This window comes from Artemia franciscana, unplaced genomic scaffold, assembly GCF_032884065.1.
Source record: "Artemia franciscana unplaced genomic scaffold, ASM3288406v1 Scaffold_1259, whole genome shotgun sequence".
Classification (NCBI taxonomy): domain Eukaryota; kingdom Metazoa; phylum Arthropoda; class Branchiopoda; order Anostraca; family Artemiidae; genus Artemia; species Artemia franciscana.
In genome coordinates this window covers 1-123,027 of record NW_027062772.1, presented here as the reverse complement: position 1 = coordinate 123,027, position 123,027 = coordinate 1, and the positions used below count along the sequence as shown (strand labels likewise).

Genomic DNA, 123,027 nt, shown 5'->3' with positions numbered 1-123,027 from the left:
TTTACTTTTGATCCGAGTCACTTTGCTGTGTGTCTTTTTGTACTAATACTTATACATCATAAGTGACAAATTCAAATGTAATTTTAGTTAAACAACGTCTGGGCACTGCAACTTTGTTTGGAGGAAATCCAACAAACAGAGAGGCAACTATCGATACTGAGGGGCAAACAGAGAGGCAATTATCGTTGAAAATAGGAGGAATAGAGGTTCCAATTGAATACCTCTCAAAAGCTGACAAATATGTAACACCGGACAGAGTTATCGTGGACGATAAAACCACCAAAAAAATATTCCATTACAAGCAGGTACGTGCCTTCAAATTTTCAAAATTAGTGTTTGATGCTTCGACAACGTTTATTGCATACCTTTGCAGGATAAACCTCCAACCCCCTCTCCCACCAAACAAAAACAGATCTATAGTCTTCAAACATTGCTAACTTGCGGTTGGTTTAATAGATACCATGTGTTTAGTCGTATTTACATAAAATGTTATACGCATAGAGCAGCCAACAAATTACTGTTATTGTGGCAAAACTAGAATTGATTAGAACTGGGACGATGTTTTGCCAAAGATCTTGTCTCATTCTCAAATGATTAGCATCTTTCTGCGAATTCATGCCTTTGTTTCTTGTAAAATCACCAATAACATGATCACCAAAATCCAAAGTGTTGAGCGTTCATGAAACTCCATAACAACTTTTATGTCTGGGTTACTTAACGTTATTATTTTTAGTCTTTCAAATTTGTTTCTTCTATCTTTTATGAAACAGCCATTTAACAAAAAAAATGATTAAAGAATCGGGTTTTTTTCTTGAAATTTGGTTTTTATTCTTTGGAATGGTAGTTGGAGCTATGAAGTGTTAGCTTTTCTTCTTGTAGGGGTAGGGTATTTGCCCTCTCAACTTATCCCCTTTTCTAAATTCTAAAATATTTTTCGTTATTTTTGTTTAACCATTTTTGGGTTTTTTCTCTAGCCTAATGCATAATTCTTGGTTTGCATAATTTTTCCTACAGTAAAGTACAGGGGCTAAATAAAACTCATTTGATTACCCTACTAAAAAATCCTTCCGGTATTATATTTAGCACGTTTTTGTTCTAGTGTTGGTCTATTTTAGTTTTTAAATACATATTTTATTATTTAATTACAAAATACATGGTTAGTCCCGTATTTGGAAATTCCATTTAAACATGTTTACGGCTAGGTATTTTGTAGTTTTATCTAAATAATCTGGCCTTGGCACAGGTACGTTCATAGAAATTATTTTAACTTAAAAGATGGGTTAAAAAAAACAAAGTTAATGAAAAACGTTGGATAATAGATTCGATAGTAAACATAAATATTTTTTAGGAGGAAGTGCGTTCTCGAAGGCCTCTTCCCCGAGTTTTGCCTGTTTAGAACTTTACTTATATTTACTTTCTTTGATGTCTTGCTTTTATGGGGGTGCCAAGTATATCAAATACCCTGATTGGGCGTGATTGTTTAGTAAAGTTGGAACCCATAACTTTCAAGCATATCCCTTTACCCTACAAGCATGCGTGATGATGCGAACAGCCAAATGATTTTGTTTACGTCAATTGAAAGAATTTTATCGAAAAAAAAGAAAAAATCAAGGATCAGCTGGAAAAATAGCGAAAAAATAATTGTAGCAGTCAGACTTTAAAAAAAAGGTAATAATCGGTTTGTTTTGTTTGTGAAGTCACGTGCATGTTTAATGGAAACAAGTTGTCGTTACTAGTTTTGCCTCATCCTTTGTTTATGTGTTGTTTTTCACTTAGTCAAACTGAATGTAGATGGAACCTTGGATTTATTAATATATTTGTTTTCCAGGGCATGAAACAAATGATGATAGACGTCAATGCCCGTCGTATTTATGAAAAACTCTATCATGGTCCCGGTCACATTTATGTGTCAGGAGATTTTGCCCTTGCCAATGATGTCAAATCGGCTGTAGTTTCAATCTTTCAAAGATATGGATATATGACCGAAAATCGGGCTGTATCGGCTGTAGAAAGCCTTATCGTAAGTTTGAGTATGAAATAAAATCTTAATATTATTTTTCATAAAGCAAAAGTCTCTTTATTAAAGTGTTGACGCAATATGGCTGATGTTTTGGTCATATGGTACCATATACTTATCTCTGAGTCGTGAGACGGTGCTCTAGGTCCCAAGATCTAGGATAAGATCTAAGCATTTAAAATCATATTTTTAAGATTAATTTTACATCGAGGATAGACTGGGTATGAAAGTCTGGCGCTCTTTGACGTTCTCATATGGTTTAGGGTCTCCCCTCTGTCATAAGTTCCTAATTGTAACTTTGAAAGGGAAATCCTGCCTGCCTGGCTGTCCACATAGTGGTGCTGAGGTGAACTTTTAACGAGCTTACATAATTATAATGGCGATTAGAAACATGGTTTTGGGGTGGGCTCGAGAGTTTACACCCCTTGACAAAATAATGTCTAGTAGATTACTCAAAATTGGACTGTATTTGAATAATCGAGTATTTTTCTGGAGTTAAGGTTGTTTCGGTAGATTTTGTTTAGGCTGAATAACCTCTTCCTAGCTTCGTTATTTATTTGAGTTGTCCCTCCATTGCAGTGTAAAGTCCGTGGGCATGAATATATAACGAGTTGGAGTCAATTTGATTAGGATAGTTTGTGCGAAATGTTGGCTCTTGTTAATAGGAACGCAGTACCAAGTGCTAAAAAAGCATTTAATGATATAAAGCCACTGGATTCGTCACGGGAAATATCCAAAAGTATTACTATTAAAATTTACATAACAATAATAATATAGTAACTGTTAATTTTTCAGTAGCCATTTTGTGCTAATTTTATTCTTAAATGTGCTGTTATACCTTCTCCCTATTGGAACAGATACTCAAACAAACAAATATCGTGAAGTTATTTTTACCCCGTCATTTGTTTCATCAAGATTAATATAGACAAAAATATTTAAAAGTGAATCTGTAAAATTTAAAGGATCATCACATCCAGTTCAAGCTCGTGCATTCATTGATTGACTTATTTATTGGACAAAGTAAACTTTGCAGTTTTCTAAGAGCCAAGATTGGCTCTTGTTAAATTAGACCCTCCTGTTCGAATGTGTGTATAGGTGTTATTCCAAAAGCAAAGAACTCGGCTCCGTGAAATCTTTATTGATACATGTTTTTGTTCAAGTATTAAATATGTTGGTATAGACAAAGTCATATTTCTAAATGAATTTAAAATAAAATGCTTTCAAAGAATATAACTAACTAATATGCAAATTCCTCCTCCGGCTTCCTAGATGGCACCGAAACAAAAAAATAATTGCTCGATTTGGTATAGTAGATGTGCCTTCTCGGATTCGGTCTTCCAGTGATGATTTATGTAAAAAGACTGTCAACTTTATTCACGTTTATGACCCTCTGCAGCCTTTTTTCCATATTGATACTGGTTGATTAGTCCATGTTGTCTTTTGTTAGTTTAAATTTTGTTTTTCTTCGCTGTTTATCGTATTTGTTTTTGTTTATTTATTTATAATACTCCGTACTTTGTGTTTTTTATACTTTACGGGTAATAAAGTTCATTCATTCATTCATTCATTCATATCCTATAGGAACAATCCTACTAGAAACTTATTTGGTGATATTAGCATAAAAGTAACGTATTTTGGATATATTATAAAATTCATTTAAAATAATTTTGTTGTTTTGGCAAGGTTCTATTTTATTGTCCTGTGGTGGCGTAGTGGGTTTGACCTTAGCTTGGTAATACGGGATCGAGAGATCGAATCATGCTGCAGCAATGCACTGCAGGGCCTACGCAGGGACCTTAATAGTCAAGAAGCGTCGTTAATCTGATACAATACGATAATTCTTATAACCCATATCATGTGCGGAAATGACAGTGCGAAACATAACAAAATAAGAAGAGGATACACTGTAATACATTTTTACATGAAAACTTAAATTGTTCTGTTTCTAATTAGCTGTGTATTGTTTTAGAAAAACGGCCGTTACCATGAAGAGATTTTTGGTAATACTGTTGGTGCATTAAATACTCACCTGGTTCCTGGACACCTCGTTTAATGAAGAATAATGCAGTCTGATTCAACTGCTAGTTAAATGTGTTCAACATTTGTTTGATTTAAATTAGTTTGACTGTCGAAAGTGCTCTTTTTCCCAAACAATTGAAATTTATTGATTTTAACTGCATTATAAATCTTTGATCTTATTAAACATATAAGACTTGCCATAAGTGTTCCAAGTTTGTATGTAGTTTTTACGTGTGGGTGATTCAATAGATTAAATCTGATTTCGCTTTTCCATAAATGCCATAGATGGGATTTAGATGAGTGCCTTCTTTTCTGTAAGAACAACTGTTGTCTGGTCTTGGCCTGTTTTAGATATCTGTTGATGACCATTCTGGTGACTTAAATTTCCTGTTTCCATTCGAAATTTAGTTTTGCTATCATGAAACGTTGATTTTGTTTAGGACCAACGCTGCAGCCTTTTTTCCTTTTCTTTTTTGTCTGATCTGTGGTCTGTAGCAGTGCATTTCAATCCTTTACTTTCAGTGGACTTTCGGAAAGCATTTGAGCTCAAGACTCATTTTCTTGCGGCCACGAACATGAAAGTTAAGGGTATCAGCAAACGTACTCGCAAAACCACTAGTCAACAGCGTCTAGGTTGCAATTAAGCAACAGAATCATATAATAAGTATCAGCAGAAGTTTCTTCAATATTAACCATCCAGAGCATAACTGTTTTATTGTCTTCTTACTGACAAGCCTGAATTTCATTATTGTTATTATTATTGATTCATTTATCGACAAAGAAATAAAAAATAACGCGGTTCGAGTGTTTATTTTAGCTGCCAAGTTAAAGTGATGCACTTTTAGTGCCATAGAAACGAGAACAACGAATCAAACAAACCTCACCGCACTGCTCTGTGCAAATTGAACCCATCCTAAACTTACCAACAAATGATGCAGCAATAAAACTCAAAACACTATCTGTGCAGTTTCTATGTTCGAATCCATATTTTTAATTGATTTAAATAGTATTTCACAACGAAACTTATATTTATTGCGATAACATATTTTTTGCTAATCTGCCGAGTTTATCACACCTTCAATTTTTTGAATTTCATTTGTTTTTCCTCCATAGTAGAACATTTTTTATATGATAACAGAACATTCTAAATTTAATAAATATCAATTATATTAGTTTATTGGACAGAAATATCTACAAATTTTTATGGTATCCATATAAAATAAACGGCTACTAAAGAACTAGCGATTAGGCAAATTTTTGTGCATACTGTCAGGTTTTACATCGTGTTATAGCCTTTGAGGTAGCTAAATATTTGAAGATGAAATGCCGCTTCGGCCAATTCTGCGTTTTAATTAATTCCCCTGATTATCCCATCATTATTCCCAGTGTTCTTCATTTTCTTGTATCAGCTGAGGTAAATCAAAGTCGTCGTATTATACAATCCAAATATAATTTAAAAAAAAATGCGAATTATATTTCACGTCTTTTTACTATTGCTAACGAACATGAATTGTAAAAGGAAGACTTTCATTTGACATTCAGGAGAAGAAAAAAAAACTTGATAAGAAAAGTTCTCAGTTCTGACTATTTTGACATGTTAGAAAACAAGATGAGGTGCATTTAGAAAGCCAGAAACTTCTAAGCATTGTGAGAAACGAAGAAGATGCAGGTATGTAGATTAGACAATCGATTAAAAACATATTGAACATAGTGGCCTTATAAATATCATTTTGATAGAATAATTCATGTGACACCCTTTCATTTATCGCAAACGGTATATCTTAGAGAGCAAAATTAGGTAAGCATCTAAGAAAATTAGTGGTAACACTTTTGGTTTTGCAGAGAAAAAAGTAGTTTGCTCAAAACGTCTTTGATTGGTACATATTACTAGAATAAGGGGAAAATAAGGGAAGCTGTGAAAAATTAAGGTGCAGATTAAGGAACTATGAAATTTAGGGTATCGATAAAATTACGAAGATCTGGAAGATGCAGCCATACGGAATGATAGACACCATAGCAGCCAAACGGAACAATAGACGGCATAGCAGTCAGAAGGCATCCTAAGATGTAAAATTATGGGGCCTAGAATAACCGTATATATGGAAAAGTCGGTCGAGTTTTCTGTTGGAATATTTGTATTTTGGGGTGTTTATGTTATACTCTTTTATGCACTTTCCATAAAAAGTAAAAATATTACGTTATGTTGACAAGACATCTCCTGCTTCTGGAGAGACAAGTCTGGGCCAGTGATGAACAGGCAAAATTAACCTCCCTTTTGTTTAGCTTCTCCCCTTACAAGTCAGCTAGGGTGAAATGCTGCCAGTAATCAATGATAAATACAATTTTTTTTCCAGTTCTTTTATCCCTCCCTAAAAAGTAACTTTTTGTAATAAACATCCTACCTTGCAACCAAAATTGGGCTTTAAATTGGAAACAGAAAACACTAAATTGGAAACATATATATATATATATATATATATATATATATATATATATATATATATATATATATATATATGTCTACATATATATATATATATATATATATATATATATATATATATATGCATATATATATATATATATATATATATATATATATATATATATATATATATATATATATATATATATATATATATATATATATATATATATATATATATATATATATATATATATATATGTAAGAATTAAGAGCTCATATAGCACTTGTGACGAGGATGGAAGAGTCAAGAGCTTGGTTTGAAATGGTTTGTTTCTGTTTACTGTAAATATAACCTCTATTTTCTCAGTTTTTGAATATTCAATCACCGATGTACAGTTTTTCATAATTTATATTTATAATAAAGAATGTTCATTTCTTTTATTTTATTTATATTTAGTTTTAATGGAAATCAGTAGAAAACAATCTAATAGGTGCAGTCGTATCTCTCTGTTTGTTTTTAAGAATGCTAGTACTAGACACGAATAGGACACTACTACTGCTAATTTCACTCACTCTCCAACCTCTAAAAGTCCTCCCCAGTGTCTGATCATGAGGCTGGAAATCTTATGAAATACGTCTCCGAGATTGCATGAATTAAAGCCAGTAACAGCAACTAAAAAAAATACTGAGGTAGGGTAGGGTTGACAGAAAGTCCCTGGACGTATGAAGCACAACCGTGGCGCTAAAAAATCCCTCGAGGAAAATCTGGGATGCGGAATAATAACACTTCCTAGTACCGGCTTATCGGATCAAGTGCTCCTTGCCGCAGACGGATGACCAATGATGGATGACCCTCCCTTTTCTTTTGAGGAATTAATTAAAAAGAAACACACATTTCCAAAAGAGAAGTTTTTACTAAGTAAAGAAAAGAGCCATATTAAACTTAAGACGAGAAGAACTGAATTTCTTTTACAATTCAAACTTAAAATAACCAGAAATTACCATTAAAGAATAAATGAAACCGTAACACACACAAAAATTGAATACACAGCAAACAAACAAATCCCCTTTCCCTACCCTAACACTGTAGAAGTCTTAAAGTTACTGCATCTTTTCCTTTTCATTGAAAACTATATGTGCTTTGAACAGCTCTTGGAGAGAACTAGTAAAATAAACTGAATATTTAAACTAATGGTTGAAAACTCAGCAATTCAAGATTTTATTTTACTGCAATTTTGATTTTCAGTGTAGTAAGTACCAAAGGAAATGTTTGTAATGTAATTTTGTTTTCAATAAAAAGCGAATAACGCAATAGGCTTCAGACTTTTACAGTTAGGAAACGGGAAGGGAGACAGTTGCCAAATTCCTATTGGTAGTTTTTGTTCCCCGAAGTGGTCGTATCGAATATGGCTTGGTATCTCTGACATCATGTAAAATTATACAAGATGACGAATGGATCCAAAAAACTAAAGCAAAAGCATATAAAAATTCACAACGAAATCTCCATCTAGAAGAAAACCAAAATTATAATGGAATGAAGGATGTGCTATTATAGAATATATGAAGGACCTTAAATACGACCATTACTGGTGCAGAAATGATGTAATTTATGCTCTTGTAGTGCATCCTCATAAATATGATCACCCCAACACCTAGTTGGTGGGGGCGCTTCGTGCACCCCCCCAACCCCCCTGCGCGTGTAAGTAGTTAAGCGCCTTATTAGTTACGCGCCATTGTAGTTGTGTCCCTGTGCCCCACCTGTGAGTAGATAGATAAGCAGTAATGAAGCTGTTTGGCGAATTCTTTCATTTCCGATGCATGAACGTAGTCCAGCTGTTGTTCACTTAGCGGTACATTTACAGAATGGTAAACGTGTTTATTTCACGGAAACCAACGTGCAACAAAGAGCCCTGAATCCACCGGATACAACATTAACAGCTTTTTTTTTCGCTTTGCAAAAATGATTCTTTTGCAAAAAAACTGCTGTATACTGAAGTGCCTTCGTATTACACGTGGAATACTAAAAATAAAGTATTTGAAGGTCGAAAACAGGGTAAGTCAGTCGACGGCCAACCTACCATCTTCAAAGATACCACGATAGGAAGACTCTACACCGTTCACCCCAATCAACGTGAATGCTTCTTTCTACGCCTGCTTTTGGTGAATTACCCGGTCCGACATCCTTCGAGTATTTGAGAACTGTAAACGGTACTATACATGACACTTACCGTAGTGCAAGCCAAGCTCTGAATTTATTGGAGAATGACCAACACTGGAATAACTGCATCAATGACGCGTGCGAAACGTCAACCCCAAGTCAAATTCGTGCATTGTTTGGCCTCATTTTAACAACTTGCTATCCATCAGCTCCTACAGAGTTATGGGAAAAATATAAGTCAAAAATGTCCGAAGATATACTCCATCGAAAACAGTTAGAGACGTCAGATATGACTTTTGATTTTACATCAGAAATTTGTAACTACACTTTAGTTATTATAGAAGACTAGCTGTTGGGGTGGCGCTTCGCGCCGCCCCAACACCTAGTTGGTGGGGGCGCTTCACGCCCCCCAAGCCCCCCCGCGCGCATAAGTCGTTACGCGCCATTGTAGTTGTGTCCCTATGTCCCACCTGTGATATATATATATATATATATATATATATATATATATATATATATATATATATATATATATATATATATATATATATATGTTTTTAACTACGTAAAACTTGCGAATATACAACATTCTTTGCTGTCCCATCGTCTGTGCATATAAATAGATTGTCAGGTTTACCGACTCTTGAACATGCAACGCATAATGGTCCATGGGAAAACAATCCGTATTCAGATCTATACCTCATGATTCTATTGATTGCCCTTGAGCTTTGTTGATGGTTATTGCTAATCGACCATTTCCTTTGTTGCCGTCGTCATTTATATATCCCCCTGTGCCCCCCGGCATCCCCGTTGTAGTTGTGTCCCTGTGTCCGGGTCGTCATTTATATTCCCTGTGTCCCCGTCGTCATTTGTGTCCCGGTGTCCCAGTCTGTGATTTCTATTTGAGTGTCCCGGGCGTCATTTATATTCGTCAGGATATTGTAGGGCATCGTAGCATCGATGAGTTTAAGCAATTCTTGTCAACTGATTGTTTCGCCTATAAAGAATATTATCTCGAGGTAAGAACTGATCACCGACCACAACGATTGCCACTTTGTTGATAGTTGCGTATCAGGAGGCATCAATTCGATTGCTGTTTTTAAGCAGAAGCACTAAATTATTATTTTTGTGGAAAAGATGATATATATAAATATATATATTTTCTTTTTAGTTTTTTTTTGGTTTTTACCTTTTTTAGTTTTTTTTTTCTTCTTTTGTATTAATGCTAAAGCCAAGGTTCAAACCTGGAGCCTCTCGGACCTAGAACCTGAAACATAACGCTTTACCAACTCAGCTACATCGGCGTGAATACATTCGTTTTGAGCAGCTTCCTCGGGTTTTGCTATTGTAGGTTCTTCAGTCATTTTACAATTAGAAATTTCTCTTTCAACGGTCTTCTTACAATTAAAAATTTGTCTTTGAACGATATTCTTAAATACCTGTGTCCTGGTCATCATTTATATTGCCTGTGTCCCGGTCGTCATTTGTGTCCCGGTATCCCAGTCTGTAATTTCTCCTTGAGTGTCCCGGTCGTTATTTATATTCCCTCTGTCCCAGTCGTTATTTGTGTCCCGGTCTGTAATTTCTCTTTGAGTGTTTTTTTCTTTTTAGTATTTTTTAGTTTTTTACATTTTTTCTTTTTTCAGTTTTCTTTTTCTTCTTTATTTTTCAGCTTCACTATGAAATACATATCGCCGAACCTTTGTTTTTTTTAACTAAAATCTGGTAGGCATTGATGACCTTATCCGAGTCAGGATCCCAAACCCAATCATCATCGCTATCATTTTCAGTTTTGATATGTTTTGACTCTCGCTGTCCTGGTGGATCTTCATCTAACTGCGCGGTTTTGCGTTCTTTAGCCTCAAGCCTGTTTCCTTGCTGTTCTTTTGATTCCTCGGCACGCTATATATATATATATATATATATATATATATATATATATATATATATATATATATATATATATATATATATATATATATATATATATGTTTTTAACTACGTAAAACTTGCGAATATACAACATTCTTTGCTGTCCCCTTGTCTGTGCATATAAATAGAATGTCAGGTTTAACGACTCTTGAACATGCAACATATAATGGTTCATGGGAAAACAATCCGTATTCAGATCTATACCTCATGATTCTAATGATTGCCCTTGAGCTTTGTTGATGGTGATTGCTAATCGACGATTCCCTGTGTCGCCATCGTCATTTATATATCCCCCTGAGCCCCCCGGCGTCCCTGTTGTAGTTGTGTCCCTGTGTCCCGGTCGTCATGTCCTGGTGTCCCGATCGTCATTTGTGTCCCGGTCTGTATATACATTCGCTTTTGAATTGGTCTTTTTTTAGGTTTTAGTTTTTTACCTTTTTCTTAGTTTTTTTCTTTTTTTTAACTTGTGTTTTTCTCCTTTATTTTCCTTTTTTTTCCGTTTTCATTTTATTTTCTTTTTTAGTTTTTTTTTAGCTTTTTAGCTTTTTTAGTTTTTTATTAGATTTTAGTTTTTTTTTCTTTTTATTTTTTTCGTAGTTTTTACCTTTTTCTTAGTTTTTAATTTTTTTTTACTTATGTCCTGGTCGTCATTTATACTCCCTGTGTCCCCGTCGTCATTTGTGTCCCGGTCTCCCAGTCTGTGATTTCTATTTGAGTGTCCCGGGCGTCATTTATATTCGTCAGGATATTGTAGGGCATCGTAGCATCGATGAGTTTAAGCAATTCTTGTCAACTGATTGTTTCGCCTATAAAGAATATTATCTCGAGGTAAGAACTGATCACCGACCACAACGATTGCCACTTTGTTGATAGTTGCGCATCAGGAGGCATCAATTCGATTGCTGTTTTTAAGCAGAAGCACTAAATTATTATTTTTGTGGAAAAGATGATATATATAAATATATGTATATATTTTCGTTTTAGTTTTTTTTTGTAGTTTTTACCTTTTTTAGTTTTTTTTCTTCTTTTGTATTAATGCTAAAGCCAAGGTTCAAACCTGGAGCCTCTCGGACCTAGAACCCGAAACATAACGCTTTACCACCTCAGGTACTTCGGCGTGAATACATTCGTTTTGAGCAGCTTCCTCGGGTTTTGCCGAGAAAAAAAATTCCAGGAACAGTTGAGTACTAAACTTGAGGGTTTAAAATTTGACAATGTGGAAGATGGATGGAATAATTTCAGAAAAACAATTTGTGAAGTTGCTGATGGTGTCCTAGGGAAGAGTGCTAAGACAGCAACTAGGAATATTAGTGAAAAAGCTTTAGGTTTAATAGAGAGTAGAAGGGGTTTGTATAAGAATTATCTGAGCGATAGGTCGTATGAAAACAAAAGGAATGTAAAGAAAGTGGAGAAAGCATTAAAATATGAACTAAGGAGATGTGAAGTGGAGGCGATGGATAAAATTGCTGAGGATCTGGAAGATGCGGCTAGACGGCATAATAGTAAAATATTATACTGGCATGTTAATAAATTGAAAGGGAGTAGCCGATCCGGACTAGTCCCAGTTAAAGATAGAAATGGGGTCACAATTAGTGATAAGGAAAAAGTTAAAGAAAGATGGGTGGAACATTTTGAGAATGTGCTAAACCGAGATACAGTTGCAGGAAAAGATATAGATGAAAATGAAAAAGTTTGTGATACCTTGGATGTGAAGGAAGATTTGTTTAGTGAGGAAGAATTAGCGACAGTACTAGAAGGATTAAAAAATAATAAGGCCCCAGGTGCTGATAGTATGATTAATGAGTTCCTTAAATATGGTGGCTCTGAGGTTAGGAATAAGCTACTGAAGATTATGAACATGATTTTTGAAAAAGGGGAAGTACCCAATGATTTTAGGAAAACCTTAATTAAACCACTGTATAAGAAAGGTGACAAGAGTGAATGTCGGAATTATCGAGGCATTAGTCTGGTCTCTGTAGGTAGCAAATTACTGAGTAATATGATACTTTTTAGACTGAGACATGCTGTAGACAAAGTTTTAAGGGAAGAACAATGCGGTTTTAGAAAAGGTAGAGGATGTGTCGACCATGTTTTCACTCTTAGGTTAATAATTGAGAAGTCCCTTCGTTATCAAACACCTTTGGTCCTTAGTTTTATCGATTATGAGCAAGCTTTCGACTGTGTTGATAGAACAGCGTTAACAAAGGTCTTATCGTTATATGGTATACCAGAAAAATACATTAAAGTGATTTGCGCTATGTACGAGAATAATACTGCTGCGGTTAAGGTAGGAAATGAGGTTAGCAACTGGTTTTGTATTAAATCAGGAGTTAAGCAGGGTTGTGTTCTATCCCCCTTTATATGGATCATTTTGATGGACTTCGTCTTAAGGAGCACAGGAAAGGCAATTGGAGACCATGGAATCAAATGGGGAGGAAGAACGCTCCTGGACTTAGATTATGCTGATGATTTAAGCATATTAGATGAAAGTGTGAGCAAAATGAATGAATTTTTAGAGGTTTTACGAGTTCAGGGTGCTAAAATAGGCTTAAAAATTAATGTTAAGAAGACTAAGTCACTAAGGTTAGGAATAAGTGAAGATGAACAGGTGACCTTAGGTAACGAAAAGATTGATCAGGTTGGGAGCTTCAGTTACCTTGGTAGTATTATTAGTAAAGATGGTGGGAGCAGTGAAGATGTTAAAAGTAGGATAGCTAAAGCTCAGGGTGTTTTTTCACAGTTAAAAAAAGTTTGGAAGAATAGAAAGATAAGCCTACAAACCAAGATTAGAATATTGGAAGCTACAGTGATGACAGTGGTCAAATATGGCTCTGAAGCATGGACACTCCGAAAAGCAGATGAAAATTTACTAGATGTTTTCCAGAGAAATTGCCTACGGATTGTTCTGGGTACCCGGCTGACTGACCGTATTTCAAACAGTAGGTTGTACGAAAAGTGTGGTTCAATCCCGCTTTCTGGGGCTATAATGAAAGAAAGGTTGAGATGGCTAGGCCACGTTCTACGGATGAAGGATGACAGATTACCGAAGATTGTCCTTTTTGGCCAACCGTCTGGGGCTACACGGAAAGCAGGTCGTCCTTGTCTGGGTTGGGAGGATGTCATAAATAAGGATTTAAAGGAAATGGGAACTTCCTGGGAGGGTGTAAAGAGGGAGGCTTTAAATAGATTAGGTTGGAGGAGGAGCGTGCGTAGCTGTGTTGGCCTCAGGCGGCTTGGTGCTGCAGTGAGTTATTAGTAGTAGTAGTAGTAGTATTCGACGATTCCCTGTGTCGCCATTGTCATTTATATATCCCCCTGAGCCTCCCGGCGTCCCTGTTGTAGTTGTGTCCCTGTGCCCCGGTGTCCCGATCGTCATTTGTGTCCCGGTCTGTATATACATTCGCTTTTGAATTGGTCTTTTTTAGGTTTTAGTTTTTTAACCTTTTTTGTAGTTTTTTTTCTTTTTTTTTTAAGTTTTATTTTTCTCCATTATTTTCCTTTTTTTCCGTTTTCATTTCATTTTCTTTTTTAGTTTTTTTACCTTTTTAGCTTTTTTAGTTTTTTATTAGATTTTAGTTTTTTTTTCTTTTTAGTTTTTTTGTAGTTTTTACCTTTTTCTTAGTTTTTAATTTTATTTTACTTATGTCCTGGTCGTCATTTATACTCCCTGTCCCGGTTGTCATTTGTGTCCCGGTGCTTTGTTGATGGTGATTGCTAATCGAACATTCCTTGTGTCCCGGTCGTCATTTATATTCCCTATGTGCCGGTGTCCCGGTCGTCATTTGTGTCCCGATGTCCCGGTCTGTAATTTCGTCAGTCGAAAACATGACGTCCGTCAACACAGAAACATGACGTCACCTAATCCACAGACAGATCCACAGACAGACAACTTATTTTTATATATATAGATGTTTGCCTGAAATCTCCCGCAAGCAATATTAATGTGCTGCCAAAGGGTTTCGAGTTCCCTCGCAAATCTTTCAAGCATTGATCCAGAGCCTCGAGCGATTTTTTGTGTGCCATTGTGCACTCATCCCAAATAATAAGTTTGCATTGCTGCAATACTTTACCCATCCCAGATGATTTGGAAATATTGCACGTGGGAGTTTCTGTAGAATGCAAGTTCAGAGGCAATTTCAAAGCGGAATGAGCAGTTCTTCCACCAGGCAGCAATGTTACGGCTATTTCGGACGACGCAATTGCCAACTCTATATCATTTTTTGATCGAATTGATGCCAGAATCAGTTTTATCACAAACGTTTTACCAGTACCTCCTGGCGCATCCAAAAAGAAAATTTCTCCAACGTTGTTATCGACACAATGCATTATCGTATCATAAATGTCTTTTTGTTCCGACGTTAACTTGGAAATGTTATTTTGTACATACGACAATAGATCACTCGTACTGTAACTTTGTTCACGATCCAATTCTACACATGTCGAAACAGCAGCGATACGGTTAGGTGAAGGCATTTCCAAATCCTGAAGAGGTTTATTTGCCATACGTACGCACAAATCTTCTATAACAACTAAAGTGTAGTTATAAATTTCTGATGTAAAATCAAAAGTCATATCTGACGTCTCTAACTGTTTTCGATGGAGTATATCTTCGGACATTTTTGACTTATATTTTTCCCATAACTCTGTAGGAGCTGATGGAGAGCAAGTTGTTAAAATGAGGCCAAACAATGCACGAATTTGACTTGGGGTTGACGTTTCGCACGCGTCATTGATGCAGTTATCCCAGTGTTGGTCATTCTCCAATAAATTCAGAGCTTTGCATGCACTACGGTAAGTGTCATGTATAGTACTATTTACAGTCCTCAAATACTCAAAGGATGTCGGACCGGGTACATTCATCAAAAGCAGGCGTAGAAAGAAGCATTCATGTTGATTGGGGTGAACGGTGTAGAGTCTTCCTATCGTGGTATCTTTGAAGATGGTAGGTTGGCCGTCGACTGACTTACCCTGTTTTCGACGTTTAAATACTTTATTTTTAGTATTCCACGTGTAATACGAAGGCACTTCAGTATACAGCAGTTTTTTTGCAAAAGAATCATTTTTGCAAAGCGAAAAAAAGCTGTTAATGTTGTATCCGGTGGATTCAGGACTCTTTGTTGGACGTTGGTTTCCGTGAAATAAACACGTTGACCATTCTGTAAATGTACCGCTAAGTGAACAACAGCTGGACTACGTTCATGTATCGGAAATGAAAGAATTCGCCGAACAGCTTCATTACTGCTTATGCATCTTCCAGCCTGATATTGTACGATTTCATCGAAATCTTTGATTTCGAGCTGCAAGCCAAAAACTGCCATGTCACTGCCTTTGTTGACGTATTTACATATGTATTTGATTGCCTTTACGGAGTTACAGTATTCAACGTTTATGTGTGCATTTAATGTTTTTGATAATAATGGGGAATATGGAACAACCCACTGGTTATCTACTTCGATGGTGGTACCGTTACGCTTCTTTATTATTGCTGTTTTACCGCCATCTTCAGTAGATCTTCTTCTATATTGTGGGTAACCATCATTGCCAGTAATTGTGTTTGATGCTAAAAGTCGAGGAGATTGCTTTGTGCACCTTCCTTTGGCCATGCATGGTGAATTTTCGTTCAGTGCACCGCAAGGTCCATGTATCATATTTTTTACAATAATATCATGTAACCCCTTATCGACATTTTTATCAGGTATTTCAGCGGAAATCACATCATCAATTTCGTTCAAAGTAATTTTTTTATGTAGCCAGATTAGTATATGTGCGTGTGGCAAACCTCGTTTTTGCCATTCCACTGAGTACATCCAGCATCGCATTGACCCAAACACTTCAAGTTTTACAATGTAGTTTATCAGTGATATCAACTTTTGCCGGAAGACACGGGCCGTAATGTCATGCCTATGAACCGCCGATTGTCCTTGAAGTAAAAGCTGCAGTATCTCGTCCCAAGATTGATTACATGTAAATGTAATAAATAAATCTGGACGACCATAGAGACGAACATACGCAGTAGCATCTTGAGCATATTCATGCATATAACGGGGACTGCCAGCATATGACGAAGGTAAAATTGTTATTCTTCCAACGTTTGTGGTATTACCGTCATTTATAACTGCATCTCGCAAATGGATGTATTATTCAGAGCGGAGCTTGGTCTGATTCAGGCGGATATATAGCAATCGTTCTGATTCAATTTTAGCATACATATCAACGACAAACTGGTGAAACAATTCACGGCATTTTAAAATATAATTTTCTTCATCCTGCCGAATCATTAGTCTATAGGAATAATAATGCATTGCACTGCATTTCTTATTCATTTCTTTGTTAGTGGCTGGATTCATCAATTTAATATTAAAGTGATAGCCGTCGGCTCCATCCCAAAAAATGATAGGATATTGTAGGGCATCGTAGCATCGATGAGTTTCAGCAATTCTTAACAACTGAGCATTTCGCTTATGAAGAATAATATCTCGAGGTAAAAACTGATCACCGACCATAACGATTGCCACTTCGTCGATAGTTGGAGCATTGTATCTACGCACATGTTGGCCAGGAGGCGTTTTGTCAGCGGAAATAACAATTTTATGCGTATCAGTAGGCATCAAATCGATGGCTGTTTTGAACAGACGCACTAAATTGTTATTTTCGTGGAAAAGATGTTGCAATTGGGAAACGATTGTCCTTTCAACGTTGGATGAAATTTCGCAACGTGCATTCAATTCAGAATTTCTATCACTGATGAAGTACAATTGTAAAAATTAATGATTCTCACCTGAGAATGGTAGAAGGGACCCTCCTCTATGATAAATTTGCCCTTTTACTTTGAAAGTAGACATAAATTGATCTGGATTTTCGATTAGGGCTCCAAACGACGTCATTTGGAAACATGAGTTGTATTTTCTGATTTTTGACAAAAAACGCTTAGATTCTGACGTAGTTACAGTAAGGAAAGTCTTCAATGGCTCTGGTGGTGCAGCCAATAGAGGAAGTTTAACTTTTCCTGAGGCGCACCACATTCCCATTGTTTCACCATTGAATTTCAAGGCCTTGCAATAGGGACAAATTTCAGACATTGTCCCGATTTGAACACATCTACTCAAGCTAGTTCTTGTGATTACTCGGCACGCTTTCTTTTCTTACTTTCTCTATCAGCAGCAAGCCTGATTTCTTGCTGTTTTTGTGATTCCTCGGCACGCCTTCTTTTTTGGTAAAGCGTTATGTTCCAGGTTCCAGGTCCGAGAGGTTCCAGGTTCGAGCTTTGCTTTAGTATTAATACAAAAGAATAAAAAAAAACTAGAAAAGGTAAAAACTACAAAAAAACTAAAAAGACTAAAAAAGCTAAAAAACTAAAAAAAAACTAAAAAAAAGTAAAAAACTAAAAACCAAAAAAGAAAAAACTAAAAAAAGTAAAAACTACAAAAAAACTAAAAAGAAAAAAAAATAAAAACTAAGAAAAAAACTAAAAAAACTAAAAACTGAAAAATAAAAAAATTAAAAAAAGGAAAAAACTGAAAAATGAAGGAGAAAAAGAAAACTAAAAACCAGGACACAGGGAGTAAAAATGACGACCAGGACACTCAAAGAGAAGTTACAGACTGGGACACTGGGACACACATAACGACCGGGAGATATAAATGACGACTGGGACTCTCAAAGATAAATTACAGATCGGGACACAAATAACGACCGGAACGTAGGGAATATAAATGACAACCGGGACGCTCAAAGAGAAATTACAGACTGGGACACAAATGACGACCGGGAAATTGGGAATATAAATGACGACCGGGGAACAGGAACACAACTACAAGGGGGATGCCGGGGGCACAGGGGGATATATAAATGATGACGGGGACACAGGGAACGTTTGATTAGCAATCACCATCAACAAAGCTCAAGGGCAATCATTAGCATAATCAGGTATAGATCTGAATAAGGATTATTTTTCCCATGGACAATTTTATGTTGTATTTTCAAGAGTCGGTAAACCTGACAATCTATTTATATGCACAGGCAAAGGGACATCGAAGAATGTTGTATATTCGCAAGTTTTACGTAGTTAAAAACACGCACACACATATATATATATATATATATATATATATATATATATATATATATATATATATATATATATATATATATATATATATATATATATATATATATATATACTCGGCTTCGCGCCCCACAAGCCCCCCGCGTAAGTAAGTCGTTACGCGCCATATTAGTTACGCACCATTGTAGTTGTGTCCTTCTGTCCCACCTGTGATATATATATATATATATATATATATATATATATATATATATATATATATATATATATATATATATATATATATATATATATATATATATATATATATATATATATATATATATATATATATATATATATATATATATATATATATATATATATATATATATATATATATATATATATATATATATATATATATATATATATATATATGTAAGCTTAGCCAGAGTCGACCCAGCTCTAAATGGGTACCTGGAGAAATCTGGGGAAGGTAAACAGGAAGGGTGTGTGAAAGCACAGGATGGCTGGCCCCCAACCCCCCATTGCACTTCCTGGCTGAAGGGCCAAGAAACGGAGATCAGCACCGCCGGTAGGGACTGTAAAGTCTAATGCCGTATCCTTTACCTTTACCTTTATATATATATACTAGCTGTTGGGGTGGCGCTTCGCGCCACCCCAACACCTAGTTGGTGGGGGCGCTTCGCGCCCCCCCCAAGCCCCCCCGCGCGCGTAAGTCGTTACGCGCCATAATAGTTTCGCGCCATTGTAGTTGTGTCCCTATGTCCCACCTGTGAATATAGATATATATATATATATATATATATATATATATATATATATATATATATATATATATATATATATATATATATATATGGTTTTAACTACGTAAAACTTGCGAATATACAACATTCTTTGCTGTCTCATTGTCTTTGCATATAAATAGATTGTCAGGTTTACCGACTCTTGAACATGCAACATATAATGGTCCATGGGAAAACAATCTGTATTCAGATCTATACCTCATGATTCTAATGATTGCCCTTGAGCTTTGTTGATGGTGATTGCTAATCGACCATTCCCTGTCCCGGTGTCCCGGTCGTCATTTACATCCCCCTGTTTCCCCCGGTGTCCCCGTTGTAGTTGTGTCCCTGTGTCCCGGTCGTCATTTATATTCCCTGTGTCCCGGTCGTCATTTGTATCCCGGTCTGTATATACATTCGTTTTTTAGTTTTGTTTTTCTCCTTTATTTTTTTCCTTTTTTTTCTTTTTTAGCTTATTTAGATTTTTAGATTTTTTAGTTTTTTTATTAGTTTTTAGTTTTTTTTTCTTTTTAGTTTTTTTGTCCCGGTCGTCATTTATATCCCCCTGTTTCCCCCGGTGTCCCCGTTGTAGTTGTGTCCCTGTGTCCCGGTCGTCATTTATATTCCCTGTGTCCCGGTCGTCATTTGTATCCCGGTGTACCGGTCTGTATATACATTCGTTTTTTAGTTTTGTTTTTCTCCTTTATTTTTTTCCTTTTTTTTTCTTTTTTAGTTTATTTAGATTTTTAGATTTTTTAGTTTTTTTTATTAGTTTTTAGTTTTTTTTTCTTTTTAGTTTTTTTGTAGTTTTTACCTTCTTTTTAGTTTTGTTAATTTTTTTTTTTACTTATGTCCTGGTCGTCATTTATACTCCCTGTGTCCCGGTGCTTTGTTGATTGCTAATCGAACATTCCTTTTGTCCTGGTCGCTTTCTCTTTGAGTGTCGTCATTTATTTTTTTTCTTTTTTAGTTCTTTTAGTTTTTACCTTTTTTAGTTTTTTTTAGTTTTTTAGATGAAAATTTTTTTTAGTTTTTTCCTTTTTTTCTTTTTAGTTTTTTATTGGTTTTTACCTTTATGTTAGCTTATTTTTCAGTTTTTTCCTTTTTTTTAGTTTTTTTTTATTTTTTATTTTTTTTAGTTTTTTACCTTTTTTTAGTTTTTTTAGTTTTTTTAGTTTTTTTTAGTTTTTTAGCTTTTTTACTTTTTTTATTAGTTTTTAGTTTTTTTGTAGTTTTTGCCTTTTTTTTAGTTTTTTCAGTTTTTTTTTAGTTTTTTATTGGTTTTTACCTTTATTTTAGCTTATTTTTCAGTTTTTTCCTTTTTTTTAGTTTTTTTTAGTTTTTAGTTTTTTTAGTTTTTTACCTTTTTTTAGTTTTTTTAGTTTTTTTAGTTTTTTAGCTTTTTTATTTTTTTTATTTTTAGTTTTTAGTTTTTTTAGTTTTTTACCTTTTTTTAGTTTTTTTAGTTTTTTAGCTTTTTTATTTTTTTTATTAGTTTTTAGTTTTTTTTGTAGTTTTTGCCTTTTTTTAGTTTTTTTAGTTTTTTAGCTTTTTTATTAGTTTTTAGTTTTTTTTTGTAGTTTTTGCCTTTTTTTAGTTTTTTTAGTTTTTTAGCTTTTTTATTTTTTTTATTAGTTTTTAGTTTTTTTTGTAGTTTTTGCCTTTTTTTAGTTTTTTCAGTTTTGACGTCACCTGATCCAGTTTTTTCAGGTGACGTCACCTGATCCATCCACAGACAGACAGACAGACAACTTATTTTTATATATATAGAAGATAGATATATATATATATATATATATATATACCCTAACTGTAGAAGTCTAAAAGTTACTGCATCTTTTCCTTTTCATTGAAAACTATATGGGCTTTCAACAGCTCTTGGAGAGAACTAGTAAAATAAACTGAATATTTAAACTAATTTTTGAAAGCTCAGCAATTCAAGATTTTATTTTACTGCAATTTTGATATTCAGTGTAGTAAGTACCAAAGAAAATGTTTGTAATGTATGATGTCACTCATAAGAAATCTCTCGAAAAAAAAAAAAAATAAAACATAAATACCTGAAACCGTTTTCGAGAAATAATTTATAAATAAATCCATAAATAGAAAATCATTGTTAAAAATGGTACGTTCCTAATTCAATCGTAATTTTCTGAAATACTTGAACTCTGCAATAGCATAACTATAGTGTTATTCTTTAGTTTTAAGCCACTTTTTCAATAGCAATTCAATATGATTTGTTGCCGTTTCTTGCTCCATATTTACCTTTAACTGTTCAGTCATTGTCATTTTTTTTGTACTTTTAACGTGTCATTTATATACAATACTAGCTATTGGGGTGGCGCTTCACGCCACCCCAACACCTAGTTGGTGGGGGTGCTTCGTGCCCCCCCCCCCAATCCCCCGTGCGCGCGTAAGTCGTTAAGCGCCATATTAGTTACGCGCCATTGTAGTTGTGTCCCTGTGCCCCACCCGTGAGTAGATATATATATATATATATATATATATATATATATATATATATATATATATATATATATATATATATATATATATATATATATATATATATATATATATATATATATATATATATATATATATATATATATCTACTCACGGGTGGGGCACAGGGACACAACTACAATGGCGCGTAACTAATATGGCGCTTAACACGTTAAATGACACGTTAAAAGTACAAAAAAAATGACAATGACTGAACAGTTAAAGGTAAATATGGAGCAAGAAACGGCAACAAATCATATTGAATTGCTATTGAAAAAGTGGCTTAAAACTAAAGAATAACACTATAGTTATGCTATTGCAGAGTTCAAGTATTTCAGAAAATTACGATTGAATTAGGAACGTACCATTTTTAACAATGATTTTCTATTTATGGATTTATTTATAAATTATTTCTCGAAAACGGTTTCAGGTATTTATGTTTTATTTTTTTTTTTTTCGAGAGATTTCTTATGAGTGACATCATACATTACAAACATTTTCTTTGGTACTTACTACACTGAATATCAAAATTGCAGTAAAATAAAATCTTGAATTGCTGAGCTTTCAAAAATTAGTTTAAATATTCAGTTTATTTTACTAGTTCTCTCCAAGAGCTGTTGAAAGCCCATATAGTTTTCAATGAAAAGGAAAAGATGCAGTAACTTTTAGACTTCTACAGTTAGGGTAGGGAAAGGGGATTTGTTTATTTGCTGTGATTGTGGTATTCAATTTTTGTGTGTGTTTCGGTTTCATTTATTCTTTAACGGTAATTTCTGGTTATTTTAAGTTTGAATTATAAAAGAAATTCAGTTCTTCTCGTCTTAAGTTTGATATGGCTCTTTTCTTTACTTAGTGATACTTCTCTTTTGGAAATGTGTGTTTCTTTTTAATTAATACCTCAAAAGAAAAGGGAGAGTCATCCATCATTGGTCATCCGTCTGCGGCAAGGAGCACTTGATCCTATAAGCCGGTACTAGGAAGTGTTATTATTCCCCATCCCAGATTTTCCTCGAGGGATTTTCTGGCGCCACGGTTGTGCTTCATACGTCCAGGGACTTTCGGTCATCCCTACCCTACCTCAGCATTTTTTTGGTTGCTGTTACTGGCTTTAATTCATGCAATCTCGGAGACGTATTTCATAAGATTTCCAGCCTCATGATCAGACACTGGGGAGGACTTTTAGAGGTTGGACAGTGAGTGAAATTAGCAGTAGTAGTGTCCTATTCGTGTCTAGTACAAGTATTCTTAAAAACAAACAGACAGATAGGATTGCACCTATTAGATTGTTTTCTACTGATTTCCATTAAAAGCTAAATATAAATAAAATAAATGAAATGAACATTCTTTATTATAAATATAAATTACGAAAAACTGTACATCGGTGATAGAATATTCAAAAACTGAGAAAATAAAGGTTATATTTACAGTAAACAGAAACAAACCATTTCAAACCAAGCTCTTGACTCTTCCATCCTCGTCACAAGTGCTATATGAGCTCTTAATTCTTATATATATATATATATATATCTATATATATAAAAATAAGTTGTCTGTGGATGGATGGATGGATGGATGTGTGGATGGATGTGTCAGGTGACGTCACCTGAAAAAACTGGATTAGGTGACGTCAAAACTGAAAAAACTAAAAAAAGGCAAAAACTACAAAAAAAACTAAAAACTAATAAAAAAATAAAAAAGCTAAAAAACTAAAAAAACTATAAAGGTAAAAACCAATAAAAAACTAAAAAAAAAACTGAAAAAACTAAAAAAAGGCAAAAACTACAAAAAAAAACTAAAAACTAATAAAAAAAGTAAAAAAGCTAAAAAACTAAAAAAACTAAAAAAACTAAAAAAAGGTAAAAAACTAAAAAAAATAAAAAATAAAAAAAAACTAAAAAAAAGGAAAAAACTGAAAAATAAGCTAAAATAAAGGTAAAAACCAATAAAAAACTAAAAAAAAAAGGAAAAAACTAATAAATGACGACACTCAAAGAGAAAGCGACCAGGACAAAAAACTAAAAAAAAAGGCAAAAACTACAAAAAAACTAAAAACTAATAAAAAAAATAAAAAAGCTAAAAAACTAAAAAAACTAAAAAAAGGTAAAAAACTAAAAAAACTAAAAACTAAAAAAAAACTAAAAAAGGTAAAAACTAAAAGAACTAAAAAAGAAAAAAATAAATGACGACACTCAAAGAGAAAGCGACCAGGACAAAAGGAATGTTCGATTAGCAATCAACAAAGCACCGGGACACAGGGAGTATAAATGACGACCAGGACACAAGTAAAAAAAAAAATTAACAAAACTAAAAAGAAGGTAAAAACTACAAAAAAACTAAAAAGAAAAAAAAACTAAAAACTAATAAAAAAACTAAAAAATCTAAAAATCTAAATAAACTAAAAAAGAAAAAAAAAGGAAAAAAATAAAGGAGAAAAACAAAACTAAAAAACGAATGTATATACAGACCGGTACACCGGGATACAAATGACGACCGGGACACAGGGAATATAAATAACGACCGGGACACAGGGACACAACTACAACGGGGACACCGGGGGAAACAGGGGGATATAAATGACGACCGGGACAAAAAAACTAAAAAGAAATAAAAACTAAAAACTAATAAAAAAAACTAAAAAATCTAAAAATCTAAATAAGCTAAAAAAGAAAAAAAAGGAAAAAAATAAAGGAGAAAAACAAAACTAAAAAACGAATGTATATACAGACCGGGACACCGGGATACAAATGATGACCGGGACCCGGGACACAGGGAATATAAATGACGACCGGGACACAGGGACACAACTACAACGGGGACACCGGGGGAAACAGGGGGATAACCTGACAATCTATTTATATGCAAAGACAATGGGACAGCAAAGAATGTTGTATATTCGCAAGTTTTACGTAGTTAAAACCATATATATATATATATATCTATATTCACAGGTGGGACATAGGGACACAACTACAATGGCGCGTAACTATTATGGCGCGTAACGACTTACGCGCGCGGGGGGGCTTGGGGGGGGCGCGAAGCGCCCCCACCAACTAGGTGTTGGGGTGGCGCGAAGCGCCACCCCAACAGCTAGTATATATATATATATATATCGACGTTGTGCCACCTAAAGGTCGTAACTGACATTTTTTTCAAAAACGAGATGGCAGCAGCTTCCTATCTGTTTTTTTTTCCTTTTTCATATTCTGTGCCCAGAGTACGTAAATATGAAAGTGAAAGGTCCCAACTAAGAACGTTGAAAAGACGTATGTGAAAACCTTGTCCCACCTAAAGGTCGGAAGTGGTAGTTACGACCTTTAGGTGGATCAGTTTTTGTCGGATCGTGTCAGTTACGTCTATTAGTAAGTTGCGACCTTTCCTTTACTGTCCAGAGTTATGCTTGAAAAGGAGTTTTTTCAATAAATTCTGGGCTAGCAGAAAGAAATCCGAGGTAAGAGGTGCTATAGTATTTATTTTATCTTGAAAACCTAACTATGCAAACTCAGTTTTCTACAAGAAAAGGTTGGGTAACACCAGATAATGCCTGACTGGTAACCTCTGTTTTGCCCAATTATTTTGCATTTTATCCAGAAAATATGTGCAAATGCAAGATCAGGAGTACCTACAAATGTTTTCGAATGCGTGTTAGGTAGCCTAACAAAATATCTATAGACTGTGAGCAAAAATACCTTTGATTTTACCCTTGCTAAACTGGAACCTTATCTCTTGCTTAACGAGGTCTACTACCTACAGTAAGGGAGAGCTCCCGCCAGTAGTCTGAGTCAGTATTCAGAAAACTGGGCTGGCTTATGTGTGTACTCACATCAAGTAACAAAGGAAGAAGTGCCTGTCCCCCACACACTTCATTATGCACAAAAGCCAACCCAGTTTTCGAAACATTGAGACTCTCCCTTAATTTATATTAAGTGAATGGAAACGAAGTATTAAATTTCCAGCGTTTCTTTTCAAATTGACCTTAATTTACCATTCCAGGGATTTTCCATGACTCACCGAGTGTTATCAACCAAAGACATTTTGGACCATCTCGATGACATATCAGATGAAGACCTGTCAGGTGGCAGTGATGGTGATGATGATTGACGTCCTGAGCTCGAGCCTGAGCCTGAAAGCGATGATTCTAGTCAAGAAGAAGCTATAGAAATATCTGCTAGAGACCCGGATGCTCCTTCTGGACCAGTGGGAAATGAGACAGAAGCAGAGACTATCGCGGAAAGTATACGTTTACCCCCTGCAGTACTTGTAACAGAAAATGCATCTTCAAGCCATGCTAGCTGTCCCTTAGTTTTTGACGCTGAAGAACAAGCGATTGAGGTCGTGGTGGTCTCTTCCACTTCAAAAGAAACTAACCTTACAAGGAAGAGGAAGAGGGCTGCAGGGGAAGAATACTCGTCACAGAAATCTAACAAAACTGTGGAAAAACGTCAGTGGAAGAAAATTACCTGCAAATGCAAGTTTTTTTCATTTAGAAGCATAAGCGAGGAAGAAATTCAGAAATCTTTCAGCGATTATTGGGAGCTTGGAAGACTACATGGGAATATGCATACACAAAAACAGTTCATACTGCAGCATGTTGTGAAACGCTCAACTAAGAGAAAGACGGGAGAGACAAATAGGCGAACAAGTACATTCGATTATTTTCTACCAGTCACAGGTGAAAAGAAAAGGGTGTGCAAAACCTTTTTTCTTGGTGCCCTAGGGCTCGGAGAAAAGTTTGTCAGAAACTGTGTTATGAATACCTCTGGGGCAGGCACTGCTTCTTCAGATAAGAGGGCTGAGACAAGCCCCCAGAACTTCAAAAAAAAGGGTAACTCACGAAAAAATTGATTTTATCAGAAAGCACATTGAAAGTTTCCCTGCAGTCGATTCCCATTACTGTCGAGCAAATTCAACCAGGCTGTATTTGGATGCGCAACTTAACTTGTCTAAGCTGTACAGACTGTATCTCGAAAAGTGTGTCGAAGAAAGATGAAGACCAGCATCAAGAAAAGTGTACATTAAAGTGTTCAAAACAACGAGCAGATCTTTCCATGTTCCCAAGAAAGATAAGTGTCCAGTTTGCACTTGGTGGAACTTTTTGCTGCCTGCAGAAAAAGAAGGTGAAAAAGCAAATTATGATGCACATCTTCTTAGGGCTAAAAGGGCAAGAGAATTGAAAAATGAAATAAAAGAAAAAATAAATCACTGTGAAGAAGGCTTTGAGTCAGCAAAGCTTTACAATGTTGACTTGCAGAAAGTGCTTGAGACACCGAAGTCGGAGGCTGGACCAATTTTCTATAAGCGCAAACTGGCCATCTACAATCTAACTGTGTACGACCTCAACTCAAGGGAAGGTATTTGCAATTTGTGGGACCAGACCTATGGCAAGAGGGGTTCAAATGAAACTTGTACAGTTCTGTTCAACCTAATGAAAACAAATGGTGACGTGAGAAAGTTCTATTTTGTGACCGATCGTTGTGGGCGACAGTCTAGGAACTAGTTCATGGTCGCTATGTATGTGTTTTCGATAATGACCCTACCAAATGTCCAGGAAATAAACCATATTTTTCTAGAATCTGGGCATACGCAGCAAGAGGGAGATACAATGCACGCTTGCATTGAACGGGCTGCCAAGAACGTGCCAGTTTTTACCATCGAGGGTTGGCGGACCATCTGCCTTCTAGCACGGATCAACCCTTTTCCCTACATTATGAATGTTATTGACGATCATAAGTACTGGTCGGACTTTCACCAGCTTGGAGAAGATCTGATAAAGAACAAGAAAAAGTCAACCGACCGTACTACTGTTCTTTGGAACAAGATCAAGTACATTCGTGTCTGCAAAGACGCTCCCAGCTTGGTTTATTTCAAGTATGATTTTGAATCGAACTTTAAGTCGTTTGATATTAGAATGGGAAGAGGAAACGCCTCTGAGTCCGAACTGCAGCTCAAGAAAGCTTATCCAAAGCGTCTGCCTCATGCTGCTGCCAAGTACAAGGATTTGCAGGATCTTTGCAAGTCATTAGTTATTCCTCGAATCCATCATGACCTCTACAAAAATCTGCCATATTCCAAAGTGGTGAGAGATGAAAAGTGATTGAAGACGTGGATCAACAGGTTGTTGACGATGAAGCAGAGTACTAATTTGTGCACCTTACAACGTATTTTGATTAAAATTAGATATCCGATTGAGGGTCTTTAGTGACTATAGGCACATATTCTTGTCCCACCTAAAGGTCGTAAATAGCAGTAGCCTATAAAGCGAGGGGGCTGGAGATATTTTTACAATGGCTGTATAAGTTTGCTATTTTCATTGAATGTACAAAAATATTAATAATATCAAGCAAGCTTGCAACTTTGAAGGTTAAAATTTCTGTCTCCTGTAAAATTATAATATTGTCAGTTACGACCTTTAGGTGGCACAAAGTCGATATGTTTCCAATTTAATGTTTTCTGTTTCCAATTTAAAGCCCAATTTTGGTTGCAAGATAGGATGTTTATTAGAAAAAGTTACTTTTTAGGGAGGGATAAAAGAACTGGAAAAAAAATTGTATTTATCATTGATTACTGGCAGCATTTCATCCTAGCTGACTTGTAAGGGGAGAAGCTAAACAAAAGGGAGGTTAATTTAGCCTGTTCATCACTGGCCCAGACTCGTCTCTCCAGAAGCAGGAGATGTCTTGTCAACATAACGTAATATTTTTACTTTTTATGGAAAGTGCATTAAAGAGTATAACATAAATACCCCAAAATACAAATATTCTAAGTTTTCAATCAACAGAAAACTCGACCGACTTTTCCATATATACAGTTATTCTAGGCCCCATAAGCACTATGAAAAAAAAAGAAGAAAAAAAAAAAAAAGGCACCACGATAAGCAACGACGCATCATCACAAGTTATCTTCAACCAATTTCATTGTTAAAACTAATTTTCGTATTGGGAAACGAAAACTAGTATTTTTTTTTCTAATTTCATGTATGACTTGGATGACATTGGAATCTTTAAAATTTAAGCGAAGATTAGGAACTTTGGTCAAATACTATGAGCTTGGGTGTTACAACCAATGAACTTTTGTTACAAACATTAGCGCAATTATGTCGGGCTTAACGACACGAAGAAGGGCCATTTCTAGTGAAAAAGATTTGATTTTGCTAGCTTTTTTTCTTAAGCTACACATTTTTGGAGAAGATAATTTTAACACACAACTAATCTCTCGCAATACCGATAACGTATGATTTAAATTTTGTGGGCACCACTTTTTCAAATTGTTGTACGCTTTGTCTAGGAGCCATTCAGTTAGACGAAGCGTTGTAAGCAACAATCCATGGGCAAATACACTTAGTGTATATTGGAATGAAATGCCATAAACATTAGTACTTACTTTGATAAGGCTATAGTTTAGTTTTTTTTAAAACTAAAAATACGATTTCAATGGATTCTATAGTAATTCATGAAATATTACGACAGAAAAAGAACATGTCTTATGCAATCCTGTAGAATTGTACCTATTAGATTGTTTTCTAGTATTTCCATTAAATCACTCGTTAACGGATAGATCCATTAAAGGATTAAAAGATAAGTATAAATAAAGTAAAAGAAATGAACAATCTTCATTATACATATGAATTATGAAAAACTGTACATCGATGATTGAATATTCAAAAACTTACGAAATAAAGGTTGTATTTACAGTAAACAGAAACAAACCATTTCAAACCAGAGCTTTTACAAATGTTTGATACTTAAGTCACTTATAATTCACACCATATAGTACTATATATAACATTAAATTCTTCCTATCTTCGCAATCACTTCTAATTTGAACAAAATAGATGCAGCGTACCAAGCGGAAAATGAGACTAATTTATGGCTAATCAAAAAACTGTTTCCAATTTAAAGCCCGATTTTGGTTGCAAGATAGGATGTTTATTACAAAAAGTTACTTTTTAGGGAGAGATAAAAAGAACTGAAAAAAAAAAAAAAAAATACTTTTCATAAAATCTTGTAAATTTTGCTCTTTTCACTGGCTTGAATTTTACACAGAATTTTCTTTAACCCAACAGATTGCAAAAAGTGGATTGTTTGTCTTTCTATAAGTCAGGATCAACATGAAAATCTTATTAAATTTGTCACAGATGTAAAGCAATGAAATCTAAAAATAGCGTTCCCTACAAAATTATAGCAAAGCAATGGCTGTTTTCCCTTCTGAAACCATCCTGTGCTCCTGACTGAAATATTGCCAATTTTCGATAGAAATACCACATAAAATATTTTTTTTTTAGAATTTTCAGTAAACTTTCACTCTACATCCCTTCACTCCAAACATTTATCATTATCCCCCGTCCAGTTTTTACAATAAAAGCTAAAAGGAAGAAAATCATTTTGAAAGGAATAACTACAGGACCAAAAAACCTATAATTAACAAAGGCCCTCCACAGTCTCTTTTATGAGATTGAGTAGAAATTAAAGTAAATGATTCCAAATTTAGTTAAACAAGCACTTTCAGTACCTTCTTTATGCACAATGCATTTGCATATGCGTCCAATCCTAAAAAAGAGAGGGAAGGGAGTGAGGGACGGGGGAGTGAGAATTAGAGAACTTTTCAGGAGTGGGGATTTCACAAAGAACTTCCAAAAATTCAGACACTCTAGCTGCCAAACCAATACTTTACCAGTGAAACATCCAGGAGACATATAGTTTTCTTTTATGCATTCCGGCAACAAATTAAAATACAAAAATTTAAATACAAGAATTAAGCAATTAAGCAACTTTGTAACTTTTTAACCAGCTTAGAAGAATTCTGGTCTAACAAGTAAGGCACTTAATTATTTTTCAAATTCTGTGGGTTTAATGTTATTAACTCAAAAATATCGAACAATAAAGACAAAACGAACGAGAAATAAAATCACTTGGTTGCATCCAAACAAAGATAAGCCACAAACTAAACAAGAGAAAAACCTTCAGTATGCTGAATAGACTGCAAAAGCTTGTACCTAAGATTCTCTTTGGTGTGGTATTGAGGTAGATCAAGTAACCCAAAACAGGTATGAGCAACCGGTAGAAAAGCATCACCACCACCCATTGGCTGAATGTGAATCTATAAGAAAAAAAGGATACATTTCATGCATTGGACACTAATAATAATAAAAAGATAAAGATCCTCCAGAGCCATTACTAGCGCATAGGGCGTCGAATCGACGTTTCAGTTGCTGGGTGTTTTTTACAGGGAAAAGTAATAAATAGTATTTGTATCTGCTCAAAGACACCAGCTAAGTAACCTCTCTCTCCGGTGGAACGATTTAGCAAATCATCAGATCACACTAGGTTGCAAGTCATAGAGGTGGTAATTTCAAGTCAAAAAGGGTTCAAGGTCAGTGTTCATGGCGTTTAGTCTTTATACTTTTCCGGCTTTTTTTCATTCAAACATTGGATTAAAACACAGTACTTTTGACACAAAAGAGTCGCCAGGTCTGCGACAGGCGTGGCAGAACCAGGACGAGGTGATAATGCCAGATGACAGTTTCAAGGAATATCACATGACATTTACACAAAATTTAAAGTAATAAATTAACCGTCTAGGTCCCTAATACCAGGCAGCAGCCGTTCTACGCATTAACCAGTAACTTTCAATGCACAAACCGGTTGCATTATAAACTTGAACTTCAAACAATTTTCAAACAAAAAAGGCTAAAGGGTTATTTTTTCTCTAGCTACATTAGATTTTTAGTTCTGCACATATCATTCATGGGCGTCAAAATTTAGAATTTGACTTCAATCTATTTCTAGGCCTCTAAAGATATGTCAAAATTACGTTCCACAATTTTTTATTAGTGTTTCTACTTATGGTTTAAGCAGACTTTGTGTATTGAAAGAAGTTTCAAAAATAAATAATACTATACCTCAATAAACCCATTTTAAAAGAGTAACCTTACACGATGAAACTGATGAAAAAAAATTAAACGCTAAATGTTTAATTTTGGATTTACAATGTTAGCAGTAAAATGAAAAAAACAGAAAAGAAAGAAATGCTGTTTGTAGAAGTCGTCTATAACTAAAAAACAGTTATTTTTTCTCAAAGTAAAAAAAATGAACTAGCCTTCAGACACTTCCGATTGCGCTGTGCTTTTTTATTTTTTCCCTAATTAAGTTTCCATAAAAGCCAAATTGTTTTAGGAGGTTCTATACAAGTTAGTCCTCCTGGACCGTCTAACCCACCAATACAAGGCGGGAGTCAATAACATTTTATACATTAACGATTTGCTTCACAAACCTAAACGTCAAATGATTTTCAAAACAAAGGACTAAAACGTGATTTTTTTTTCTAGCTTAAAAAGATTATTAGTTCCGTACACATACTTCATGGGTGTCAAATTAGCGCTACGTACTCTTTTAGCATGTAGCGTCAATTTTTGACAGCGGTTTAAAAAGAGCCAAAAGGGGATTTGACAATGGTTTAAAAAGCAATTTGTGTGACGAAAGAAGTTTGGAAAATTAAGTTATACATTAATGAACTAATTTTCAAAATCTTATCATAAGCCATCAAACTGAAGAAAAAGTAACAGAAAGTTTAATGTTTCTTAATCAGAGTTAGAGTACCAAATATTAAAAAGGAACAAAAGGAAATAAATTCCGCTTGCATAGGTATTATTTAGTTTAGAAAAAGGTATAAAATGTTAGTTCCTTTAGAAATAACGTTTCATGATGTAGTTTTCCTTGTCAGAATTAATTAAAAGTAAAACGAAATAAACAAGACTTCAAATACTTTTAATTTCTTTACGATATTCTAATGTTCCTTTAATAACACTTCCTTGAAAGTCGAACTGTTTTTGGAACTTTAGTAAAACTACCATCCTCAATGTGTTAGACAACTAAGAAACAGGATTTAAAAGTGAATTTAAATATTCAAGTAAAAAAAAATACATAAAGACATGTTTCCAAGAATAAGAGAAGGGGGGGGGGCACCTCCACCTGCACTTTTTACACGAAATTTTGATTAAAAATTTGTTTTAAATATTATAGTGTGCAATAAGTATAGCAAGTTAATAAATACTACTCTGAAAACAGGCTCAAGTCAGATTCTGATAACAGCCTGTTTGCATTCGCTGATGACAATACAATATCTATAGAAATTTGGTCAAGCTTGGCTGTAGGAAAATCTTTTGGCTTTATTTGAGAGAGCTCATGATTTATGTTGGACTGTTCAAAATTTCTACTGTCTTTCAGGTTTTTCATGAGACACATTCGTTGCGTGGTACTCTCCTTACATCTGAAAGTAGTTATCTCCGATATATAATCTACTCTTAATCTTTATGAGAAAGAATGTTAATTAACTTACGCTTAAATAGTTCAATGTTTGAAAGTTTAGGAGCCTTTTTGGAAAGTTGAGATTTTATTCATTTAGTGATATGTTTTTTACTTGAAATATACCTTATGTCTGTCTTAAAGGGCAGAATCGATTCTCTGTGGCACGTGTCTTTATTTTCAGCCACATATCTGAAGTCAATCAACCTTACTTCAGAGTCCAGAAGAAAAATATTTGACTAGGAATGGTCTGCAATTATTAATGGTACAACACATATTTTATCCGGAATGTTATTTTGCCGAAATTCCTATTACAAAAGGCATCAGTCTCCCTAATCATCCTTGAACTTTTCATGCTAAAAATTTCTATCAGAAATACAATCTACCTTTTGCTTTTTAATACTGACAAATAGACACAACTTACAGATTGTTTAATAAATGATGGATCCGATAAGTGCTCTGGATTTTCATAATTTCACCTACTCAAGCACTCAGTGGGGGGTGGGTGGAAAATTAGACCCTCAAATAGCTTAAGACTAGGTAGTAAAATTTTTATTTAGTTCTGGCGATATTTTTTTAACTTCCATAGAAAAATACAGGGATTGAACAGCTGTTGAAAAACGACAGGGATTATACGATTTCAGGCCTTTACTTAAGCATTTTATACCTTTAAAGATTTCATTCCAGAGATTGGCACACGATCTGATCCAGTTAAAAATTTCAAGAAATTCTTCTTTTCTTCAAGTTGAAGGTCATGAAAGACTTCCCAAAAGAGTTTGATCGTTGGATGATCTACACTGTATCCATTTCTATACCCGGCACATTTTTCAAACTCATGCCAGTCATAGTTCTCACTCCCTGAAAAGTTAACTACCTATATTTTCTACATGGAACAGAAACAATCTTTTGAAACTCCAAAAATACCAATGTTACCTATACAGGCTATTGTACATTATTTTTGGGATACATTCTTTATTTTGGAAGTTTTTGGATGGCTAACTAAGGATTTGAAACTAGTCAATATAATCTGAGATTATGAAAACAACTTTTAGAAAGAGATTAGTTCTTATTTTAAAATGAAATTCTTTCAAATAATAAGAATTGTACCGATACTTAATATACCGAGCAAAGACAATGCGAGAACTCCTATGAGTTTGAATTTTTGGCATTTTAAGATGGGAAGGTAAGGATTAAAGCCTATTAGCACCATATATGGTGCAACGTCTGGTGCCATAATTAAAAATCTAGAAAAACTTCAAAGAAGAATGAATTTATGATAGGATTAATATTAAATACAACAGGATTGAAGCTGAAATTTCTCTGTAAGTGGTAATTCAACAACACATTTTTTTTTTTAGAAATATTTCAAGACAAAATCTAGTCTGTCCACAACAGGCCCAAGTCTGCTTGAGGGAACCTTGGCAATATAAGTAGTTTAGTTGACTTTAAACTCGTAAGGCAACAGAAGATAGATCCTCACTTCTTTGCCCTCCTTTAAATATTTTAAGTACCTGAAAAGCCAACAATATTTTTGTATTAAACAAAGTTGCCAAACGCTTGATGGCACTTATGACTTTTGTTTTTGACACTATCGCCAGTTTCCACTCTTATGAAGATTCCCTTTTCTGATGCAAGTTTTCGATACATTATAATTATAGAAGTTAAAAAAAGAAATTGATAAATTGAAATTAAATTAAGAAATTATGAATAAAATAAAGAAATTAGAAATTATAATTAAAATTAAGGAAATTATAAATCGAATTTTTTAGTTCTATTGTGTACAATGGCAGTTTCGGGTTTTTTTGTGCCTATGGCACAATTTTGATTAACGCATGCCCCTGACTCGCACAAATTTTCAAGAGAATTTTCGTTTATTGGAAAATTATTTTATCTATTAATTAATCAACAGTTTATTTTTTTTATCATTATTCATTATTTTAGTATAATTATTACTATTTAATTTTAATTTATTAACTGCACCCGCTAATTTATTTAAATAAGAATAAAATTTGAAAAATTAAAAATGATAATAACCGTTATATTATTTATTTAAAATTTTACGCTGGGCAAGTACTCCTTCTATCCTTCCCCTAAAATTGCCAATGGTTGCGTAATATTTTTAAAACAGAAATATTCTTTGAGACAATTTTAGGAAAAATCAAGTATTTCAGTATTCATTTCAAATAACTTTAATTTGGACAAACGTTTAAGTACCGAGGACATCAAATAAAAACATTATTTTAGCCCCCTAGACCTATCTAACGTCTACTCATACTGGAAAACCATAATCTTCGAAGAGTTCTTTTGGTTGTACTTTGGTTATGAAGTATTTCTTGAAATGCCATATTTTCGTTATTGTTTTTCCCATTCGAATGAAAGCAATACCTTTTCAAGGTGCTGGTGAATTTTCACCAACATATCTTTTGTTTCAGTTCCCCACCTGCGACTACCGAAAGGTGTGCAACTGTATAGTGATGTCTTTTTTCACAAAAAAATTTAACTTTCGAATTTTCTTTTTTTTAGAGACATGTGTTGTTTTCAGTTTCCTCTTAACAAAAAATACAGTCAGAATTCAATTTTCTCTGTAATTGGTGCTTTAAGAAAAAAAAAAATCTGCGTTCTAGCAGCTCATTTGATAGTTTAATTATTAACTTTCTAACGAGGCGTCGTACCAAAAATTCACAAAGAACAGCCCATGTGAATAGTAACCATACTGTATATAGAATTTGTGTACTTTGTTTTGATCAAAAGTTTCAATAGTCTTTTAGTTGCATGTCTGTTGTTAATTATATTTGTATAATTTTTATGTGCTTTTCGGGTGGGGGGGGGGGAGGGGTTATGGCTCTGCGGGATTTTATTGTCAAATATACCACAGTATACTATATAAACGAAACTAATTTTTTTGTATGCCGATTACAAATATTATAAAATAAATGAAGTTTAAAAGTATTTGATGTCGAACATTCATAACTTCAAAAAAGTGGAAATCCTTATTTTCAACATATGGGATGTTGTTTTTTACCAAGGATAATTATATCGTATTGTTGTAGAATTCTGGGAGGTCTCAGCCAGACCAAAAACGTTCTTTTTTCTTTTCTTTTTGAAAAAAATTTCGGTTTCCCTTACTTCAAAAGAAAAAAAAACAAAAAAACATCAGAGAACGACTTTGGACCCTCCCACACCTTTGTCGGTCCAAAAGTGATTTGCAGCCAAAAATTATGTCCCGTAAAAATTTAACCATTTTTAAAATAAAGGTCAATATAATCATGAAAAAATAAGCGATCGTGAATCTAGCATGCAGCCCCTGGGGAAGGGGCCTAAACACGTGAAAATTTAACCATTTTACCAGTAGCAGCGCATTAGCACAGTCATTCGAGAGAGAGTAGTTGTGCTCTATCAGAAACTGAACGCCCTAAGAAGAGTGTTCAGCATTATTAAAATACTGTATATGTCGATTAAAAATTTTCAGAGAGGATAAGGGAACTTCGAATCCTATATTTGAGTTAGGGAATAAAAGTCCCAGTTGTTAACTGAAATTAACTTTTAGATGTTTTGCTCTGCTGACATTCGACCCTAATAGAATAACTCAGACAATAGTTTTTTCTGACTGGCTTGAGCTTACATGGAACGTAGATTGAATCAAGAGAGGTCCCCTTGGTGATATTCCATTGGTGAAAAAAAACACACACACAAATTTTGAAAATCCATGATACAAGAATATGCTGTAAACAATGGATAGAGAAAAGGGAAACTTCATGAAGACAAAAAATATAGAAGGAAAATTAGGTAGTAGTAACTCTTGACTCGTAATAAAATATTCGTCGGCTATATAAAAGCATTCAAAGTTGAAACATGCTGAGTAAATTGACTGAATTAAGGGAACTTAAAGGATGCAACAAATTAAAAAAAAGTTGGCAGAATCGATTCGTAGGATAAAATCTTTGATGGTTCTGATTTGGTTGGAAATACAAACATATAAACCCCAATGCACAACAAAATTTGGGAAGCAATCAGGCTCTATGGATTCTTGACATTCATTTCTTTTTTATTATTTTTTTTTTTTCTAAGACAACAAAACAAAACTACTTAATTATAAAAACCTTGCTTTGCATTTGCTTAAACAGCAAAAGCAAAATAAAATACAAATTATTTTAATATAATATAATTTAATTAGATTCATTTATTTAATTTATTTATATAATAATTTCTTAGTATTGTTTTAAATTTAATAAAAATAATTCAAATATTTTAATAATATAACTATTCGGCTAAAAAACGAGTATATCCAAGGATGTCTCCAGAATAGGGATCAGGATGGCTTTAGTCTAAGAGACAACCAAAAATTATGAAGATTTTGAAACTTAATGGTAAAAAAAAAAAAAGAAAAAAGTTTATCAACCCTCGACCACATAGTAACAATATTTTACAATCCAGTATTTTAGCTCTTAAATAAAAAAAGAACAATTTTTTAAAATTATCCAAAGAATTAACAGTTATTAAAACTATATCAATAAAAACCCACAAAACATTAATTTAAAACGACAATATTTCCATAAAAATGAAAACTTTGAAAGAGGAATAGTCATATTACAGGGCAAAACGAGCAGAAATCAGCTCATATAATAATCTGAACTTAACATGAACAGAAGAATAAACGAAACCTAAAACAAGAAGAAACTAAAATGAATAATAAAATAATACATAAAAATAAAACATAATACTGAGCCAGTCTGGTAATACTGATAATACTACTGTAATACTGTTAATACTGATAGTTGGTGCTGGTAATGCTGGTAATGGTGATAATAATACGATAATACGTATCCAGTAGCTGGTAGATCATGGCGTGGTAGACAAAAGACTGACTTGAAAGAATGTACTCTTTCGTCAAATTGGATACAAATAACAAGTGACATATACTACACAATTGACAACACAAAACCTATTTCCTGACAGATACTACGCAATTGGCAACACAAAGCATATTTCCTGACAGATGCTACACAAATGCGCAACACAAAGCCTATTTCTTTGTAGCATCTTAACAATCCCTAAATTAGGTGCAGGCAAGATAAAAAATAATTTACTTTAAGGGGGGTATACTAATAATATCGAGTTTATGAAGAAATTGAAAAAAATAACGGGATGTGTCGAAGGAGAGCACAGGCTGAAGTCTTCCCTACCTGCGTTACTATGTGGTATTTATTCATATGACTATTACAAACCAATAACAAATATTCAGCTTTTAGTTTCAACTACGGTGACAATTCTAGCTTATATTAGAATTATTATTCTTAGCTTCCATTTATTTTGTTTAGGCTGTATTATAATAGAATTAAAAGTAAGTAGTATTTGTTTCATTCATGTGCTTAAAACAATTTTATCAGCTTTTAGAAAGTTAAATTTTGAGAAGAAAAGTGACCAGATTGGGTGTACAAGTAAATAGACTAACGCCTTGAAAACATTCATCATTAATGTTGCAAGAAACAACACAACTTCGTATATATATATAGACTAGAAGTTGGATGACTAAATAGTTAAAAGTTTTGCTCAATCTAGAGTTTTTTTTTTAATTTAATCTTTGTTTGTGTCATAACTAATCTTAGTTCCTAGACAGGCACAACCAGTCTATATAAGGAATATCAAATAGTTTCACTTAATTTCATGTGAAAACATTCAGAATAGACGAATGAAAAAACGAAAAGGTATCAGAAAACAAAACTTAATTTAAAGGGGACAACGGATTGGACCATTGATGTAAGTGCCCAAAATGCATCCAACAAAGCAAACGCATTTTGAAGTGTGATTTCCGCCTCTCTTCCCCCACCCTACAACAACCTGTCGGAATCGATTGTACGGTAATCAATAAAACACCCCAAAAGACTTACCGGAAACTAATACTAACAGCTCCGATGAATGGAATAAGTTCAATGCATTTCCTCCACAGATATTATGAAATGCTTGGTGGAAGTAATCGTACTGTTTCTCAATGGATTTGTTGAGCAAGAAGTCAACATAGAGATCAACATACTCGTGCCTGGAAAGTAAGATATTGTTGAAAGCGAAAATATATAAAAACTAAGATGTATTTGTAGCAGCGTATAAAAATCAAAGAAGTAAATAATTACTCTTCTAGAACGTAAATAGGTAATTTTTTGATTATATTAATACAGAACAACGAACAGAAGAAACATAGAAGAGTTGTTAATTTTCTTTTTTCCTATTAGCCTAAAATTAACATTGTTGCAGATTTATTTTCCTTTAGTTAAAATGTTCATTATTGGTTTTTATCTTCTTTTTTCTCACTTATCTCTTCGAGTTTTTTTTTATGTTATTGTAAAGTGGTTTACACTAAAGAAAAAAAGAAGAAGAAAAATCCGAATAGGTAAAGCATAAAAACAACGACAACATAATCTACGTTTACTAGCACACCTGTATGCAGAGAGGGAAAGAGGAAGAAAATAAAAATGATGGTGGTATGAAAAAGCACCTTATACCAGTTAACCTCCCCCCTTTAAATTCACTAGGAAAAATACTCTGATAACCTTTAAATGCTCATTTAACGATATTTATGGGTACCTAAAATGATGACTGCATGCAAGGTGCCTTATATGGAATCTTGTTGGAATCAGAGGCCCGCAAAGATTTTCAATTTTTGTAACAGAATAGACAAAACGGAAGCCCTTAGGTCTGTCCATGCTTCTGACTCCGTTTCTGGACTTTCAAAAAGTTCACGGTAACGACCTGTAAGTAAGGAGCCACTCAGCTCATCACTAACCAAAACTCTAAAAATATCAGTATCAATAGTAATCCTAAATGAATAGATACCGCAAAAGAATCAGCTTATTATGCTGATTCCGAATATATGAGATTCATCAAGTTTATTGAACCCGTCAAATGCTCCGAGCCTGAAAAAATTTAACTGATTTTCGAAAAAGGAAGAAAAACCCTTAAAAGTCAAGGAATCTTAATGAAAATTCCATCATAAGATTCAGCGTATCTGAGGATTCCATTGTAGATGTTTCAAGCTCCTACATGCAAAAATATAGAATTTGTACGTTTTTTCCAGAAGAAAGATCACGGATGCATGTCTATTTGTTTTTTTAGGGGTGATCTAATAAAACTAAAGTGATAAAACTTTAAGTGACCAAAATAATTGGAATGTAACTAGCCTCCCTCTCGCGCCCCTTTTTTATCCAATATCATACGATCAAAATCTTTCGATAACCATTTTGTTCAGCATAGTCGAAAGATCCAATAACTATATCTTTATGGAGACATGCATAGCCCGTGAGTGCTGTAAATTATGAAACTTGTCAATTGTTTGAGTATAGTATTTGTTATTGGGAAGTATACAGACATTTTCGAGGGAAGAGAATTTTGTGCTTGGGGTGGTTTCTGTGAGGAGGGAAATTTCCACGGGAAATTCTACACTGGTTAAGATTTGACAGATTTACTATACGAGATTCTTTTTATTTGGCTCACTTTCCCATCATAAACTCAATTTTGCATGTGGAGATGTTCAGGGGGAACTGTCCAGGGGTGAGAATTATCAGCAGGTTCAGATATCTGGGAAAAAACTTGCATGGAAGGGGGGAATTTCCGGAGTTATCGGAAAAATAGTCAGAATTTAAAGTCGTTTTCAAATGTAAGTGTCCCAAGTAGAATTCATTAGGCTGAATTGTCTGAAAAAAAATTTACAAGGGGGGGGGGGGTCAAGCGAGGATTCAATTATCCAGAGGAAATCTTAAGGGGTTGGGGAAGTGTATTTTACGCGGAAAGAAGTTTCTACGGGGAAGTACTTCATGAGGGGAGGGAATGTTTCATGGAGGATGAGCCAAATTTACTGACGTTATTTGAAAAACAATCCAATCAGAGATTTACCATCTCTGATTAGATAATATTTATTTATGAGGACAACAATCTGGAATTAGATAAAAAGAGCAAGTTTTTATGAACTGAGAGTAGGGAGTAACATTAAAGCTCAAAACGGATAATTAGACAGTTGAACAAAACGAACAAATTGTCCCATATATGAATGGGTTGCCCTATCCTCAATACCTTACTCTTTATGATTAACTGTTTGTCCAAATTTTCTCAGAACGACTCCTGAAACTCAATGGCCGTTTAATTACAATTTTAAGGGGGGAGGGGGCAAAAAATATGTCTACAAATACAACGGGCGGGCAAAGCAAGTTTTTCCAGCCAAATAGCTGGCAAAAATGACCCGTTACTCATACACAAAAAGTAACTCCAAAATCCTGTTATCATGGCAAAAATTTGACCGTTGCAAATTTCCTTGTCTAAGATGGGATGAAAACCCCGGTCATTAAAATGGCGTCAACATCTATAAACCAATCAAATTTACTAGAAGTACAACAGTATACAGATTTAGGACAGGCGGCAAAAGTTAGTGCCCCCTAACGGTGGAAACCCTAGCCTCAGGGATCTGACACCTGCGCAATACCATCAGCATGGTTTTTAAAGCGAAATTTTTTTTTTTAATGCTAAAAACTTTAGAATGAAGACCAAGGTATTGAGGAGGAGTGCAGTCCAGCAAATCTATTTAGACCCTTACTTGTTTGACTGACTCACTGGAGTATCTTCAAAACCTGGTTTCAGGGGTACAGTGACAACTTTACCAGACACTTGATGCTGCACTTCGAAAGTCAACGAAAATGTCTCTTCAAAATCGTCCCCTTCGTACTCCAAAATAGAAATGCAACTCCTAAAAAGAGGGGAAAAAGAAACGACTTAAACGTTGATAGAAATGAAACTAAGATCAAGAAAGAAAAAAAAACATAAACAGGGAAAACCTAGTTATTTCTGAATGTTTTTTTTTTCAAATGCAGCTAATATCAAATATTACACAATAGACTATTCTAGAATTTAAATAAAATATCCCGCTCCCCCTTCCAAAAAGCGGGGTTTATTATACCAGTCCTTTTTCAAAAAGAACTGAGACTAAGAGAGACAATAAAAGAATTCACGAATTCAATAAAAATTCAAGCCAACTTTCATATTAATCATTGCTTATAACACTTCTTACAAGCATAGCATAGCTTAAAATAATTCAGAATAGGAAAATATCACGTGAGAAGAATAGTAAAAAGTAGGCGTCTAGAGTAAAAGGAGGAGGTTGGGCAGAGACGTTGCCATTAATTGCAAACTTTTGTAGTTTGCTATTGGGTTATTCCTTTAAAAATTTTCTAAATATACATCTAAATATTCTATACTAAAAATAATATTAGCAAAAAGAGCCGAAAAACTAGTAAACATGAAAATAAAAACAATTGAAAAAAACTAGATTCTAAGAAAATTAAGATAAAGAAAGAGAGACAAACTAATCATAATAATTATATAATAATTCATAATAAATTCTTTATAAAAAAGCCAACAAAAATATTCCAATGGTGCTCCGAACAAAATATAGATCAAGGGAAGAAAAGAAGAAGAAACATGAAACATTACTGTTTACATAAAGATTCTTGTTTAATTATATTCCTCAAAAGTCAGTTTAATGACAAAATATTTTTCTCTAAAAGAGAGACAAACACGATGTTTTAAAGATTGGCGGTAATTCTTCACCAGCCGGTTTGTTTTCAATCCAGGATACAGAAACACCCAAAGTGAAATAACAGTTATACATAGCAGTCTAACTGGAAGCAAGTATAGCTTTCTAAAAATCAAGCACGAGTTCTGATCCTATAATGTTTAATAAAAAAGAGATGACAAGGTAATTTTACTTCAGGACTACTTCTGCTGAGAAGGAAATACTATAGATTGATTTTTGGAACTTGTTCTCACTACTAAGTCATGGAACGGGGGTGATAATTTTTAATGTCGGGTAAAAGGGATTTTAGACCATATTAGAGAGCCTATTGGACACCTGGAATAAATCTCTCCATTATGATGCATTTGGGAGAGCTGCTGCTAGAAATAAACAAATATTGTTTAAGCTTTATCTATAGCAAACAATAAACTTTTTCTATAACAAGAAAACTGTATTTATTCATGGACATCTGGGCATATTTCTTACCAAAATAAATAATAATTCCAACATTTTATAAACAGAAAACCCTAATCAGCTTGAAAGAAACCGACAAAATGTGTCACCAAATATAAACTGAATGTTTTCACTAGGCTAATTCTGTAAAAGGACGAAAAGATGGCAGTTAAACTGATCAGTATTAAGCTGAAGAAAGATCAGATTAAAATCCCAGATAATACCAGATTCAAAACAAAGAATAAATCGATTCATACGTGTATCCAGTAAGCAAAGTCCCCAGTAAGCAAACTTTTCCTGAGGCGCAACACATTCCAATTGTTTTGCCATTAAATTGCAAGGCCTTGCAATAGGGACAAATTTCAGACATAATCCCAATATGAATATCTCGACTCAAGCTATAGTCATCGGAAGGGCAGTACTTGAATGCCAGGCGATTATACACCTGTTGCTTTTGTAATCAATCGACAATTCTTCTTTTTTTGACTAACTCTGATCAATATCAAAGATCAGATTAAAACACCAGATAATACCAGATTCAAAACAAAGGATAAAAAGAAGAATGATTCAACAGAGAAAGATGATCGAGGAAGAAAAAATAAAAAGAAGAGCACGCTCTGTTATTAAGCTGATCAGATCCAATTGAAACAGCAGATTCAAAACAGTAAAATTGAAAAAACAATTAATAGATCTGTTTGTTTGTTTTTTCAGTTTATTAGGATATCATTACCAAAGGCAAATGCATTTCATTGTTGGTTACCTGTGAAATTGTGGGGAGACATCAGCAACATCTGCAAGACCCACAGGCTCCTTGAGTAATTTCTTATATAGCACAGGTGGAAATGGCAAATTGATGATTGTGGAGTTGTATATTGCTAAGCCACAAAGAAGTCCTATAAAAGAATAGAATCATGGCAAACAATCATAGATAACAAAGCTTATATTTTTCTATCCTACATTTTCAAACTATACTTAATTTTTGTGTGCATTTTTGCAAAAAATCTAAATTAAGTACATTTTTCATATTACTTATGCTTTCAAGCTATTAATCTTCTGTTGATGTAAATATATTAAATTTTTCAGATTTGTTTTTACCTCAACGTTTTCCTATCATAAATATTTTTATTATATTATTTCATTTCTACGATATCATGCTTTCCGTACAGTGCTTTACAAGTCCAATCTAACTGGGGCCAGTTGTGATACTGAAAGCACAGCTTTTCTGCATTTATTGCTTCAGAGACCTTCTTCGATCGTTATAAATGTTCCCAACTGAGCTGAAAACTCTTCCGCTTGTGACAAAAGGGGTCAGATAGCAGAATATATATATATATATATATATATATATATATATATATATATATATATATATATATATATATATATATATATATATATGTCTGATATTCCCTTTTCACAACAAGAAAGCACATAGTGTATTTTGACTGCGTTGGTTATCCCTCTCAACATTTCCTAAGTTCCACCTTAATGCCCTAAACATTTTTGGAGACTCAAGATCAAAGATACCCTTTTTTCCAATAACATCATCAACCATAAAACTACCCATTAATTAATAGTTCCACAACAGCTATGGGACTCTCCTCCTGATAAGGAAGATTGAATTTCGAGTCGCTCTTTAGTAACAACAAATGGTTTCCACACTACCTCTATGTCAAAATAAACTGCTCGTTGTCACATCTGATAACTTAAAGCAATTTGTCTGTTAAGTCTTCACTTGGAAAATTTAAACCTGATGAAACAAAAAAAAAAAAAACATTATTTAGTATCTTCCATTTTGTATTATCACTGCATAATATAGTTGTAATGGTATCGCCGCTACAATGGACTTATGAAAATACATATAATCTTAAGTAGTTCAAAATTAAATTAATTGAAAAAATATATTCCTAGTAATTGAAGAAAATGTATTTTCTTGTTGAAAGTATAAAATTATTAAAAGTATAGAATTATGTTAAAAGTATAAAAATACTTTTGCATTTTTTGACACTTGCTAGGTTATAGCAAGACCCTAATACATTCCGCTACAAAAAACGTTTGCATCACTTATCTACATGCGGTAGTCTATCCAAAGTCAAACTGCTCATTCCAGGTGGGGCCAGTATACACTCCATTTATCGTCAGAATTTTAGTTTTAAACTTTGGCTTATTCCCCTTTAAATAATTCCTCTCCCCCTCCAAGGGGCGAACGTATCGTTTTATATCTATGACAAATGCTAAATTACAAAAGGAACCTAGCTTAGTAAAATAAAATACCAAGTTGAAAGACAGCGGTTGAAAAAACAGGTGTTTCAATTGAAAAACTGAAGCGAATATTAATGAAACTGAAATATCCGGGTTGAATTTTTCGAAACTGAACGCCCTAAAACGATTCGCCTTGGGGCAATATATTTTTACTATTTTCAATTTTACAAATTTATTTGTTTATTGTTATCCCTTCGACATTCCGATGGTAATATTGTTGAAGCCATGCTCAACCTTCCCCAAAACAGAGCCTGAGGTTATGGTCTACCAAAGATTCAACAGCCAATTGTCTTACCTGCTACAGAATACCTAGAATTAGGTGTTTCAGAAGATGGGGAGAACCAAAGACTCCGCGTTTCTTCATTTACTTTGAACATTTTTTGTTCTGGATCCAGAATCTCACGAGTGATTAATATTAAAAACTCCTTGCGAACCCCGCCATAATCTTGTGCTTCCTCTCCGACAAACTTCACCTTTAATAAATAATAAAATTTTATTTCTTTTCAATGATAAAACATTTAAATAAAATTCTTTCACGTAATAATCTGCAAATATGCAAGACACAATAAAAAATAACAAAATAAAGTTCGAAAATACAGTTTTTTAAGACCAACAAAAATAGTGGATGAAAAAACAAAGATTTTGGAAAAAAAACAACAACTTCCTTCTTCAGCACTATCAAAGCAAGTGAGAATGAAATACATTTTGGTCCAGTTACATCAATCAAGTATCTAAGGCATTTCCTTATTCTACCCACCAAATTTCATCCTGGTCTCTCAACTCTAAGTGTTTTCCAAAATTTCTAGTATCTTCGTTCAACTCCCCCAGTGTCACCAAATCTGGTCGGGATTTAAACTATGAGCTCTGAGACATGAGTTCCTTCTAAATATAAAATTTCATTAAGATCCTGTCACTCGTTGGTAAGTTAAAAATACCTCAATTTTTCCGAATTAGCACAACCCAACTCTCCCAAAGAGAGCGGATTCAGTCCAGTGATGTAAATCACGTATCTAGGATCTCTGCTTATTCTTCCCACCTAGTTTCATCCTGATCTCTCAACTCAAAGCGTTTTCCAAGATTTCTCGTTTCCTCTTCCAAGTCCCTCTAGTGTCACTAGATCCGATAAAGATATAAAATAAGAGCTCGGAGATACGAGGTCCTTCTAAATATCAAATTTCATTAGGATCCAATCACCCGTTCGTAAGTTAAAAATACCTCACTTTTCCTAATTTTTCCAAATTTACTCCCCCCCCCAAATCCTTCAAAGAAAGCGGATCCAGTCTAGTTATGTCAATCACGTATCTAGGACTTATGCCTGTTCTTTCCACTAAGTTTCATCCCGATCTCTCCACTCTAAGCGTTTTCCACGATTTGTGGTTCCCCCCAACTCCCTCCAGGGACACTGGGTCGATAACGATTTAAAATAAAAGATCTAAGTCACGACGTCCTTCTAAATATCAAATTTCCGTAAGATCCGATCGCTCCTTCGTAAGTTAAAAAACCTCATTTTTTCTAACTTTTCAGAACTAACCCTCCCCCAACTCCCTCAAAGAGAGCAAATCCGTTCCGATTATGTCAATCACGTATCTAGGACTTTTGCTAATTTTTCCCGTCAAGTTTCACCCCAATCCCTCCACTCTAGGCGTTTCCCAGGATTTCAGGTTCTCTCCCCTCCCCAACTTCCCCTAATGTCACCGCGTCCCGTCCAGATATAATATAAGATCTCTAAGACACGATAACCTCCTAAATATCAAATTTCACTAAGATTTGATGCGACCCGGTGGTCGCATCGGGGAAAAACCTATTTCTAATTTAATCTATTCTGGTCCCTGATAAGCCTGTCAAATTTCATCGTCCTAGCTTATCTAGAAGTGCCCACCGGGACAGACAGACACACAGACAGAATTTGCGATCGCTATATGTCACTTGGTAAATACCAAGTGCAATAAAAATGATAAAAAAAAAACGTTCGAAATTATCAGCATTGAAAATTTTAAGCCAAAAAAACTTATTTTCAAGTGCAAGTCACTCACCAGTATTTAAAAAGACCCAAAGTCAATGCTATTTGCCCGATACTGGGTAAGCGACATATTTCTTTATTTCTTCTTCGATCTCCGTTTCGTCAAAATTCGTTTTGGATATGGAGGCCATTGCAGTTTACAAAACGAACATAAAAACATATTGCTTATAGTTTATTTATCTGGGGTATTTCTATAAACATAGCAAGGACACATTACAAACAAGATCTAAGAGCTCGCTCATATGGCACTTGTGAAGAGGCCAAGAGAGCTAAGAGCCAAGAGCTCATATGGTATGAGCTCTAACACAATTCTAAGAATCAATAGATTAATTTAAAAGGAAAATCAGAGGCTTAAAGACAGTCAGAATTTAAGAACTCTGAAGCACGATGTTCTTCTAAATATCAAAATTCATTAAGATCCGATCACCCACTTGTAAGTTACAAATACCTCATTTTTTCTAATTTTCCCTCTCCCTTTAGCCCCCCAGATGATCGAATCTGGGAAAACAACTTTATCAAGTCGATTTGTGCAGCTCCCTGACACGCCTACCAATTTTCATCGTCCTAGCACTTGCAGAAGCACCAAACTCGCCAAAGCACTGAACCCGTCCCCCCAACTCCCACAGTGAGAGCGAATCCAGAACGGGTACGTCAATCACGTATCTACAACATTTGCTTATTCTATCCACCAAGCTTCATCCTGATTCCTCCATTCTAAGCGTTTTCCAAGATTTCTGACTTCCCCTTCCAACTCCCCCCCATGTCAACAGATCTTGTCGGGATTTGAAATAAGAGCTGTGAGACATGAATTCCTTCTAAATATCAAATTTCATTAAGATCCAGTCATCTGTTCTTAAGTTAAAAATACCCCATTTTTTTCAAATTAACACTCCCCAGCTCCTTCAAAGAGAATGGACCCGTTCCATTTATGTGAATCACGTACCTAGAACTTGTGCTTATTCTTCCCATCAAGTTTCATCCCGATCTCTCCACTCTAGGCGTTTTCCAAGATTTCTGTTTCCCTCCTCCAATCCTTTACGTCCTCAGATTCAATTCAAGTCGAAAATGGAGCATCTGAGACATAAGATCCATTTATATATTAAGTTTCATTAAGATCCGATCACCTATTCGTAAGATAAAAATACCCCAATTTTCAAGTTTTCCAAGAATTCCGGTTTCCCCTCCAACTCCCCCAAATGTAACAAGATCTGGTCGGAATTTAAAATAAGAGCTTTAAAGCACAAGATGCTTCTAAATATCAAATTTCATTAAGATCTGATCACCCGTTCGTAAGTTACAAAAACCTCATTTTTCCGAATTACCCCCCCCCCCCCCCCGCAACTCCACCAAAGAGAGCGGATCCAGTCTGGTTATATCAGTCACGTATCTTAGACTTGTTTTTATTCTTCCCATCCAGTTTCATCCTGATCTCTCCGCTTTAAGTATTTTATAAGATTTCCACCCCCCACCCCCCCATTGACACTGGATCCGGTTGAGTTTTAAAATAAGAGATCTGAGTTACGAGGTCCTTCTAAATAAGAAGTTTGATGAATATCCGATCAATCCTTTGTAAGTTCAAAAATACATCATTTTTTCTAATTTTTCAGAATTAACCCTCCCTCCCCCCAATTCCCCTAAATAGAGCGGATCCACTCCAATTATGTCGATCACATATCCAAGACTTCTGCCTATTTTTTCCACCAAGTTTCATCCCGATCCCTCCACTCTAAGCGTTTTCCATGATTTTAGATTCCCCCCAAACTCCCCCAATGTCACCAGATCCGGTCGGGATTTAAAATAAGAGCTTCGAGACACGAAATACTTCTAAATATCAAATTTCGTTGAGATCCAACCACCCGTTAATAAGTTAAAAATACCTCATTTTTTCTAATTTTTTAGAATTAACCCTCCCCCCAGCTACCCCAAAGAGAGAGGATCCGTTCCGGCTATGTCAATCATATATCTAGAACTTGTGCTTATTATTTCCACCAAGTTTCATCCCGATCCCTCCACTCTAAGTGTTTTTCAAGACTTTAGGTTTCCCCCTCCCAACTCTTCCTCCCCAATGTCTTCAGATCCGGTCGGGATTTAAAATAAGAGCTCTGAGACACGATATCCTTCCAAACAACTTACTTCATTAAGATCTCATCAACCGTTCGTAAGTTGAAAATACTTCATTTTTTCTATTTTTTCCGAATTAACCGACTTCCCCCCAAGATGGTCAAATCGAGAAAACAACTATTTCTAATTTCATCTGGTCCAGTCCCTGATATGCCTGCCAAATTTCATCGTTCTAGCTTACCTGGAAGTGCCTAAAGTAGCAAAACCGGGACCGACAGATAGACAGACAGACCGACAGAATTTGCTATTGCTATATGTCACTTGGTTAATACCAAGTGCCATAAAAAGAGGAGAGTATTTTTCTACGGGAGCGGGGCTTCAAATAGCCTGAAAAGAGTGGGGGAGCTCTGTAAAAGGTCAACATACAGTAACACAAGCCGACGCGTCCCAAATTCATCACAAAAAGAAAGCTTGTGACGTCCAATTCGGCCCAATGGCGACCGAAACTCTAAAAAGAAAGTTTTTTTTTTTTTTAAGAATTAAAACATCAAGAGTTGACACCCCAAAAAAATCAAGCAAGCTTAATAAAAATCCCACCATCAGATCTAGCACATAGCCCTACTGTACAGGTTTCAAGCTTCTCTGCAAAAATGTAGAATTTTGCATTCTTGGTCAGAAGATATATCATGGATGAGTAATCATTATTATTAGTTGTTTCTTTTTCAGGGGAAATTGTATCGAGCCAAAAGTCCTGGAAGATTGGGAGAGGGATCATTTGAACGAAATTAAAAAGTTTTAGTGCACTTTAAAAGTGACCAAAAACACTGGCGGGCAATAAGCCCTCCCCCCTCCCGAGCCCGTTTCCCCTCGATGACACCCAATAAAAAAATACTATAGAAAATGGTTAAGAAAACCAATACTTATTTATACCAAACTTTAGATTTGATATTGTCCTCCGCGATACTTCTTAGGTTGTTTCCTTCTATCCTAAGAGAACAATTAAACCAACCAAATTTTCGCAAATGATATTAAACATTTTTTTCGCTTTCAATCTCTTCAAATTTAGAAGGTTGGACTAGGGTCAAATATTGAAAAAAAAAAATTTGATTTTGAAAAAAAAACATAGAAAATATATAACACACTGTTGTACTGGGGACTTCCTGGTTGAAATAAAAATTTGCTAATTTGTCCCATTAGTAAATAATCAGAATCGCTAACAAGGCATATAATTTTTTTATACAAATTCCCTTTGTATTATTAAGTCAGCACCCGAGACTGCAAGGCCATTACGTTTAGAATCTAGCAGAAAAGACAAAGCCTAAAACAACAAAAAAGAAGGAAAACACCCCATGAAAATCTGGCTGAATTTTACTCCACATATTTTGACACACATTTAAAAAAAAATCCGAAAAATTCAAGTAAAAATACCAAATAGAAGATCGGCTCAATTATTAATCGGTTCGAACAAACAGCGATTTCATAGATTCCAAGGTGAATTTATAAAAAAAAAAGAAATAAAAAAGAGCCAAATATCAGCAAAAGAAAAACAAGTTGAAGAAAAAGTATTTTACCTTCAGCTCTTTCTTAAAATCTCTGACGGTGGCGGATCCTAACTGATTAATAGTATCGTCAAGAATATTCTTCCTTGATACAGTAATATTCAGAAACTCACTTTGATAATCAATCTCTCGCGGCACAGATTCAATGTTGTCTCTTGATTTCCTCTGAAATATCGAATAGGTTAAATAAACATAAAAGGTTCATAAGGACAACAGGTACCATCTGGCCCTTTCCATCACCAACAAATGACTAAACATTCAAATATATACAAAAAGTAGATTTTGCCGTTCCTGCTTATAAGCACATTTTTTTTTTTTTTTGTGAATAAGCACACTTATGAAAATCTTGTGACTCAAAACATTTTGTTACTTCAAATGGCTTAAAATTCCATATAGAACTAACATAACTGTTGAACAATTATGAGACTTCCCTTTCTGATACATGTTTAAGGACTAATATGATGGGATTACAAAAAAAACGTCACAGATATAAACCAATGACATTGAAGCACGCTTTTTACCACAGGACTACAGGAATGTAACCTCTCTTTCTTCTCTTTGCTATACTGGTCATTGTATGAACACAAATTGACCACCTTAAAGTGACCAATGAACACGCTGTTTTACTCATCTGTTTTTTTCTAATTTGTCCTAGATACAAAGACTTGAAAATTTACTAGGTTTAATTAGCCTTTGGCACTGAATGAATTCTACATTATTTTTTTTAATATAGCAAATAAATATGTAATTTTACGATAAAGAGTCTGTATTATCTGTTTTAGAATTAACATTGTACCAAAAAATCCATAGCAGTAGGATTTTAATTGCTTTTAATATCAGAGACATGGGTGGGGTAAAACATGACGGGGTATCTACTCTTCTATGCTTGGTGTATATTTCAGACTGTCTCTGGTTCTATGAAGGTGGAATAAACCAGCCACACCCCGTCACGGCCATTAATTAATTTATAGATGAATATATATGAATAGGTTCCTTTATTTTAATGTTAAAAAAATAGAAAAGCATAGTGTTTAAATTCAGTAACAACTACGGATTTAATGAAGTTAAATTCGAAACCAAGAGCTAGCTTTAAGGCTAGATCCATTTGAAAAAGGTTTGTCATTGAGGTATTTACCACATTGAGATATTTACCAGCTTGATCTGTTCGAAAAGACCTAAATTTACAATATATAACATATTTACACAAAAGATAAATCCACAGTTTAGATCTCTCACAAAGCTTAACATGTTTAAGCTTTGTTTAAGAAAAATAAATTTCTAAGTTAAAGTTACCTGCAAATAGTGATGTGTTCGAAGAAGAACCGTCTTCGCTATGGCATCAAACAAGAATGGATAATTGCAGAAGAAAAAACTAAGGGAAGGGTTTAAGCGCACCCGTAAAAATCCGTAAAAGTCTTTACGTATATCGACTTTCCTTGTGAGTTCAGGGACGTAGAAATTTTCAAATCCTATCGTCTTCAAGCGCTTTTGACTGATGGCATGGAATTTTTTCAGAACTTCAAGCGATAGAAATAAATTCACATTATAACATGGTGCCTATAACAAAGAAGAAGAAGTATCCTTAATTTTACGATACAGAAAATGACAAAAGTGACACAAAACTGCCAAGTTAGGTAGTTTTCCAGGTCCTGAGTTTGAGACGAATGATGCGCCAAAACAAAGGGTTACATCAATGATACAGATTGACAACTTCATTAGAAGCTCAGAATTGTTTATATAATATTTTATAGACTACATCATACTTTTTACTGTTTTCCAGTCATGCCAGTCTACCCGAAGTATAACCAATGAGAGAGAGGGAGAAACATACAGATTTTCCCCCAAAACTTAAAAGGTACAGCCCCATTGATAAAACACCATTTGTTGTGTTGTTTACCTTTGTTTTTGAGCATTAAGAGTGCCTAAAACCGATAGTCGAACAAATCGCGTTTGATTTCAGTATCAATTCTTTAAAAACAAACGATGACTCTACCAATCTGCACAAGCGACGTCCGCTCTGCTCAACTATAAGTTTTAAAAGTGTTTTTCCAATCAGCGTGCCAAACTAAAATCATCCATAACTAAACAATTGTAAAGTCATGGATAAAGGAATACAGTTAAGCTTGAAGTAAACCTTGCTTTGTAGATACCAAAGATAGCCGTTATTACAATTGGAGTAAATTCAAATTAAAACTACGTCTATATTGCTTGGGAAGCATTCAAGTGTTGCTTGGGCAACGCTAAGTGTCACGGCAACGATTTTGGTTCTTTCGCCATTGATTAAACACTGTAGTGTCACATTGTAGATGACAGATTCCAAAGACAATCTCAAAATGCATTGTTTTTGCTTAACCAACTTTAATCTCTAATTTCTGACACAAAACGATTTTATTTTTAAATACGACAATTCTGCAAAATCCAAATTTCGGTTACTTTACAGCAATAGAATGAAGAGTCTTGCACTATCTTGGCTGTTCACAAAAAAAATACATCACTACTTCACCTCGCACTACCTTGCAAGCCCTTAAATTACACCTCTAGGCCTCAAAACATAATACCTAGTACTAGTTTCCGATGAATTTGATAGTAGTAACAAACTGATACTGCCTATCACAGAAACATTGCCTCATAAAGACTTGAGAGTTAATTGAGAAACAAGACATGGCGTTGTATTATCCTTTATACTCAATTCGTAAGCTTTGCATGAAAACATATTTCCCTTGCCTAAACCAAACCGTCTTTCCAATTATAACTAAGTAGAATGAAATATATTAACGAGAAAAGCTTTTAATTGAATCAGTGAACTTTTTTCTTATTATAAGTTTTATTCGTTATTGCATGCACATTTTATTTTAGTTATATATTACCATATATATGGAGGAAATAAATAAAAGGTGGATCAATTATCAAGTCTATGTAATCCTTCGCCCCTGAACCTGACTCTTTACTAGCTTGCAACTTTAGTTGAAACCGAGAAAGAGCTTGTATGATTGATACTTACAAGTTACTCACTGTGATGGAGAAAAATTCCACGAACAATGAAACTTAACTCACTGATACCGAAGGTCAAAGGTCAGAACTTGAATGTTGTCAGGCTCATTGGTTGTAGGTACCTGCTTACCAAATTTCAAATGAATCTGGACAGTTTAATACTGAAGGTGAGTAAAAATCTATTCCCGCTGTCTCATAATCTAAATTACTTGCCCCAATATGTTTCTAGTGAACCTAAATACCTTTGCAGTGAAGCCGCACAGGGGAACATGTTTCTGAAAGTCGCCATGAAATTATCCTTCACTCTCAATTTACAAACATTGTTTCCCGTAGCTTTCGGCCCCAATCTTTAAAAAATCTAGGGCAATTGGATTTTTCTCTGTTGAAAAAAATTATTGTGGGAATGGGAAATGGTATTGGAGGAACCATAGGCCCTCTTCGTGACTTTAATCATATCTATTTAAAATTCTTGTATAGATGCGATTCAAACAAGGTACAAAATACTCAAATTTCAATAGAAAGTTGGCCAGGAGATGGAGGGGACACTAGCCCATGTTATATCTCGATCCATACAGATTGAAAATTATCGCTTGCTTTCAAATTAAACAAAGATGAACATGACTCCTTTTCTACTAATGTGCTGGGCATGGGAAAGACGAAATTTTTGAGGAGTTTTAGGTCTGCTTTGGTCTTCATTCCTAGAGGTTGAAGATACTTGTGTGATTTTGTTTGCAACTTACCCACCTTTATTCGAGAAAGATGGCGTGGGCAAAAGCGAGGGGATATTAGAGGCAGGGTTGCCAACTTGCACTTTTCGTATGAAATGCACTATTCCACTCCACAGACCGAATTTGCGCTCTTTTTGCCCATTATTTGCCCTCTTTTTTGCACTCTTTTATGAAATGATGTTGGAAGAAGTATTAAGCGAAATTAAAAATTCAAATTAAATTATTTAAATGCAAAAGATGGAGCAGCTAGCCGGTATGATCTTTATTATCTCTGCCTGGGCCATCCCCCATGCGTCTTTCTTGTATTTTGAACCGCTTGCGAAGAAGTAGATGAAAGTATAAATAACAAGTGAAAACGTGGTAGATTTAACATCAAATTTTACAGAAGGAAGTTAAGAGCTGTCGGGCACAGCCATTTCTTCTTGGAAATGGAAAAATGAGCATACAAAATGCAGTGAGGCGATGGAGAAGCAACAACCAAAAACACTTTTCAAAGTCTACTCTCAAACTGATAAAATTCTCAAAAGACTTTAGGACTACTTGTGATAGCTAATTTTTTCTGGAATAAAAATCTTATCTTAAAAGCCACGAGTCCAAGAAATTGCTTTGAATAGGAACCATACTATCTACTATATATATATATATATATATATATATATATATATATATATATATATATATATATATATATATATATATATATATATATATATATATATATATATATATATATATATATATATATATATATATATATATATATATATATATATATATATATATATATATATATATATATATATATATATATATATATATCCTTTAACGGCAATTCTTAACCAATGTTTTATTGATGGTGTTTTCCCATGTATTTTGAAACAGGCGTATGTAACGCCAATCCCCAAATGCAAGGCACTTAAAGATATTACCGATATGAGGCCGATTTCAAAAACACCAGCTCTTTCAAAAGTATTTGAATTTTATTTTTTATTTGAGGACATAAATGAATATGATACCAATGATAGTGATGACCACGACAAAACAACGACGATAGATTCCAATACTCATAACATAACAAAGAAAAAGAAGGAGACGAAATTGACGCTAATAGTTGCCGTCATAATAATCATTAATAGCATTCGAGTCGCTGCTGTTGCCTTCATCATCGTGATCAATGTTATCATTTTTATCTTCAGGTCATTTCAGACATACCGATAAAAGGTCAAGAGATAAAATAATCCCGCATTGCCTTGTGCAATTTAAAATGTCCCTAAGAAAGAGCAACGTTAAGACAAATTGCTTATCTTCACGAGCATCTGATCTCTTATTATGTCCATCCAATCACCTACACATTATTAAAGTAGCATAACTTGTGGTAGATTTCTTAAACTATACAAAACAAGAAGAAAGAGGTAAATTGTATGCCGAATAAACTTATGTAGACAACCAAATCTAAAAAGTAGAAACAAAGAAGGTGAATTTTCTGTTTTCCAGATTGTGTACATGAATAAACAACTTACAGTTAACTGCAATCCAGGCTGATTTAGTAAATACACAATTATTTTCTTGTATATTCCAATGACGCGCAGGAAACATTCAGCTGGTAAATCTTCATACCAATTACCTGAAAATAGGCAAAAGAACTATATTTATATAAAAAATTGTAAATAACAATCTTTCGGATGTGCATTCCGATTCAGTAAGAGGCTTGCACGAATTTGGGCATTGGCACTCTCCATAGTTCATTGATTTTGAACTTATTCTTGTATTTTCTTATTTATTATGTCTTTCGGGTATGACCGTAAAACGAATGGGGCGTTAATCGAATGGCCAATTTGGAAATAAAGAGTGAGTAGTACAGGCCTAAGTTGACTGAGAGGTTCACGTACTCCATCCACGAACCCCAAAAAGGTAATACACCACTAAAATAAAGGACAATTTTTATAGATACGATTGCTAAAAAAGCCAACCAAGTTAGCCTTTTCAATTCGAAAGGTGTTTAGATTAAGTTTATATTGGTTGCAGATTCTTAATGATATTTGAGAGTGAGATATGTCAATTTAACTTTTATACTAATGCAAAATGTGTCATTTAGTTCTTCAAAATATTTTCGATTTCTACTTTTTGAAAAACTATGCGGTTCTTTTGACCCAAGGTAAAAAAAAAAAAAAAACACATTTTTAATTAATTCCAAAGTTCACTTCGCGAAAATATTAGTTGTGGACGGAGTCTTGGTGGAACCTGAATTACATCAGACTAAAAATCTAGAAAATGATTCTAAATCCCCTATTGACCGCGGAGTTTTTTGTTCAGGATCCTGGGCTCCACAAAAAAAATGTCAAAACGTTCTAGGACCACATTCCCTGTAAAAAAAACCATTGGAAATACTATTCCAAGCATGAAATAAATGCACTTGGAACCAAACTATTCAAAAACTGCTGCTTGATATGTTTCTTTCTTTTGACTTACCTCCATCCCAGAACGTGGGACGGGAGGGGTGAATTTTTGCCGAGATCTGACTCTACGTCTCTAGAACGAATATACAAACTGTGGCCAAGCAATTTGTTCCTATCTTAGATGCTTCACCCAATGATAAATCTTCTTACTTACTCACTCGCTATAATGTGGAGCTGCACTCCTCTTTTTTTGTCTCGACCTTTTTAATGTTGTCAAACTAGCGTCCTTTCACGTCTCTTTTAATACACTGAAATAAGAAAGTGTCACACAGAGCCATATAAGGTGGCTAAAGTGCGTGGTTCTTAGTCAAACGATGTAGTTCTTAGTCAAAAATACTTTTTTCTAAAACGAATATACAAACTTTGTCCTAGCAATTTTTTCTCATCTTAGATGCCACATTCAATGACAAATCTTATTACTTACTGGATGGGTACACAGTGGAAGTGCACTCCTCTTTCGTTTTTGTCTAAACATTTTTAATGTTGCCAAACTACCATCCTTTCAAGTCTCTTTTAATACGTTGAAATAAGGAAATGTCACACAGAGCCAGATAAGGTGACTAGAGTGCATAGCTCTTAGTCAAACGATGTAGTTCTTAGTCAAAAACTCAAAAACGGAGATGTCAATATGTGAGGAAGCATTGTCATGGTGAAAAAGCCAGTCAGTACCTACCACAAATTTAGTCTTTAATGACAAACACTTTTGTTCAATTTTCTTAACACTTCTAAATAAAAGGCTGGATTAATGGTCTGTTCATTCATCTAGTCCGCCTAGCGATAGGCAATACTGTGACAGTTTAAAAAAGCAGCATAAATGTGCACATGAGCGAGTCAAAACGTCTGCCAAGAATGACAAGAGAACACAGCAGCTGAGGCAGAGAGAACAGCCAGTCGGGGTGATAGTAAAACCGTCTATATGCTTACTAAGAGGATTTCCGGCGCGAACAAACCCTTGCCTCTTCATAGAAGATAAAAGTGGGCAGCTACTTACCAATCAGGTAGATATCCCGAACAGTTGGAGTGAATATTCCTCGAATGTTCTAAACCAGCCAATACCCCATGAGCCACTGCTGGTCCCTGACGCGCCCCTATTTAACTTGGATATCTATTCGGGCCTCATCCTTTTTAAGAAGCTATAATAGCCCTGGTCACTTAAAAATGGGAAAGCAGCTGGGTGTGATGAAGTCCCTTCGGAGCTGATGAAATATGGAGAAAAAGCTATCGCTGGCCTACTATTTAAGCGTTTGGTAGGGTGTGGGACGACGAGGCTAATTCGGACTCAAGTGGGCTTAGTTTTAGGGGATGAGTAGCATGGTTTCCGCCCAAATTGTTCTTCCTTCGACCTAATATTTAGCTTACGTCTTCTACTGGACATATCAAACGAATGAGAAGTGAAGATTATTTATTGTTTTGAGAAGCGATGTGGAAAATTCTCCTAGCGTGTGGGATACCTCCGAAATTTGTGAATATAATAAAAGGCCTCTATGCTGCGCAGGTCTGTTCAGTCCAGACACATAATGGGTTGTCAAAATGGTTCCCTGTCGAGTCCGGTGAACGTCAATGATGTTTACTATCTCCAATAATATTCGCAATACTTATAGATTTTGTGCTTCGAGCATGCCACTCTAGAGAAGGCATAAAACTAAGCCCTGAGGGTCATACGCGACAGCGATTTCGCTGACGATATCGTTCTCGTGGCACACTCCAACGAGGACATTCAACAAAATCTAAATGAACTAGCAGTTAAAGCTGCCCCTAAGGGCTTGAAGAACAATGTTGATAAAACGAAAAGTATGTCAAACGCAGTTGGGACGATCATTGCAGTTGGGATTCGATACGAAGGCACTAATATAGAAGAGGTCAAAGAATTCAAGTACCTCGGTAGTACAATTACCCAAGATGAGAATTGTGATAGAGAAGCCTTGCTACGCATAGCGTAAGCAGGTGGAACATTTTCTCAGCTGAAAAACATTTGGAGATGTAGATACTGCTCTCAGAAGTTGAAATCGCGATTGTTTAGGAGTAATGTACTCTCTGTACTTTTATACAGATGCGAGTCCTCGAGCCTTTCAAAGATTGCTGAGAAAATATTAATTAGCTTCGAGAATAATTGCGTGCGTAGAATCCTTGTGGTACATTGGACCGATAGAGTAACGAATACCTAGGTAAGGGCCGATACCGAACAAATACAGGTGACCGACGACACCAGAACAAGAAGATGAAAAAATTGGGGGCATATGACCCGCATGAGCGATCGACGCCTCCCACAAGATTTATGGTGTTGAACCCCACCCAGCATTCGAAGAAATGAAAGACAACGCGACACACTTGATCGATTCCTGGAGAAAGAGGTGACGAGTCTCCAAACAACATTGAACGAACTTTGGTCTTTGGCACAAGATCGGTAAAGTCGGAGGTAAACCGCCGTTGCCCTATGCACCCCCAGACGCAGGTGAATTTAAGTAAGTAAGTTAACGGTCTGAACTGGAGGAACAAACCATGGATGCACTAAAGAATTGGCATCAAGAAAGCCCAGAAACATTACATGTCATTTTTGAATTGACGACATTTCTCAAGACAGGATGATGATGACCTCTTAAACTGGCTTGATTGCTGCTTTGCTGCTTTTTTTCTGGGTCGTACTAATGGTGCCATGTTTAGTCAACTGCAACGAATTATGACAGAAATTCTGGTCAATTTCAACGAGTTGTTTTCAATCGTCATTCTTTTTAACGTCAGTAAGAACACCATGGACAAACTTGGCGGCAACCTTTTTCATGCTAAAATCTTCAACTAAAATACAATGAGCCACGCTCCAAGATATGTCACTAATTAAGTTGATGGACGTCCTGAATGAGGTTTTTTCCTCAATCAAGAGTTGGCCGTTTTTGAAAACGTACAACCTACTCGTATATGTAAGATTTACTAACAGGATCCTCCATGTAAGCTATTTTTCACGATACAGAAGTTTCAGCAGCACTTATTATTTGGATAATGGAAAGAGGGGTAAGACACTCAGCCATTGACCCTTCTTGGGCATGCTGAACTTCATTTCTACTCGCCTTTTTAAGCAATTTGAGACTCTTCTGAATAAAATGAAAACAAAAGAAGAATCCTCCTGTTTAGTTTGTTTGCTTAGCATGGGACAATTTTGTATTACATTTTCGATACTCTCTTTTTGTCCATTTTTTCTGTGAAATATCAAGTTAGCCAAATCTTTTGACTATGATTCTTCAAAAATTGAAAAGTGGGTTTATTCTATACGGTGACCATAAATCAGAATAGAATTTATAAAACAGCAATAAAACAATTTCAGGTTAAATCACAACCCTACTAAACAAACTTCAAATATTATTCCACGCTCATATTATATCCTTACTTTAAAACATTTTAATCCAACAATTTCAGCACATGAATAGACGCCAAGTCAATCTTGCAACCCCATTAAATGATTTCGGCAAGCTAGCAATTGTTTGCATTTAGTTATAATTTGTAGCCCATTGAGTTAGTTAATAAGGGCAAACTAACTATACATCATTTGCTCTTTTATGAAGTGATATTGGGAACCCAACTGTCTTCTGTCAGTACTACTAAAAACTGCAGTGTTTACAGAAATCTCAGAGAAGCTTAGTCACAATATGGTCAGATGAGAAGCCTCAAGATGGTCTGGCCGACCGGATTAGAGTTACAGAAGCAAGTAGGTATCAATTATTATAGTAATTAGAAGTACTTAATCTTAAAACGATATCATATTTTTAGAGACCAAATTCTTTCAAACAAGTCTATTTCAAATCATAGATATCCTTTATTATTTGCCTATTCCCTTATTTTTCATGCAACCTTTGTCTAAACAATCTAAAAACTCAATTTTAATTTGCAAGACATTTTTGATTCTCAAGCTACATTATATCATCTCTAATCAATTTGATTTCCTTGATCCATATCTATAATTTAAAAAAATATTACTTAATCTACACAAACCAACTTCTTTAAGTCATTTAAAAAAGATACTAAATCTCCCCTATCCATACAAAAAGAGGTGGGGTTTAAACCCCCGCACCCTAGGTTAAATTTCAGTTTCTAGTCAATTCGACCACCGTGAAGTTAACTGAACGATGTTGATGAAACATTAACCAAATACCTAAAAAAAATTAGACGTAAGAAAGCGTTTTAAATCAAGCTGTTTTCAGAGTAGTTCAAAATAACTTACCAATAACCGCTTCGTTGTTTTCATCATGAATGACACGAAGAAGGAGGCGGGCAAAGGGTATCTGCAACTCAGCAAAATGTTCTGTTATCATCATCTCATGGTAAAAGGGGAGAATTATACAAATCCTCAGATTCTCAGGATGAGGCGATGGCAAATTAAAATTAGGGATCATATACTGGGTCACACACTTGAGGACTCGATTTAAAATTGAGTCATTTTGAACAAGACTTAACTTATTAAATGTACTCTCTACTTCTTCAATTCTGATCCCGTGATTGCTAGATGAGCATCCGTAATGAGATTTGTATTTCAAAAAGGACCCGTTCAAACATGAAGACGACTGAAAGACGCTCTCAACAAATCTAAAAAAAGAACTTAGTTATTTAAGTATTAAAAAAAAAATAAATAATAAAAAAAAATTCAAAGCTGTGAATTTACTTCACTAATTGTCAATCAACCGGTTATTCTAAGATCCTATTCTAGGTCTATTATTGTCATTGGGCTTAAAAATCTGTAGCGTGAGCTAAAAGCACAGTTGAGATGTCCCGTCGTCTACTCAGGCAAATAGACATGGTGCATTGATCCGTGCATAAACAGACATTAGAGAGGATGCAATTCACTCCCCTCCATCGTATAGTAATGCTTTGGCTGTCCATCAAAGGTTGTTTCACAAGGTTGTGTGCTTCCTGGAATAGGTATTATGTTACTGAATTATACAGATGACATCTCCAGCCTTATCAGATCGTTCTCTTGAGCTGAGGAAATTTTTCCCTACCAGAAAAAGGGTATATTTCAAGATTGGTCTGAGATTAAAAGTGAAATATTTGCGTTTCTTTTCAACAGCCATCTCCTGCTTCTCTTCAACTTGGTAATCAAGCTGGCTCCTTTGGCTCTTCTTTAGCCTTTCATAAATAAGCCCACAGTAGGCACTCTTTGGAAGTAAATTGGTACTTAACCGTTTTTATTTTGTTTTTTTAGTTGCACACCTTTATTGGATAGAGCTTTCCTTCCTTATATGCCTCCTTAATCTCCCACATTTGTACAATAATTCCAGAATAAAGGGAAAGTATGGGATAACTGATCCTCTTACTACAGTCACTGAAAGGCAGAATAAGATTGAGGGCTCGTGCGATTCGAACCATGATTCTTACGTGTTAACATCTATGTTTAAAATATCTGTTTTGATTTGTTCTGTTTTAATTGGTTTGCTTCTTTTTTGTTGTCTGCGTAGATTATTCCGCATCATCATTATATTTTTCCTCTTTCTTATATTCACAATTACTCTATTTGTTAATCGTTTGCCAAAACACAGGAAATAAATCTCACTTACGCATTACTTTTAGTGGTCGCCAACTGATAACCTAACATTTAAAACACTGTCAAAAATTGTAACGGACAGTGGTAACGTCTTACTTTTCAACCCATGTCGATTACCAGAATCTGAGAAATCATATGGATAAAAAATATTAGCAAAAAGCATGATTTTTTAACATTACTATTGCTGTTATAACAACTTATAACAAAGCAAAGCCACCTGAGTCCTAGAACTCGTCTTTCATCCCGGTCTGTTCTAAACATCAGTCTTAATTAATCCTACAATTTCACGTAAACTTTTTCCTATGATCTCTACACAACAAGGTGTTGTTCATTTGGCCCCGGTTGGATAACCAAAAAAATTGACATTTGAAATAATCATCTGTCGTCCGTAACATATGTACTATGTTAACTGTATTTTATTAAAAATACTGGAAAAAGTTTTACAGTCATATTTTTATCACATCTTAGTCCTGGATATATGGTCATTCAAGCAAGTGCTTCAAATTATCTTTAGATGCTTCATCTAAAAACATTTGGCAAATCTACATCATGTTTTCGGAACCCCGGCACTTTAGAGTCAGACTTGAACACTGTCACTACCCTCACTTCTTGTGTCTTAATCTTAAATCTAAGACAAAACCCAGCAACATACTAGTTTTTAGCTAATTTTTTTTTTTATCGTTGCATCATTTAATATAAAATGTACCCTTTACATAATACTTGAAAACCTTGTTTTTGCTCTCCAGTAAAAGCACCAATGAGTCAGATAAATACATTTTGATACTAGGCATGATTTTTTTTTAGTTCTATAGTTTAGGAATATTCTAGGGAGAGAAGGGCTCAAAACAATGTTTTTAGAAGGGAAAGTGATATTTGCCTCACATATTCCAGATTTTTCCAATTTATTGACCAAAAAAAAAAACTGTTTAATAAACGAAAAACGAATTCCTATAAATATAAAGCGCATATGCATGGACTCATTTCTGAGGATGATTTTTTTTTCTGGTGAGAAAACTCGAAACAGCAGGGCAAACTAATGAGTTCTAACTCATTATGAAAAAAAGGCACATGTTACATGCTCTTTCATTTTGGGCAATACGACCATACCACATCTAAGACTAAAGGAACGTGGGATTGTATCCACGAGCAGGAAAATTATATTTTACCAGGAGGTTTTTAGCCTTTAAGACATAATAATATCTATTACACTTTTTTTTTAATTTTGCAATGAAGGGTTTTTTTTTTTTTTTTTTTTTTTTTTTTAAGCGGTATCCATATTTATGATCAATTTAATATAGTAAGTTTATTTTTCCCTCTAGCCTCCATAATTGCGAGCAAAATGTGCTAAAAAGCAGCCCATAAAAAAGATTTTTTTGCTATTATTATAAGATTGACACTGATATTTGCTTAAACAAAAAAGTTGCTATATTATCATTTTTGGAAATGTGTGCTTATTTTCTTCCTCTAGTAAACTTACGTTAAAGCCTCTTGCACTTCCGATTCTTCACTGATCCCTGGAAGAATTTTCGTCAAAGAACTTGTATTTACTTCTAAAATGGAGTCATTTATTTTCCGCTCCCTGTAGTCTGCCGGTAAAAAAAGGGGCTAAATAGAAAAACAACATTAAGAAAACTTTAACTTCGAGCTACACTAAAAAATCAATACTAATTTTCTTTTTCCTAATACGCAAAACAACTGAGATTTACTAAGACTAAAAACTAAGATTTATTAAGACTTAAGAGGAGATACAAACTGAGGTATGAGGTTTCAACGAGGGTTTTAATTCTTTTTTATTTTTATTTTACTAGTAACATAACTAATACAATTGGGACAAAATAGCCTATATTTAGATGAAACGATATTCTATTTGATTAGGAAAGACAAGACTCATGTGCTAAGACCTGCAGATTTTTGTCATAGTCTAGACACAAAAATAACCATAAACTTAAGCGATCTGTTAGGACTTGCAAAGTAGTTTTAGGCCTCTTGATCCCTAGAACCCAGAATTAAATAATGAAAGAATCGCGGCCAAATGTTACGACATCAAAAAATTACAACCGCAACGTCATTTTGACTAAGGAGTTTATATTTATTCTGACAGGAAGGACAGGACTTATGATATAACAGTAAAGCTGTTTAAGTTGGGGAAAGTGTCAAAGAAGTCCAGCTATGCAATTGCTGACTAGGAAAAATGCAAGTTTCCAGTAACAGTCGGGTATTGGCTGTGGTGATTCCATATGAGGCATGCAACAAAACCAAGCTTTTTACATGAAAGTAAAAAACTAAATACATGTTTCGAGTGATTGATTGTTAAATAAATATATAAGTGTACAATGGTAGATGGATAAACCTGAATTGGTACTATGGAATGATAGTTTCCGATTAGATAGTATTTTGTTGGTCTTAGGTTGATTGAATCATTGTAACACTAGGACTGCAGATAAGACACCTATAAAAAAAACTTGTAAATAGTACATGAACCTTAATGCATCTAAATTACCAAAAGAAACTTTACTTCCGCATTTAAAACATATCAAAACTCATATTTTAATCGCCTCCTCAATAATCTGGTTTCTCATTAATATTTTTTTTTCTAGGATTTTACATTCATCAATATAAATATACTTTAATTCTTATGCGCCTCAAATTCATGATATTTTATTTGTGGAACAGCTTATTTCTGCCAATCAAATTAATTGTCATATTTTGAAATGCTAAAATGTCTTCCATAGATTACAGCAGCAGGATCTAAGCAAATCTACCTCCAGTTTCGTATACACTTAAAATCCAGTTATTGAAGATGCAGGTGTATTTGGGAATCAACAGCTTATTAATGCGCTTCCTTTTTAACAGACAAAACGAGTTTTCAAATTTAACAGACTCATTTTGATTATTTATTTTCCTAATTCAACTCAGCACCCTCCACACAGTGTTCTACTCCTCTAAAACCTTCAAAATTTTGAAATAAAAAAAAAAGGAAAAGAAAAAAAAAACCTAAGAAAATCGCGGTTTTCAGGTATCAATATATCAAAGATGGATCAAATGAGGCAAAACTATTTTTATTTTCATATAATTAGTACTTTAACAATAAGGACTACTAAGTGTGCCCTCCATCACAAAATTCATTTGAGGAGACAGAACATTGTTGTTCTGCACATTCTTTCTTACCAAACAGCTAAAGACTTTTAGATGATGCAATGAAATTAGAAATGCTGTGCAAAAATTGAGACAAAACAGCGATAAATTATCCTATAGCATTCTCTAGACTAAGCTAGGTTATCCTGAGAGTTTTATATTTGTCTTCTTCAGACACATTTCAAGTTATCCATTGATAAATCCATTAGAAAAAAAAATACAGAGTATTCTATAGTAAACATCACAATATCATAACACACAAAGATAATCATATCTCCCTACCACAAAACAACAACACAGAAAAAAAAAATACACATAGACTAATCTTTTCTGTTTACCATTTCATCAAATAGTTAATTCGATTCTGTTCCAGATCAGTGTTTCATTTCTGGCCGACAAAATTTTCCAAAATAATTAATAAGCTTTCTATTTATACAGAATGCACTACTAATATTCAAATGATCCTTACTTTTGATACATTTTATATAATTTCGTGATAAAATAACAAGTAAAATTCAACATGTCTGAGAACCATAAAACTTCAAGTCCCTATTTATAAAATATAAGATTTCAAAATAGTGGATAAGGATAACATATCAGTTCTACGGCCAGCCACATCGTCTTTAAGACGTTCAGAAATTAAATAAAAAAAACAAGTTTTTTTTAACTGGAAGTAAGGAGCGACATTAAAACTTAAAACGCACAGAAATTACTTCGTATATGAAAGAGGCTGCTACCTCATCAACGCCCCGTTCTTTACGCTAAAGTTTGACTCTTTCTCTCAATTCTTCTTTTTAAAACAGTAAAAAATTTTAGCGTAAAGAGCGGGGCGTTTATGAGGTAGCAGCCTCTTTCATATACGAAGTAATTTCTGTGCGTTTTAATTTTCAATGTCGCTCCTTACTTCCGGTTAAAAAAACTTGTTTTTTTTATTTAATTTCTGAACGTTTTTGAATCAATGCATGTTTTGATTTTGGCTCTCCGCAGAGGAATAATCAAAACGAAATTTGCATATTTTTTTTTTGGCTAAATAGCTTTCTCATAATTTTGATCAAATGATTTTGAGAAAAAAAGAACGGAGGACGAAGCCTAGTTGCCCTCCGATTTTTTGGTTAATTAAAAAAGCAACTAGAACTTTCAATTTTTTACGAATATTTTTATTGGTAAAAGATTTACGTAACTTATAAATTAGCTTACGTAAAGAACTTTTGTATTCTCATGTTTTTATTACATATATGAGGGGATTCGCCCCATCGTCAGTACCTCGCTCTTTACACTAAAGCTTAAATTTTATCCCAATTCATAAGAATGACCCCTGAATCACAAAAGCCGTAGAATAAATAGTTGAAATTACTAAAAATACTTTAGCGTAAAGAGCAAGGTATTAGAAGGAGGTGAGCCCCTCATATGGGTAATAATTTCTGTTTGTCTTAAGTGTTACTGCTGTTCCTTACTTCCAGCTGAAAAAGCTTTTTCACATTTATTTTTTAATTGTTTTTTCTAAATAATGCTAGTAAATCCTGCTCTTCCTTCATGGAAATTTTCTTCTCCCATGACAAATTCTCGATGGAAAGTTCCCACAGCATATCCCTCTCTTCTCAACCGCTCCCCCCAACCAAAAAAATCCTCCTGAAAACGCCCGTATACTTCCCAATAACCATTACTATATGTAAGCACAGGTCAAAGTTTGTAACTTGTTGCCCCTCCCACGGGGACTGTGGGGGAGTAATTCGTCCCCAAAGACATAGTTATAAGGTTTTTCGACTACATTGAATAAAATGGCTATCTCAGAATTTTGATCCGTTGACTTTGGGAAAATAATTAGCGTGGGAGGGGGCCTAGGTGCCCTCCAATTTTTTCGGTCACTTAAAAAGAGTACTAGAACTTTTCATTTCCGTTAGAATGAGCCCACTTGCAACACTCTAGGACAACTGGGTCGATACGATCACCCCTGAAAAAAAAAAAAAAAAAAAAAAAAAAAAAAAAAAAAAAAAAAAAAAAAAAAAAAAAAACGCATCCGCGATCTGCCTTGTGGCAGAAAAAAAAAATGCAAAATTCCACATTTTTGTAGATAGGAGCTCGAAACTTTTAACGTAGGGTTCTCTGATACGCTGAATCTGATGGTGTGATTTTCGTTAAGATTCTATGACTTTTAGGGGGTGTTTCCCCCTATTTTCTAAAATAACGCAAATTTTCTCAGGCTCGTAACTTTAGATGGGTAAGACTAAACTTGATGAAACTTATATATTTAAAACCAGCACTAAAACGCGATTCTTTTGATGTAGCTATTGGTATCAAAATTCCATTTTTTAGAGTTTTGGTTACTATTGAGCCGGGTCGCTCCTTACTACAGTTCGTTACCACGAACTGTTTGATAAAACCTTCATACTTATGTACTGGTAAATGTTACTCGGTATATTCATTTCTTATTGAAACTTGAAGGAGTCAATTTTTTGAGAAATTTTCCAGGAAGACTTCAGAAAATCTAAGTTTTAATCAGAGACAGCATCCAGAGTTCACAAAACAATGGTGCTTTATCTTTTTGTCCGAAAATTGAACTAATGAAAACAAAAGTCATGAACTTCCAGATTAGAGATAAAAAGGAAATATGTTTCTCCAGCCGTAAAAACCTTGTTTAAAGTACATAAGTATTATCCTGTACAGAGCAAAAAAACCTCAACCCGCAAAGGGACAGTCGTAGAGCTCTGCATCACTACCGAAAGAACTGCCAATTATGATCCGTTGCCTACCACTCTTCCTGAGGCTCGGGGGGGGGGGGTCCAGCACAAAATTTAGTTAAGATAATCTTGCTTTTTACATTTGAGTCATATAAAACTCGTACCGCCACCTTCTTACTTGGATTTCGCGGATTTTATTTGTGATTGGTTATTAAGAGACCTGATTTAGGTGAAGGTATTCTATCAACCCAACTAGTTGCAAATATTTCTAGCACAAAATTGTTCTGAAATCCAAAAAACCTTTTTTCTTTAGAGAAACCCAAGGATTCACATCAATATGTCAATATGAAGATTATATTTTGTAGAACAAGACCTTTTTGTAGAACGACTTCAGAAAATTTTTATTCATATCAGACATATCGACAAACATGTACGTTTTCCTATAAATTTAACTAGTTTATAGTCTAACTGGTGGAATTTGGCCGTTATGTTCTATAGCAACCACTTTTCGATATCATCATTCACCCTAAGTGATTTATCTGTCCAATTTCAAAAACAAAATATAACAAGAGCTAAGACCTCTTATGGCACTTGTGACGAGGCCGGAAGAGCCAAGAGCTCATATGGTATGAGCTCTAGCAAAATTCGAAGAATCAATAGATTGATTTAAAAGAAAAATCAGAGGCTTAATGTCGGTCGAGATTTAAAATAAGAGCTCTGAGTCATGAGATCCTTCTAATTATAAAATTCATTAAGATCTGATCAACCACTCGTACCTTATTTTTTTCTAATTTTTCCTCTCCTTTCAGTCCCCCAGATGACATCGAGGAAAACGACTTTACCAAGTCAATTTGTGCAGCTCCCTGACAAGCCTACAAATTTTCATTTCCCTAGCACGTCCAGAAGCACCAAACTCCCCAAAGTGCTGAGCCCCACCCCCTAAATCCCCCAAAGAGAGCGAATCCAGTACAGTTACATCAGTCACATATCTACGACATTTGCTTATTCTACCTACCCGAGTTTCATCCCGATTTCTCCACTATAAGCGTTTTCCAAGATTCCCCCTCCAACTCCCCCTAATGTCAACAGATTTACTCAAGATTTGAAATTAGAGCTCTGAGACATGAGTTCCTTCTAAATATCAAATTTCATTAAGATCCGATGTCCGGTTCTTAAGTTAAAAATACCTCAATTTTTTTAATTTTTCCAAATTAACACCCCCCCCCCCGCTCCTCCAAAGAGAACAGATCTGTTCTAATAATGTCAATCACATATCTATAGCTTGTGCTTATTCTTCCCATCGAGTTTCATCCCTATCTCTCCACTCTAAGCGTTTTCCTAGATTTCTGTTTCCCCACGCCAACCCCCCTAGGTCCCGGGATCCGACTGGAGCATCTGAGACATAAGATCCTTCTTTATATCAAGATTCATTAAGATCCGATCACCAATTCGTAAAATAAAGATACCTGAATGTTAACGTTTTCCAGGAATTCCAGTTTCCCCCCTCCAACTCTTCCCAATGTCACCAGATCTGGTCAGAATTTAAAATAAGAGCTATAAAGCACAAGATCCTTCTAAATATCAAATTTCATCAAGATCTTATCACCCGTTCGTAAGTTTCAAGTACCACATTTTGTTTCTAATTTTTCTTAATTACTCCTCCTCCTCTCCCCCTCAACTCCATCAAAGAGGGCGGATCCGGTCCGTATGTGTCAGTCGCTTATCTTGGACTTGAATTTATTCTTCCCACCAAGTTTCATCCTGATCTATCCGCTTTAAGTGTTTTCCAAGATTCCCCCCCCCCTCTCACCCAATGACGCTGAATCTGGTCGGGATTTAAAGACATATGAGATACAAACTCCTTCCAAATATGAAATTTCCTTCAGATCCGATCACTCTTTCGTAAGTTAAAAATAAATCATTCTTTTATTTTTGAGAATCAACCGTTCCCCCGACTCCCCCAAACAAAGCGGATCCGTTCCGGTCATGTTAATCACGTAACTAGGACTTTTGCTTATTTTTCCCACCAAATTCATCCCGGTCCCTCCGCTCTAAGCGTTTTCAAAGATTTTAGGTTCCACCCCCCAACCATCCCCGCCCCGTTTGTCACCAGCTCCGGTCGGGATTTAAAATAAGAGCTGTTAGACACGATATCCTTCTAAATATCAAACTTCATTAAGATCCGATCACCCGTTTGTAAGTTAAAAATACCTCATTTTTTCTAATATTTCCGATTTAAAGTTCTCCCTACTCCCCCCCCCCAATGGTATAATCGGGGAAACGACAATTCCTAATTTAAACTGGTCTGGTTCCTGATACGCCTGCCAAATTTCATCGTCCTAGCTCACCTGGAAGTACCTAAAACAGCAAAACCCGGACAGACAGACCGACCGACCGAATTTACGATCGCTGTCATTTGGTAGATACCAAGTGCCATAAAAACCAAAGATTCATAGTTCCTTAAAATTTAAAAGAAAAGAATATAGATGCCAAATAAGAGAAGATTTTAAGTCAAGTCTTGAATATTACTTGCCCCTGCAACAAACAAGCAAGTTAAGGTAAGTATGATTACAGAATAAATATAAAATCGAGGCATAAATACTTACTTGAAGGTGCTTGACCGTTGCAAAACTTTGGTCACCTCCGGCGAATATCCTGTCAATAGCATATGGACTCCAACTTGGACTTCCACGGAGGATTTCTTTTTCATATCCAAAAAAATGTTCTATGAAAAGGAGAAATTTCTCACAAGTAAATATGAATGAACTGAAATCTAGTCTGAGCGATATAGATTGGAGTGAATTTACTAACGAGAATGACCCAAATAAATCCTTGGATGTACTTTACCGAATTCTGAACGGAAAACTGAACCTTCAATGCCCATTTAGAGCTACATACCGGAAAAGAATCTCACCCAAAAAACCTTGGATAAGTTTATCGCTTTTAAAATATATCAAGGAAAAAAATCGACTCTATAAGATAAAAATAAAATACCCCTTAGCTCATAATGTACAGCCATTCAAAAATTATGAAAATTTGCTGGTTAAAATTCTTAGAACAATTGAAGAAATTTATTACGAAAATTCTTTTAAAAAATGGGATTCACCTCGGACTACGTGGAAATTAATCAACGAAAAAATTGGAAACATTACTAAGACATCACACCCTGATGTGATCATAAATGATAATGGTGTTGAATTGAAGTAGATAACTTCGAAGGCCACACTGCCTTTCCATGCCGAAAGTAAAACAGTTCAAAGTAGGGATGAAACCTTTTTATTGACAGTGAACAGATATAAAATTTAACTGGATATTTCGAACACATATAAGTGTTTTTTTCAATGCAACAGCGGAAGCCAGTCTCTTTGACCTTTTCGGTTCTGGTTCATTAGATTGATGTGACATATTACGTGGACAGAGGTCATAGCTTTTAGGTGAGGTGATATTTACTTTATTTGAACTCAGTAAATTATCATAAATTGAATTCAATCCAAATTCACCCGTATCTCTGTTTATGGAATTATTCTCGAATAAAATTGTTTTAATTTCGATTGTTTCCCTGAAAATTTGCTTTAAACCTTGGTCCCTAGAAATCAAAGAAACATTTCAAATAAAATGATTTGGAAAATTATAGATTTGTTCCGAGAGGGCCGACGTGAAATCTTCAGGTTTGGTATTTTGCTTTAAAGATGATGAAATAGAATTATGATGTTGTAGCAATCTCATTTTTTAAATTCTGGTTAGTATGTCCCACATAAGAGCTTCCACAAGTACATGGGATTTTATAAACCCCACTTTGTTGCTCTACGGAAGTTCGATCCTTTCCAGAATTTAAAAAACTGGCAAAACTATTACTATCTCTTAAAGCTACCTTTAAGCCATTATTTTATAAAATTCTTTTAAGCTTTTCACTCAACCCTGGAACATATGGTAGAGAACAAAAAATATCTTTCTTTTCTGTTGTTTCCAGATTATCGTCCGAAAATTCTAGAAATTTTTCCTTCTGTTCGAAAGTCTGGTCAATTAACCAACCCAATGGAAACAATAACTGGAAACAATTAACTTGTTTCCAGACTTTTCGAAGAGAAGGAACAAATTTCTAGAATTTTCGGACGATATTCTTGAAAACACGATTCAAATTTTTTAATCGTGTTGCAGCACCCAGTGAGCAAAACTAAGAGAGCAGCTTTTACTTTTGAACACATTCGGCCAGGATCAGACAATCTTTTTAGGAAGATTCGCTGAGGACAAGACCCTACAGAAGCGAACTTTACCTCCCCCTTCCCTGCCTATGAGTAGGGTTGCAGTCGGAATGTTTTCAGACTATTTCTCGATGCAAGCTTTAAATACAGATAACATCTTCCTTAATAATATCAACAATTTTACAAAAAAAAAAAAAAAAAAAAAAAAAAAAAAAAAAAAAATCAGAATTTTAAGCACTAATACATGCAGAAATGGCCAAATGGCCCAAAAAGTCAATTAAACTTCTAATCTACGCTGAATCCTAGCCCAAAACAAATCTTCGAATCCTAGTCAGCGTTGGGAGATAGGCCTAGTTAATATGGCCTAACATTTTGACAATTTTTCAAGAAAGGAAATCAGGAAATATAGAATTGCAATATTCTTGAGATTTTGTAAATCAAGCAATAAAATATTAGTACCGTTTCTAATCAGACATAGATAGTTATAAATACAATGGGTTCAATTCAAGCATGGTTAAATTGATCTGCTTCGATCTGTTTGAATTCAATGTCAAAAAAGCATATTATGTTATGTTTAGTCTCCCACTCTAACAGGCCCAAGAGCTTTTATGGGGATCTCAAGTTTTGTAATTTTTCTTTGTTTCTTTTAAATAAATTGATTGATGAATAATTTACGAGCCACTACAGCGACGTCACCCCTTTTCATATTATTCTTTAAAATTTTCTTTTTTCTTCTTAATTTCAGTGTTGTCTTACTTAAGATTCATGTGTTTTTGTAATTTTATGTATATGGCTGATTAACCAAGATAATTATCATTTCTACATATAATATTATTATTTAAGTCTAAAATTCAAAACAAGCGTTTGTGTAACCACAAATCTACCCCCTAGGAAAACAGGAAGCCCGAGCAAAGGAATTCAAGATAATAAAATTACCGTTGATAGCTTGAGGCAAACCACTTGAGAGATTTGCAAGTTGTCCTGATTCATTTAGCCCAAAGGAATATATATTTCCACTTTTAGGTGCAAACGCTAGACTATGACATTTACCAGCTGCAATCTGGGTAACAATTAACTGACTCAGCTCTTGAATCTTTCGGGGTATTAATTCATCGTCAGTCGATCCGTGACCTAGCTGACCGTACTTACCAGCCCCAAAAGTAAAAACATGACCATCCTGGAATATATCAAATCAACAATAGCATCATAAGCCTCATTTGGGGCATTAATAAAAGAATCAAATTATTTAGTGCTAAATCTTAATAAGTATCTATTTCCAAAAGAAAAAGAAAAAAGAAAAATACCACGAAACAAATAACCATATTTAAACATTGATTGGTAAAAAAATGGTCTTGGGGATGGAAGAGGACTCAAAATCAATTCAAATGCATAGTGCTACATGTCATGTACTTGTACCATTTAAATTAGACCAAAAAACACAAGTAATAGGTCAAGTGTCGACTAGTTATCCTAAGGGCATAGAACAGCCTAATGAGAGTCTTATTTCAGCTAAAAAAAAAAAAACGGAAAATAAACCATAATAGAACTACTGCAATAAAAGGTAAAGGTAAATAATACGGAATTGGACTTTACAGTCCCTACCGGCGGTGCTGATCTCCGTTTCTTGGCACTTCAGCCAGGAAGTGTAATGGGAGGTTAGGGGCCAACCATCCTGTGCTTTAGGACACCCTTCCTGTTTACCTTCCCCAGATTTCTCCAGGTACCCATTTATCGAGTATAGCACAGTGTTTAGGGCTATTCTTATTAAGACATGCACCATTTTCCTCGACAAGGGGGATGAAATCAAAACCAGTTATGGTACCGTTTGAAAAGAGCAATAGACTATAAAAGAACAAGCACAAAATATCAACGTATTTTATAAAAGCCTGACAAAATTCTTTTTGTACGGTGCCATTGTTTTCCTTTGCATGTGAAGAAAGTTCAGTCAGACGTAGAGGATTTTCACAAAATCCTATACGAATTGTAGAAAAATTTTGAAGGAACTCTTTTTTTAAGCTAAAAAAAAAAAGTCGTCAATATCCTTTGCCTTTGAATGTACCAAGAACAGAAAACAAAAATGCATGAAGGAATTCATGTCCCCCTTAATAACAAATAGTTTCATGAGATAGCACCCTAGCTGCAAATTTGATACGGTTCTTTTCGTTTTAAATAAACAAAGCATATATAAAAAAATGAATTAAGCCTTACAATATATATTTAAATTTGTCTCAGAAAACAACAAATAAATAAATAAAAACAAAATCTTAGTTAAATGTAAGACAATATTGTAAATTACAACAAAGAGCATGTGGCTGTTTATATCGTAGATAAACGCATCATATCATTTAACAAGGTGAAACACTGCAAATTACTGCATTATTGCAAATTTATGTGGCTTTTTATATTGTATTGGTAAATAAACACAGTAAGTTTATTCAAAAAGTTATAAGAAATCTAAATATCAACCAACGGTTTGATGATGACACAAGCATATAAAAAGAGGAAGGACATATCTCAAACAGAAGTTCAAGTTTCCTTTAGTTTAATTTGCATAACCTTTCTTAGTGTTCATTAAACGTATTATTTGGAACAAATCATTTAGCTTTCATCCATGTGATAGGCTCATAAAACACGATCCCTTGAAGGCAAATTAGGCTCATATGATAGTTTCTAGAGAAATTAAATAACAGAAATTTGATATCTCGCAGGAAATTAATTTCTGTAAGAAAATGAAAGTATTAAGCTTGAAATACTATCTTCGTTTTTATAACTCTATGTTTTCCTTTTCTTTTATTTTATTTTACATTCTTTTTTTCTACATCAAGTTTGTTATAACATTAATCTTACAATTACATTTTTACAATCTAGACTAACTCAACCTCGTTATTATATAAAATATCAGCTCTATGGCTGGCGGGATAATGCAAGAGAGAAAATGGGCGTTCTCCTTCAAGTGACGATTAAGTTTTTTAAAGGATGCAAAACAATAATATCAAGTTAAAATCTTATCATCACAACTTACCTAGACTTCACCCAGGTATTGAATATAGAGGAAGGGTAAGACTATAGAAGGATTTTTTTTTTTACCTTTACACCACTTAATCTTGACCATTTTAACAGAACAGAACAGTGCATTGTTTTTGTTATCTTAAGTGCCACAGAAGTGGTGGGGGGGGGATAAACCTGAAGCTAAATACAAGTATTTAAAAAAGAAAATTAGAAACCGTATTAAGAGCGACACTATGATCTCTTCCGCAGCACATATAGACGATTTTTTGATCTTCTAAGGAACTCAGCAAATAAGGTGTTACACGATGAGAGCGATCCCCGAGCCCTAATTGTCCATTATCGTTTCTCCCCCATCCAAAAACAGCTCCTATAATGAGAAAAAGAAAGATTGTAATGAGACAATTAATGGGGACTTTAAATGCAGAAAAAAAACTTCAAGTTAAAATTTAATTTTCAAGGTAGTGAAAGTTGCTCAGATAAATCTGATTCTTTAAGGTGCCTCGGCTCCCATAAACCATATCCCTCCCTTATTCTTCAAGGTACACCAGTTTCCCCGAAACCATTTATCCTCCCCGTCTTTTCTGTACAAGTGATAATATAAATATATCTACTATTCTACATCTGCAATCTTTCCAAAGTAAAACAAGAGCAGCTATTCTTTCAGCCCCTTACTGGACGCTACGTCCATGTTCAATCCTTCAAATTAATGGAGGTTATAGGATAGATTACCACATCCTTCCAGCTCAATCTATAAAATTTGTAAATACAGGTCAATTACGATATAAAAAAGGCATCATTTCAGGCTTCAGCCCATACCCCTAGAAATTAAGAAGAAAAAAAGGATAAAAAGTAATTAAAAGTTTCCCAACAACTCATTTTTCGCTACATAATTTTGACCAAAGACAAAATTAAACACATTTTGGACAGGTAGAATTTTGAAAAGACGTTGGTATTCAACTTACAGGACGCTGCTGAGCAAATTTGACAAGCAAAACACTTTTCATTAACAGGAGAATCGTTTGACTTATTTAATCTCACCGACATTTAACATAAAAACACTTAGTGACAATGATATAATCTGAGGCTTAAGGTTTATTATCCCTGCTTTGATTTCCCATGTAAAATTTCTTGAAGCTTGCATTTCATTGTAATTCACCGCAAGATTAAGATAGAGATGCCATTCGATAGCAAAGACTGTTCTTGAAATGTCTATTTCATTTTTTTTTTTTTTATCATTTCTTATAATCATGCAAAAACCCTGAAGTACTTTGAAAAAGTAGGGTCTCATCAAAAATCTTGCATTTCTTTATCTTCGATCAAAATAAAAAATAAACACCGTTGCATTCAGCACTTTCTGATCTATTTGCTTACGAGGTTAAAATTACAATATTGCTTAAATTTTTCTTTTAAAAAGCAGTTTCAAGTTCTATAAAAAACAGAAAATCAAGAATATTCATCTCAGAGGACAGACAGATGCTGAATTCCGGTTTATTGTCAGGAGATTCAATGTAGTGGGAGGTTTTGGGGAGAGAACAAATATAATTGAGTGTACGCAGAATAGCTTTCATGTATCTTTTTCGCCCGTTTCCACTATTGTTAAGAACTTTTAAAGGATAGGAAGAAAAGATTAAAACGGTGGGATGATAAATCTTTCTTTAAGTTTATATTTGTTCTAGTTTTACTTAATCTTTGAAAAAGATTAAAAGTGAAAAACAGCAAGTTTTGAGAACTGAGCAAAATGGACAATATACGGGGGGTCATCAATGCCAACCCCTCAACACCAGCCCATATTTTGGGTTCAGCAATCGTCTACTGGTGAATGGACTTTTTGCAGCCCAGAACATTACGAAACCCAGCCAGTGCAAATATAGTATGATCCCACAAATGGATCCAATCAGTTTCTACTCGCTGGCTCCCCCCAATCAGTGACACACCAAACAATCACACGCCCAGGTCAGAGTCAAGCCATAAAATACTATAATCAAACAGATACAAGTCAATGGATAAACACAAATAAAGAGAATAAGACAGTGCAATCGAAAAATAAAAGAGAAACAATCAAGGAACATATCCAGCTGTCAGTGCAAAATAGATTTGAAGCTTTAAGTGACGAAGCAACAAATGAAAGTGACAATGAAAGCTATATGGGCTAAGTAGTTTCCTGCAGGGAGGCAGAAGGAAAGCCAAGCATTAGTAATGATACTAACAATGAAAGAAGAAGAGAAGAAAATGCTAGAACTTTGTATCAAACAGTGCCAAACACCCTTGAAATCCCTGAGGGACATGAAAAAGTTAACCTGGAAGACAAAAGAAAGCACAGAAAACCATTTCCAATGACTAACTATCAATTCAAGCATAGAATATAACTGCAGTGTAAATACAATCCTCACAAAACACAACAAGCAGTTCCCTGACCACAACACAATTATCAAAAACTTGAAAAATATATTAAAAAAAACAAGTTTGAATATGACTTGGAAAAGAACAATGAACTATTAATAGTATATACTCAAAATGAAAACTCTAAAGAATTATTGTTGAAGACTACAAAACTAGGAAGCTTAAGTGTAATGGTTGAACTAAGAACAAGGTTAGTCCGTGGTGTCATAAAAGGTGTGAATTTAAAAATGACAGAAGCTGATATAAAGGAATGCTTACACAGAATTGGAAATTCACAAGTAAAAAGACAAAAAATGTTAACAAAGCAACAAGAAAAACAGAAGACAGCAAAGCCGTGTTAATCACTTTTTTAGTGACACATTGCCTTCCCATATTTGGTTTGCAGGAAGACCCAAAGAAGTTGTTCAATATAACAGACCAATCATTCAGTGCCACAATTGCCAAAAAATTGGCCATATCAAAACAGTGAGCAGATCACCAAAACCATCTTGCCTTACATGTGGAAAATCTCACCAATCTAAAGACTGTCCATTAAAAACTGAGCCAGTGGAAACAAGAAATACAAAATATCACTGTGTAAACTGCAATGGTAACCACACAACTACATCCGCTACTTGCCCACAAAGAAGAAAAAACAAGATTAGTACAAAAATTGCAGAAACTCAAAATATAGGTATAAGAAGATCTGTATCAGCATACAAATCTTACACACAAGCCGCAAATAAACAACTTTCAAAAACTACTCAATTTTATCTAAACAAAGAAGAATTTCCACCAATATCAAGAGACTAAGAATTCAAAATTCAAAGTGATGTAAAAACAGTGGTGAAAAAGATAATAAGAAAAATTGCCAGAAACCCAAGAATATTTGACATAAGCTCAATTCCAGTTGAAGAAAAAATCAATAGCCTATGCAAGGTTATTGAACAAATCAGAAATATTAAAATAAGCCCAAGAGAAATCAATGAACCAGAATTAGACAGAACATTTAAAGTTACAAATGAAAGTACACTCTGGTAGTTGTCTCATGGAACTCTCAATCACTGACAAGCACAAAAACAGACATGTTAAAAAAATTTGCAGTCGATTACAAAGTAGACATAATATGCCTACAAGAAACATGGCTAGTCCTATATGAAAAATTTAAACTCACTGAATTTAATATCATAAGACAAAATATAATAGAAGGCAGTGGAGGAGGCAATCTAATAGCCATAAGTAAAAAGTACCATTTCAAGCTTTTAAATATAGAAATCTCACAAGATAAAAATTACCAAATGATAGAAGCAGTAGGATGCACAGTATAAATTTGAAATCGTCAAAAACTCAACATCATCAATATTTACAACCCAAAGGGGGAAAATAAGAAAATTGGCAAGTTTATTGAGGAAATAGTGAAAACAATCCCGTAGTGTGAAAAATATATAATCCTTGGAGACCTAAATGCACACAATAATATCTCAAATAGTGCTGGAATTTCAGTGGAAGTATTTCTACAAGACAACTTAGATGCATGTCTAATCACGCCAAAAAATCTGAAAACACGTCACTGCAAAATAACAAACACATACACTACAATAGATCTATCAATTACACCAGCTAATATAGCTTCTAAATGGACGATTTGGTCAGCAAGTGAAATCTATTTGTTGCGTGATCACCTACCAGTAATGCATGAAATAAGAGATCAACCCACAAAGTATGAAAAAGAGAGCTGCAGAAAACAAATAAACATCAAACAAGTGAAGTGGGACAAATACCAAGAAATCTTAGAAGTGCAAGATCTAGAAAATACCTTTGCAAGCTCAAACAATACTGAAGAAACAATTGAAACATTCCAAGACAGCTTGATACAAGCAGCAGAGTCAACTATAACAAATAAAACAGAAACACACAAAAGAAAAAAACACCCCCTGGTGGAACGATATTTGCAAAGAAGCAAATGACAAAAGCCAAAAGACAATATGAAGTAATGTTCACCCTTAAGAATTATCTACACTTACAGAAAACTACAGCCATATTAAAAAAAAAGTAAAGGAAGAAAAATGTAAAAGCTGGAAGCAATACCTGGAAAAACTTGATTTTAGACACCCCTCAACAAAGATCTAAGTTTATTAAGAAAATGAATGGCTTTTATAATGAACAACCCCAGGTAAACATGCAAATTCAATCAGATGGAAAAGAAATTATAGATAATTTGACACATTGGCTGTGTCAGGAAACAGCCAATGAAGGGGCAAAATATCTCAAATCAGTTATAGACAAAGAAGAAATAAATCAGCAGTAAGAAAAACCTCTGGAAAATAAAAAGAGCTAGAGACACATCTATTGACGCACCCTATAATCAACCTTTTACTATAAATGAGTTAGAAATTACTATTAAAAACCTACCGGTGACAGCACCAGGCAATGACCAAATATATCCATGTTATTAAAAAAAACTTCCTTCAAAATGGATAAAAATGCTTCTTCAAATAATTAACAATTGCTGGGAATCAGGGAAATTCCCTAAAATATGGAAAAAGGGAGTAGCAATCATGTTACCCAAGTTCCATAAAGATCCAACGAAACTAGAAAATCATATATTTATAGCCCTATTACCTGTAATGGGGAAGCTTTATGAACGATTAATAAAGAATAGAATAAACTGGACTGTGGAAACCAACCATTTTCTACCTCCATTTCAATGTGGATTTCGTAAAAGTTTAAGTACCACTGACAATCTTACATTGCTCTAACGAGATGCCCTATATTCCCTGCAGAACCAAAAGATCATGATAACCGTCTTCATGGACATTAAGTCAGTATTTGATGTTGTATCCCACAGACAGATTTTGGATGGACTGATTAGCTTGGGAATAAGGGTCCCCTAAAATCAGTCTGCCATGAATATCAAAAAGAAAGAACTGTCCAAGTTAAATCAGGAAATTGCCTTTCCCATATTCACGTAAAATCAAAAAGAGGAGTCCCACAGGGCTCAGCACTGGGTCCAGATTTCTACAATATAAGTCAATACAACAGCCCACTGAATGATGATGAAATAAAGTCCTCAGTATTTGCTGACGATATTTGCATCTGGCTAACAGGGCACAAAGAGACAGAAATAATAACAAAACTACAACAAATGATCAATCAGCTGACATTTTGGGCTGAGGATCTAGACATAGAATTTTCAACCACAAAGACAAAAATGATGGTATTCACAAATAGACACATAACTAATATCCCAGATATGATGTTGAAAAATCGAACAATAGAAAGAGTCTTTAGGCAGTCTTATCTTGGATGTTTGATAGATCAAAAGCTGACCCTCCAACCAATTGTGGAACATATAAAACAGTCATGCATAAGACGACTTAACATCATGAAAATCCTATCCGAGAAAACTTGGGGAGCAAATACAGTATTTATGCTTGAGTTCTACTGTAAATACATTGGAGCAAAGATTGATTGTGCCTCACTTTTCTACAATATTGCATCAGAAAGCACACAGAACAAAGTGGAAGTCATCCAAAATGGCGCATTAGAAATAGCCTTTGGGGCAAGAAGTACAACGCCCATCTCCTTCTTATTAATTGAAAGTGGAATAGCTGACCTGCAAACCAGAAGAGAACAACAGATGCTGAAGTACCTGAAAAAGATATGGCTACCCCCATCATCCCACCCATGCAAGCTCTAATTATTAAAAGAGGACTTACCCGTACATTTAACAAAAAACGAATCCGGAATAAAGAATGGATGATAGAAAAAGTAGAGTTTATTGAAGACAAAGGATATAATCTTCAATTTTAGTGAAATGTAACACCTGCAAGACTTACCGCTAATACCCCCATGGACAAGTAGTAGCATCAAATATTTAACAAACAAATTTGAAAAAGAAGATCCATTTAACTATATCAAACTCAACCATTTAATGGTGACAGACTATATATAACATAAAGGTATATACGGAATACGGACGGATCCAAAAATAATGATGTAGGAGCTGCTTTTGACATACCAATATTGAATAAGACAGACATATTCAAGCTGGATCCCTCACACTCCATATTTGAACCTAAACTTGTTGCTATTGGGATAGCAGACAATTACTTAATGTCAATTTCTTCAGAAGATAGTAATTTGTTCTGACTCAAAAGTACAATAAAGGCATTGCAATCACCAAAACAAACCTCGACATTCGATAAAAACTATGAGAAAGCCATTTGGCTAAAAAAAAAAAAATATACAAATTTCGTTCTAATTATTCCTATGCGTAGAGCCAAAATCAAAACATGCATTGATTCAAAAACGTTCAGAAATTACATAAAAAAAAATTATTGTAAGTAAGGAGCGACATTAAAACTTAAAACGAACAGAAATGACTTCGTATATGAAAAGGGCTGCTTCCTCATCAACGCCCCGCTCTTTGCGCTAAAGTTTTTTACTTTTTTAAAGGTAGAGTTGAGAGAAACGTTATTGAGATAAACATGTCCTAGATACGTTATTGACATAACTGGACCGGATCCACTCTCTTTGGAGGAGTTGGGGGGAGGGGGGATTTCTAGTACTTTGGTGAGTTCGGTGCTTCTGGACGTGCAAGGACGATGAAAATTAATAGGCCTGTCTTTGGGGGAGTGGGGGGGGGATGGGTAATTCGAAAAAAATAGAAAAATTGAGGTATTTTTAACTTTCGAACGGGTGACCAGATCTTAATGAAATTTGATATTTAGAAGGAAATCATGTCTCAGAGCTCTTATCTTATAAATCCTGATCATATCAGGTTACATTGGGGGGAGTTTGAGGGGGAGACCGAAAATCTTGGGAAACACTAAGAGTGGAGAGATCGGAATGAAACTTGATGAATACAATTAGCAAATGTCGTAGATAACGTGATTGACGTAACCAGACTGGGTCCTCTCTCTTTGGGGCAGTTAGGAGTGCCAGTGTTTTGGCGAGTTCGGTGTTCCTGGACGTGCTAGGACGATAAAAATTGGTAGGCGTATCAGGGACCTGCACAAATTGACTTGAGAAAGTCATTTTCACTAATTCCATCTGGTGGACCACCTGGGGGGCTGAAGGGAGAGGAAAAATTAGGTATTTTTAAAGTAGGACTGGGTGATCACATCTTAATGAATTTTGATATTTAGAAGGACTTCGTTTGTCAGAGCTCTTATTTTAAATAATGACCGGTATAAAGCCTCTGATTTTCCTTCTAAATCAATCTATTGATTCTTAGAATTTTGCTAGAGTTCATGCCATATGAGCTCTTGGCTCTTGTTATGGCTTTGAATTTTAACTATCTAGAAACTCGTCATATTTGAAAAGATTTGTTGTATTTAAGTTACAAACGTGTGTACTTGTCTACTATATTCTTTTACTTCCTTTCTTCACAAGATCTGATTCGTTCTTTATACATAATAAATAGGGCAATTCTACAGAGCTCCTTTTAGAAACTCTGGATTAACCCCGAAAACACCCCTAAAAATTGAACTTTTTCTAGTCGTATCCCTAATCGAACTTTAATGATATGAATATAAGAAAGGAATCGCATGGAACCCAGTTTTTCATTAGTGTTTTTTTTTTTTTTTTTTTTGCTTCCATAATTTCTTGCCAGCTGTAAGTTTCTCTATATAGTTAGCTTATTTCTTCATCGTTTTATTCTTTATTTCATTTTTTTCCCCTTTTCCCACAATTAGTCTCCATATAAACTGTCTTTTTAGTTAGATATATATTATATTTAACTTATCTGATTTGTGTGGTTTATATTAGATTCTTTTTCAGAAGTGATAAGAAGATTTGGACAATGTTATTCAGGTAAATGGCAAGGAAGCTCGAGACCTGGCTATATCTGATGGCATAATTTCACAAGATGGTATACCGTATACTAGAGTTATTTTGGACGCCGGTGGGATAAAAGGACGAAAGGGCACGACTACAATGCAAAAGCTGGCCATGCCATAATTTTTGACTATTATACCAAAAAAGTTTAATTTGTTAGTTCTAGGAATAAATATTGCTACATTTGCTCGTGCCAGAACTAAAAAAGTGCCCCCTCCAGATCACTTTTGCTACCTCAACTGGAGCGGTTCTTCTTCAGGAATGAAGCAGGACATGAAGGTAGAGGGTTTTGTGCTTAGTATCTTAATTCATGGGCTACGACATCTAGAATTTATTGGTGGAGATTCTAGTGTACATCAACGCCTTATAGAGCGCGTGGCCTATGAAAAGGAAATTGTGAAGCATGAATGTTGTAACCATGTTACTAGGAATTTTACTGGGGATTTATATAGCCTCGCAAAAAATAAAAACCAATTCTCCAAAATCTTGACAAAGAGCTGCATATCAAGTCTTACTAAAAATCTTTGTGGTGCAATAAAAAAGAACCGAGAAGATGGGGGTTCTGTACACAATTTAAAAAATCTACTAAGAAATGTGCCGCCTCGTGCATTTGGGGACCACAATAAATGTTCTTCTGGGTGCAGCAAATCAGACAATGTTGAAGGGAAACTGTCAAGAGTTCTTACAATAGTTAGAGAAGCAGTCAATGACAAGCTTCAAAAAGTCATTCGCAAAGTCCCCGGCCTATTGATCGAGGCCACTACAAATATAGCAGAGACTTTATGAGAATTGTTGTCAAATTCTTAGGTCACAAACAGGTTTGCCATTCCAAGCGAAATTCCCATAGAGTGCTTGTGACAGCAGCAGCCCTTGCAAATTCTCTTGGGAATAAGTGGCACTCACACACATATAAAAGTGTTTTTGGCAGAAGCCAAAATAAAAGAATCAAGAATTTTTCTGCTAAGCGGGAAAAAATGGTGCAATGTCCAAGGCGTCTGATTCCATCTTCATATGAATGGCGTAGAGGCAGGTACACAGCACGTTAATCCAGCAATGGTAGCAGTGTCCAAGGAGTATTGCCAAAAAATGATTCAGAATATGGGCCAAATTGCCGAACTCCAGATCTTCTGCCTACAGAATTTGAGGCTGCCAAACAATTATATTTGAGAAAAATGAAACCATCTATTGACCAGCTCAAGAAGTTGCCCGTTATTACGGCTGGTCAGGCTGATAATCCCAAATGGATTTCTAAGAGAATGGAAACTATTTCAAGCACACGGATCCATTCTATCTGTGTTCGTAGGCCTGCTACATTTTCGGCAAGGCTTGTCAAGGAAATAGTAACAGGGAAACAAATGTATTGTAACTGGCAAATGAATCACGGAGTTGATTGTGAGCCAATTGCAATCGCGTGTTTTGAAAGTAAAAAGGACCAAGTTGTTCAAAGATCGAATGATTTTGGCCTTTTTGCTGATAAAGAAAGATTGTGGCTTGTAACTTCTCCTGACGGGATATGTGACTCTGGATTTGTTGAAGTTAAAACAATAACAAATATTCAAACAGACAAAACGATAAAAGAAGCTGCACAAGGTAATTTAGTGAGGGGTTTTTTCCTTAGGTGGGATCCTGTTGAGAGCCGTCTTCTATTCAAAAGGGAACATAAATTTTATTACCAAATAGAGGGTCAGCTTAATATCGTAGACAAAGAAACTTGCTTTCGAATTGCCTTTGTTGACAAAAATGATTTTGAAATCGTCAAGGTCCAACGTGACACAGAATTTTGGAAAAAGTTGTTGTCAAAACTGGACTACTTTTGGACCCGAGCTTACTGCCCGAGCTTATTGACTCAAGACTCGTACGAAATATGGACGTTCGTGAGCTTCCTGAGGTCACAGAAGCTCAATCGAAAATGAAAACAAAAAAAAGATGATCTCAGTGAAAAAACGGAGAATTGACGAAACTTAATTTTTGTTTTATGTACTTATGTTTACAGGACTTCTAAACAGACGAAAACACGGTCTATTTTTCTTTTATTATCCTAAGAACTCTTCTTTTTTTTCTGTCAGTTTTTACACTTCAGTTTTGTATCTGAAAGTTTTATCCCTTTCTTTTAAATGAAGCCTAACCGAAACTAACTCACTTTTTTCTCTCCCTCGTCCTCTTGTTTTATTTAGTAATATTTGTATTCAACGTTTATTATTAGTGTTTGATTAGAACGTAATTTTTATTTTTTTTATTTTTTTTTGGGGGGGGGGTGGCATTGTACGGAGAAAAAATTCAATTCTTTTCGTTATACAACCATGGACCGCTTATAACGATTAAAAAGCAACAGATACAGCGTTGCTCGGCTGCACAATTTTCCTGCACATTGTCCCCAGCTGCAAACCTTTTTCTTTTGTATTCTAATCGTCATCAACACCAATCAATCTTTTGCATGGCCTTTCAATTCTGAAGCCCACTGTGGTTCCAAAAATTCTCTATAAGTACTCTCTATTACTGTTTTATTTATATCTGTGAGTTTGTGTCTGATTAGTGTTTGTTCAATGGGGGGGGGGGGGTGTTCAATGTTAAATAAATACAAAAACAAATTTTTCAACTAAAAGTAAGGAGCGTCATTAAAACTCAAACAAACAGGAATTATTACGTATATGGATGCCCCTACTAAATACCTCGCTCTTTACTGTAAAGTTTTTTATAACTTTCAAAAACTTCTGATTCTAAACCGCTCTTGTGCTTTAGAAGTCAATCGGAATTGGGACAAGAAGTCTTACTTTAGCTTAAAGAGCAAATTTTGAAGCAGGTAGCAACCGCCCTCATATACGTAGGAGTTTCTAATACTTTTAAGTTTTAATGATGATCCTTACTTTTATTTGAAAAAAAAAAACAGTTTTTATATTTAATTTGTGACCATTTAGATTGTACTTATATCACAAGATATAAATTTCTATGAAATTCTTTTAGAAGTCAATAAAAACCAAAAAACAATACTCCTATAGAAGTAAAACATATGCTCTTTTCTTAACACTGATGTTGTGCTAATTGTATCTCGAGTATTAGGCACAGGTTATTTCTGGGGAGTCTTCTTATTTATTTATTTTAGTATATATACAATTATAACCAGCAGAGTTTTATGTCTGTACGCTACTATAGCTCTAGTTAATTCTCCAGACTCTGTCTAACCCGGTTACATAAGAATGATGTTCATCACTTCCCAAAAAATGTGTGTGTGTATTCATTAAAAAAAAATTACGTGTGGTAATTTTACGTGTGTGCTATAAGGGTTTAAATTTTTCTCGCGGTAAAGTTGATTGATAAATGTTATAAATTAGTAGAATTTCGATAATATATTAGCAATAATTTGGTTGGTTTGATTTTTGAGTCTTTGTAGGTTGTCCATTTTACTTCTATTTTTACGCATCTGAAATGATAATTTTACGCATCATTTTGATCATTATCAAAGTTGTAATCAAATGTCATTCTGAAGAGTCTATCTAAGCACCCCAGTTATACCTATTTCTGTTGACGCCGTGTGGGATCCAATTTTGTAACTGAAATCGCAGCCTATTGATTTAAATGGGATTAGTAAGATGCCGTGATTTTTTTTCTAGGTGATAGTTTTTATTTATTTATTTTTATCTCTTCTTTTTTGTAATTCAATACTCCATTTTTGTCTTGCTATTTATGATGGGTTACAAATAAATTATTATTATTATTGAACACCCTCCAATCTTTTTGGTCAATTAAAAGGAGTACTAGGGTTTTTAATTTTTGTTCAAATGAACCTTCTTCGATCTTTTTGGACCATTACTCCGATGCGATCAACCCTGGGAAGAACCAAAAAAAATAAATAAATAAACACGCATCCGTGATTTTTCTTGTGACAAAAAAACTAAATAATTTTGCAGATGGAAGCTTGAGATCTATGGAGGATCAGTTTCTGGTTTTCTGATACGTTGAATCTGATGTTGCGAATTTCAACAAGACTCCTTGATTTTTCAGAAGTGCTTCCCCTTTTCAGGAAAAAGTTGAATTTTCTCAGGCTAATAACTTTTGATGGGTAACAATAAATCGTATTTATTTGAAATCAGCATAAGTCGACTTTTTAATGTATCTATTTATATCAAAATGTCATTTTAGTTTCGATTTCTTTTTAGCCGAGCCCCTCCTTACTTACAGTTCGTTATCACGAACTCTAACCGTTTTCCAGCAGCGCACATTTCCACCTAGTGTTTTAATTGTCATCAATTGAAAAAACGATCAGACAATCATTTGGCTATTTGTTTCAATTATAAACTCACCATGGATCTAAAATTCTCTATTAGCTCTCTTTTATTTATTTATTATAACCATTGAATGTTTATGAGCTGGTGTTGACTATTATTTATTGCATAAGGTGATAAGAGTTTCTATGGGTATCAGTGAATTATATTTGCTTGTTTTTTTTTTAATGTTTTCTCCTTATTCTATGATTCGACACAGGAAGTACAATATACATTTTCTACTTCCAATTTGCTATTTAATAGACATGAAAAATATTCCATGAGAGGGAGCGGAAATATTATACAATTTATATAAACTTCAGAAGAAAATTATGTATCTTTTAAATTGTCTCCCAATAGTCATCAGTTCCAATTCTAACAGCCTTTTGATGTTTGTTTTATCAAAAGCCGTCGGGAAAAGAACATTTTCAACAATACCTATCCTTCCCTCTCTTTCTCTTATTGAATTATTATAATTTTTTACTTAATGCTTATTAGTGCTTAAAAGTATGCGTATTCTTCCGCCTTTTCAGGACGTAAAGCCTTTATGGATTAGTGAATTATGCTGTGTTGATGATGCTAGTAGTTTTTTACTTGAAAATATATTCAATATTATTCTAAAATTTGAGAAACAGAAGTAGAATCTGTTTTTGCTACTTTCCATTGGCCATTTAGTAGGCAAGAAAAATCTGCCTATGAGTACTGGAAGTGGGGGAGTATTGGAACAAATGTAAATTTCTTAGAAGATATTGTAAGTTTAAGAGAATAAGATTCTCTTGCTGTTATCTATCTAAAGACCACTGACAACAATAAAAAAAAAGTAACTTCGAGTTTTCAAGTTTACCTAAGTTTAACTTTTTAAGTTTTTTGTACAGATTCTTTTTATCATAAATTCTGATCGGATTAACCCGTCGGGTTGTTTTCCCGTCGGTAAAAATGTAAAATTCTCTTGTTATGTCTTCAGCTAAGAATGAATTTCATTGGTTGACTTAGGCCCGCTTTACATTTTAATTTCGACCAATAAGGAAAATGGGGTGAAATTTTAAAATGTTTGATCAGCACTTCCTAGCGGAATTTATTTATTGTGCAATAGGAATTAAATACCTTAAACTGAGAATATAATCTTAAATTTTATTTGACGCAAATTTGTCTATAATTTGTGTGTTTATTAGGTTTTAGCAACACACTGCGTTACTTTGTTTTGTGGATTACTCCATATAGTGGTTTGGGGTAATAGTCTGATCAAGACTGTTTATACGCCCGTAATAATCGGTGACAAAATTTGAGTTTAATATCATTAAATTGATCATATTCTAATGTTATTCTTGTCTTTGTGCAGGCTTATTTTCGAGCTAACCTCTCCATAAATTAATACAGATACATATGAGTATGAAATAGCAACACCAATTTCTATTTAGAGAGATTCCAAAAAAGGTGAACACGAAATACCTTTAACAAAAAGACCTTACCTGACTTAGAAACAGCAAATGAGTGATATCCGCCGCAAACTATGTAGGAGATAGGGATTCCGACCAATGATTTGACTAGCTGAGGATTAACTATACAAGTCTCAAGAGGGCCCAAGCCAAGCTGACCAAAATTGACGTTTCCCCATGAGTAGATTTCTCCAGCTAAAAACAAAAAAAAAAAAACGAAATAGGATGAATAACAAACAAGAACTACCTCCAAAAATGTATATGTAGCTCAGTTGGGCATTCAACAAAATTGGCTTCCGTTGCAATTGCAAATACGACTAAGCGCAATGTCTTAAATCCCACTTTGGTGTGAAGTTAGTCAATTAAGCCCATGACTATAATCCTTATTTAAAAAGATATATATTTGAGTGTCATATTCCGCAGCTACCTTCAAATATATTACCATTCTCGTCACTTTAACTAGCGGGAAAAAGAAACAAACCTGTCACTTAGATTTAAAATGCAGCCAATTGAAAGGATTAAACTAAAACTAACCTTCCACATTACACAAATAATAGCAAATGCCATCTTAAACTACCGACAAGCCAAAATTCGGGGGCTTCCAGACTTTTCTCAAAAATTTCTTTATTCAGTGTATGTCACAGCATTTAAATGATGTTTGTGCGTTCTTTTAGAAATTTTAGATAACTCGGGGCTAATCATGTACGAATATTAAGCACAAACAAGATCTCCAGCTAGGAATTTTGAAAACCGGTATCGCAACTAATACATCGAGTTCTAAATAAAATCTGCGGTTAGAAGACAAGCAAAAATAAGAATCAAAACAAGTTCTGCAAGAAAACAAATAGTGTAAAATGCATGATTCTTTGATGCAATAACAGGAAGGAAGAACTGAATTCACGACAAACTTTCTAAACTGTTATTGTTATTGCTTATTTGACAACCTATGACTTGACACAAAAGAACATATTGACATTTTTGGGCAAAAAAAATCTAAATAGGTCAAAACTTTAAGAAAGAATTCGTATTTATCCCAGGGTGGTTGTAATGAACCCATACTGAAGCCATTACATCAAGAAGAAGTTCCCATTGTCTCTGATTAGACGACAAGCGAAGATTTTCCCCCTATCTGCGGTTAGAAGACAATCGACAATGAGAATGAGGCAGTCACTTAGCCCTTCTAGGGTCCAGCGGTAAAGCAACCAGGCCCCTAGAATCTTAAGGTAATATCATAGATTAGTGGCTTTTTGCAGTTTCAGAGAGCCGTTGAGCTATAAAAATGAAACATTCCAAAACTGCCTATGAGTCAAAGTAGGACTTTGACTCAAAGAAGGTATTTTCAACTTTAAATCTACGAAACCAACAAGGCCACTGAATTTCAAAACATTCCTTCGACTTTCCAATCACACCATTGACTTCGAGGATAACGCACTTCCACAAACTCATCTGCAAAATCTGAAATATTTGCGGTCGCAAGCACCATTTTAAGAAACAAACATAAAATTCTAAATCAGTACCTTTTGGCTTCTGAAGAATTATTGAGCTGAGTGAATGAGATATTAGGGAATGGGTCGAATGGATCCAGGTAGATATTGTAAGCTTATACCTACACCACTCACCAAAACCTTGAGTCTTCATGACCATCATTTGATTTCCAAATCAATTCTTTGACCCCAAAATTGGATACTTCCAAACAAGCTTTTGTATACTTTTTTGAATTATTTTCTTTAATTTCCTCTCACCATTTCCTAACTTATTTCACAACAAAAATGCCTTATAGTTATTTCAGGGCTACTGAAATAACTATAACTATGTTTGTAATAAGGACATAATATATCTTGTAACAAGATCTTTTTTGTATGGTTGATGATTGCTCGGGCGTTCAGAACTAATGAAATACTGCCACTTCTATTATCTTAGCCCAAACCAAAGAGCTTTAGGGACAATCCATGTCAAATCACGCAGTAAATAATTAATTTGACACCCACCTCTTTAGATTTTGATGAAACTTGGTACAATTATTGCATTTGCTATCCTTTTGATAAATACCAAATTTTATTTCTATCTCTTATAGTTTTTTTTACAAACTTTTTAATCTTCTTAATTTAACACAATTGTAGGCCTCGGATTTCACGTCTTGCAATGTAACTTGTAGCTTAAAAAATTAATATCTTGAAAAGTATTTGAGATATCACCATGAAACTCTGCATAGTATATAATTAATATATTTAAAATAAAGAAAAAATACATTCACTAACCTATCTCAACTCCAAAAAAATAATAAAAATATTATAGTCAGAATTTTTTTTGTAAACCATTGTTGGGATTTACTAAAATTGCAATATCTCAGGTCTCAGACCTGGTAGGGTGTTCATATTTTTTTTACATACTCCTAGATACATAGGCTAACAGATAAACAAAAAATGTATGGGTTTTTCTCATGTTTGACTGATATTCAACATTATTTATGAGTAACAAAATTACAGACCAATTAAAAGAATATGCAATTTGAAACATTTGGTTTGAAAGTATATTAAAGTTTAATTTTAGCTTTTCTTGTATTAAGTTGTTATCAGAAAAAAGAAAACTCAAATAAACAAGGTGCTCAAGTCACTTTCAATTTAAAAGTACTTACAAAACCTTTATGAAGATAAATTGTAAATCATTTACTACTGATCATGTTTGTATCAACTATGAAGTGTTTAAAATTGTATATATCCACTTATTTTTTATAATTATTTCTAAAATCAATTAATTAACGATAGAGCAAGGCGTGATTGTGTAAATAGAGCAGGGGCAAAGGACTCAGTGATTGAGTAAAACTAAGTGAATACTTTTCTTCTTGGACTTTAAAATGGGGTAAGCAGAAATCAAAATGACAAATCCTCAAGCTTGTAGCATTGGACTATTTAAACAATCAGACTGTTTTCAGACAACTTATACACCTTCCAAATAATTACAATCCGTATCAGAATTAACCAAGGAAGAAAAAGAATTAATTCAACTTAGATCTGGAATCGATTTAATTGAATTTAAAAATGTTTGTTCCCATCACAGCTACTACTTTCTCAATGTGTTTGAAAAATATCAAACAGTATGCATCGATCCATTAAAAACACAAAAAGCCAATAAAAAAGACACTAAGAAGTGTATCTTTAATTTTTTCAAAACAATTGTGTGAAAAAAACATTTTTATTAAACAAGGACAAAAGATATGCCCTTCGTGTCGAAACTTCTGTGAAGAAAAAACTAAAATCACTAAAAATGAGTCTGATGACGAACTAATGATTGAATTGGATTCATTTGAATCTATAAATGTCTCCCTTTCACAAACAAATGCAGCCTTAGATAATTTGGGTTTAACTCCAAATAAATTTCATAATTTTTCATTACATAGTAAGGGATCGTTTTACGATCCCTTATAGATATGCCCTTCGTGTCGAAACTTCTGTGAAGAAAAAACTAAAATCACTGAAAATGAGTCTGATGACGAACTAATGATTGAATTGGATTCATTTGAATCTATAAATGTCTCCCTTTCACAAACAAATGCAGCCTTAGATAATTTGGGTTTAACTCCAAATAAATTTCATAATTTTTCATCACATAGTAAGGGATCGTTTTACAAAAGAAAACTTGAAAAAGTAACAAAAGAAGTAAAGAAAAAAATCTCCAAAGCTCTAGATTATGAAATTGAAATGTCAGAAGACGAAAAAGAAGACAAAAGAAATCATACCAAAAAAGTTAAAGATTTTAATAAGCTCGTGGGCCTTTTAAAAGAAAAACTTATGTCTGTTGGGAGATCCCAAAAAGTCCAGATTCTGACTTTGGTGCCAGAATCTTGGAGCCAGGAAAAAGTTGCTACAGAATTTCAGGTGACCCAATATATGGTAAAACAAGCAAGAAAACTTAGACGAGAGAAAGGTATCCTAGCTATCCCTGACCCTAAAAAAGGTAACACACTCTCCGAAAAACAGTTAAACTTGTGACAGACTTTTACCAAAGTGATGAGAATTCAAGAGTTTTACCTGGAGCAAAAGATAAAGTGAGCATTAAAAAAAATATTTATATGCAAAAAAGACTTATTCTTAGTATTTGAGAATTTGAGAGAGCTTTACTCTTGTTTTAAATGGGAATGCCCCAACTTGAAAATAGGATTCTCGAAATTTTGCAGCATAAGACCAAAGTGGCGTGTCCTTACTGGGTCAGCAGATACCCATACAGTTTGCGCATGCAACATACACCAGAATGTGAAATTGTTACTAGATGCTGTAAAAAATGAAAGTTTTGACAAAGATTTGATCAAGATGTTGGTTTGTCATGTTGAAAACAGTGAGTGTATGCTATGCCATTGTGACAACTGTCCGTCTGATGATGCCCTGATTGAATACTTAACTGCAAAATTGAGCAAAGGTTATAATTTAGAAGAAGAAATAATTATAAGTCAATGGGCTAATACTGACAGGACAGAAATGGCTAAGCAATCAATCAGCGTTGAAGGCTTTATTTCTTTACTGAGCAAATCTGTAGAAAACCTAATCCCACATTCACATATTACAAAATCACAGTCTAAAACTTTCAAAAAACTGAAAGAAGATCCGCCTTAGTACAGCAATTGCAGTAATGGATTTCAGTGAAAATTATTCTTACACCATTTAAAATGAAATCCAAAGTTATCACTGGAACAGAGATGGATGCACAAATCATCCAGTTGGACTTTACTTGAAAAAGGATAATAAAGTTTTAATTTCCAACCATTGTTTCGTAAGTGATGATTTACAACATGACACTTGTTTTGTGAATTATGTACAACAAAAAAAAATTCAAAATGGCTGAAAGAAAATCATCCTGAAATAAACAAAGTTCATTATTTCACTGACGGCTGTGCTGGCCAATACAAAAATAGAAATAGTTTCAAAAACCTAACAAACCATCATGAAGACTTTGGAATGAAAGCCGAACATTCATTCTTTGCAACAAGCCACGGGAAATCAAAATGTGATGGCTTGGGAGGAACTGTTAAGAGAATTTTGAGAAAAGCCAGCCATCGGCTGGCACAGCCAATGTGCCAATCAAGACAGCAAGCAAAATCAAATCAAGACAGCAACTGCAGTTTATGACTTCTGTAAAGTCAATATTGAAAAAATAAACTCTCACTTTATTGACAAAAAAAAATGCGGAATTTCAGATTGGAGTTAGTGTCACGATTTTTAATCACCAAGACTATTCCCGGTACCAGAAATTTCCATTATTTCAACCTATTAAATACAATGAAACTGAAATAAAGAGTACTACTGATAGTCCTAATCCTATTCTAAAGTTTTCTTTTGATTCTGCTATAGATTGGATCTGCATTCAACCCTCTTTAAATGATTATGTGGCTGCAAACTACGATGGAAAGTGGTACTTTGGACTCGTTAAAACTGTGTTTCATGAAGAAGAAGATGCTGAAATTCTTTTTTTTCACCCTCCAGGACCAGCTGCCAGCTTTTACTGACCTCAAAGAGAAGACTTGTACATAATACCTTTGGAGCACATTATCAGTACATTTGATGCATCGCAATCAAGTAACGCTGGCAGAATGTACTACTTCAAACAAGAGCTAAGAGCTCATATGGCACTTGTGACGAGGCGAGAAGAGCTAAGAGCCAAGAGATCATATGGTATGAGCTCTAACAAACCTCTATGAATCAATAGATTGATTTAAAAAGGAAAATAAGAGGCTTAATGCCGGTCAGGATTTAAAATAAGAGCTCTGAGTCACGATGTTCTTCTAAATATCAAAATTCATTAAGATCCGATCACCCACTCGTAAGTTATAAATACCTAATTTTTTCTAATTTTTCCTCTCCCTTTAGCCCCCCAGATGGTCAAATCTGGGAAAACGACTTTATCAAGTCAAATTGTGCAGCTACCTGACACGCCTACCAATTTTCATCGTCCTAGCACGTCCAGAAGCACCAAACTCGCCAAATCACTGAACCCCTCCCCGCAACTCCCCCAAAGAGAGCGAATCCAGTACTATTCTGTCAATCACGTATCAAGGACATTTGTTTATTCTATCCACCAAGCTTCATCCCGATTCCTCTACTCCAAGTGTTTTTCCAAGATTTCTCCCTCCAACTCCCCCAATATCAAAAGATCTGGTCGGGATTTGAAATAAGAGCTCTGAGACATGAATTCCTTCTAAAAATCAAATTTCATTAAGATCCGATCATCTATTCGTAAGATAAAAATACCCCAATTTTCACGTTTTCCATGAATTCCGGTTTCCCCCTCCAACTCCCCCCAATGTCCCAAGATATGGTCGGAATTTAAAATTAGAACTTTAACTGTTTCCCCCTCCAACTCCCCCCAATGTCCCAAGATATGGTCGGAATTTAAAATTAGAACTTTAAAGCACATGATCCTTCTAAATATCAAATTTTATTAAGATCTGGTCACCCTTTCGTAAGTTACAAATACCTCAATTTTCAAAATTATCCCCCCCCCCAATTCCACCAAAGAGAGCAGATCCGGTCCGGTTATGTCAGTCACGTATCTTAGACAAGATTCTATTCTTCCCATCCAGTTTCCCCCTGATCTCACCGCTTTAAGTATTTTCTAAGATTTCCGGTCCCCCCCCCAACTGCCCCCCCCCAATTACGATTGATCCGATTGAGATTTAAAATAAGAGATCTGAGTTACGAGGTCCTTCTAAATATGAAGTTTCATGAAGATCCGATCACTCCTTCGTAAGTTAAAAATACGTCATTTTTTCTTATTTTTCAGAATTAACCCCCCCCCCCAATAGAGCGGATCCGTTCCAATGATGTAAATCACGTATGTAAGACTTCGGCTTATTTTTCCCAACAAGAATAATCCCAATCCCTCCAATCTAAGCTTTTCCATGATTTTAGGTTCCCCCACCCCAAACTTCCTCCAATGTCACCAGACCCGGTCAGGATTTCAAATAAGAGCTTTGAGACACGATATTCTTCTAAATATCAAATTTCATTGAGATCCGATCACCTGTTCGTAAGTTAAAAATACCTCATTTTTTTTAATTTTTCAGAATTAACCCCTCCACCAACTACCCCAAAGAGAGCGGATCCGTTCCGGTTATGTCAATCATGTATCTAGGACTCGTGATTATTTTTCCCACCAAGTTTCATCCCGATCCCTCCACTCTAAGTGTTTTCCAAGTTTTGGGTTTCCCCCTGCCAACTTCCCCCCCCCAATGTCACCAGATCCGGTCGGGAATAAAATAGGAGCTCTGAGCCACGATATCCTTCTAAATATCAAATTTCATTGATATCCGATCACCCATTCGTAAGTTAAAAATACCTCATTTTTTCTAATTTTTCAGAAATAGCCCCCCCCCAACTACCCCAAAGAGAGCAGATCCGTTCCGTTTATGTCAATCATGTAACTAGGACTTGTGATTATTTTTCCCACCAAGTTTCATCTCGATCCCTCCACTCTAAGTGTTTTCCAAGTTTTAGGTTTCCCCCTCCCAACTCCCCCCCCCAATGTCACCAGATCCTGTCGGGATTTAAAATGAGAGCTCTAAGTCACGATATCCTACTAAAAATCAAATTTCATTGAGATCCGATCACCCGTTCGTAAGTTAAAAATACCTCATTTTTTCTAGTTTTTCAGAATTACCCCCCCCCCCCCAACTGCACCAAAGAGAGCAGATCCGTTCCGTTTATGTCAATCATGTGTCTAGGACTTGTGATTATTTTTCCCACCAAGTTTCATCCCAATCCCTCCACTCTAAGTGTTTTCCAAGATTTTAAGTTTCCCCCCTCCAACTCCCCCAATGTCGTCAGATCCGGTCGGGATTTAAAATAAGAGCTCTGAAACACAATATCATTCAAAACATCAAATTTCATTAAGATCCTATCACCCGCTCTTAAGTTAAAAATACTTCATTAGTTCTATTTTTTCCGAATTAACCGGCCCCCACTCCCTCCCAGATGGTCAAATCGGGAAAACGACTATTTCTAATTTAATCTGGTCCGGTCCCTGATACGGTTGCCAAATTTCATCGTCCTAGCTTACCTGGAAGTGCCTAAAGTAGCAAAACCGGGACCGACATACAGACAGAATTTGCGATTGCTATATGTCACTTGGTTAATACCAAGTGCCATAAAAAGAGTGCATCAGAAAAACAGAAGAGTGTTGGATGAGGTGGAAAAAATATAACAAGCAGAACTAATAATTGCTGTAAAAGATATTGATTCTTAGACTTCAGTTTTTATTTTATTTCACATTTATTAAATTTAAGTAAACCGCTAATTTATAATTTCTTAAGAATATTCTAATTTTTGGAATATTAACTAAACATGTGAAAAAGCCATACATCTTTTTTGTTTATCTGTTAGCCTATGTATCTAGGAGTATGTAAAAAAAAAATATGAACACTCTACCAGGTCTGAGACCTGAGATATTACAATTTTAGTAAATCCTGACAACGGTTTAAAAATAATAAAAACACCTGATTGTAATATTTTATTATTTTTTGTAGTTGAGATAGGTTAGTGAATGTATTTTTTCTTTATTTTGAATATATTAATTAAATATTATGCAAAGTTTCATGGTGATATCTCAAACAGTTTTCAAGATATTAATTTTTTAAGCTACAAGTTACATTGCAAGACGCGAAATCCGAGACCTAAAATCGCGTTAAATTAAGAAAATTAAAAAAAAAATTGTAGAAAAAAACTATAAGAGATAGAGAAATAAAATTTGGTATTTATCAATTGGATAGCAAATGCAACACTTGCGCCAAGTTTCATCAAAATCTAAAGAGGTGGGTGTCATGACCTTGTTGACTTGACATGGAATGACCCTTTAACTTACTTGTATCGAACTCCAGTTTACTCTTAGCTACCCAATTTTAAATACATCTGTCTATTAATCTTCAGTCAATGTTATCTTGTGAGTCAGTACGTTCCATAATTTTAGAATCACCAGCATAAGGGCTGATGAAGTACTGAAATCCTAGGGACCGAAGACTTTCATTCCTATCCCGTAAGGATCCTGGATAGTAGCAAAAAGGAGACAGAGCTTTGACAGGTCGGAGCAAAATTGGCATAGAAAGATGGGATCCAAAGGAGCAATGGAAGTGACTTTAAGATTCAACCCGATTCTAATTAAATTTTTTCTACAACTTAATACACCTGAAACATGAATGGTTGCTAAAGCTATCTAAGGTATATGGAGCTTTCTGAATAGAAGAGGTGATTTCAGTTTACCAATAACGTGATATAGTTTGCAGAAACGATAGCACCTAGTGGAAGGATACAAAGCCAAGATAAGATACCAATGGAGGGCATTTCATAACCTGGACATTTAGCTGGAGGAAATAGATTGTAAAAGTATTTTCGACATCTGGCAATATATATGGTATGTATGAAGAAACCAAACATTAGTCCCCCATAATTAGTTTCTATTTAGTGTGTTGGCACCAGGCCTTCGTGGCCTAGCAATTTCCATAAAGAAATCCTTTTCCATTTTCATCGAAAATCTTAACTTCAGTTTCTTCCATTATTCATAAAAGATACAGGTTTTTCAACCACACATGAGAAATAAGTCATTTCAAACTTATTCATTGGGTATGTGCCTTTTAAAACATTTTCTCATAATTCAGCAGTTGATATATTTTTCTTTATACAGTGGGAAGAAGTCCATTTCTTCCCTAAGGAAACGACAGCATATCGAGAAAAGCTTTTATTTATTCAGGAATGCACTTGTTCAAAATTTAATCTGAGTGTTCAACCTAAGCAATGAGGCACAATGTACATTCATTGGATAAATTCACTAGAATACTTGCTCTACATAATTTTTTTTTTTTTTAATATCTTCAGCACTTACAAGGCTGGCAACGTCCAATCACAATGTTCCATTTAGTTCAGTGAGTCGGCTAGCCTACCATCAACCATACTTTTACAGCTACTTGAAAAAAAGAAAAAAAGACCATAACTTACTATCAGTTAGCGCCATGGAATGTTCTAGGCCACAAGCTATTTGGATGACCTTTTTCGACTCTAAAGACTCTATTAGTGTCGGCATTCTAATAAATTCTAATTCATAACCATGGCCTATAAAAATAAAATGATCAATTGTGTTTCGTAATTAGAGGTACATAAGATTTTTTTTTTATAAGACCAAAGAGAAAGGGAAGAGTTACATCCCTGTATTTCTATTTCAATAAAAAAATACTTTAATTTTACAATTTGCTTCTAACACCTGTTTTAGTTAGCCAGTATCATTATTCTTTAAGCACTTGGGACATCAAAATTTTGAGATACATTTTGTTCAACGTAGTTGAAAGGTCCGGAAATTATGGCTTTCACATAATTGTATGAAGTATCACATTCACCCATAGCCCTCAGGACATGGGTTGTAAGATATAACCTGGGGGCACATAAGGTTTATACAGAAATCGTGATCGTATAAACTTCGGAGAGGGCTCATTGGATTGGTAATCAATTCCAGTCCCCATTTTAATATTCAAAGTGATTGGAGGGCAGATACCCTCCCAAAACGCGTCATAATGTCTCAAAATGATATTTTGGGACAATTGAAATTTTAAGATAGCAACTTTATCAAAAATAGTTAAAAGACCATGTAACAAGGATTTAGGGTTGAAATCAACCCCAGAGACTGAGGGCAAGGGTTTAAGTTATGCCCTAGGGGCATTTAAGTTTTTATGGAAGGGATGGTAGCATAAAATTTAGAAGAATCCCATTTGATTTGAAATCGGAAGCTATAGTACCCTTTTTTAGAGTCGAAAGTGACTTGAAAGTAACCAGCCTTCCCTCCTCCCTGTCAATAGTTTCCCCAACACACCCAATCAAAATTTTAAGATAGCAATTTTGTTCAGCGTAGTTGAAAGGTCCAGACATTGTATGTTTGAGGATGACGTTCACCCACAGCCCTCAGGGCAGGGTTTGTAAGGTATGCCCTGGAGGCATATAAGGATTTTTATAGAAATGGAGGTTGTATATAATTCAGAGGGATCTCCTTGGAAAAACAATCAGAATTTTTGCTTTGCCCTTTTAAGGAATGAAAGTGATAAAAGGGCAGCTACCCCCTCCCCATAATTCGTCTTTTCCCGAAATGTAGACAATATTAATTTTGATATTTCACCATTAGCCATTTTTTTCAAAATAGTCAAAATATCGAATAATAATGCTTTTGAGGGTTGTTATAAGCCACCAGAGCCTGAGGGCAAGGGTTGTAAGTTATGCCCCGGGGACATTTAACGTTTTTATGGAAGGGATGGTTGTATAAACTTTAGAGGTGGCTCATTTGTTTGAAAATTTGAAGGGTCAAGTTCCCCTTTAAGAGTCAAGTGATGGAGGTGAACTAGTCCCCTTTCCCCCTCCCCAACTACCCCTCTTTTATGAAACACATCTGATTGAAACTGTAAGATGTCCATTGTAAAACCAAATAGTCCAAAGAACATATAGCAATGCTTCTAGGATCGGCCCCTCCCCCCAGAGTTCTTGGGCAAGGACTAAGTTATGTCTTGGAGGCATATAAGGTTTTTATAGAATGGATTGTCATATAAACTTCAGATGAGGCTCATTTGATTTGAAATTGGAAGTTATAGTACCCTTTTTAAGAGTCAAAAGTAATTTGAGAGCCTCAGAGCAAGGGCTGTAAGTTAGGCAATTTGCTCGTTGTTTACATATAGTATATGCTATTGAGAAAAGGTATGCACGTTTGACTACTACTTTCCCAAAATACGGAGGGTATTAAGGTAAGTCCTTCAAGGATTGTTGAACTAAATCAAAACATGTTATGTGTATATGGGTTGTCAAAAGGGCGTAATTCAGGAATGACTGAGTATATTAATTTGAAACTTTCAAGAATTAATATTGGAGATGATCAATTGATCAAAAAGGCAATATTTGGAAAAAGAATTGGATGTTTTCATTTTTATAACTTTAATAAATCAAACACTTTTAAGATTTTAAGGAATAAATATGAGCATATGTATATTAAACTAACAATGCACATTCATTTATTCTTTTTAGTTAAATCCAAATTATGTTCTTCCCTTGAGTAGGCATAGGGTTTGTGAGCCCAAATAATGTTAAATTTTTGCTCGTTTTGGAATTGACTCGGTATTTATTGTAATTTCTGTTCGTTCTGGGTTTCATTTATTTATTGATGCTGATTTGTAGTAGTTTTACGCTTGGTAGATCTTTTGATTCCATTTTTGCTCAATTTTTGGGTTAATATAGAGTTCTTTACTTTTCTTTGAAAAACTTATTTTTTGGAAAAAGCTTTTGTTACTAATCACATCACAAAACCAGATTTCAACCCAGTGGCACATACTTCTCCCCACCCACCAATTCCATTCAAAGCAACAATCTATATTCTTTCCCGTGAAGATTGCAATTCCTTAGTATATTTTGTTACAAAATCTACCACCCAATTGATCCAAAAACGGCATATTATATTCGTTTAGGCATGTTGTTAGTTAGATTGGTCAGAAAAACAGAATTTTTAGCAGATCTAAAATTTTATTCGAGATAGGGGAGCACAACATTTCATGGAAGATCACGGAGAGAGACATAATTCAATCAACACTATGGGGTTGCCATTCTTAATTAATTATAACTGTTTTTACTAATTTTTTCCTTCCATTCTGTTTCACCAAGTGATTTTTCGTTGTTTTTCGTTCATTCAAAAATTTCAGGGAATTTTTTGTTTAATTGGTGTTTTTTCTAGAATTAATAAAAACACAGGCTTTTTAAAATCAAGTTTATTAAAGAGAAGTGTACTGCTGCATGAGAAGAAATAAAGTAAAATAATAATCACAGCATTAAATGAACCATTGATTCATTGTTAGGAAAATCCCTATGAATGAATATGACCCAAAACAAACAGAAATTACGATGAATAATAAAGTCAAACTTACAACGAACAGAAAACACATTTTCCTTTTTTTCTAGATCTTCAGTAAAGTAAAATAATAAAGTAAAATAATAAAGTAAAATAATAATCACAGCATTAAATGAACCATTGATTCATTGTTAGGAAAATCCCTATGAATGAATATGACCCAAAACAAACAGAAATTACGATGAATAATAAAGTCAAACTTACAACGAACAGAAAACACATTTTCCTTTTTTTCTAGATCTTCAATTCGGATGTCTTTAAAACTTAAAATTTTTAGCACGTGAACGTAAAAATAAAATAAAATATTTCACAAAAAAACATTTTGGTAGCTTAGTTTTAACAAAATGGTTATCTCAAAATCTTGATAGGGTTTAAGCAGAAGAGAAGGACATCTAGGAGGGCTTGGGAGGTGGGGTTATTACCCTTTGATCACATTCTACTCTTAAAAAAAAGGCAACGGAACATTTAGTACCAATCCAGTACATGCAATGTTTCTACGACACTTCCCGTACCAAGTATCCCAGGAAAAAAAGGAGAATACAGTGAAACCATATTGCTCTTTACTTAGGCAGTGCTATTGTACTGCTTATGATCAAGAATAGTGCTAAAATTCAAACGAAAAATGGCACATAAACGTTAAAATTGAATTAGTGAGGGTGTTTTAGTCTTGGAGAGGCAGTGCATTAAAACAGGCATACACTGCTATAGAAGGACACCATACAATGCCACCCACTTCAAACTTGATCTATCAGATCAAAGGGATCTCGATCTGTACCATAGAGCTAGTCTGTCACCAACAGAGCCTGACGCAGATGCTGGCATTCGTCCATGTGTTTGTACCTCGGTTGATGACAATGTTAATTTCCCGTATAGGCATAACCCTCTTCAGGAAGCACGTGTGCCTCCTACAGGAAAAACGTTTCAGGTTTGTTCTAAAAGCCTATATAATCAAAAACTATAGTCTTTCTACCAGTTTAAGAAAGAAAGGAGGCAAATTTACAGTTTTATCGCTCTTTCAGAGATTTTTGTCTACATTAGACCTAGTGAATTAGCCTTTCTATATAGATCTATGCAACGAGTAACAAGGACACGGATATCGCAAAACTCTCAAAACACAAATTATGACGTGTAAGATTTATTGTTTGATAAAAATTAAATGACCTGAACTTTTTAATAGAAAGAAAGGCATGTAGTAAGTAATTTTTAAATTTTACTCAAACAACAATTTCTAGTTCCTGCGACACGTGCCCTCTCTAGGCCCACTCACCGCTTTAAAGTTTTAAGCAGAAAAGTAGGCAAGTTTTATTCACTAATTGGTTTAAAATATTGGGTCAAACACCTTTGGACACATAAGACACAAGAACGACGATTTTTATAGACGCTTTTCCCTTTGTATCCAAATCTTAAGATCCGCCACGAAAGGTCTAGTTTTTAACGGTCTAGTTTTCTGAGGCGAGGGGGATTGATTTTTAGAGGAGAACACATTCAACCTCTGAAAATGCACCCTCTCAAATCAGCCTCAAACACATTCAGCATAAAAGTGCCAAAATTGCCCAGATGGAAATTCTATAGCCAGGTGTCTACAGACAAGTAGACATCGCTTAAAAAATTTAAAAACGTGAATCCTTATGGTTTATGTACTTAGACATCAAAGTTTCATACTATAGGCAGTCGCCATCAGAGCGAATTAAATAATACTGCAACGCAATAACATATTTTTACCGAAGTTAAAAGTTTTTCATATTTATTATTTGAGAGGTAAACGTAGTGATGGACACGAGATTAGATTTTTGTATAGCAGAAACAGAAAATAAGTGTTATATATTGGGACAAAGCAAAGCAGCCTTAACTTCCACTTTTTAACCACAAATGTGGAGTGGATTATTTACTATCTTTAGGAGTAATTTAACATGGCAGTATTTGTGTACATGGTGCGTTTTCAAACGTAACAACAGTGAAAAAAATCAAGAAAAATTAAAATTAAGTTTTAAACAGAGGTAGCTTGAATTTCTATTTCAAGACTGTCTTTAATGAGCAGCTCAATCACAGAGAAAGAGAGAAAGAGAGAGAAAGAGAGAGAAAGAGAGAGAAAGAGAGAAAGAGAGAGAGAGAGAGAAGAGAGAGAGAAGAGAGAGAGAGAGAGGAGAGAGGAGAGAGAGAGAGAGAGAGAGAGTGAGAGAGAGAGAGAGAGAGAGAGAGAGAGAGAGAGAGAGAGAGAGAGAGAGAGAGAGAGAGAGAGAGAGAGAGAGAGAGAGAGATGCGACTTAATTTACTTAATTTATGCGACTTAATTTACTTTACACCTCAATTAAGTTCCTCAACAGAAAATAATTATAAGGGTTGAAATCCAAGCAAGTGAGCTGAAATACAAATTATAACACCAAAAACGTGCTTGCAACTTGCCTAACTGTCCAGAGGAATTACAACCCCAGCTGAAAATGTGTCCCTTCTGATCGAGAGCCAAAGAATGGGCCAAACCAGCAGCAGCTTTGAGAATCTTTTGATGCTGCAAGTTGCCGACAGGCCCTGGAATAAATACTGAATTCTTATGAAACAGAAACACGAAAGAAAAACAAAAAAATGTCGAAAGTTGCAATATTTCTAATAGCATCATTAATTAGAGGAAGGTCTTATTTCAAGAATATTTCAATTACAAAAAAAAAATCAAATGTTACCTAGTAACTGTCACAAAAACAAATTGCCGTTACTAGTTTATAAACATTGTTTCCTTATTTTTGGGTTAATCGTTGTCATATATAAGATACTTGAGTCTAATTTGGGACGAAAAAGTTTCATTTTGTAAAAAGAATGAAGTAATTAACTGCTTACGAACCTAATTTGATTCGGTAGTAATGCAACATTTTGTTTTAACTTATTTAAAATAAACATTACAAAGCAAACAAAGTTTTCAAAAAAAATTACGAAACAGAAAGCAGGAGATGCAAATTTGATATTCTTCCTGTAAAATTAGAATACATCAAACTACAAAACTGTGTTTTGGAATAGTTCAACATAAAATACTGCAGCTCGCATTTTATATTTTATTTTCTGATACAAAACGGGGCCTCAGGGCATAACTGATGTTAAATGATTCGGGTAAAACAGGTGATTTTGCAACAAGTCTACAGCTGTAATTTCAACTGACAAGACGATAGACTTATATCATTAGAATAATTTATTATAGATCTATCCTTTCACCAAGCCATACCAGTGATATTCCTTGGCATTTATCTTAGAGAACAATCTGAACTTGCATAAAAATGTAGGAAAAAGTTCTGGATGTCTCCTGTTTGAATTATGTTTTCAGCAAATTTTGAAAAAAAACTGCAGAGCAAATTTTATGAATAATTTTCTACATCAGTAAACCTTAATCTCAGCTACTGAACAATGGGAATAAAGTTGAATCTCAGCAACTGGAAGAGAGAGAAACTATCGTCTTACGTTGAATAAAAGATTGAAACCGTAAGGCTGCAAAGTATTTTTTTTATACCTGTCTCGGAAACACTCTTCATGTTTTCTTGTTTTTCCTTTATTACTCGAAAGCTTTTGGTTTTGGGGCAGTTCCTTATGTTAGCAGGAAGTTTTTGTAATTTTTGGTTTAAATAGACTAAACATAGATCAAAACTTGGAGTAATCCAAGGTTAACTTGACAAGTTACATCACATGGTCTCTTTCTTCTAAGAAAGAATAATCTCAAGCGTCAGTTGGCTTTGCGTTTCCGAAAACAGAACGACATAAACTCGAACGCTAGTTTTTGTTTTTTTTATCATAGGGAATGTGCGTTGAATCTTAAGCCAAATTTTGGTAACTACACAACAGGGTTTAATGCAAAATGTAATTCTAAAAAAAAAAACAGACAAAGAAAAATATGCTGCAATATGTTTTTATTTTATGCCTCTCTCCGACACGCTCTTCAGGTACCATTTTAATACTTTTTCTTGTTTTTCCTTTATTGCTCAAAAGTTTTTGGTTTTCGGGCAGTTCCTTATGGCAGCAGGTAGTTTCATAAATTTTAGCTTAAATAAAATAAATATAAATGAAAACTTGGAGTAATCCAAGGTAAACTAGCCAAGTTACAATCACCTAGTGTCTTTGTTGCCTTGTTTCGACCAAGCTGACCATATTTATTGGATCCACATGACCATATCTGACCGTCATATAATACCATAAGCGTGTGATTCTCGCCAGACACGACTAGAACAAAATTAAATCTTTAGACGATTTTACCAAGTGCATGTATATAATTAATGTTTTCTACTTAGCAGCTGAATTCTTACAGATTCTACAGAATGGAATCCAAAAAATACTCCAGTAAGAATATTCTGTAAGTGTATATTTTTTTTTATGGCACTTGGTATTAAGCAAGTGACATATAGCGATCGCAAATTCTGTCGATCTGTCTGTCTGTCCCGGTTTTGCAACTTCAGGCAATTCCAGGCAAGCTAGGACGATGAAACGACATGTGTCCTAGGTCCTCTCCTTTTTTTAATTTATATAAATGATTTTCACCGCACTTTTACATCCCCGTGTCTCAACACACATTTTGATGATGATACGGCAGTTTCAATTTCTGAAAAGAATGACGAGGAGCTGGAGGCAAAACTGAATACTGCATTTTCTAATGTTCTTGATTGGTGTTCTTCAAATTTTATTGCTTTGAATGTATCAAAAACTAATTTCATAATTTACAGCAGAAAGTCAAATATCTGCCCTCGTATTACCCGAGTTACTTCTTCAAAGTATCTATTATCAATATCTCGTGTGAAAATGATAAAGTACCTTGGAATTGTGATTGACGAAAGCTTATCTTTTAAAACACACATTCAAAATCTACGATTAAATATTTCAAGGTATGTTGGTTTAATGCGAAGGTTGAAGCTTTGTTTGCCCTACTCTGCTTTACGAAGTATTTATTTTGCTCTGATTCAGACTAATATTAATTAGTGTTCTCTAGTATATTTATCTACATATAAAAGCCATATTAAACCAATACAGATTTTACAAAATAAAGCCCTAAGAATCCTTAAACTTTTTATTCCATCACCTATTGAACTTCCAAATAAGTCTTCTACTGCATCTTTATATACTTATCTAGATATACTTCCAATCTCTCAACAATTTGCTTTTGGAGCAATTCTTTTCAAAATCAATTATGATATTAAGAAATTACCGCCATATTACCTCCATCAAAGTTTGTTCTCCCAATCACAAGATTTACATAATTATAACACTCGACAAAAAAGGATATCTACATTGACAAGTATAATACTGAGAGATCTAAATTCGCCCCGTTTGTGTCAATAGCTCGGTGCTGGGATGCTCACAAGACTCTTATTGATAATTTTTCCTCTATTCATTTAATAAAAAGGAAACTTAAATTTCATTTAGTTCAGGATTATTTTTAATTAAGTATCTTTTTAGTAAGGCAAAGTTTTTGTATGGTTCGTTGCTCTGGGTGATTATGGGCCTCTCAGCTATCTTCCAGTATTAATTTATATTTAATAATATGGACATTTTTAATTTCTTCAATAGTATTGAATGATCCTGGGCTAGCTGCTACTTTCATATTATTGTTGTGTTATTGTATCTTTGCCGTCATGTTTATCTTTGTATTGTAGTGTGTTATTATTTTATCTTTGTCTAGGCCTAGTTTTTCGAGCTTGTCTCCCCATGGGCCTATGTCATTTATATATACATGTATGTGCGATTAATAAATAAATGAACTTGAACTTGTATCAGGAACCAGACCAGATTAAATTAGAAATAGTCGTTTTCCCGATTTGACAATCTGGGGGGGGGGTGAATGGGGGACCAGTTAATTCGGAAAAAATAGAAAAAATGAAGTATTTTTAACTTACGAACGGGTGATGGAATCTTAATGAAATTAAATAAAAAAACAATTTTTTTAACTGAAAGTAAGGAGCGACATTAAAACTTAAAACGAACAGAAATTAATTCGTATATGAAAGGGCTGCTTCCTTATCAATGTCCTACTCTTTACGCTAAAGTTTGGCTCTTTCTCTCAACTCTACTTTTTAAAACAGAAAAAACTTTAGCCTAAGGAGCAGGACGTTGATAAGGAAGCAGCCCCTTTCATATACGAAGTAATTTCTTTTCGTTTTAAGGTTTAATGTCGCTCCTTACTTCCAGCCAAAAAAACTTTTTTTTTTATCTAATTTCTGGACGTTTTTGAATCAATGCATGTTTTGATTTTGGCTCTCCGCAGAGGAATAATTAAAACCAAATTTGCATTTTTTTTTTTTTTTTTTTTTGCTAAATGGCCTAATAGTTTTTTGATCGAATGATTTTGAGAAAAAAAGGAGTAGGGGAGGAAGCCTAGTTGCCCTCCGATTTTTTAACTTGAAAAGGAAACTAGAACTTTGATTTTTTGCAAATATTTTCGTTAGTAAAAGATATACGTAACTTATAAATTAGCTTACGTAACGAACTTTTGTATTCTCATGTTTTTATTACATATATGAGGGGGTTCACCCCCTCGTCAGTACATCGCTCTTTACACTAAAGCTTAAATTTTGTCCCAATTCATTAAGAATGACCCCTGAATCACAAAAGCGGCTGAATAAATAGTTGAAATTACTAGAAATACTTTAGCGTAAAGAGCGAAGTATTAAGAGGAGGTGAACCCCTCCTATACGTAATAATTTCTGTTCGTTTTAAGTTTCAATGCTGCTCCTTACTTCCAGTTGAAAAAACTCTCGCAATATTCTAGGACCACTGGATCGATACGATCACCCCTGGAGAAAAAAAAACAAAAAAAACAAACAAACAAATAAATAAACACGCATCCGTGATATGCCTTCTGGCAAAAAATGCAAAATTCCACATTTTTGTAGATAGGAGCTTGAAACTTCTAAAATAGGGTTCTCTGATATGTTGAATCTGATGGTGTGATTTTTGTTAAGATTCTATGACTTTTAGGGGGTGTTTCCCCCTATTTTCTAAAATGAGGCAAATTTTCTCAGGCTCGTAACTTTTGATGGGCAAGACTAAACTTGATGAAACTTATATATTTAAAACCAGCACTAAAATGCAATTCTTTTGATGTAGCTATTGGTATCAAAACGTGAAATCGCGGCATCTTACGAATGGGTGATCGGATCTCAATGAAACTTGATATATAGAAGAATCTTATTTCTCTGATGCTCCATTTTCAATTGGAATCGGATCCGGGGACATAGAGGGTTGGAGGGGGGAAACAGAAATCTTGAAAACCGGGAATCTTGAAAAACACTTAAGAGTGGAGATATCGAGATGAAAATTGACGGAAAGAATAAGCACAACTTATAGATACAAGATTGACATAACTGGTACGGATCCGTTTTCTTTGGGGGGGGGAGAGCTGGGGGTTGTTAATTTGGAAAAGTTAGAAAAATTGAGGTATTTTTAACTTAAGAACAGGTGACCGGATCTTAATGAAATTTGATAATCAGAAGGAACTCGTGTCTCAGAGCTCTTGTTTCAAATCCCGACCAGATCTGTTGAAACTGGGGAAGCTGGAGGGGGAAACCAGAAATCTTGGAATATGCTTATAAATGTTGTAGATACGTGACTGACGTAACCGGACTTGATCTGCTCTTTTTGGGGGAGTTAGATGGTAGGGTTCAGTGCTTTGGTGAGTTTGGTGCTTCTGGACGTGCTAGGACGGTGAAAATTAGTAGTCGTGTCAGGGAGCTGTACAAATTGACTTGATATAGTCGTTTTCCCCGTTCCAAACATCTGGGGGGCTGAAGGGAGAGGAAAAATTAGAAAAATTGAGGTATTTTTAACTTGCAAGTGGGCGATTGGATCTTAATGAATTATGACATTTAGAAGGACCTCGTGACTCAGAGCTCTTATTTTAAATCCCGACCGGCATTAAGCCTCTAATTTTCCTTTTAAAGCAATCTATTGATTCTTAGAATTTTGCAGAGCTCATACCATATGAGCTCTTGGCTCTTCCGACCTCGTCACAAGTGCCATATCAGCTCTTAGCTCTTGTTTAATAATAAATTACCAGAACCTTTCCACATTTTTATTAATTTATTCGTAATTTACCGCCATCATCCCACCTCTATTTATAATAATGAACATTTCATAGATAGTTTCTGTCCAACTACAAGAGCAGAATTCTCAATTGGATATACTGTTATTAACACCCGGAATTCACTTGAATTAGACCTGTGGTAAAGTTTTTTCAACTGAAAGTAAGGAGTGACATTAAAACTTAAAACGCACAGAAATTACTTCGTATATGAAAGAGGCTGCTTCCTCATCAACGCCCCGCTCTTTACGCTAAAGTTTGAAGTTTTTTTACTGTTTTAGAAAGAAGAACTGAGAGAAAGAGTCAAACTTTAGCGTAAAGAGCGGGGCGTTGATGAGGAAGCAGCCTCTTTCATATACGAAGTAATTTCTGTGCGTTTTAAGTTTTAATGTCACTCCTTACTTTCAGTTGAAAAAACTTGTTTTTTTTTTATTTAATTACAAAGAGAACGGGTGTTACAAAGCAGGAATATGGGAAAACACTTCTTTGTATTGTACGCGACAGGAGACAGAGTTGGTGGGGGACACCCTAGAGCTTTTTGGGTGTGGGTCTGCGTAATATCTAGCGAGATAGGGCAGAAGTTTCTAATTTGAAACGTTTACTTCTATATAGAACCAGTCTCTTTGTTGTCGGCAATTGGGCGTTCTGGCAGAGACAATTATCTCAATCACTTTACTTGGGTGGTCCCTTTGTCTAATTTTAACTCGAATTCCAGCCCTTTTCCCACGCCGCCTTCTTATTTTTTGTCCGTACAGAGTAACGCATCCTGGCGAAGCCTTCAGCAGTCCAAGTTTGCTCAAAAGAATGAAGGTAGCTGGCGCTAGTGGTGAAAATGGATGAAGCCTAATTTTAATGAGCGTTTTCACTAAACTGCTGATACCTGTGACATCAGCTTGCGGTAGCCATCTAGTGGAACTTTCAGGAGTCAAAGTAGATGGCGCAATCACCAAGCGAGGTAAATAAAATTCGGATAGGGTGATCTTCTCGAATTTAATTTACATAATAATGGAACTAAACAAAAGTCAGGAATACTAAATCTTTGGTTACTTGCACAATCACTTCGGGAAACTCGGAAAAACCAACACTAAACAATCTAAACTAAGATGACAAGGTTCAGCTATTTCATAGCACCATCCCATGAGCGTGAGAACAACTTACGAGCCTGAGAAAAGTTACAAGCCTGAGAAAATTTGCCTTATTTAGAGAAAATAGGGGGAAACGCTCCCTAAGTCATAAAATCTTAACGAAAATCACACCATCACATTCAGCGTATCAGAGAACCCTCCTGTAGAAGTTTCAAGTTTCTATCAACAAAAATGTGGAATTTTGTACTTTTAGCCAGAAGACAGATCACGGATGCGTGTTGAACTATTTGTTGTTTTTTTTTCAGTGGTGATCGTATCCAGTGGTCCTAGAATGTCGTGAGATGGCTCATTTTAACGAGAATTAACAGTTTTAGTGCCCTTTTTAAGTAACCAGAAAAATTGGAAGGCACCTAGGCCACCTCCCACCTACATTTTTTCCCAAAAGTCACCGGATCAAAATTTTTAGATAGTTATTCTGTTCCGCTTAGTCAAAAACCTAATTTCAACTATTTATTCTATAGCCTTTGTGATTTAGGGGTCATTCTTAAAGAATTGGGACAAAATTCAAGCTCTAGTGCAAAGAGCATGTATTGACGAGGGGGCGAACCTCTCATATACGTAATTAAAAAAACAAGTTTTTATAACTGCAAGTAAAAAGTGACATTAAAACTTAAAACGAACAGAAATTATTCCGTATTTAAAAGAGATTGACCCTCCTCAACAACTCACTCTTTACGCTAAATTTTGACTCTTTCTCACAACTCTTGCTTTTTAAAACAATAAAAACTTCCGTCGGAATGAGCCCTCTCACGAAATTCTAGGACAACTCTGAAAAAAAATGAATAAAATAAATAAATAAAATAAACATGCATCCGTGATGTGTCTTTTGGCAAAAACTACAATATTCCACATTTTTGTTGATGGAAGCTTGAAACTTCTACAGTAGGATCCTCTTGTACGATGAACCCGATACGCTGAATCCGATGGTTAATATTCTATGACTTTTAGAGTGGGTGTTCCCCCATTTTCCAAAACAAGTCGAATTTTCTCAGAATCGTAACTTTTGATAGGTAAGACTGAACTTGATGAAACTTTATTTGAAATTAGCATTAAAATTCTATTATTGTTTAAAAGTTTTTTTTATTGTTTTAAAAAGTAGAGTTGTGACAGAGTCAAACTTTAGCGTAAAGAGCGAGGCGTGTAGGAGGGGACAACCCCATTCACATACAGAACAATTTCTGTTCGTTTTGAGTTTTAATGTCACTCCTTACTTGCAGCTAAAAAAAAACTTGTTTTCTTTGTTTAATTTTAAAGGAGGTTGAGTTTTTTTAACACAATTTTGAAAAAGGTTCTGATACCTCGAATTCTTCTTCTCTTTTTCTTTGCTAATGGTGTATATGTATGTTTTTATTTGTATACTGTAGTCTATTTGTTTATAGCTGTGCACAATGTTTATCCTAAATAAGTATGTCATTGTCTGAGGTTAATGGAAAAATTCTCCCATTAACCGTTAATAGAACTTATCTAAGCCCATGCACAAAAGAGTAACTACGGCAGGCAATATTTGCATATGGTCCAAATTAGCAATTTCATTTTTAGTTATGTTCACACATGATTTTAGATCATTCAAAATTGTGTACTTCCATTGTTTTAATCAACACCTGTAACTTCTTTGACTCCTGTTATTACTTAAAAAAATCCAGGGAGATTCCTATAGTTACTTCCCAATAGCTTTATTTTTTATCAACTACAGTATTTTTTATGATAACTGAAATTATTGAACTTGGCAAATAAATTGCAGTACCAAACAGATACTGTTTCTGCATCAACATATTCACGAACCTAAGGTTACCAAGAAAGCCTATGTTTCTTTTCCCTCTTTTGGCACTGATAAAAAGGGAGTCAGAGGAATTGGGAGAGGGGCAATTTGTAAAACTACAAGTTTTTTTCCGCCTATAATGTACCAAAGATGACTTTCAAACAAGTTTGGGAGAGCCTCCCCCCTCCCCCGTAAAAATGAGTATGTGCATCATTTGTGTCAAATCTATATTTTTATATTTAGCTGTAATTAGCTGTTTATTAGCTGTAATTCAATTTGGAATTACTTTAAATCTCTGCTATATTTTGCGATCTCATCTATTGCTTTGCAACTATGTTCCCAGTAGCCTAAACTCTATAAATAAAAACTGCTACCGCACAGGAACAGTTTCGATAAATTACAAAAATAACCAAAAATAATAAAGAAGGTAGATAATTTCATTAAACCCATCTATAAACAAGAGCTAATAGCTCATATGGCACTTGTGACGAGGCAAAAAGAGCTAAGAGCCAAGATCTCATATGGTATGAGCTCTAAGAAAATTCTAAGAATCAACAGATTGATTTCAGAAAAGGAAAATCAGAGGCTTAATGCCGGTCAGGATTTAAAATAAGAGCTTTGAGTCAAGATATCCTTCTAAATATCAAATTCATTAAGATTCGATCACCCACTCATAAGTTATAAATACCTAATTTTTTCTCTCCCTTTAGCCCCCCAGATGGTCGAATCTGGGAAAACGATTTTATCAAGTCAATTTGTGCAGCTCCCTGACACGCCTACCAATTTTCATCGTCCTAGCACGTCCAGAAGTACCAAACTCGACAAATCAATGAACCCCTCCCCCCAACTCCCCCGAAGAGAGCGAATCCAGTACAGTTCCGTCAATCACGTATCAAGGACATTTGCTTATTCTATCCATCAGGCTTCATCCCGATTTCTCCACTCCAAGTGTTTTCCAAGATTTCCCCCTCCAACTCCCCCCAATGTCAAAAAATCTTGTCGGGATTTAAAAAAGAGCTCTGAGACATGGATTCCTTCTAAATATCAAATTTCATTAAGATCCGATCACCTATTCGTAAGATAAAAATACCCCAATTTTTACGTTTTCCAGGAATTCTGGTTTCCCCCTCAAACTCCCCTCAATGTCACAGGATCTGGTCAGAATTTAAAATTAGAGCTTTAAAGCACAAGATCCTTCTAAATATCAAATTTCATCAAGATCTGGTCACCCTTTTGTAAGTTACAAATACCTGAATTTTCATATTTACCCCCCTCCCCCTCCCCCCCCCCAACTCCACCAAAGAGAGCAGATCCAGATCGGTTATGTCAGTCACATATCTTAGACAGGTTTTTATTCTTCCCATTCAGTTTCATCCTGATTTCTCTGCTTTAAGTATTTTCTAAGATTTCCGGTCCCCCCCCCCCAACTGCCTCCCCCCCCCCCCCCTGTGACGCTGGATCTGGTTGAAATTTAAAATGAGAAATCTGAGTTACGAGGTCCTTCTAAATATGAAGTTTCATGAAGATCCGATCGCTCCTTCGTAAATTAAAAATAAGTCATTTTTTTCTAATTTTTCAGAATTAGCCCCACCCCCCCCCCCACCCCCCGAATAGAGCGGATCCGTTCCAATTATTTAAATCCCTTATATAAGACTTTTGCTTATTTTTTCCACCAAGTTTCATTAAGATCCGTCCAATCTAAGCGTTTTCCATGATTTTAGGTTCCCCTGCCCCCGAACTCCTCCCAATGTCACCAGATTCGGTCAGGATTTAAAATAAGAGCTTAGAGACACGATATCCTTTTAAATATCAAATTTCATTGAAATCCGATCACCCTTCCTAAGTTTAACATACCTCATTTTTTCTAATTTTTCAGAATTAACCCCCCACCAACTACCCCAAAGAGAGCGGATTCGTTCCGGTTATGTCAATCATGTATCTAAGACTTGTACTTATTTTTCCCACCAAGTTTCATCCCGATCCCTCCACTATGTGTTTTCCAAGATTTTAGGTTTCCCCTCACAACTCCCCCCCCCCAGTCACCAGATCCAGTCGGGATTTAAAATAAGAGCTCTAAGACACGGTATCCTTCTAAATATCAAATTTCATTGAGATCCGATCATCCGTTCGTAAGTTAAAAACACCTCATTTTTTCTAATTTTTCAGAATTACCCCCCCCCCCCCAACTACCCCAAAGAGAGCAGATCCATTCTGGTTATGTCAATCATATATCCAGGACTTGTGATTATTTTCCCCACCAAGTTTCATGCTGATCCCTCCACTCTAAGTTTTTCCAAGATTTTAGGCTTCCCCCTCCCAACACCCCCCCCCCCAAATGTCACCCGATCCAGTGGGTATTTAGAATAACAGCTCTGAGACACAATATCCTTCCAAACATCAAATTTCATTAAGATCTGATCAACCGTTCGTAAGTTAAAAATACTTCTATTTTTTCCGAATTAACAGACCCCCCACTCCCACCCAGATGGTCAAATCGGGATGTCAATGACAATCATGTATCTGGGACTTGTGATTATTTTTCCCACCAAGTTTCATCCCGATCCCTCCACTCTAAGTTTTTTTCCAAGATTTTAGGCTTCCCCCTCCCAACTCCCCCCCCCCCCCCCAATGTCACCCAATCCAGTTGGGATTTAAAATAACAGTTCTGAGACACAATATCCTTCCAAACATCAAATTTCATTAAGATCTGATCAACCGTTCGTAAGTTAAAAATACTTCAATTTTTCTATTTTTTCCGAATTAACGGGCCCCCAACTCCCACCCAGATGGTCAAATCGGGATAACGACTATTTCTAATTTAATCTGGTCGGGTCCCTGATACGCCTGCCCAATTTCTTCGTCCTAGCTTACCTGGAAGTGCCTAAAGTAGACAAATCGAGACCGACAGACAGACAGACAGAATTTGCGATTGCTATATGTCACTTGGTTACCAAGTGCCCTAAAAAGACAATTATAACAAAATACAATTGAAAATGTTTGAAACACATTGTTCAAATGATAAATGATATCAATATTATTTTTCATTGCCAGAAATGAATTTGGTAAATGATTCAGTAACAGCAAAGACTTATAGAGAAGATCAATTATTCAATAAGTGAGCTCTGTCCCAACAAATACACGACACTTCTATTCCATTAGAATACAAGGTTTTATAACCTTCCCAAACAACTCAGCCTGAGGACGACAATAACTAAGGCTAGTGTTAATGATACTAATAACGCTTTCATATTCCCACTTTCATCAGAAAGTAAGGCCAAATAATTAGTCAAGAGGTCAATACATGGGAGAGGGGGGAAAATGTAAGTTACAAAAATAGATTAATTATACGAAAATATAAGGAATTATAGAAATCACTTGAAAAGCTTGAGATTTTGGGGAGATGGGAGGAGCTACAGCCCGGAGGCCCACAAGCTCTCATGTCACACCTGAGTAAGATGAATATTAAAAAGAATTGACAAAAGTTATTGCTTTATATACTCTAGGTTGACAAAATGAATTATAATTTGACACTAGTAAACATTAAGGTCACAATGACTGACGAGGAAGACAAATCAGACGATGTAGTACCTATTTTTTTTCTTGACTTAACTCAAGCACTAAGTAAAAAATGTTCTTTATAAGGCTGATGAACAGTCTTTTATCTACGAGAACGCCAGAAAAATCAGATAAGAAAGGCAAATTTAATAATTGTAATAAATTAATTTAATCGTGAGTATAAAAAAATCATATGAAGGCTCGTTAAAATTCTAAAGATGCAAACTCTCCCATACAGGAAGAAAAACGTGATATGAGCATGAAAAAAAAAACATGACTGTAGTCTTCCCCCTCCCTTGGTAAGCCAATGCAAAGAGCCAATATTTAAAGCTGAATCTTTCCCGGTATTGGAGGAAGTAAAAATAAAACCTTGCTATTCACACAGACAACCTGCAGAGCATCCTCTATGAGGCAACCATCCAGGGACTCGAGGCAGTTGTTGACCAGGATTGGGAAGAAGCAGAGTGGATGTTAAACAGGAATACCATCCAAACACAATGAATCTCTGTAACAGTTCACATAGAGATGAATCCTTCTATTATACATGAAAAACAATGACAAAAGGCTCTGTATAGCTCAATCACATATACAGCGACCGTCATCAGCCGATTTGTTCTTTCTTCGTCATGAAAAGGAAGTGTGGTCTTCAAAAATACATAAAACATAGTATAGCTACACCAGGAGCAACACGTCTTTAAGGGGCCATTCTACCACATATTGCTGGTAATTCAAATTAAGGCAGCACAAAATGGATTCATGGCAATTATCTATGAAAAGATCTGACTAAGTTAGTGTTAGTTAAAAAGTAACATGTTATTAAAGCACTTGTAAGGGTGGAAAATTACCCCCTTTCCCTCCCAAATGTGGAGCTTTGGTGCTTACCATCTTTTAATTTCCATGATCCATCAAAATTCAGTTGAAGTGGCTGAAAAACACATCCATCTTCAGTGCCTTTACATCCCAGCTGACCATTCTCCGTTTTACCCCAACAAAACATTGTAGTAAGCAATCAAATCTGAAACAAAAGAAAAAGATTGAAGGATTAAGAAAGGGAAAAAATGGCCTCTGTCTTGAAAAATCTTTACTGTTTCCTCCTCTAGATGCCACTAATATCCTACTTAATATTGAATGCTTCAATAACTTGAACATAAACTGAATTTAGTTTGAATGCTACATTTGGATGATTTGAGTTCATTTATATTTTGAAATTAGATCAAATTATAAATTTTTTTCTTTCTTTCAACAATGAAACTTTGAAGATATGATTTAAAAGTGGCAAAAAAGTGAAAATACAATGATGATTCTTTGGGAAAACCTTAGTCATATTCAATAAAAATCTGTCAAACTTATTCATTTACTCTAAATAACGATGAAGAAATTTTGTCAATATTTTTGTTATTGATAACAATATTAATAAGAATGTACAAACATTGAAAATATTAGAAAATTCGATTTGCAAGTTAAATGCTGCAAAGGAATCAAATTTCATATTTCACTATAATTTTCAAATGAAAAAAAGTTCCTGCAAAACAAAGCCTTGTGAAAACTTGTTTTTTTTTTCCTATAAAGCAGAAAAACTTCGAAATTGTACCCATGATGAAAAAATTTTCATAGGGCATCCAAGGGATTTTGACTTTTTTTCTGATCAAAAGAAAACTTTTCACAAGACTGGAAATGTGAATTTTATTTACCCTCGTTCCTCCAACAATTCCCAGTTTTCTAAAAAAAAAAAAACTCAAAAAGCACCTTCTATATCACATTTCTTTAAATACATCAGTATTTTTCAGTGTTCTTATATATTATTGGTTTACACCCATACCACACTTTTGCAAAAGAAATCACATTATTCTTTCAGCAACTGTCATAAATAGAAGCAAAATTGCCCTGGCTTGAAAATTTGATTAATTCTTATTTGGTCCTGTGTAAAATTTTAAGCAAGAAAAAAGAATAAAAAGTTAAAATCTGCCACTTTAGTTCTCTAATGAAATTTTAAGCCAGTAAAGATTTTTTCTTTTTTTAGTTACAGAATTTTTTTCCAAGCAATACCTCAATTTTCTCATGGTTGAAGTCATTCATACACAATTATTTATTTAGACATTAGAAATATTCTAGGGATATTAATTTATTAATGATTGAGACTGTCACATATGTTTTTACAAAATCTGGTCATTTACATCTACTCCTATTCCTTGGAACACATTTAATCATGTGAAACAATACAATATCCCAAAGGAAACTTAATTTCTCAGGGATCTTAATTTTACAAATAGTTCAAGTATCTTTGGTAAGATTTTGATGAATGAATATTTTGACAGTATAGAAAAATAACACTAAAATTGAGAAAGTTTTCCATGTTTTCAAGAAAAATAGTCTAAGGGTAGATTTGGGTACTTTTTTGAGCAATTGTATATTATGGTCCTCACATCAGAAGAGACTTCATAAACACCTATATTTCATCCACAAATTATTTTGGTCTTGTGACATGGAATGGATAATTGTAGAAAATATAGAGATCATTTGATCACAAATTCTATCATAAAATGGCATTTCAAGTGCCAAAAACAATAAGAGGGGGTCTAGCCATGCTTTCAAGACCTATTGTATACCACGCACGTTTAAAGTCCCAAAAGTTGTTTGAATAGAATTTCATATAAGCTACTCATTTCAACAAAAATAATATTACACAAAAATCAAACAGGGCATCTTATAGTTATTCATAACAAACCTTATAGCTAAGATTTGTATCACCTTATTACTATTCACAGCGAAAATTGCGCTTTTCTTATTATCTCCAAACCAGTATATCATAGGAGAGAAATAGGATAAGAAACAAATATACCATTTCTATTCAGCATTCTTTCAAAATTCATAGAAAAATTATAGGCCTACACTCAGTAATCATAAAACAAAATAAGGAACATAAAATAAGGAATCTAATGGCAGCCTAGGTCTACAACTTTCAATTGCTTTGAAAATTTACTTCAAAACTGAACAGCCACTACAGATTTACCCTGGAAATTCTTTTGTGTGAAAGTATTCCATCAGGGTAGTTGATTCATGACAAACCTTGTCAAATGCTTTGGACAGATAAAGAAGAATCATGTCAACAGGAAGACCCTTATCAAGCAGTAGTCACTAATTTATATGTTTGGATGAGGTTAGTGTCCACAGATCTGAATCCATGTTGTGATGTGGAAAGGATGTTATTGAACTCAAGATGTTCAATTTGAGCTTTGTTGACAAATCTCTCAAGCACCTTAACAACTGAAGAAGTGATGCTTATAGGATGATAATTTTCTGCAGAGTCTCATTGTCCCTTTTTATGGATTGGGGCTATATAAGAGGTTTTCCAATCATGCGGTAGTTCCCCATTTTGAAGAGATAACCAGAGCAGCATGCACAGGGGATATTTGAGAGCTTTACAACACTCATTACAATGATGTGGATGTAATATCCACATGTTACATCCACATCATAGTAGGATGTGGATCCTACAATGAAGTAGGATCCACAAATATTAATAAATAAGTCAAAGGGTCTGGTCCCTTTGACTTTGTTACATCAAGTGTTTCCAAGCTCTAGATTTCACTTAGAAACACTTAATGAGGAAGGGAATTGTTTTAGGCTGTTTTCTAAAAATAACCCTTAAGTGTTTCTTTTCCAGAGCAAGGAGTTTTTTTTTAATTTAACCAAGAGTTATTGATGTCACTGGTGATAAGTATTGGCCAGTTTACAGATGAAAGTTCCTGCTGTATTGCCTCATAGTTGGTGAAAGACTGAGGACAAAATTTAGGTTGAGGACAGCTATTTAGAGACAACACAGACAGAACAACTAGGTGGTTGCTACTAGCAATTGGCAGTAAATAATCATTACAAATGAGGGAATCAGGATCCCACCTTCTGTCCCTAAAGAGCCTTACAATATTGAGCTGGATACATGGACCAGAGCCAAAATACTGAAAGCAATCAAGACCCTAAAAAACTACAAAGCCCCAGGTGAAGACAACCTCCCCCCAGAACTATACAAACAATGAACTGAGATCACTACTGAACAACTCCATGGCATTCTCAAAGGAGTGTGGAGGACCAACTCTTTTCCAAAAGATTGGAAGACATCAGTCATCCTCCCTTTCTATAAAAAAGGAGATAAAACTGAATGCAAAAATTACCACAGAATAAGTCTCATAGACATTGCAGTCAAAATATCTGGAATCATACTCTTGAACCACTTCAAAGAGGCAAGGGAGGAAAAAACTTGAGAAAATCAAACCAGCTTTTGACCAGGTAGATACTGTACTGATAAAATCTTTGCCTTTCACCTCATTATCAAGCAGTTTGAAAGGTACAACCTACCACTGATCTTGATGTTCCTGGACTTCATTGCTGCCTTTGACTCTGTCACTTGCAAAAAGCTTTGGAAGCTCCTAGAGAATGACAGAATGCTGCTGAAGTTTGTTGAACTGATGAAGGCATACTATGATGCATCAGTGAGCCCAGTTGGAGTCTATGGCAAAGAATTCCTGGTTGAGTTTGAAGTAAAACAAGGCTGTGTCCTCTCTCCAACTCTGTTCAATTACTGCATCAATTGGGTGCTTGAAATGCTCTGTCATCTTATCCAGGAGCACAGATTGGACAGAATCTCTTGCTGACTGACCTCAACTATGCATATGATGATGACTTTGATAGACACACCCAAGTTACAATTTTTTATTAGCAATGAAGATATCAAGCATACACTTTAAATCAAAGATATATTAAGCATAAAAGGATTTACAACACTAACTTGGATACTGTCTCTTACATAAACACCAACTCTTCTTTGACAATTTGGGTGCTCTAAGTTGCTAAATAGTTGATATCCCCAGATCTGTAGGGATGTTTCAGTAGCTGCAAATAGACTATTTTTAGTAACAGTTCAACAAAACCAACAACATCTGCAGCTTCTTCCTTAAGAAACACTCTGAATCAAAGAAACATTTTTGTCAGACAGTCAACATTGCTTGAAAGAATGCAGAAAATATTTCCAGAAAGGGGCTTTTGACACACAAAATGTGGCTGTTGAGACTCAGGGGTAACTTCAGATATGGCACTTAAAAACTTGAATCTGCTGAACTCTGACATGACATGAACATTATTAGATAGAACATTTGAATTATCATCAGCAGAACAAAAAAAAACTTAGATGGACATGAGAAATGTTTGGAGAAGGATTGGATGAAGCTTCACAAGGAATATCAACTGATGGTTTATCAAAACAACCAATAAAACCAGGCAATGGAGAAACAAAACTATTTACATGGAGAGACAAAACTATTTACATGGAGAGACAATGACATAACTAGGTTTCCATTGCAGATTGGTTTAGAGGGGGCTGGGGCTTCCCAACAGCAATGAGCACCCTCCTATTTTGCAACAATTTGGCCCTTGAAGATCATGGGGTTAGGCTCACCTGAGCTTGTTCTTCTTTTCAGCTCTTCAGCTATGGCCTTTCTCCTGTTTTGGATGCATCACCACTAAATTTTATATCCTTGTAGAGCTCACAGGAGCAGTTGATGGTTAACCTTTAGATGTCCAAACTTGGGACAGTAAAAAGGACAAAAGGGCATGTAGATGGCAGAGTTATTAGGGATTGGAAGTCTTCTCATATTATTGATGTGAACGTCTCTGAGCTTATACTTTTGATCAAGATAAAACTTGTAAATTACTGTAATATGTAAATAATTGAGTATACAACTCAAGATAAAAACCCAGCCAGGTCACTGGGTTGTTGAGACTCCATTTGCAACTATGTAAAGGGCTCTATGTTGCCTCTCCCTTTCTTTGGAAAAGAGGAGATGGATCTCACTATCAAGATTCTGGG

At 34.8% G+C, this 123,027-nt stretch overlaps 2 protein-coding genes across 3 annotated transcripts; one reads left to right on the top strand and one right to left on the bottom strand.

The window, feature by feature from the left end:
• Positions 1–96: 96 nt before the first annotated feature.
• Positions 97–4,232, top strand: LOC136042406 (nitric oxide synthase-like protein; the record flags this gene model as incomplete). The annotated part of the gene is given in 3 exon segments (XM_065727380.1): positions 97–305; positions 1,829–2,020; positions 3,987–4,232. Coding segments are annotated over 3 exon segments (485 nt in total), but the record flags the coding sequence as incomplete, so codon positions are not given.
• A 25,345-nt stretch (positions 4,233–29,577) lies between these two features.
• Positions 29,578–118,192, bottom strand: LOC136042407 (probable E3 ubiquitin-protein ligase HERC4). 2 transcript variants are annotated; one of them, XM_065727381.1, is made up of 19 exons: positions 118,050–118,192; positions 106,751–106,861; positions 105,071–105,193; positions 99,736–99,849; positions 89,795–89,956; positions 76,062–76,213; positions 73,774–74,014; positions 71,242–71,360; positions 64,300–64,427; positions 61,506–61,867; positions 56,360–56,463; positions 52,414–52,677; positions 51,133–51,285; positions 45,776–45,953; positions 43,979–44,111; positions 41,791–41,940; positions 39,101–39,249; positions 33,880–34,070; positions 29,578–31,008 (listed from the first exon to the last, which is right to left on the bottom strand). In XM_065727381.1, the coding sequence occupies exons 1-19, from the start codon at positions 118,162–118,164 to the stop codon at positions 30,853–30,855; spliced, it is 3,105 nt and encodes a 1,034-aa protein (XP_065583453.1). In that variant the 5' UTR covers positions 118,165–118,192; the 3' UTR covers positions 29,578–30,852. The 2 variants fall into 2 exon arrangements, with proteins under 2 accessions (XP_065583453.1, XP_065583454.1); XM_065727382.1 differs by lacking the exon at positions 52,414–52,677.
• Between the last annotated feature and the right edge of the window lie 4,835 nt (positions 118,193–123,027).

Bases quoted from the DNA above. Each gene is read 5' to 3' on its own strand.
- LOC136042407 (XM_065727381.1), bottom strand. From the start codon at position 118,164: ATGTTTTGTTGGGGTAAAACGGAGAATGGTCAGCTGGGATGTAAAGGC. The intron at 89,957-99,735 runs GTAAGTTATGGT...TTTTGTTTTTAG, and splicing joins TTCCATGGCGCTAACTGATA to CTGGAGAAATCTACTCATGG. The intron at 51,286-52,413 runs GTAACTTTAACT...TCGATATTTCAG, and splicing joins GAACACATCACTATTTGCAG to AGGAAATCAAGAGACAACAT.